Raw genomic sequence first — 144179 nt, forward strand, 5'->3', positions numbered from 1 at the left:
GCACAAATAGGCAAGTTCACCATAACACCCAAGCCCATACGACAGCTGCTGGTGAGATGAAGCATTTTAATGTATTTTTGTTAAATGTCTCCAGTGGTGCCAATTGGTCTTGATGCATAATTCTTAAATTAAATAGTTCTCCCTGAACCATAAATGATCACATCCAGCTTTATACATAGGGGTGTACATCAAGGTTGCATTTTCTCTTTGTCACTTTTTAGAAGCACTCCAATTTTTAAACACAGAGATTCTATTCTGATTAGTAACATTCTATATGACTATAACATGCTTCCTACAAATCTGTCACTTAAAATGCAAGGCAACAACATTTCTTTGTTTTCTGAACTTAACTGGCTTGCTGAAAACAGTGGGCATAAGCTGTTTGTAGGGATGCCACCTTCTGTTGACCTGTTTCCTATGCACTCTTTTGGAGGCAGGAGAGGAGAGAGAGAGAGAGAGAGAGAGAAAGAAAAAAAGAGACAAGTGAGAAACAATAGTTGTAAAAAACAACTAGAAAGAGATGAGAGAAGAGATTTCCCCCTGACTCTCATGGCCACCAGAACACCATTTCCCAGGACATAAACAGGTAAATCCTGGACAGACCTCTTTATTCCTGGACTGGTAGCTGGTGAATCCTGGACAGGTGGCAACCCTAGCAGTTAGTATTGTTCACAATCTCTCTCAATTTTTCCACCAATCTTTTATTCTCAGGGATTATTTGATTTCAATGTTGTACCAGATGCATTTTTAGAAAAAGGAAAACCCATGTGTTGTCATTTAAAAGTGGGTATGCTCTGTCACCGTGTTTATTGAAAGAAAAAACAAAGACCTGAGTAATTAGATATATGTCTGGCTAGCTAGTGTATTTACGTCTGAATAAATTGTGCAAGTGTCATTAGCAAAAGTGATACAGTATTCACAGCTACGCTTAAACTGTATATTCTCCTGCAAAAAACATAATGTGACTGTACTCATCCAGCGAAGGTGGCAGATCTCAGTTCTAGGATTGTCCTGAATAGAGATTTGGTAAATACAAAACTCATACAGCTGGACAATCTTGGCTTTAACATTTTGACTTTAGATATGCTCAAAATAAAAATTATTCTGATATTATAATTTATTATAATTTTCATATTATTTAAAAAAGTGAAATCCTTAAAAAATACTATTCCAAATGCAGGCAAAATGCTTGCTAAGTTTTAACTGGTAGCCGCAGGTACATGTACTTCTGCCTTACTGTGTTAAATCCAGCTTGCCAGATGCTTCAGTAGCCAAATAAGGTATCATTATTGCTGTCTGAAGGAGTCACCTTGCGTGTTCACACTTCCACCCGATGTAGCCTACTCTTATACGTCTAGCCATTGTATTTATTATTTTGCAACATACCAAAAAAGGGTTGTGTTATTAAGATACACAGCTAGAGTGTAAAAAATACCAGAATGAGGAGAAAGAGTTTGCGGTTCTTAGGAAGCATGCCATTATTGCTTGCTGCCCCATGTGAACATGTCACCGAAGGTGAATTGACTTTGTACCAGTACAGCTGGTGAAGAGCCAGAAAGGGGTGTAATGTTTCAGAAGGGCCACATCACAATCACAATACAATGCTAAACATTGTCATCTTTCTTGTTGTGTGAAATTCTATTATCTTTGCAGCTTGAGGGTGCATTGTACAATTACTACACTGTCTACTTGGTATCATTTCATAGTGAGTTCAGTGTTGCCTTTTTAGCAGTCACAATCTAGAACCCTAGATTGCTAATTGAAGTTTACTCACGTAGTTGAATTACAAAGCATGCAGTTTCCACCACCATCAGCACCTATTCAGGTTTTGACAGCTCATTGAATTAAGCCCTTGATATCTGGCGCATGAGGGGCATGAGTTGTTTTACCCAGAGTAGGTAAACATCACTAAGAGGTACTGAGAGGTTGTGTATATGTCATAAAGAGTGGAGTTTAGCAGGAATCTTCCCACCTAGGAATAATACCATTTAGATAAAGGAAGAACCTCTATAGTCCTATGTAGTAAGAAGCTAATTATAAATATATACTGCGTGTATGTATGTGTATATATAATACTCACATATATATCTGTGCCATGATAGTAATTATGGGTAGTTTTTTTAAAATACCACACGGTCTTAAAGGGACTGCTTTTTGGAGATCACTGGCACAATGTATTGAACATCAGAATTTTAAAGGGACAGTACCATTAAAGGGAGATCCAAGTTTCAGATACCCTGACATATATATCCACCTGGCATTTTAATGTTTTAAGCATTTCATAATATTTGAGTTTTTTCCACTTCACAAGTGACATTACTTTTATATTGCCAATTTAACATTGTGTTTACTTTCATGAGCTGGTAAATTTAAACTATTAGGTATCGTGAATTAATATATTTACAATTAACCATTTTTATGACTTGTTTTAAGCTTTGATATTTTCACTGACTTGTCACGTTAAGGAATTGATTTTATTTTGTCTTTTGAATGCTTTTATTTGATCATTACTCCAGTACAGGTATTGAAATCATTTAGTTATTTATATTGGTCATTTTGAGAAGATAGTGGATAAGGTCATCGTTACAACTGAAAAAAAGCTTAAATATGCTTATGGAGACTTCAAGTAACATTGTCATTCCATAGGAAACATACAACCTTTTACACTTGCATCCATTTGACACTCCAGTTGCCTTGTGTAGAAATGTCATAGTACAACAAAGGGATCAAAAATGTTTCTTTAATGTTACAACGCACTGTGCTTCATATGTAAATATTTGGCACATGGCTAAATGTGTCTAATTTCAGCAAACATCCATCTAAAGCCGTAATACTTTTAACAATGGCTCATGCTGCTCAAACCGTCAATTGCAAAGGCTCAATAGTATCAATCTGGTCTATTAACTATATTTTGCTTTTGCTGTGGATATTATATGTAGCTTTTTAAACATTAATGCTATATAGCAATAGATAACCTCTTAGTATGGATGGATTAGTATGGATGCACGATCTTCGCTGAAACTGAGTGATTTAGAAAAGGAGGGCAACATAATTTGTCATTGCTAGGAAACGAAGTTCCTTTTGCCGATGGTCACATGCGCTAATCATGCAGATGCTTTGCTAACTCTTTTTGATAGCAGTTAAGGAAATTCATTAAACTCTGTTCCCTTAACAGTTAGTGCCCATTCTTAGTTGAAATTAACAGGGAGCAGGTGTTCAAACCGTGCAAGAAAATGGTGCATATTCAGGTATGCACTCAATGATAAAAACATATAAATTCATTCACTAAGCCTAGAATCTAACAATAGTTTTATAGGTTGGCAGTGTTATGTTAACCACTATTATAATAAATTAAATTTTCAGGTTCATTCTATGTAGACATTAATTATTTTATCTTCCTGCTTTTGTTGACATAGCCAAACTGTTATTTTATTTTCATTTTGCTACGTATGGAACATTCTTAAAGAGACAGTAAACCGTTCACTGTCCCTGAGAGACCCACTGTGAAGAATGCATACTACTGTGAGTACTTTAAGTGGACATTCTAATGTCCCTGACACCCTTACTATTGACAAATTCATACGAAAGTACTCAGGGTACTTTCAAATGCATTCTTCCAAAACGAAAAGACAAAACACTTACTTGACACAGAATTCGCAGCCATCTGAAATGCCTTGGCACTGATTGGAATCCCTTACCTATGTGCACTGGGGTCTAAACAGACCCCTGAATGCAGCAGAAGTGGTAAAGGCTAATTATGGGAATTAAACATACATAAGAAAGGCATAAAACTAATCCTGAATCTAGGAAAAAGGCAAATGCATTTGGTTTATTCTGCAGAATCCCCCCCTATGCATTTGCAAGGGAGACACAATATTTAAAGGAATCATGGACCCTTTCAATGTGAAGTTCCACCTACTCTACTGAATTTAACACTTTATTTAATGAAAGGCAGTGTTAGAAGCATCCTTCCCAATAGTGTGGAAAGCCTAAACCCTTCCCAGAAATTTCTCTTTAATCATGTTATAGTTTACAGGTAATATCGGTACTTGATTGTTGTGTAGCACAGGTACTAGGTACATTGTCACAGAAACTTCTTTAAAGTATCTGTTTTATGTGATTTAACCAGTCAGAGGAAATAATAAGTACCAGACCTGCTAAGGTTTGTTTGCTTTATATGTCATCCTAATTAAGGTCATGTCTAACTGGGGCTGCTTGTTTTAGACAGGAGCCTTGATGAAAATACAGCAATTATAAGTATGATTGAACTGCATAAGCCAGTTAAGCATAGCTATACTGAATAAGAAAGTGTCTAATGAATACATTGGTTTAGGGCTGTTATGTATTGTCTACTGTTTGTGGCACTATGTAGTGGACATATCAGTTTCATTAATAGGACATTCTAGTGCTCCATACAGGACAAAGATTATTATATAAATAATATGAATTCATTATTATTATCTTTAATTTATATAGCGCCAACAATATCAATCAACATCCATCAATGGACATGTCCGTACGAAGCTGCCTCTTTAAAATGTGATGCGTTCAGTGTGTCATGTCTGTGCATAGACTAACATTCTTTAATAACAGAGCTCATTGTTCCCTAAGGTAACATAAAAGGAAGCCACATAACGTCTAGGCCTCCTAACTCCTTGTTTCTGTAAGTTGAAATGTGTATGTCAAGATGACATGTGATATGCCTTTGAAACTATAATGATATTCTTTTTTGGGAGGATGCTGTACAGCCATATATAGATCATAATATCTAGTACTGATACTGGTATTTAGCAGCATATTGGTTTCTTGAGAGTAAGAAAGGCCCAGATAAATTAGTCAATGGGATCTATTCACTGTAGAGTGCATTTGAATTTTACACTATTAGCAGGGCTGCCATCATGGGGTTATAACCAGTATATCCCAATGTCTCCGTGCCCACCTTTCTTGCTTGTCACTGGACAACAACGTGTAGAGCCATGCCAGCAGCAGAAAGCACAGGGTATATCACTTGCGTAAGAGTGGGGTCATCACCAGCTCTGCCATAATGCACTACCTTGTTCTTTCTGCTGCTGGACACTGCTCCACACCGGATCAGTGGCACAGAGGGTGGCAATGGGGATAGGGTGAGGTATTGACATTATGACTGGAGGGCATGGATATAGGGGAGCAGAGGGAGCAATGCTGGAGACTCCTACCAGCATTGTGAATCCTTAATTTATTGTCAATGAGGACAGAGACCCGAGTCAGTATGGAGATGGGAGGGGAAAGGAAACTGGGGAGAGGGTGGCATAGGTGTATAGATACTAGATAGGAGAGGCAGGAATATCTAGCAAACCTGCAAAACCTGGGGGCAGATCACTCTCTAGGCCGTAGGGCAATCAAGTCCTCCTCTGCTCATTGTGCGATCTTTGATGCCCCCACCTTGCCGCCACAGCCTCCGTACACTGTTTTAAAAGGTGCTTTGCACTTTTTTACCTTTCCTGGTGCTCCAGACGAAGATGATGTCAATGGAGGGGGCGGCTGGCTGTGCTCCCCTGGGTCAGGACTAGGGCAGTGCCCAAAGTGAATACGTCACTGTGCATTATCAAGGACAATCCCCTGTGAGCATATCATGCAAGGACTGAGCTGACTCTATATGATTAGTCATGCAGAAAAGTCTTCTCACTGATTTATACCGTATTGGCTCGAATATAGGCCGCACTTTTTTCCCCCACTTTAAGTTTTTAAAGTGGGGGTGCGGCCTATATTCGGGGTCTAGCGCCCGATGCCCGGGACATGCAGTCCCGGGCGCCGGGCAGGCAGCGGGGTTAGGATACAGATCCCCCGCAGCGGTGCAGGGGACCTGCATCCTTCTCCCCGATACGCTCAGACAGCCTCCCCTGCCAGCACTTCCCACGGGGGGGGTGCCGGCACGGGAGGTTATCTAAGCGTTTTACCTCTGCCCACCCCCGACTTACCGGAGCAGACTCCCGGGTGTCTTGCGGGGCCGGCGGGAGACATCTACGCAATACGCGCATGCAACTTCCGGTACCGGAAGTTGCATACGCGTATTGCGTAGATGTCCCTCGCCGGCCCCGCAAGACACCCGGGAGTCTGCTCCGGTAAGTCGAGGAGGGGGGGCAGAGGAGGACAGCGGCAGCGTATCGCGGGGAGGGAGGACAGCGGCAGCGTATCGCGGGGAGGGAGGACAGCGGCAGCGTATCGCGGGGAGGGAGGACAGCGGCAGCGTATCGCGGGGAGGGAGGACAGCGGCAGCGTATCGCGGGGAGGGAGGACAGCGGCAGCGTATCTCGGGGAGGGAGGACAGCGGCAGCGTATCGCGGGGAGGGAGGACAGTGGCAGCGTATCTCGGGGGGGGGGACAGAGTGGCAGCATGTTTTTTTTGGTGCTTTTTTAAAGAAAAAAAACTTTTTCTTTAAAAAAGCACCAAACTTTTAGGGTGCGGCCTATATACGGGGGCGGCCTATATCCGAGCCAATACGGTATATGCATTGTACAGGGCTATTTAGCCCTTCCTGTAGGTGACAATCACTAGAGTTGGCATTTCATAATGCACAGTGAATTCAGCAAGTTGAAATGTTTAACTCTCGCTCAAACTCCCTCTTTAGTGAATAGACTCCCAGGAAAGTTGTAATGTTGACTAACTCTATTAAGCCTGGCAGATTCTCCTGTGATTAAAAAGAAATTACACTGATTTTACTATCTGTTCTACGCAACCAACTCAGCTCATTTTGCAGAAGAAATTTACTGTATAAACTTGTATTAATGTATTAACTTTCCTGCAAACTCTGGCCAGCTCCTGATGTATTGAATAAACGTTATTATTCGTGGAATATATAGACAAACTTTTAGCCGTTAGGAAACAGACCCTCTGCTCCTGTTGGTTTGTATAGTGTTCCTATCTGATTGAAAAGAAAGCCTATTCCGAGTATAAAATGTATACTTTGTTTTAAAATCAGGTATGGAATAATGCCAGCCCATTGACCCAATGGAAGGCTAACCTGATATATATATACACATCATAATGAAGAAATATTAGTATAAAAATTAACGGGCAAGATTAGAATCCAATTTATCACATCATCAAGGATTGCATATTGTAGCAATATATCAGATTATACCTCAGACTTGTTGGGATAATGGAAGGGAGTGTTATATTGAATAAAATTAGTTTTAATGTAAAAAAATAAATGAGCTTGATGACTCTTTAATAGACATTTATGTGTACTTGAAGGGAATTATATAAATCTCACGGATAACCACCAATTGTGTTTTACCTTTTTTTATACAAGCTTGTTTTGATATATATATATAATGTCATTAAGGATTTATAACGCTCTATTTCAATGTAAGAATTTAATTATCATTAAATGTACCCATAATTGATATGAGCATATTTGAAAGCTGCTTATGTAAACAGCATGGATTGGATTGCTCTGATACTGGAGGTAACTTAATCCGTGTTTTAATGAAAGTGTTTTGCAACCAAAATAAAGTTAATAATGAAACAATAGTTTGTAACATTTTTTTTTGTTTGTTTAAAGTGTTTTATTTGCATTTTAACATAAAGAAAGCAACTGTTGCCAATTCCAAAGTGTTTGCATCAGTACATAGGAGGAGACATGGACGCGAATACACACCACAATCTAAATACTACAAAACCGCAGAGAGTGGCAAGTAAGAGCAACACAGGTGCAGCAGTGAATATAGTCACAGACATCCTAACCCTAATGGGTACTGGGTGTGTTTACAGAGCTAACGCATGGTAAGTAAACAACCGACTGTCAAACACTTCACATGATGAGGGGAAGGAAAAAGGGGTAGGGGGGAAGAAGAGAAAGAAGAAACAAAAAGAAAAGAACAGAGAAAGAAGGAAAGAAGAACCGTCTGAGCTGGTTCACAAATGAAGCAACGCATGAACCGGCCTAGGGCCGGGGAACGTAGAGAGCCAAGGCTCCCATATGGCCTCAAACTTTGGCATGGTATCGTGGAGTTTGGCGGTAATCTTCTCCATACTGATGAGATGCCATATATTAGACTGGATTTCGCTGAGGGCCAGAGGGGCTCCCTTCCACCGCTTAGCAATAGCCTGTTTGATCGCAGCGCATACCCTATGGATAAGTTGTTGGTTCGGCGCGGACAAGGCACCTCCCGGAACGTCCATCATGAGGAGCGCCACTTCTGGGGATAATCGCACGTTGGTGGCTAACGCTCTCGACAACTGGACCGAAAAGGAAGACCATATAAGTTGAACTAAGCCACATGTCCACCACGCGTGAAGGTAGGTGCCCCGTTCCCCGCATCCTCGGAAACAGCAATCACTAGAACCCCTAACCATATGTGACAGTTGCACGGGAGAAGTATACCACCTTGCGACTACCTTATAAGCCCTTTCTTTAACCAGCGTGTTGATCTTGAGTTTGTGTAATGTCGTCGCCACCGAATCCCAGTCGTCATCAGGGTAAGTAGATAGTAGGTCTGCGTGCCATTGGGAACGATATAGAGGAGGATGAGCGGACGTAACAGAGATAAAGCTGGAGTAGTGCGCCAAGATCGATTCCTTAAGCCTTTTCCGAGCCATAAAGCGTCGTTTAAAAATTGTGAGAGTAGACATCTCGCCTCTAGCCAGTAAGGAGCGAATAAAATGACGTACTTGTAGGTAGGAAGGTTGCCAGGCAAATTTAAAATTAGTCGCAATGAGTTGTTGAACATGAGGCTCTAGGTTAATATCCAGCGCCTCACATTTAGAGTCATTTATCTTGTACCCAGAGATCCGGGAAAAGTCTGTCAGGAGGTGAAAAAGGTTAGGAAGTGAAATCAGGGGGTTTGTCAGGGTGAGCAAAATGTCATCGGCAAACAGGCTTAATTTATATTGCACTCTGTGAACCGCTATCCCCTGGATATCCGGACTGGCCCTAATAGCAGCTGCGAGAGGTTCCAAGCATAAGGCGAACAGGAGTGGAGATAGGGGGCAACCCTGACGCGTGCCATTTTTAATATTCAGTGCCGAAGACTCACAGCCCATCAGGGCTACCGTCGCCGTTGGAGAACTGTACAGTGCCCGATTTTGTAATTGTTATATATAAAAAAAATGGTACAAAATACAAGTCTGCCTGCTTTTGAAGCCTACAATTCCTTCAAAGTTATAGCCCTGGGAGTTGTTTGCAAGCGTGATATCAGAAACTCGCCGCATATTAGCAAGGACCATGCTTTTTTCCAGAATACTGGCCAGCTAATGTCACAATAGCTTAGCTGGGAGCATTTTTTTTTTTTCATATGCAGAGATCCCTGTAACAGAGGTACTCAGTTTAAGAATATGCTGTAGCAACTTGAACATTTGTTTGAATTGGATTTCCTGTTTCCCTACTTATGTCATCAAGAGTGTTGGTGTTCATCAGGACCCCACCTTGCAGAGTGGGGTCTGCCAGGCACAACGTATGGCGTTGATGAGGTTACACACACAGGCATATATATATATATATATATATCTATATAAGTGGTGAAGAATTACAATTACACCGGAATATTTGCTGATCCTGACGATTCCATACCGAAACCTTTGGTGCACTCTATTTGTTTAGTAGTGCCACGTTTAACTGTGAGTGCATTCTTTGCCTTACTTAAGAACAATATTGTGGATATATTGCACTATTGCCGGTCCATTTGTTTTTTAGAGATTTTAGAAGATATTAAAGAATTTTCTACCGATACCCGTGATGAGCTTGTTTTGTTCAGCCCGCTCGTGAGTGGATCCGACGCCACATTATAGTACTATTTGTGTTTACATATTACACTATTGTTGTTTTTTTTATCTTTTCCCCTTATGTTTATATATATATATATATATATATATATATATATATATATATATATATATATTACACACACATATACACATATATACCGGTGTATATATGTGTGTGTCAGGAGGTCAGGAGGAGGCCATTTCCCACTGGTCCATATACAGCTGTATATAAACCAAGGATTATGTGCGTGCTCCACGTATTAAAATGTTTATGGTGTATTGTTCATATTTTTGCAGCATAGTGGGGAATTCAATTAATCCGAGTGGAAGAAAATACAGTGAAAGAAAAACAAGCAGCTCTGCCTCAGGAGCCTTTATTTTGTAGTACGGCCATACCTGAAACGAGAGAAATTAGAAAACATATACATATATATATGCTTATTAACACCAAGCATAAGATTGAAGTATCTCTTATAACACCTCAGAAGTATAACGGGGTTTTATCGCGGTAACCCTTTCCATTCCAAGTTCAGAACTGCGATTGCCAGTCTAAGCTTCTATTGGCTCCAAAATCCCAGACGTTCCTCCTCCGTAAGCGTGCTATTGGTGAAGGCGCACTGAGTACGAAGTACGTCCGCTTCTGCCATTGGTTCGGCGGAATCACCCTGCGTCCAGTAATGCCTCCCTGATTGGCGAGCTGGTCGATGCGTCTGTCTGGAGCCGGCAACTGAGTGCAATATGGCGGTGGTTGCCTATCAGTTGTGGGTGTTGTGAGATAAGGCCCGGGTCCTGCCTCCGAGAGGTAAGTGTGGGTCCGTTAAATGGCGTTTATGCGGTTTTCAAAGGTTCTCGAATTAAATAGTGCCTTGGGCAACACCCTATGATGGACGGGGGCGCAGGGGGCATTCTAGGCCTCCATTTGCCTTTTTAGGGGGGTAGTAGTTCGTGCCGGCAGCGAGTCACTTGTACGGAATACGGTATTTCAATTCATAGTTATATTCGCGTCACAAAACCTAATGTTACTTATATGCCCAGCAGTGTAGGGTAAATGAGTCGAGTCGGTGATCTTGTTGATTCAGGCTTTTAGTTACATTGGCTAATTGCAGCTAAAGAAAGTGATTTTATACGTCAGGGGACCCTTTTATTGGATTCTAGCCACGTCTACAGTTTGTTTTGTGTTGGTTTTGTGTCGAAAGTCTACGATGTGCTAGAACAATTGCCCTGTGGTTTAGGGTCCTTTCAGAATAGACCCTCTCTATGCTGGTTGTGTTGTCTCCATAAGGTAGCTTTAGCCCCTTGCCTTGAAATGTAGTATCTCTAAAACAAACTACAGCTTTGGCCATTTGCGTGTTATATTGTGTATCATACAGCTATATATATTAAGTTGAGTTACATCTTGATGCTGACATCCACATTTCCCCTAAAAAGCAACAAGCTGAACATGCCAAAACCCCCTGTGTGTAAAGTATCGGTACACGTTATAGTACGTGGATCCATGCTAGCATAGTATTTATTATCTTAACCTGTCATGATTTTTCCGTAACCTGTTCATCACTTTGCTGCTGAGCCAATGTAGATGATGGGGTCTATTCGCTGGCCTTTCGTAAAGAATAGTGAAGCAAGGGAGCTGTAACTACAACTCTCTTTAGAGAATCAATCTTCTAGCCCCCCCCCTTAAGAGGATAGGTAAGCAGATAAGTGAACGTCAAAGTTCTGACAAACACTGTTTTGTTTTTCCTCTTCTTCACAGATAGAAGACGCCTTGACAAGCGACGATGCCTGATGCCTAGTTCTTGCTCTCCTTAAGCTGAATACATTGTGATTTCCAGTAATAGAGACAGTATTTCTGAAGGCTGTCTACATTAATGAAAAGAGCAATGTAGTCAGCTTAAATGAATCATCCGCATTGCCTATTGACTGAGAAATGGTACATTTGAATTGCTGGACAGTTGCATGTTAGGTCTATATATAATATAAACTTGTTAAGTTATTTTGTTTAAATTAATTGTTATCAATTAGTGATAAGTATGGAGGAGTGTGGCAATGTAGAGCTTCCCCCAGAAGAAAATGGAAACCCAGACATGGAATTGGCGTCTGTTTGTCCCCCACCTCTTCCACCATATGAAGAGCCTCCACCACCTCCCCTGCAAACGTCCAGTGACGCAGAGGTAATGGACGTTGGCTCCGGTGGTGATGGACAGTTAAAAACCCCAGCTGAGGACCTCCAACAGAACCACGATGAACAACTTCTCACTAAAGGGTCTTCTCCATACACAAGTTGTCTTTCAGTTGTAGATCCTGATCTAAGTGACCAAAGTTCCAGAACTGCTCGCAATGCACCAGCAATTAAGAGGTTTACCCCCAGTCTTAAGTTCCTTAAAGATGTTAAGATTAGTGTAAGCTTTACAGAGAGTTGCAAAAGCCAAGACAGACGGGTTCTGTACACAGGAGCAGAGTCAAAAGATGAGGTAGAATTAGATATCAGTAAGACAAATGTCAATGGAGACTTGCATGTTTGTCCTTTTGCTGGTACTAGCAATGGTAAAATAGTGGGTACAATTGAAAATGCAAACAAACAAAACATTGAGGCTGAACCAGAGCTGGAGAAGAAAGTGGAATATGCTGTTCTGGACGAAGTGGAAGATTTCACTGAAAATGTGATGGATGTTGATGAAGAAGGAGTAGATTTTGCATCTGAGGCTATTCTCCAGCGAGATACAGCTGATGAAGATGGCCTGATGTTCAGTTATGAGGTATGTTGGGTTTTTTTCTCATTATGCATTTCCAGAATATGTTCTGCAGGATATTTGATTACCATGCATTAAGAACGTGGTCTGTGCTTATGTTCTTTAACATACCCTGTGATACATGTCACATGTTAAGTGCTTTGCAGTAGCTAATTGTTACTATGTGAAGGTAGCCCACAGCATGCAAATCATTTGTACTTCCATCCATTAGAGACAAATATCTATCTGTGTTTGCTCTGTGTCCAGGGGATTTTCAGCTTTCCCAGGATAGGAAGGGGGGACGCGTATCTGATGGTTTATTTTACAGGATGATTTTGATAACGATGTGGATGCACTTTTGGAAGAGAGTCTACACACTTCCAAGAAAAGAAGGCTGGATGATGAAAAATATGAAGTGGAAAGCGATCACCAATCAGATGGAGAGACAACAGTCCAGCCCATGGTGACCAAAATAAAAACTGTTCTGAAAAGTAAGCAACCTTATTGAGCTGTCTTTAAATGTCATTAACCGGTGCCATCCCTGGATGCTAACAGAGTTTTAATATCTTGGTCGCTTGGCTTAGTTAAAGTCTCACGAAAATATTTTTAACTTGAGCATTGAACAATGTTTTCTACAGTAACAGTTTAGCATTGAAGAATGTTTATTTAATTTTGTTCCATAAACATCTTTTATAGGCAGACCTGTAAGTCACAATTATGTAAGTCATGTGATATTTTTGGGGACTTGAGCTGCTCAAACACCATACTTATCTACTTTAGGGCAATGTTAATGAAATATGTTCCTCTAAAGACTTAAGCGTCAGAGGGCCCCTCTGGGCAATTAAGGTTGAAATATTTTATTGTTTAGGACAAGGCAAGAGTGTGACAAATATGCACCTAACTCATGTTAAACTAGAATTGCTTTAAAACAGAATCGATTATATTTAAATATATTGTGTGTGTGTGTGTGTGTGTGTGTGTGTATGTATGTGTATATATATATATATATATATATATATATATATATATATATATATATATATATATATATATATATATATATATATATATATATATGTGTGTGTGTGTGTGTGTGTGTGAAACTAGAAAGAAAAAGATGGTGAGAATTTTCAACATAAATCTGAAAAATATTTGGTCTAGTGGCAGGAATAGAAATTCACTTGTTTGTATTGCTCAAAGAAAGTTCTCGGCTACATGCACACACACTGAGTAATACGAATGACAAATATGTTTTATTTTTTCTTTTGTAGCACTAGGGATGGTACTCCTAATGCTGTATTTAGTAGTTAGATTTTACCCATTCCCTAAACGAAAGCAATATTTGTAGTTCCAAAGCTAGATAGACATAACTGATACTCAGAAGATGTTTTGGCATCAATAAGGCTAGTAGAAACTTAAGTAATTCTTTTTAAAAGCACTTTTTAGGACAGAGTGATTTGCAGTGATAGCTTGATTTTGTAAAAAAATACACGCCACCTCTTAATGAAATATGCCATTGTACGAATTTTACATTAAGGTCGTGGTCGTCCACCCACTGAGCCGTTACCTGATGGATGGATCATGACGTTCCATAACTCCGGCATACCTGTGTACTTACATCGCGAAACCAGAGTAGTCACCTGGTCCAGGCCTTACTTTTTAGGAACTGGAAGCATAAGGGTAGGTTCATTCTGGAAAATGTTACTTTTTTTCAGCTATTTATAAGTTATTTAAAACTCCATTATTTAATGGTGGAAGCATCAGAGTTTTACATGTTAATTTTCAATTTTAAGCATCAAGGTGCAGGTGTGCCTTGCAATGTTCTCCAGGTTTCATGTATCTCTCTTCTCTGTGGCTTAGTTTAAACAAGGAGCAGGTTGCAGCATCCCTAAAACATTCATGTCACCTGGTTAATAGTCTAGTGTCACTTGGAAACTATGCCCACCCTAAAGGAGAAATGTAACTGTTCCTTTATGTCCTGGTCTTTGCAACTTCTCCCAAGGTGGTAGAGTTGCAGTGAGACAATGAACTACACATAAAGCCTCAGCTCTGGCAAAACTTAAAGATAGTCACATATCTTATATACTTTAGTGTGTTTGTCACCTGTTGTAACAAGGGAGTTGACCACTGCTTATCGCCCTCACATACAGAAACACGATCCTCCGATTAGTGGCATTCCCTGTTTGCATTACAAAAGAATGCAGGAAAATGAAGAAAAAGAGAGGATTAATGACACCCTGGGCCCGTTATTGGAATCTCCTGAAAAGACTTCAGAGTTAGACCGCCAGTCTGAAGACCTAGAGTCTTTTGCAGCTGAATCCACAGGGGAGATAACACAAGGCGCACTGGGACAGGTCAGGGCCAAAGTAGAAGTATGCAAGGATGAATCCATAGGTGAGTACACTCAAGCAATGAATTCTGCTTAGCTCTGTTGTAGTGGTACATTTTTTTTCCTTTTACGAAAATAATGCAAGATGTATGCCAACCAGCCGAACTGGTATTTTCCAGAGTTTAATGCTGTGGTAAAGTAATAAGAAGCTTTGCTCAATCTAGACACGCAGAAGGTTGTGTGCACTTGTTTGTTTATAGCCATGAATGGTAGCTTTGCACAAACGTTTAACAGTTTATTTGCTAGCCGTTTGCCTGGCAAAAGATCTGGATAACCCCCCTTTTTTACCCTCTAATATGCAGCTATACAAATGGCTATACTATCAGTTTTATTTTATTTTTAGTTACATGGCAAACTATTGAATATAAATCTATAAAATAACAATATGTTTGAACTTTGCTGATGATGGCTGTATCATGTGACTTGCAAGGAAAATTTAAGTAAACAGAGTTGGCAGATGAGTTAAGTCTTGCTCTTCACTCCTTGCAGGAGAAACCTATAATAACACACACTAAGGTTCGGAATTTGCATGCAAACTTACGTTTAAAGGAATATACTCCAGTGTGTCTCGTGTATATCTTTATTTAGAAAGTTATGCTTATATTCCTTGTGCGAAAGGTCAAAGGTTAATCAATTTTATGACAATATGAAAAGGTTTATTTTCAATAAATATCGGTCCTTGGTTAATCAATTTTATGACTATGAAAAGGTTTATTTTCAATGTTTAGTGCTATTTTAATTATAATTGATATTGTTTGAAAGGTTAAATCAGGGCTCGACAAATCCCAGGCGCCAGGTCGCCATGGCGACAGAGAATTTTGTCCTGGCGCCTAGGTTTTGTCAGCCTCTTACATCCAGAAAAGATTGTGGATGTAAGAGGCTGAGTCACCACACGGGGGCGCTGATGCTTCTGTCTGCCCAGGAGTCTGGGCAGACAGCACAGCCACTCAGAGCCCGCCCCCGAGCCTGAGATCACTCCCACGGAGTGAGCCTGTAGGCTGAAAACGCGGTTGCTGCAAAACCAGCAATCGTGTTTTCAGCTGCCACAGGCAGCTTCAGGGAAGGGGGTTGTGTGTTGATTGGGTCCCCACACAAGTGTGGGGACCTGACCCAACACCCCCCAGCTGCCTGATCGCTCCATGAGAGCGACAGTGCAGCGTTAACCCCTTCAGTGCCCTTCAGTGATCGCGGCATTTAGGGGTTAATTCCCGTTTTGTACGGGGCTCTGCTGCTGGTGGTCTGCCTGGAAGCCCAGGCATACCAGCAACAGCAAAAACGAGCCCCCACAAGCCCTTTGATGATTCCTGTAGGCATGGAAGCCTACCGCAATCATCAAAGACTCCCCCTGCAGTGGCTGGTCTGTAGACCAGCAATTGAGTCCCAGCTGCCAGAGGCAGCTTCAGGGACAGGGGGAAAGGGTTCTTTGGTCTCCACATGAGTGTGGAGACCAGCCCCAACACCCCCCTGCTGTCTGATCGCTCCATGAGAGCGACAGTGCAGCGTTAACCCCTTCAATGCCACAATTGTGTATGACACATTCGTGGCATTGCAGGGGTTAACATTTGTCCCCACAAGCTTGTAGGGACTAAATATCAATCAATGCTGTGCTCCAATGGAACATCAGCATCGAAAGAGTTTAAAAAAAAAAATTAAAAAATTAATTAAAAAACCTGACCTAAAAGTCCAGGGTGCTTCCAGGTCAAGCGCTGTGAGTTTAGTAAGTGGGCTGATGATGATCAGATCACTCCTGACCAAGTGTTAGTTTAAAAAAAATCCTGGCTCCTAACTTTTTTACCTGGCGCCTAGATTCCCAACAAATTTGTCAAGCCCTGGGTTAAATTATACTCTCCTATTTGGAATTTAGTCTGATGGCTTGACTTAATAGCATTGACCTTTCTGGAATTGAAGTTTGATAGTATGGATATGTATGTACTGAAAAACACTTTTTTTTTTTTTTTTAACTTCTCTAACAGATTTAGAAAACTTCCGACGCTATTTGGAAAAGCGATTTGACTTTGAGCAGGTCACCGTTAAAAAGTTCAGGACCTGGGCAGAAAGAAGGCAGTTTAACCGTGAAGTGAAACGCAAGCAGGCTGAATGCGAAAGGCCAATTTTGCCAGCAAACCAGAAACTTATCACTTTGTCTGTGCAAGATGCCCCTACAAAGAAAGGTTTGTTTTTTAACTTTGGTAGTTTGAGGACAATGACATTTCTTTTTAAATTCTGCTATTAATGGTGCTTTAGCCTTTCAGTGGATTTATAACATTCTAAAAAAATATACATACAGGGAAAACTAGTTGATATGTTCTCTCTGCATTCAGCTAACTCTGAGACAACGTAAGAGGGATTTCAGCTTTTGGCGCGTTTTGTGGAAAAGGTCCTTCTTTATTTACTATCTTCTCATCCGGCGCTTTCTTTCTCATTTGTTTTCTAGAGTTTATTATTAATCCTAATGGGAAATCTGAAGTTTGCATCCTTCATGAATATATGCAACGAATCTTGAAAGTTCGCCCTGTTTACAACTTTTTTGAATGTGGTAAGAATTGAATAACAAGTGTTTAATATGAAATCATGCAGTTTAGCTTGCAGTCGCAAACTATGCCATATGACTTGCGCAGTGTTCTGAATAAGTGGATGATACTACAGTTTCCTTCTGTACTCTATTCTTGACTTGCATATATCAAAAATTTGTATCAGGTATTAAAAAAAAAAAAAAAAGTTTTCAAATTACTTGGACGCACTGACACGTGCTGTTCCTTTGAAGCTTGCTTAATGTTTCCGGTGATCATGTATTCATATACAGTTTGAGATATGGCACCATTTTATTACTGTAGCAGTAAAGTTGTTACTGCGTATAATGCGTCTTGACTTTCTGTAGTCATTGCATTCTTCATGATATGTAAGCTATCATTTGTGTCTCTAGTGTTTGGTCTGATCTTTGTTTGCAGAGAACCCAAGTGAACCTTTTGGAACCTCTGTAATAATTGATGGAGTGGCCTATGGCACAGGGACTGCAAGCAGCAAAAAATTGGCAAAGAATAAAGCTGGTTTGTGGTTCACATCTTATTTTTTATTGTTAGGGCCATGTTTAGATGCACCAAAATCAGACATTATACAAAGGATATTGGAAACACAAGTATAATATAATACAATACAATATAGTTTGCATTAAGTAAAGTACAGGCTATAGAAAGGATAAATTTGCCACACAACGTAGAAAAAAAATTGTATCTCCAACCAATCAGCATGGCACGTGTGAAATATCTGTAGTTATTACTGGGGAAATATCACACAAATTTACAGAATATACTTTTGCAGGATTGTGTGTGTGAAACAGAGAAAGGGGGGGGCACCTGCAATAAAAGAAAATATTGCTGGTGTAACATTGTCAGTGATTAATAATGGAATTATCAGTCTACCTGGTTCAGGAGTTAACTAGTTGTCTGAGCTAAAATGAATTTCTGAAAGTTACATAAAGTATAGTGAGTTAAGACAATCTTGCCTTGCTTCATGGTCCATAAATGTTATCAGAGTGGAATTTGAAACCTTGTGCATCAGCTCCTCTGTTTTGTATCTACATCACTGTACGTGTGATCTCAGCCCCAGTAGGGATTGTGGCCCAATTCCAATGGGGAGCCAGTAGTTACTTTGATGTCCAAAAGAATATAACACCCTAATCTCATTGTCCTCTAGTGGTTTCATCTGGGAATATTTGAAAGAGGCAACACAGTATATGCTGGGAAAATCAATATAATTATTCTAATATAGAAAGGTTCCTTACAAAATGATTGAAATCTGGAAAATAGCTTCCCTGCACCCTCTTCAGCTAACGTTTCCATACCCATACTAAGACCATATACCAATGTAGCAATAACTTCTTAGAGGTTCCTGGACACTTAGTGAGTTAAGAAATATCTGCCTTGTTCACCTGAAATTTATCTCGTGAAAGGAAGCTACTGTCCCTTTCATAAATAGCTCTGACCTGGTTAAACAAGCATCGTTGGCCACTGTCTAGAATGATGTTTCAGTAGTGAATCTGAAATCTTCACTCGCTTTTTTTTTTTATGTTTCCAGAATGCAAATACAAAGTACTTTAATATGGATTTATTTTAAAGGTCTACTTGAGTGCCCATTTAAAGTGTAGTGGAGATAAGGTGTATGTGATGATGCATATATATATTTTTTATTTTACATGGGTGCACCTAAGCGCATCATATAATACTTGCATTTTCAGCCCGTGCTACACTGGAAATCCTCATTCCTGACTTTGTAAAGCAGACTGCAGAAGAGAAGGCCAAAGACAGTGATGAGCTTGAGGTGAGCTATGTTCACATTACGTTCGCACGTTGGCTAAGGTCCATTGCGCTCCTTTCTGTTTCTGTTTCAGTCCTCTTTATGATGTATATATGGAAAAAAAAAAAAAAAATAATAATATATATATACACACACACACACCGTATTTGCAGATGTTGTCTATGCGCATTCCACAGTCGATGAACGTTTGCGGGATGCGTACAGACTACCTCCCCTGCTGACGGCACTTCTGCCAGGGCTTCTATGACAGAGCGTGACATGACCTTCCGGTGCTCATAGAGGCCCCAGCAGAAGTACCGGCCAGCAGCAGCGGACCTCCGCCGCCTGCCCCCACTAGACAACAGGGAGTCTGAAGCACGGGGGACAAGTCTAGGGATGCATCCGTAAGTCGGGGCATGTGGGGATAAGTAAGAGTAGCATGGGGGGTATAGTGGTTTTCTGGAGGCAGAGGTGGTTAAAAGGCATGTCAGAGGGGCATATAGGGGTGTATAAGGCATATCTGGGCTGCAGAGTGGCAAATAGGGGGGTTAAAAGGCATATCAGGTAGGCAGAGTGGCATATAGGGGGTATAAGGCACTTCTGGGGGGCAGATGTGCATAACTGGGGGCAGGTTGGTAAATAAAAGGAAAATTAAATATGAACAAAATGTACATGTGAATTAATATTTACTAGTATAACATTTTTCTTATAGGGTAGTCTTATATTCAGGCTTTTTCTTAATTGAGCAAATACGGTGTGTGTATATATATATATATATATATATATATATATATATATATATATATCTGTGTGTGTGTGTGTAAACATTTGTTAGTTCCTACTATGTGTTGTACAAATACAATATATTGACTGTCTATGTGTTCTACAGTATTTCAACCATGTCAGTATTGAGGACTCTCGAGTTTATGAGCTGACTAATAAAGCTGGACTGTTGTCTCCATATCAAATCCTCCACGAGTGCCTTAAAAGGTAAAAGTTTTTGCCAGGGTAATAAAACAGCCTAAAACAATATTGTATGACAGACTGGAAACTTCTACATTTTTCACGTAATTGATGGCAGTAATTGTGTATCTATTACATTATTTTCTATTACCCTGCTCAACCTTTTCTGTGTATGAGCACAGTGGTTTTCCAAGTAAAACAGATGCTAAAGGTCCTATGTAAACGTGTAATCCATAAATCTGTTTCTGGAATGATAGCAATGTTTAAAGTTTGTATTTTATTTTTTTTTGTAAGAAATCATGGAATGGGGGACACATCAATCAAATTTGAAGTGATCCCTGGCAAGAACCAGAAAAGTGAATATGTAATGACTTGTGGGAAGCACACTGTGCGAGGCTGGTGTGAGTATTTGCGTATTTACATACCCCTTTCCTTTATCGAAATATGACTTTGTTAAATGTGTTTGCTCCACACTGCTTGAAGAAGCCCCATGTTCTAATTACATTCATCAGAATTCATGCAAACTGCTGATAACATCCGTAATCAATGGGGTTACTGTTTCTTGTAGGCAAAAACAAGAGGGTTGGGAAACAGCTGGCATCTCAGAAAATCCTTCAATTACTTCACCCGCATGTGAAAAACTGGGGTTCCCTGCTAAGAATGTATGGAAGGGAGAGCAGCAAGATGGTGAAACAGGTAACTAAAGTCCAATGCCAGTCAACCTTTTTAGGCACATGTTTGATCTTTTAAATAGTTACGAACTTTTGACGTTGTTACAAAATCTGCAAAATATATAGTGTCATGTTTAATTTTACATGCAGAGACTTCCCTCCAGTAAAATGTTGCTTAAATAAAACGTTTATTTATATTTTTTTTCCTTTTGTATGTGTTTGGTGTAAGCATTAGGACATTTGTAGAAATGTTGTCCACAAGAATTTTGCCTGTATTTGAGTGTCATTGGTTAATCCACGTTTGGGGTCTTTACAGGAAACGTCAGATAAAAGTGTGATAGAACTTCAGCAGTATGCCAAAAAGAACAAGCCAAACCTCCATATCTTAAACAAGCTGCAGGAAGAGATGAAGCGGCTGGCTCAGGAGAGGGTAAGCTCTGGAGCTTCATTAATTATATTGAATGTTTTTATAGCATTTTGTGCAAAGTGTTAGCACATTAAATGCAATTGTGTTCATAAAAAAATAGAAACCATTATTCACAAAATTATATACAACCTCAGCCTTGCTGTTCTAGGTGTCCACTATCCAGACCAGGGTTTAAATAACTGACACACACATGCGCGCACACACACTCACCCCCTTGGCATTTTCCAATAATAACGAGGAAAGGAAACTAATTTTTCACTACACCATCCATATAAATCAAGGATTATCCATTTAGCAGGAGAACAAGCCCATAACCTATTACCGTGGCAAACAGCCCTGCAGTGTGTTTGATTTAGAACTGTTCCTTATCACTATTTCTAACCTCAGCTTCAGTCTGACCCTCCAGTTCACTCCCTGTTATCCAGTTGCTTACAATTTTAGCCATTGCTCTGTGTTCTCGGCTTATATAACTTTGTCATCAAACATACAGAATAAATTGTATAATCTAATTGAAGTCATAAAAGAGTTAACAGAAGAGGTGCATGGTGGATAAACAGGAAATATCATAATTCTTTTGTTTGTTTGTTTTAAAGGAGGAAACTCGAAAGAAACCCAAGATGACGATTGTTGAATCTGCCCAGCCTGGAAGCGAACCCTTGTGCACTGTTGATGTGTGACCTTGACATGTACAGGAGCAATAAGGAACCCTGGAGACTACTTAAACTCCACACATGTTTTCTTTTTCTGATGAAGATGATGCATAAGCTGGGATTGTTTTTTTTTTTTTTATTATATTGTATCATCTGGGCAATACTAACTGAATCCAAAAAAAATTACCTCCTTTTTGCAACATGCTGGTCAACGTCTTATTTTACTTGTTATTAAGGGATCCAAAAAGTGATGCTGAGTACCTGGCTTATGCATTGTTTAAATGACATCAAGCACTTTTGTTCTTTGTTAACTAATCCTGTCTTTCAACCATGCATGTTTTTTACATTGTGAACTGGATCTGAGTTTACACGCATAGTATTCTATGAAATCTTGTTAGTGTCTCTTCATGTGCAAGATACGGACCTGATGGCATTCAATAATTGTACTTCTCGTGCACACTCATCTGTTTTCTCTTTTAGCAGGTGATATTACTAGGTCATTGAGCCCACGTTGCCTTTGTGACAGGGGTCCGCGTGACCTTCAGTGCTCCCATACGTGATGTATTTATAAACCCTAGTTAATAGACCCTAAACTCTATTTTGCTTGAGACCGTGACATTGCAAAACCTTTAACCCATCCAGAGCCAGATGTGGGTGAGGTGAGAATTGGCACTACGCTTACACAAAGTGTCGGTTCATGTTTACATTTTGAATTTTCTATATGAAGTAAACACTTTGCCATAGTAAATTGCATCACGTCGGATCATGTGAACACTGCAGTGTTTTGTATTGTGGTCGCTGCCTTGAAAGAATTTCTAGACTTTTTGCGTTGATTATGGGAAGCATTTAAGACCCCTGTGTGGCTCCGTGGCATTGGGACATTAGGGTGGTCAGCGCAGCACATATCCTTTGCCTTGCCTGGAAGTGTTCCTTTTAACTGCAGGGTACGCATTTCAGTGGCTGGGTTTAACTCTGCTGTACTTGTACCGCTCTGTGTACAGGCAATGTATAAATGTTTCTTTTTTGTCGTGCCTCGTTGATCCGGATGGTCAGTGCTGCAGTTATGCCCGTATGGGCTCGTGTTGAGCAGTCCACTGCTGTAGTGTCTTGCTTGAAAGAAGCTTATTCAAGGAGGTACATGCCAATAGGCTGCTTTTAAGCACAACTCAGATGCATATGAAAGGAACGCTTTTGCCTATGCCTTTTTAATGACCGCATCGCTCTCGATTGCAAATATCACACTTGCGGGGTGTCTGCGATTCCTTATACCAGTACGGAAGTGTGTACTGTCACACTGCCTTGTATGTAATGTCACATTAGCAGGAAGTGACCATGATGGCTGCTCTAGCTGTCTGAAAGTTCATTATGAATCAAATCACTTTTCAATTAATTTGGCAGTTTGCCGAGTGCACGTGTTTTCTTATGTCTGTGTTGTGTTTTTTTTTTGTTTTCTTTTTTGTTGTTTTTTTTTTTTTTAATAACCGGATGTGTTCTTTGTTGATATGGTCAATGCTCGTACACAGCGTGTAATTGGAATTCAGCTTATATTCAATAGCTTTTTAACAGCACTTAACAAATAGGGTCTCTGAGCTTTGTGGAGCAACGTGATTGTACTTTCACGTAACGTTTTGGATACGATTTCAAAATAAGACTGCTGCTTAAAAGAGAAACATTCATAACTGAATTCAGTACTTAAAACGTTATCATTTTTCTGTATTCAGATCACTGTTAGAGTCACTCCACCAAAGGCACAGCCAAGGGGATCCATTCAAAATGTCTTCACTTTTACACAATCCATTAGTGGGATCCTTCTGACAGACCAAGCAGGAATTGGTAACATGCTTCTTGTGCTTGGTGTGCATTTAATTCTCAGACTGCACGCAAGTCCAATAACGCTATAGATTGATATATTCTGATGGCTTTTTTTTTGTAGGGTCACTGCCATTATATGTGGGCAGAGCAGCAATACAGAATGTGATATGGCAACACCCACAGCACAACCAAAAATAAGCAACAATTTTATTGAGGCTTAAATGAAAGAGAAAAAGCTTATATGTTGTGTGTATATAGGAGGAAGAATTGGGATCACAGATTATCTGTAATGTGATGTTTCCTCTGCAACTGGAAAGTTGAGCTGTCTGTCACATGAACTTTTTTACAGGGCTCGCTAAAGAATGCAATAGATCCTAAAGCTGCTTTGAACTGAAACTGGGTTTATATGTCAAAATATATATAAAAAATTAAATCATGTTCTTTAATGTTGCTTTGATATTAAGCACAAACAACTCCAATCCGAGGATTGCAAAGCACCAAATTAGATTCCATCGGTCTTATTGTACATAGACAAAGTAATAGCTACATAAGGTATGATCAGAAGTTGGAATTAACTGGAGTTTCTTAGGATTGATGTGCATTCCAATAACTTTTTACTGAAAGCACAGTGAGCTCCCACCATTAGTGTTTACTAGTCTATTACTGCTTGTCCAAGGGATAATGTTCCTCGTAATATGCACTGGACGAATGTATCAGCAGCTGCTGTATATATAACTAAGAATGTGTGTTGACTGGATTCTTTGCCCACAGGATAGATGAATGAGTATTCTTTATGAACCGTATGCTTTGTAATTGTATCACTGTCTGTAAAGATACTTGGGTAGCATACATTGCAGTTTGAAGTAAAATATTTGCTAATGTGTCCTAATTAATAATGGGGACTGCAGGGTCAAGTGGATGATGTAAATATTTTATATTTGAGACAGAATAGTTGATTTGAAATGTATCTTATGAGTTTGCCTGTATTTTCCAAATGGGGGAACATAACCCGATTCTGGGATGCTTTCTCATTAGAGTGTATCCAAGGCTTTCTTTTCAGTATTATATTGCTTATTGTGGCAGTTGCTTAATGTATTTTTATTAATGGCTGCGTTAGTAGTTGTATCCTTTAAAAGAACATGGTTTCTCCATAGGAGATGCTTTTCATGAAGACATTGGTCATCACAAATACATACCATGTCCACTTGTATTTGTTTGATCGGTACAGAGCTTATTGCTCAGGTGTGAAAATTAGCTTCAATCATGGAACGTTTTATTAATATCTCTGAAGTGTTCCTTGTGTGGGACTTAAGTCTATTTGCTTACGCGGCCTCAAATCATTTCTAAATGGTGGCTCATTGGCGGAGTTGGGTGGCATTGTCAGTGAATTTCCAGGGAAGGGCCATTGCCATTTGACAATATAAGAGCAGGGCAAAATATCCTCAAATTAGCGTGGAGGAAACCAGGAAAAATATCTCACAGGAGTAAGTAAACATTTGCATCACCGTGGGATGATCGACCCCAGTATTGTCTTGCCTATACTCTTCCATCTTGTAGTCGATTTAATGTAACCTGTATCTTGAAAACATTTTGGACATGGATTGGTATGAATTCAGCTTGTCAGTTACTCCCCTCCTAAATGCACTGCAATGCTTTTATTTCCCATTTTATCTCTACTGAATTTGAGGCAGGCTGTGTAAAATGGGGTTGTGTTTACAAAAACGACATATTTCTTATTATGGAGGTCCTGAAACTGGGGAAACTTTAAAAACATTATAATTAAGGGTATAAACGTAGGGCTGGGGGACTGGATGTTATTCCTTTTCACAAACTAATACATTGTAAAATACTTCATTATGTTCTTCTTCTTCAAGCGTATGTATACTAATTATACTAATAGTTGCCTGAAACCAAAATGTTGAATTGCTAAGGGTTACCGGCCTGTTGATGAAAGGTACTGTATTGTGAGACCTTCTAGAATTTCTGTTGCATGGCATTTTAGTGTAAAAAGGACTGCCTTTGTTGTGTGTGGTATAGCTCTTATATGCAAAGTTTTACAGTGTGGACTATAATGAATTATAATAGCTGCAGTATTTGGTCCCCCCCCCTCTTTTTTTCACTTTATCATTGTACAATTTTTATATTTTGAAGTTTGCAGTATTGGCACCTTTTTGTGCTAGAGCTGCCTTTTTAAGGTAATGCAAATTTAGGATTACCTTGCTAGTACATAGAGGCAGCGCTTATCTCGTGTTGTGTGCCTTGGTTATAATGGTGCGTTCTAGTGTATGTCCCAGTGCTGCCTTTGATGTTTGTGGTTATGTCTGTAGATTGAAAGGCATATTTTTCTCCCCTGGAGCTCTACTTTTTTAGTACCAGGTGGAGAACCGATCTGCTATGAATTATCTTCTACGCCGTGGCATTTATGTGAAAACTATATATCCGATATCCAGGCAGAAAATTTACAACATAACCTAGCATTGTTTGGGAATATGGATGGTATTAATGTAATTGTTTCCATTGGCAGTGCTGAATACATGTTAAGTACGTGACGGCTCTAAGTATTGTACGTAAGAGAGTGAAGTCCTTTAGTCGTGTCACAGTGAATTAATGGTTGCAGTATGAAATGTGTGACTGGTCGTCTTATAAACGTGAACGAATCGTCAAAGTCTGTAACCTAAAGGCAAAATAGGTTTCCACACTAATGTATACTTTGTGCACATGGTCTTAAAGTATTGTGTGTTAAACTTTTTGGTTTAGATTTTAGCAATAAAGTTTGATATTACAGGAGATCTTCTGTGTCTTTTTATTTTATTATTCGTTATGCTATCAATAGATCACATGGTTTAGCTGTACCTATTTACTGTTTCACCCAGCCACAAAGTATGATGTGCATTACAGCAGTGACCATGGCCTAAATTTAGTGTTGCAATTCCAGGAATCTCACAGTTATGGTTCCAGTCCAGTATTGCATTTAAAAAAAAAAAAACACACACTAAAACCCACCTCCTTTAACCCCTTCAGGACAATTGACATGCTAGGCATGTCACAGAAATGCATCCCCCCCTTAATGGCAATTGACATGCTTGCTTTCTTTGCCTAGTTAATGTTTCTCCGATGCCTCAATATAGTGTTTATTCACTAAAGGAAGAGATGATGGGAGAGTTTGCAGGGCCATTGTGTTTCAGCTTCTTTACTGTATTACGAAGGTCCAACCCGAGGTTCTGCTGGAAGAAGAGTTTTGCTGGTGTTGTATAATGTATAGTTAAGTTGGCAAGATTGCTGTAGGGGCTGATGGAGCTGCAGCTCCAGGCCCCTACCTTAAAATAGGCCCAGTCAGGATCGGACTGACTGGGCCTATGCGGCCTCATTAACGCAGGGCATGAGGGGCACCTGCCCCTTAAGCCCGCCGCAACTGCAACCGGGTCCGCCACCAGGGCCGGCCTTACGCGTGTGCGGCCGCACAGGGTTTAAATTACCATATTGGCTCGGATATAGGCCGCCCCCTAAAAGTTTGGTGCTTTTTTAAAGAGTTTTTTTTTTCTTTAAAAAAGCACCCAAAAAACATGCTGCCACTCTGTCCCCCCCCCGAGATATGCTGCCACTCTGTCCCCCCCCCGAGATATGCTGCCACTCTGTCCCCCCCCCCCGACTTACTAGAGCAGACTCCCGGGTGTCTTGCGGGGCCGGAGGGGGACATCTATGCAAATTGCATATACAACTCCCGGTGCCGGCACTCAGCGGAAGTGCCGGCACCGGAAGTTGTATACGCGTATTGCGTAGATGTCTTCCGCCGGCCCCGCAAGACACTCGGGAGTCTGCTCTGGTAAGTCGGGGGGGAAAGTTCACCGGCGATGCGTTTAGACAACCTCTCGTGCCGGTACTGCACCGCTGCGGGGGATCTGTATCCTAACCCCGCTGCCTGCCCGGCGCCCGGGACTGCATGTCCCGGGCGTCGGGCGCTAGACCCCGAATATAGGCCGCACCCCCACTTTAAAGACTTAAAGTGGGGGGGAAAAAGTGCGGCCTATATTCGGCCCAATACGGTATAACATCGGGAGTTTTTTTTTTGTTTTTTTTTACTTTAACATCCTCCATGTTAAATAAAGTTAAAAAAAAAGAAACCCGATGTTTTAATTTAAGCCCTGTGCGGCCGCAGACCCCTAAGGCCGACCCTGGTGGGGGCTTCCCAGCCCTTTAGAGTGGCGGACCCGGTCGCAGTAGTGGCGGGCTTAAGGGGCCCTGCGTTAATGCGGCCGTTCGCTTTCTGCACCCAAACGGCGTTGCTGCAATGCCTCGACCTCGAGGCATTCAGCAACGCCACGATCGGCACCAGGGGCCATGTCTGGCCCCTCCCCGGGGCGTCAACAACCGCCATACATTGTATGGCGGCGGACGCCCGTTTTAAAAGCGTTTAGGAGGCGATCAACGATCACCTCCTAAACTTAAATGGTGTCGCTGGAATGCCTCGATCAGGAGGCATCCAGCGACACCAAACACTTACCTTTGGGTGGACTGTGACCGCTCCGGAGAGCGGTCACAGCCGCAGCTGCCGGTGATCTTCGCCATCTGCAAGATGGCGGCGGCCCGGGAAAAAAAACAATAAAGTTAAAAAAGTTTGCTAGACGGTCTCAGACCCTCTAGAGAACTCTGGCTCCACTTGCAGGTTGAATACAGGTACTGCATTCAACCATGCAAGTCAATGGAGCCCAGCTTTCTAATCACAGTGTGATTAGTAAAAATAAATTAAAAAATAAAATAAAATTAATAATTAGAAAAAAATAGTAAACAAAACAGTAAAATGTAAAAATAATTTCCCACTGATGTCACTATCAGGGGAACCTTCAAGTTGAAAAAAAAATTTAATTTTTTTTTAAAAAAAGGCAAAAAAAATAAAATATATATATAAAAAATATATTTTTGTGAGCAAGTCCTAAAATTAGCTTAAAACAATTCTCGCATGGAGAGAGTTAAAATACTGGCATATTAAATGCCCATGGGGTGTCTACTTTTAAAAAAGGTATGATTTGATGGGGTAAATTGAATTGGCCGGGTTCAACAAGGTCCCAATTAACACGGGGGGAAGGATGGCCACACATCTAATTTCCAATTAGAAAAATGCACACATACCAAATGTGGCCTTTTAGTTCCCCCCAAAAATGACAAACCCGTGCATATGGGGTATCACTGTACTCAGGAGATGTTGCTGAACACATATTGGGGTGTTGTGTGACAGCGGCATATACCAGGAGCTGTAAATTCATACATAACATAGGTGTGTGGGGGAAAAATACACACAAAAGAATACTACTGCAAACTTTGAAAAAATTCTGGTGGTAAAATGTGTGCATGCAGAGTTAAAATACCAGCATCTAAAATACGCTGGTGTATCTAGTTTTCAAAAATATATGGTTTTGTTGGGCACACTGAAATGGCCCGGCTCAAAGATGTACCAAATAGGGCATGGGCAGTGGATCCCCAAATGCCAAAGTTCAACATTGAAAAATGCGCATGTCCCAAATGCGGCCCTTTTGCCCCCAAACAGCCAGGCAAAATCATTCATGTGAGGCATCGCTGTACTCAGGAGATGTTGCTGAATACATATTGGGGTGTTTTGTGATAGTGACGTATACCAGAACCTTTTAATTCATACCTGAAGTAAAATGTGCGTGACAAAACAAATGCAAAAAAATGACTACCACAAAGTTTGACAAATACTGGTGGTAGATATGGTGCATGGAAAGAGTTAAAATACTAGCATTTGAAATACCCTGGGGTGTCTAGTTTTTAAAAATATATGGCTTTATTGGGCATACTGAAATGGCCCGGCTCAAAGATGTACCAAATAGGGCATGGGCAGTTGATCGCCAAACGCCAAAGTTAAACATTGAAAATGTGCGTGCCCCAAATGTGGCCCTTTTGCCCCCAAACAGCCAGGCAAAATCATTTATGTGAGGTATCTGCTGTACTCAGGAGATGTTGCTGAACACATACTGGGGTGTTTTATGATAGTGACATATACCAGAACCTGTTTATTCATACCTGAATTAAAATGTGTGTGAAAAAACAAATGCAAACAAGTTACTACCATAAAGTTTGACAAAGGCTGATAGTAGAAATAGTGCTTGGAAAGGGTTAAAATACTAGCATTTGGAATACCCTGGGCTGTCTAGTTTTCAAAAAATATATGACTTGATGGGGTAAATTGCATTGGCCGGCTTCAAAGATACCCGAAATGGCACATGGGGGGAAGAATTACCAGATTCGGAAAAAATGGCTTTGAAATAGCAAAACGCTACCTGTACTTATTGCCCCATAATGTGTAGAAAAAAGCAAAAAAAACATAAAAACATTGGGTATTTCTAAACTCAGGACAAATAGTAGAATCTATTTAGCAGTTTTTTTCATTACCTTTTATAGATGAGTAAAAGATTTTTCAACTAAAAGTTAGAAACAGTCATTTTTTTCTAAATGTTTCACCATATTTTATACTTTTTTTAATAGCAAATAATATGATACAATCAAAACAATGTCATCTAAAGAAAGCCCTTCTTGTCCTGAAAAAAAACAATATATAATGTGTGTGGGTTCAGTAAACGGGAAAGAAGAAAATTACAGCTAAACACGAGCAGCGCAGAAATGTTAAAACGGCCATTGTCACGAAGGGTACAAAAAGTAAAATCAACCTTTGTCACGAAGGGGTTAAACACGACAGCCTGAGTATTGTCGATGACCACAGTGTACCCAATCTTCTGATGGCTACTTCCAACAGGATAATGCACCATGTCACAAAGCTCATATCATCTCAAACCGGTGTTTTGAACAGGACAATGAGTTCACTGTACCCCAATGGCCTCCACAGTCACCAGATCTCAGTCCAATAGAGCACCTTTGGGATGTGGTTGGAGATTTACATCATGGATGTGCAGCCGACAAATCTGCAGCTACTGCGTGATGCCACCATGCCCATTTGGACCAAAGTTTCTGAGGAATGTTTCTAGCACCTTGTAGAAAGTATGCCACAAATAATGAAGGCAGTTCTGAAGGCAAAAAGGGAGCCCAACCTGGTACTAGCAAGGTGTACCTAATAAAGTGGCCAGTGAGTGTATTTGCCAACCTCATCAGACATTATAGGTGAAGTTGTTATCTTAGCAAAGGGAGGTATCACAAAGTATTGACTAAAAGTCCTAATAATTGTGACAGACAACAGACAAAATATTTAACAGTTTTTGTCTGTGTACCATTTGGTCAACCACAATCACCAGTTATGAAAATAAGACACTACAAGGCAAAAATGCAACTGTGATTGGTATTTTTATTTCAGAACTTAAATCCCATTTTCTTGGAGCAATGTAAAATAAGCATAATGGGGTAATACCGGTCCCATGTAGCAATTATATTTGTTAATTATAAATTGAAGAATATCTTTAACTGCACTGCCTTTGGGTTGTTTTTTTATTTTATTTTTTTTTTAACCAAGTTCCCCCTTGTGCCTGGCTGAAACTCAAAGGCGTCACTGCTTTGAAATGAGAGGTCCAGGTAAACATGTTTTAAAGTGCAGGGTCTGGGTCACAAGCCTGCTCACTTGTGCTTTGAAGAGCAGGGTCTAGGTCATTAAGCGGCACGCTTACGCTTTGAAATGTGCTATCCGTGTTAGGTGGCTTGCTTGTGTTTTCCACCCTCTCAAACAGAATAAGAAGTTCACAGTGAGGTGTCTGAGGAAAGAGGTCTACAGCCACAGCTCTCACAGGTCTGAAAGGACGTCCTTTGACACGATTTGAGGGAGCACGACAGAGACTAAAAAGAAGAAAAAAAAAACATGTATAAGCAAAATATAAGCAGGTATTGAGATATTACATTTTAACAAACTATTTAGCTGGTATGCCTACTATAAATGTAAACCTGTAGCCTCCAGAACACAACATAAAATAGATTTAAAAGAAACAAGATTTCTCATTTATGAAAGATTGAAGCTCACTTTCAGTGTTTTCAGAATGCCTGTGCTTCAGTGAGCGACTCAAACCGATCAAACGCATTATTGTTTATAGAGGTGCCCAACCAACATTCTAGGCCACCGTTGATTTATTGGCAGCCAGTAACCCTTCTGTATACCATGTATCATCATACATGGTACACAGAAGGGCCTGTTCTCTGTAACATCACTCACTACAGAGTTCAAAACTGCCTCTAGAAGCAACATCAGCACAACCTTCATGGAATGGGTTTCCATGGCTGGGCAGCTGCACGGAAGCCAAAGACCACTATGCACAATACCATCTGTTGGCTGGAGTGGCACAAGCATATACAGTAGATTTAGAATCTGCAAAAAAGAGGGGGGACAATGAAACAAACAAGAAACCTCCAAATATTTGTTATCCATTAGTCAATGCCAGATGCCCTCACTCTACAGAAAAGAGGCACAAGATACTGCTGTTTGAGGTAAGCCTTGCGAGTCTAGAAGATGGCAGGGACCTCTCCATTGAAAATACTGAACTGAGTTTTGTTTTGGAACAAAAAAAACAGAATGCGCCAAAAAGAAAAAAACTGATTTTGCTCACCCCGCAGTCTAATATATAGGCTAGATAGGCTGGATAGCATTTTACATGTGCAGTCTCTGTGAAATGTATGTATGTATGTATGTATGTATGTATGCTGACATGGCAAACCTATTCTCCATGTGAACAGCACTAACCCAGTCTCTTAAAAAGAATGTTGATTTTTAAAATAGACTAATCTTTCTTAGCAAGCTATACAACACTTACTCAACAAAATTGACCATTGCAGCCTTGGGGTTGCATGAGACATAGATCAGCTGCTTCAGATGCTCAGCTCTTCTGATTGCAATAATCACTTTGGAATCTGGAGAGATGATCACAAATAAATATCATGATGAGAATGTCTATTTTTAGTTCATTTATTTGTTTATTAATTACAAAATACTGAACTTACGAAGGCCAGCTCGAGGAGGATCAATAATGGCTACAAGGTTCTGAGATGCAAGGGAGTTTATCAGGCCAGGAAAAATGTCTTCTGCTTTACCACATCGAAATTCCACATTCTTCAGGTCTGCAAATTTGAGGAATTATATCACTATTCTATTTCCAGCTGGTGGTGTTCTTTACAAATAAGGGGTGGCGCTACTTACTGTTAATTTGTGCATTAGCTTTGGCATCTGCAATAGCTTCCTGACACAGCTCAATTCCGACAACTTTCTTCACTTTCTTTAAGAGGGGAGAAAAAAAAAAAGAGGTCAGGGCAACTGGAACAGATTACTATTTGTAAAGCGGAAAAGTAGTCTGCTACTGAAAGATGTGTTCGTTCAAATTGACATGTGATTAAAAAACACTCATTTTATTGAGGCCTGAGAAATTATGGATTACAGTATTTGTTTTTCATGTATGTCAAGCTTTGTAAGTGTTCTGTTATGGGACAAAACATCAACTGAGCTTTCATATTAAGTACATAAATCTTTGCAGATTTGTTAATTCTTCCTCTGATTAAATCACATTAAGACAACACAGAGATTACAAAATCCGACAGACTGTACTCATCCAGCTGTAGTAGGCTGGCACTTTGTTGGGCGAGTGTCATAGGAGTGTCTGCAGCAGCTCCTGGGAGCTTTAAATAGGTTACTTCACTTGTGTCTCCCATAATATGAGGGCAAACTGTAAAACTATCACGGATCCACATTGAGAAGGTGGGCCCAACATAGGAGGGCTTGCCCAGGGTCTCAAACAAAACACGCAAACGGTGACAATCAAATGAATCAGAAACAAGGCAGCTTCAAAAGGTGCTGGACACTATACCTTGCCCAGATAAACACAGATAATGTAAACTGCTCTTCAAAACTCATTAATTTCATTGGTTTATTTGCAGCTTGTGAGCTTAGAATGCACAGCTCTTACATTTGGTTGAGCAAATTATTATTTTGCTAGAGACAAAATAATGCCTGTGTCTATTTAAGGACCTCCATACAACAACAACAACTACTACTAATATATGCTATGTAGCATTAAAATTTAAAGGCATTTCAACTTACCTTGGCCAAGGAGATGCCAATTGTTCCCGTGCCACAGCAGACGTCTAACACAGTGCTGTTCTGGTCCAGCTGAGCCCAGTCTGCTATCGTCGAGTACAGAACCTCTGCTGCCAGGGTGTTTACCTGTAGTTTCATACAGTACAATAAATCAAAAATGTTAAATAACTGGAACTTGCTCCCCCCCCCACCGCTATCTGTTGGTGTTCCTCAGGGTTCTTCCCTCGGACAACTGTGTGTAGGTGAAACTGGAAGCCAAAAGAAGATACCAAATACCACCCTTATCTATATTTCCTCTCCTGACCTTTCACCCTCTCTTCTAACTGGCCTCATCAACTGTCTTTCTGAGATGGCATCCCATTACCTAAAGCTCAACATCTCCAAGACTGAGTTTATGGTAATCCCGCCATCCTCTCTGTCCACAATTCCTGACCTATCTCTTACGGTTGAAACTCTGCTATCCAACCAACACACCAAGTTTGCTGCTTTGGCCACTTCACTCTGCTCTCTCCTTCATGCCTTACATTTAGTTGCTCACCAAATCCTGCCACTTTCAGAAGAAAAACATCTTACGAATTTGCCCATTCACAAAAAACAACAAAAATATTAATCCAATCCCTTGTGATATGCCATCTGGATTATTGCAACACCGTTCCATATCTGCTGCTCCACTATGCCAATCGCTCCATTGGCTCCCCAAACTACTGACCCTGACCTACAGACCATTTAACAACTCTGCAGCCCCCCCCCATATCTCTAACCTCCAATCTTAATACATCCCCTAACCACCCTCTTCATTCCTCTCATGACTTGCATCTTCTCTTGGACTCTCATTACCTCTTCGCACTCCCGTATTCAGGATTTCACCCATGCTGTTCCCCTTCTGTAGAATTCCCTTCCCAGTTCTGTCAGACTTTCTTCCTCATACACAACTTTCCAAAGTTCTCTGAAAAAGCCCTTTTTCAAGAAGCGTACAACCTTTCCTCCTAACTTTTTCGGCCATCACCCTAATAAAGCCATCTGAACCATCAACAACCTCTACAGATCAACCACACCCCATCAACTCATCCCCATCCAAGCAGGCTTCTCCTATTGTCGCCCCCCCCTCAACCTCCGACTAGATTGTACCCTCGCAAGAACAGTGCCCTCTTTTTTTTTTGTACCAGTTTGTTATTGTATGTTAATTTTAAAATTATTCCACTGATTGTAACAGCGCTACAGAATCTGCTGGTGCTATATAAATAAATGTAATGTAACGAAGTTCAATTAGATTTAATCATATAAATGGGTGTTAATATCAAGAGATGTACATCCCCATCCTTACAAATCTTAATTTATATGTACAAAATCACAAGAAGAAGTCTTCAGGGGAGCAGTTTAAAATATTAGGAACTGCTATGTATCAGAATATAAATTATATATACAGTATATGTTCGCTGTGTAACTACTGTGTAACTACACACACACAGAATATTTTAAACAATTACTTGTTTGTGCCACATCGCTCAAAATGAATTGAATATCTAGACAAAATCTTCAAGGTAGGCTGTTATCGAACATTTTTTTTTCTTTCCAAAAAGATCAAACAATGCTCAACATTTTAAAAGAAGTCTGTCTGCGTACAAGGAGAGAATTTGTCCGTACCTGGAAAAAAGCATGTGGTGAAATACGAAAGGTAAGTCCCAGCAGCTCTTCATGTATATAATGGTCTCCAGCTACATGTTCCACAGGTAAATCCTCCATGTTAGGAGACTTCCTAAAAACAAAATTAAAGAAATAAGGCTAAATTACAATTTTTTGGATGCGATTACATGCAGGAGTGTGGGAGGGTGCTACATTTTTTTCTTTGAATTTAACAGAACCATGTAGACTATAAGCAGAAAATACAATGAGGAGGAAATATACCGTATTGGCCCGAATATAGGCTGCACTCCCCCCCCCCTTTAGGTCTTTAAAGTGGAGGTGCAGCATATATTCGGGGGTTAGGCGCAGGGATGCGCAGTTCATGTCACCCGATGCCCGGGACATGCAGTTCCAGGCGCCAGGCGGGTGTCTTTCATTTATCCCTGCTGCAGGTAAGCAGAAGGGTTAGGATCCAGATCCCCGCAGCGCTGCAGGGGACCTGGATCCTCCTCTCCGACAGCCGTGGACGTCTTCGCGATGTGCGTAGTGGGCATTTCTAGGGGGCATAAAGCATATCTGGGGGGGCAGGTGGGCAGAAACCTAGAAAACACCCAAGATAAACCAAACAGAAATTATATCTTCAACGAACCAGAACGCACCATGTTACATCTTCACTACATTAACATTAATGTTACATGCAGTGGAAACAAAAAGAAATTATTTGATTTTAAAATTGAAAACCAGAACAGGCTTAGGCCTTAAAGAGCTGTGCTAAACTGCAATGGATGGGAGCACCTAGACCACCCAGAGACAGTAACAGAAATACTGAGCGGAAAGCTAGACTTAAATTCAAACTATACAACCGCGCATGCGCCCCTGAAAAAACAAACAGCAGCCATCTTCAGCAGCACCCATTTGGGTGCCGCATCCCCGGAGAGCAGCGGGGGAGAACAACGGGTTCCTGCTCAGCCAGACGGCAGCTCTGACAGGCCTCTGAGCTAACCAACCTGGGTAAGTAAAGAAAATGACCACCACCTATCCCTGTTCAGGACAGGAAATACTTGGGAACTTTGGGGGTATAGGCTTTATGGCCTGTAGGAGGGGGAAGAGGAGAAGCAGTTTGTGTTTAACCATTTTATGAAGGTTTTAGGATAAAACCTTATGGTATGCTGTTGCTTGAAGGCACACGTTCTTTCATAGACTACAACTAAAAATCATTCAAACACTTTGATTGAAAGTAAAACCTCTTTGAAGCAGGTATATTCAAGGAATTAAACTCACTGCTATGTTTAAGGGTTAACAAGGCAAATGAATACCAGAAATTGTACCCTTTTTCTTAGGGTAGATCCTGCCATAAATGTTATATGGAAACCTGGGCTGATCTGATCATATGACCGGGGCAGGAAAAAGCACCCATGCAGGGCATCTTCAAAGAGGATGCCAAATGTCCTGTTTTCGGTGCCATAAAATCCTACAGGGGACCAGACATTGTAGTCACACAGGGGACGCAGCACCTAGTATCTTCAGAGTTATGATTTGAGAAATATGATTCTGTTATGAACACGACTATAACATGAACACGTTCTGTGTGCCAACAGTGTGACTTCCAGGATGCTAGGAAACATAGCAGGAGGGAGTTAAAGAGAGCCTGGGAACTAAGAACAGGTCACCTAGCGCCCTGTGTTTGGAACGTGTACACACTACTAATAGGAAAGTTTTACTTTTTTTTTTCTTTTAAATGAAATTGAGTTATTATAGAGTTTGATAAGCTGAAGGGGTTAACCTTAAATAGAACTTGGTGGTGGCAGCCCATGTGGGGTGAAGAGGTTTCGGGTTAAGGTATAGTAGCTCTGGGCCTTCCAATAACTATTTCACATCCACATGCCCCCCTAACGTCACGGTGAGAGCTGGCAGGCAGGTGACGGTTCTTCCTGTTGTTTTTGGGGCTTCCGTGACACTCACCTTTGCCCTTCTTCAACAAAATACAGGGAGGTGACACCACTGTCTTTTCCTGAGCCTTCTATAAAATATGTTGCCAGCGATGACTTAAGCTCCGCGAGAGTTTCCTTACTCAGTTTCTGAAAGTTAGAAAAAGAAAAATGAAATTAAATATACTCAGTGTAATTCAAAACAACAACAACACCAACAAAAAAACATTCATTTCCAAAATCTTCACACCTGGGGATGAAAATATACTATAGCCATGACTTGTCCCTTCCTGCTGCTACGGACAGTGAGCTGCTTCCAGTGGCCTTCATAGGATTCAGGACTGTAACATGCATATGGAGTCGTCCTATGTGCAAAGATCAAACAAGTGTCTTATTAATCCACCTTCCTACCAAACATCATCTCAGTTTCGAACCTGCCGTGTACAGAATAGGATTACTTAAAATTATTTCTATATAGGACCATGCTTTGGTGTGTTGGGAAGACGCTCATGTAATGGGGAACCTGAGAGCAGTATTCATCTAGCTTTAAGTTTTTTGGTGTGTGTTTGCCAAATACCACTACAAACATTACTGTTCTTTGTTTATATTGCCATCCATTTAGTTAGTGTTCCAAATGGGCAGTAGACATCCCTAATGATGGCTGGTTCTGGGCAGCTGGCCCATTTGCCCTATGGAAAAGCAGTCCAGTTTCTAGCCTGTAAAAAAACATTTAATTAGGTCAATGCGTGTTTTTCTTCCACAGGTTTAGACAATCACAGGCACGTCAGCTGTTGGATGGCTCCAATGATTGAAAATCAATCACTGAAAACAATTACCCATTCCTTCTTAGAATACATTGCCATTTTCAAATAAATTTGTGACCAATACATAGAAGCTCCTATCAGTGTAATGCTGGTCAAGTAACAGGTCAACAATGTACCTGATGTATTCCTGGAAAGCCTTCACAACCTTCTTGGTGACCGCAGGAATGTGAATTGTGTCATACGGTTCCACAACTGCACATGTACCCCCTTTATATTTTCCAAGCCGGCAGCCCACGGTCTTGTCTTCTTGGTTGGCACTAATCCCAACCAGGAACTCGCATTTGTTTCGATACTCTGTCTTGTATAAGAAAAAAAAAAAACAATAAGGATCCTTGCACAATTTTACCTAAAACTACACATTTCCTGTGTATAAAATAAAAGCAAAAGGTTAAGAATCAGTATTTATTTAGTTCACCTGTGAAGAAGTTTAACATGTCGCAATTAAGAAGGACTGCATCAGTACTTCAGAGTGAAGTCTCTTATTCACATGTGTACAAAGGTCTTGTATAGCCAAGCCAAACCAAATGCATAATTATTTATCCTATTGCACTTTGGTAAACAGAAATACTGAATCTTAACCCTTCCTGCGTCCTTCCTTCTGCCATAGGAATGCTCAAACTCTAAAGGACGCTTCCGCTGAAAGGACTTGAGATTGGTTGACTAAATCCCTACTTACATCTGGTTATAATAGTTAATAACATGATTTGGGTTGCAACACAAAAAAAAAAATACAACTCTAAAGCCAGTACATAAGTCAATAAACTTCATTGCCACACACAAATTTATATGCCCCATTACAAAAATTAAGCATACACATATGTATATGCGTATTTGTAATTCCGCACATTTTGCATCCATTACCTGTGCGGGGGAGGGTTTCACTCCCTCCAATGGGCAGTATACATTAATCTGCTTTTGATCAAACCAACGTGTTAAATGGGTCTTGTAGCTGTGTCCAATCTCTCTATAAAAAAAGAAAGGGAAGGGAAAACATACTTTCAATATGATGGCTTAAAATACGTACAGTGTTTACGTAGCATTTTTCCTCTATAAGTTAATACAAACAAATGTAAAATTAAAGACCATGCAATAGGCCACATAATTGTTCTAAATAAAGATTGTCTGTAAAATCCTTATGTAGATTTACTGCTAAAGCACAAATATTACGTATTCTTTATAAGTCTTTTATATATTATACACAACATCAGTGTATATATATATATATACAGAATTTCAGATATATAACAATTGCTAGGAAATTGTTGAGTCCATCAAAATGTTGCACACAGAGGAACATTACTTGTAAGTGGTTGTTAAACAGGAGTCTAAGTTATTGTATTACATTCTTAATTGAATTCTAATGTTGATGGTCTAACAATTCAATACTGTGCAAAAAAAACCTGGCAAATATAGTATGAGAAGGATAACAGAGAAGAGGAGCAAGTTACTTGATCAGTTTCTGTAGCACATTTTCACACTCGTCTCCCTTCATACACAGTTGTTCTTCATAAGGAACTTGCCATAGAGGAGTCACGACATCTGCAATTTGCTTACTAAGTGGTTCTTCCACGGTGTCTTCCTGCAAAGTCTGACGCTTTGTCTCTGGCTGATGCTTCTCAACGTCCTCTTGTTTTCTCTTTCTCATGATAGGATCAGCCTTGGGCTTTGCAAGTCGGACACTCAACGCATGGTTTTTCCACATCACTCCATGTATGACTTTCATTGCTTTGTCCCTCTCCTCCTCACTTTTGAAGGTCACAAATGCAAATGTTTGCTTCTGCATTAGTTTGATTTTGTGAGGGTTGAGTCCGTACTTCCCAAGGAATTTCTTTACGTCATTAAATCCTATGTATTTTGGCAAGTTTTGTATCTCCACTTTGAAAATTTCTGAAGTGAAAAGGTCTTCTTTGATGTATCTATAAATTCCTGCACTGGCCGTAGCATCTTCGTCTGCCTGAACAGAGCCTTCTATTCTCTCTTCCTCATGTGAAATTGTTTGGTTCTGTTCTATTCTCTCTTCCTCATGTGAAATTGTTTGGTTCTGTTCTATTCTCTCTTCCTCATGTGAACTTGTTTGGTTCTGTTCTATTCTCTCTTCCTCATGTGAACTTGTTTGGTTCTGTTCTATTCTCTCTTCCTCATGTGAACTTGTTTGGTTCTGATCTATTCTCTCTTCTTCATGTGAACTTGTTTGGTTCTGTTCCTCAGAAGTACTGATGCTTCCACTTACAGGGATATCCATCATCTGCGTTCTCCTGAAACAATTAAATTGGTTATTCTAAGGACAGACAACACAAATATGATATATAATCAACTGTGATGTATATATCATATGAAACATTCTGTGAATGAAAATAAATATGGATCAAGTTGCATTTACTTAACCCCTTCAATCGCAGGAGATTTTGGTACCTCAAGTCCCGGAGCAATTTTGCCATTTTTGCGCTATGTCGGTTAAGCAATTATTCTCTTTTCCTGTGAATAGTGTACCCATGTAAACTATATAGATTTTCTTTTGATACCAAAGTTAGATGATTAGCTGAAAATTTAGAATGATAAATTTAGTAAAAAACTAGCTAAAAATCAGTTTTTTTTTTTTTTTTTTTTTTATAAATTTTCCCTCTGAATCCTCACAAAATTAGGTAAAGTGATGGAAAATCCCCTCCAAGTTTATCGATTCAGGTGTCCTGATTTCAGAAATAACTAATTTATATAGATTTTCCACACTTTCCCAGCACTTATAGGGAACATACTATAAGGTGTACATTTCTTGTAGAATTTTTATGCTTATGGCTTAACGGGTTTGTCCCTGCCGCTGCAAGAAGGGCAGGATGTACCGGTACGTCCATAGGGGACTGAAGGGGTTAATCCACCACAGACGGTTATTTACAAACAAAACAGACTATCCCCTTCGATTCACTACAGCTCCTTAGCGAAATGCGTGTCAGGCAGCATTTTTCAGCAGTGGGTATAAACAGGAGCATCAATTAACTTGTGTGGTCTCCCCCCTGCTCTGTTACCGACTTTTTTATCAGGTCCTTTTCTTATTTATTATTTTAGGTCTCAGTATGTATGATTCTCTGTGACAATCTAGTAGTATGCTTTTTCAACTTAAATTATGATGCACAAAACAAGCTACTGTCTAAAAATTGGTGTTGTATCTTCCCAAAACTCCGGGCATGGAAACAGTTAAAATACCAGCATTTGAAATTCCCTGAGGTCTCTAGTTTTCAAAAATATATGGTTTAATGGGGGTAACTGAATTGGCCGGTTTCAAAGATGTCCCAAATAGGGCATATGAGCAAACTGAACAGATGTCAAAATTCAACTAAATGAGCAACTCCCAAATGTGACCTTTTAGCCACAAAACAACCTGAATAAACTTACGCATTGGTAGTATTACTGTACCCATGAGGTGTCGCTGAACATATATTGGGGTTTTTGGCTGTGACATATTCCAGGCGCCATAAATTCATACCTAACATACAGAGTGGGGGGGGGTAGACAGAAAAAAGAAAACTGCTACCGCAATGAAAAGTATAGTACATAAAAAAAAAGTTAAAAATACCAGCATTTAAAATATCCCAAGGTGTCTAGCTTTCAAAAATATGTAATGATGGTGTAGATTGAAATGGCTGGCTTTGAAGATGTCCCATAGGACATGGGCACAGGCCAACTATATGTCAAAATTCCAAAACAAAAAACTGCACACCTCCCAAATGTGGCCCTTGAGCCCCCAAACAACCTGACAAACCTATGCATGGGTGGTATTGTTGTACTCAGATGTTGCTGAATACAAATTGGGATAATTGACAGTGGCATATACCAGGAGTTGTAAAATCATACCTGAACACCACCAACAAATTTTGGCAAAGGCTGGTAGTAGAATTAGTACATAGAAAGAGTTAAGATACTAACATTTCAAATACCCTGAGGTTTTCAAACATATATGACCGGCTTCAAATATGCCTTAAATAGGACATGCAGGCAGAAGGACCACATGTCAAAATTCCAAGTTGCAAAGCTGAATTGCGTATGTTCCAAATGTGGCCCTTTACCCACCAAACAACTTGACAAAACCTACGCTTGGGGGGTATTACCGTACTCAGGAGATGTTGCTGAACACATAATGGGGTGTTTGACATTGACATACACCAGGAGCTGTAATTTCATACCAGAAGCACAATGTGCATATGGCGGGTGTTTGGTTAAAAACACAAAAACTAATTACTGCCACAAAGTTTGATGAAAGCTGGTAGTATAATTAGAGCTTTGAAATAGTTAGCATTTGAAACACCCTGTGGTGCCTAATTTTCAAACATATATGGTTCTATGAGGCAACTTGTACTGACCAACTTCAACGATCTCCCAAATAGGACATGGGAGCAGAATGACCAGATTTGGAAAATGTTTTGAAATAGCAATATACTACTTGCACTTATTGATCTATAACTCTCAAAAAACATACACTGGGCATTTCTAAATTCAGGGCAAATAGAATCTACTTAGATTTCTTCATTGGCTTTTGTAGATGAAGAAAAGATTTTTCAAATAAAATTCAAAAAAGTTTTTTTTTCGTGTTTTTTTTTACACTTTTTCACCATATTTATTTTATTTTTATAGTAAATAAGATATGATCAAAATAAGCTTTTCTTGTCCTGAAGAAGAAAAACAATACAAACTTGAGAGAGTGGTAGATAAGTGGAACAAACTGCCAACAGAAGTGGTAGCCAACAGTAAGGGAATTTAAAAGTGCATGGAACATGCATAAAACACCAAAGACTAAGGTTTAATTCTATGTATAGATACTACTGCAATCCTGATACAAGACATTCTACGTTAAATATTTTAACTGCAAATATTTGCTACCAGCAACATATCAACCAAATTAAACATGCGAAGACAAAGAACAATACAGCTGTGATAAACAAATTTAAATATATACATATTGGTACCAGCGGATCTTTTACGTTTAAATCTACAACAAATGAAAAAGACGAACGTAAGGTAATAGCCTATGTCTTTTCGCTCTTCTTTGTATTGCTTTTGTGCATCAATATAAATATTAAATAAAATAATAATAAAAAAAAACCAGATTAAACATATACACGCACAAATAAAGCGCTTAAGAATCCCGACAATGCACAAGCTGTACGTCTTTCCACTTACAAGCCTTCACGCATGGAACTCTTAAAAGGAAGCTGCCATGCTTGTGACGACAAAGGAAGTTAGGTTCACATCCGGCGCTCGGTGTCAGAAGGGGGAGTTTTGTTGCCTGGAAACAGGAACATGCTTTTGTTAAAGTCTCCTCTTGTTAATAAAATAATCATAAACTAGGCAAGGGTTGCGACATCTAGTTCATTGAAAGTATATAGCTACAAACATGCATGCAAGTTGGTTAAAAGCTCCGAGCTCTGTAACGGACGTGATGTAGGTTGGGGGGCGGGGACGCTTAACTAGAGGGCGCCATTTTACAGAGGGGGGCCCTGCGTCACGTTAAGCTGCGAGGAAGTGGTGGCGCCACGTACGGCGTTACGCACTTAGAAGGGGAGGGAGGAAAAACAGCGCGAAACCCGCGTACGAAGAGAGCGATAGACAGACAACCAGGGAGCCTAAGATCGTCTGCCCAATCTGTCTTCATCCTCCATCCGATGGCCGACACGAAGGTAGAGCACAGGCCACAGGCTCATGTCGCAATGTTATTATTATAATGCCGGTTCCATTTGCCGGCAGAACTCCGTGTGTGGGAGGGTGGTTGGGGGAGACATGGGGTGGGGGCCCTGAAACAGGGCGCCCGAGGGAGGTCATTTTTTCTGTGGCGAGGTGGGTTGCGGTATGTTTCGGCCTGGCTTCCAGCGCTCTGCTTGTTAGGCGTCACGTGTTCTCCGTCCCTCAACAAATTCCCCATCCGCTAACGTTTCGCGAAATTAACGGGCTAAATCCCTAAGGATTTCCCGGCTGGGGTTGGGCAGCCCGGCTCGTGTGCTAGATTCAACTAGCCGTGCGCTGACATAATCACAGCGGTAAGACCGGGACAAAGTAAAACTTGGCGGCGTGACCATCGGATGCTGTGACGCATTTAGGGAGCAGTGATTATTTCAACGGTTTACGGCCCGGCCGTACCGTGAGCCCCACCGCTACCCCATGTGCAGTTTCACTGTGTCCCGCATGGACGGCGAGCGCGGGATTTTGCTCTCTGGCGGCAGGCCCCTTGAGAATGAAATGGGGCCTGACGTAACTTTTCGCATTCATTAGTATTTTATGCACGTTTGAGCGATGTTCGTGAAGAGGGTATAGCTGAATGGAAAGAAGACATTTGTCTAAAGACATTTTACGATGGATGCACTTTAAGTTATCATAGGGCCATGAGAGATCTTCACAGGGAGTTGAACACATACGCACATGCATCTTTGTGCATGTGATGTCATGCGGTGCATCTTTGTGCATGTGATGTCATGCGGTGCATCATATCATACAGCTTCATGCATGCTCTTTAACCTGCAGCCAGATAGTGTTTAACACAAATGCCCACCAGGAGGGTCATTTAATGTCTGCACCATCCACTGTAGGGCGTCTGTCTAGTCTATTGATCTAGGTGGAAGTGCTTTCCTGCCACTGGCTTTCTCAAGGAGCCACAAGTGAGGTGAACATGGTGCGACAGAGGGGATGAGGAGCTGCGCTGCATCTTCTTATCTGGAGTATATCCTCACAAGTTGACGAATGCATGTTAAATAACCTTAATATGGACTTGAATGGTTGTGTCCCATAAAATCCCACCAAATCCACCTATGTTGCATGAGCAAATCTGTCAAATTGTAACTCTAACATTTTCTGCTGTCCTCTGTCCTGGCATGTGCTGATAGTACTCCCGCCCACAGGCATCATCTCTGAGTGAATACAATGTGGCGCTCTTGCTGCTTTTCCGGGGGCACTACAGAAATGTTAGGCTCTGACCGGTTTGATGACTCATTTGGAGTTGGCCTTTTTTTTTTCCTGTGTAGATTCTAGCTTGTTTATTCATAAAATGAAAACCTTGATGGTACACACACCAACCACGCACATACACACCAACCATACACACATACACCATACTACTGCATGTGGGCCACACCCAGCTGCCAACAGGAAACAAATCTACTTTCTTAATTTAGAAGCATAAAGGCCATCAGTGACACAAGCAAGTCCGTGGTAAGCGTGTACAACCAAAATATGACCTTACTTACGCAAATTGAGGGAAGAAGATAATTCTTTACTTTGGTATGCTATATGAAGAACTCAGAAGTTTATGCGCGTTATTGAGTACACAAGTCCCTGACAAGTTTTTCCTCTTAAGATCTTTGACGGTACTCAATGCATGGTTAATGAAGCCAGGGAAAACCCAACAGAAGCTGACTTAAAAGTGAAAACAATGCTTCATTCCTAGTGCTTAATACATTTTTCTGTGTTCCCTTTTTGGGGAGACTAAAATTACTGGTGCGATGTTTGACAAACATGCAGAGTACCAGCATAAAATGTAATTTTTACTATTGGTATCATTAACTACACACTTTTGAAAAAATGACTTAAGTCAGCAGCATACATGGCCATTGTATGTGTTCTAGATGTGTTCTAGTCCGATCCACAATACAAACATGTATTCCTTATCGCACTGCCAAGTTTTACCTACTCATAGGACCCTCTGTCTTCACGCCTACACATGGAATTATTTCATTGTTGCTTATATTTTTGTCGTGGTGTTCTCAGCAGAGAATGTCATCTCAAATCACATGACTTCCTACAATAATGACCTGAAGGTAAAGGCTTCCTGGCTTTTTCTCCTGCCGTGTGCATAAACAAGACCTTCATAGCCTTTTCAGTGTTATAACTGAGTTTGCGCACTCTGCAGAGTTCAGGGTCCCTGGCACATTGGGGTTAATTAGCTAATGCGACCGTGAATTCCCTCAATAGTACTGGTATTGTCCATACTGATTTCTGTTGACCTAGCACTGGTTCAGCACAATTTGTTTAAATCTAGGCTCGAATGAATAGCATATGCAGACTTACTCTAGTGGTACATAAAGGTTAGCATTTAATAATAAAACACAATTTATTCTTTGTCGCCTTTGTGCTCACGAAGACACTGTACAATCTTCACCCTTCTGATCTGTAGGCTAGTTACACGTGGATACAAACTAGTTGAACTGCTCGTGTGTGGCACGGCTTACATCCAAATTGTCTATTTTAAATTCCTGTGTTCCCAAGCACTGTGAAAAACCCCTTAACATTAAGTAGACAAATTGCATTCAGAATTAATACTTCATGGCACCAGCAGATTCCTACCCTGTTCTGTGTAACTGCATCTATTCTTTTCAAGTTGTACTAACCGTTTTATATCGAAATGCTCTTTTCTTGATGCAGGCGTTAGAACGTTTATGGGTTACATATATGTATAGCATGTAAATTGGGGAGAATAGATGGTGCAGAGATGTTTCTGCTTCAGCAGTTGGCCTCCTCCATGGTCCAACTATTGTTGGCACTGACTGCTTGAACCAGTCCCCCTGGATTCTGAACAGACCCGCACATGCAATGTTCAATGAACCCAGTGCTGGAGCTTACTGGAGGCAAGTATATTACATGCAGGGAGACATCATCTTCAGCACTGCAAATAGCTGAAGAAGGGGGCAAGTGCATATAAGACACTCTCTAAAATCTCCCCGCTTGCATGCAGTTATCATGTTCGTTAAAGTTCACTCTATTGGTAGTGTCCCCTTAACAGACAAATTATTTAATACAGGGGGTTTTGTGTTTGTACCCATCAAGTGTTTAATTGAGGAGCATAGATGTACAGCTTTGCCTGAGTGGACATGTAAAGTGAGCTTTTGTTTTTTCTTCACAGGAAACACAGGAGGAGCATGAGACCTCAGTCGAGAACACAGAAGATGCCAATCATGACCCTCATTTTGAACCCATTGTGTCACTGCCAGAGCAAGAGATAAAGACACTCGAAGAGGATGAGGAAGAAGTGTTTAAGATGTATGTTCCAAGTCAGTCGAGTGTTTTCTCTGAAGCTAGTAGTTCCCAAAATTTCAGCAGCTTTAAAAGGGGAACAGTTTCTTTGTAAAATCACTTAATGTTCTATTTTCTATTTAAATACGATTTTTTTATTTGTATATTTACTGCCTATGCAGATAGATTGCAACAAACACCCACTTGTGTTCAGTGGCTTGTCAGATTATTGCATAATGGCAAGCAGCTTTGTAGCGCTCTCGCATTACAAATGTTTGTGGTTTAAATCGGTAATAACACAAGGCATTTGTCTTCATATTAAAAATTGAAACAGTTTATTAGCCCAGGCGGCACAGTTTTTATAAAATTGTAAACCAACAACATTTTGAAGTGGAAATGGCTATAGAACCCATAAATATAGGCTATTTCAGGCACTGTACTGAAGCATAATACTTTCTTATTTTGTCCTATGTCATGATGTATAATTTTTAAGTTATATTACTGTATATATGGCAAAAACCTATAGTTGCAAAACGGAATTGCATTTTTTTCCTTTTCTGATAGTGGCAGCAATGTTGCATGTATTTCAAGCCAGAAGATAGCATTGTATGTTCTAAGTCAGGGGCGTCCAACCTGCGTCCCTCCAGCGGCTGCAGGACTACATCTCCCATAATGCTCCTTCAGCTAAGGGACTGGCTGAGGAGAATGGGAGATGTAGTCCTGCAGCCGCTGGAGGGCCGCAGGTTGGACGCCCCTGTTCTAAGTGAAAAAATTTGTTAAGCACTACTTTAACATAAGAGTGTTTTCACAGTCACATCATTCAATTCTTTTTCTGGAGAAGTTTAGTGTGACCTGAAATACCCAACTGAAGCGTTGGGTGTAATATTTTCCTAAAGTTACTAGTTTGTGTGATTATTGTAAATGCTCTTAAAGGATTGTTTGGGTAAATAATAGTCCTCTAGGTCTTACCATAAAATGTAACTCATTAATCTTGTCACAGGCGAGCAAAGTTGTTCAGATTTGCATCTGAAAATGACCCACCAGAGTGGAAAGAACGGGGCACTGGGGATGTTAAGCTGCTGAGACATAAGGAGAGAGGAACAATCCGCATCCTGATGAGAAGAGATAAAACTCTAAAAATCTGCGCCAATCACTATGGTAAGCAGTTACGGCAATATTACAGCAATGCTTACACTTTGTTTCTGCTTCCAATTGTCAAAGCATGTGCTATGCTAAAATGATATCCAGCGGGAAATAGTCCCTGGGCATTGGTTTTAAATGAAGATGAAATGTCTGCAGGTCTCTTGGTAGAGGAGACAGTGTAACTCTATGCTGGTGTATTTCCCGCTGAGTCAACATGTTGACATGACATGTTTATTATTGCCTCCTAGTTACACCTTCAATGGAGCTGAAGCCTAATGCAGGTAGTGACAGAGCGTGGGTCTGGAATACATATGCGGATTATGCAGACGAGGCTCCGAAACCAGAACTGTTGGCCATTCGCTTCTTAAATGCTGAAAGTAGGTAGCATCAAATCTGTACTGGCTGTGCCGTTTAAATCACCTAGCTGAAAGTAATGTCGGTCTTTGGTAAATGTCAATACAAAGAACCAGGAAAATGTTCCTAACGTCTTCATTAAGTCAGAGAACACACATCTCTGCTATCGCACATGACTTTTGTCCTGAGTAGTTGCAGAGAACCAACCTGCCCCGTTATGCACATTTGAGCCCAGGCTTGCCATACTGCCCTTCCCACATATGCCTTATACCCCCAGATATGTCACTCTGTCCTCCCCAAGTATGCCGTATACCCCCCTTATATGCCATAGTGCACTCACGGATTTGCAGACTCGTTCACAGACACAATACTTCTATAAATAAATACAGGGTTAATCTTTACTGCCTCCAGGATTTAGATTCCCCTCAGTTTGCCCCCCTTTACCTCTAACTGCACCTTAAGTTAACCTTATTAAATTAACCCTCAGTCCTCAGCATTAAATTAACCCTGAAGACCCCATTAACTATAACTGCCCCTAAATTAACCCCCACCTCCCCTAACTTTCAGCAGTCCAGATATAAATTTTTATACTTGGTCAGATGAGTTCCTGAGCCATGTGGATGCTATAGGAAATGAGAAAACCCTCATTTTATAATCGATAAAAATAGATTCAACTAATCGATAATGAAATTCGTTGGCAACAATAAACCATTATCGATTTTATCGATTAGTTGTTGCAGCCCTACATATTTCAGTAGTCTAAGATACTATGTTATTACTCATTTATCCCCCAGCATCTTTTTTAACAGTCGTGCGATTGTCTGAGCCAAAAGGGAGAATTAACAGACTATTATTTTTTTTTCTTCGCTTTACATTATGCAGGGCTAACGTTGGTGAACTTCTGATACAGGAAGATCTCGCCTAATAATATGTAGTTAAATCCGTGAGATTTAAGTCTTTTCACTCATTTTACGTGGCAAACTTTTGCTGGAGGAACTTGCTAGTGTTGGTCCTTCATAATACATAGTGAAGTAAGGACGTTAAAACTACAACTCTCCTTTAGTGAATAAACCTCAATGTTGTGCTCTCATAACAAATTGGCCACGATATAAACCATTTTAAAATCTTGTGCAAATAATCATTTTTTTTGCCAGCAATGTATGAACGTTTAATAAATAAGATTAATCGACATACTGAGTTGCCTTACTATATACAGTTCTTCTGGGAGCGGTGCAGTTACGAGGACAGTGCAGCGTTTCATGGTGTGAGCTAACGACATAATTCTTCTTTCAGATGCTCAGAAGTTTAAGGCAAAGTTTGAAGAATGTAAAAATGAAATGAAGGGAAATGAAACAAAAGGTAAGGGAGAAGTAGCTTGTCTTCATCTGACATTGTGCAGACTCACTCTGTGCCCAACTGCTCTTTCCAGTTATGGCGCTTTTTCGGTCTGCTAAAGAAAACCCATGATCTTTCTTTTAGAATGCTCCTCGTCTTCATGAGCGAGTTTTATAGAAGATCATAGAACATGGTGATAATGGGTTTCCCCATAACAATGTTGCTTGCTGCTTTTGCTATTCTCCCTTCTTTCCCAGAGTTCATCTGTCATCTTCCTCAACTAAAGTTACAGGGGCCAATTCTCTTCCACTAAATGGAGGAATATATACATGGGGAGTAGCAATGTGGTCCACTGAACATATATATCCCGTACTGTTAGTGCTACAGAGGTAAAGCCTTGAATATATCCTGAGGCAACTTTAAAGGGATGGTATGACAGACTCACTACAGAATAATGCCTATTAAAGTACTGAGTACTTTATTAATGTGCATTGTTAAAAAGTGCACCTGAGGCATAAGCTGCAGCTTCTCTCTGTGGTCCAATGGAGTTAACTGGCAGTAAGTAGCTTTGAGGGTAACAAAGTGGCAATGCATATGGTGGATTCTGCTCAATCCTCCCAAGCATTTACAAAGGGGCTCAACAGAAATATTAAGTGTCTCTCATGGCTGTTGTGTAAATTAAAGTCCATATGATGCCAGTTAAGTATTTAAACTTTTATTTCCTTGTAACTGAAGTGGCTGGTGTAATGTGAGGATATTGAGAAATGAGTTGGTTCAAAATTTATGGGAGATATGCATGTCTTGTAGTAAATGTTCATAATTACTCTTCTTATTGGCCATTTGATCTATTTTATTTATTTTTTACTTTATTCTTTTGCCAGACATGACCAAAAATGATAGTGCTGACAAAGTGGCAGAAAAATTAGAAGAGTTGTCTGTTAAAGAGAAGAAAATTCAAGAGAAGGAAGAAGATACCAAGCAAGAAAAAGCAGAAGACCAGCAATAAGTCATCTATAGCCTTGTACTCTGTTTTTTTTTTACAAGGGACTTTATAACAAAGAAAAAAGAACTGAGTCCAGACATTCAGGTTGTTTTTTCTAAGCTTTTGCCCCTGAGAAGATTGTTCTTCAGAAACAAAAATTCCATTCCCCAGTCATGAAAATGTACTGTGTTCACTTTCTTTTTCCATAGTGGAAACACTTATTTATAGTCATCCAAAATAATGAATAAACCAGTTTGAAAAAGTTCAATGGACACGACTGGAATCCATAATTGTTATGCAGTTTTTGCTGGGGTCTGTTATGGGTGCATTATGTACATGTATGTGGAGATATGATGCGGAGTAAAATTTCCTAGGGATGTGTGCTATTTTGAACGTTTTTTTTTTTTTTTTGCGCTCTGGTAGGTTGACTGTTATTTGAAGAATAAATCTTGCATGTTTTCCAATATGGTTTTTAATCTGTGTGGCATGGTTCATATTGGAGGTAACTGACCCCATTGCAATTTCTGTAGAACACAAATAAGTGGCTGAGCTACTACATGCCAAAATAGCATCTTTATTTGAGTGCATCTTCAACATCTTGACAGGTCTTCTACACATTTCTTTTTATGGAAAAGTGTTATATTGTGAGCAGTTAAGCCTCATTACTGTTCAATTGCTTTGGTGTTATTCATGTGAGTACATCACAGCAAACTATTGTATATTATCCCCTGGTACTAGGAAACCAAAGACAGCTATTTGGTCTTGCGATATCTGTTTAGTTCCATTTTAGTGGAATGTGGCACACATTTATTCCAGACCTACACATTTTTTTCCCGTGACACTGCTATACCTGCTTTGAATGTATGGTTTCAGAATAAAATCACATTTCAGACTGCAGTATGTTTTGGGACTTGCATTGCACATTTTGATGTCCAAGGCCAGTGTTAAGGTTTGTTTTAATTGTGCAATAGTTTTGTTTTTAATGCTGAACAATACTTGGAGCACATGTAATTGTTAAAATAGGCATTGGTTTCAGTGTCTGTCTTCTCAAGTTCTAAGGGTGAAATCCTAATGTATGAACAGTTAAAACATCCAGCTCAGAATGCCTTTGTTATGAGTATTCAGTTTGGAAAGCACAGCTTTATGATCCATGATAGTATGTGTAGGTATTTTAACCAAACCTAACTTTTTTATTGCTCTGAAGCTACAGTATATGCTACAGCTCAATATACTAATTACTTCATTATGTGCCAAATTTGGCACAGTTTTTTTAGCATAACCAGGCAGAACATTCAATCAGCTCTTATGGTTATTGCTTTTATATATATAATATATATAAATGTATTTATGTACACACACAGTGTGTAGATACTGATTTCTTATATTGTCACACACCTGCTTATCTATGCAGTTAGCTGATAAAATCTCTAAGAAAAAATAAATTGTTCTACCATGATTAAAAAGGAGTGTCCTTTTTTAAGTAAAGCAGCAAACAGCCATGTATAAATAAGTCTTAGGGTATCTTCTACCACTTAAGCCTTAGCTCAGGAGGGAAAGCTCAGTCCTTAAGACGATGGGTAGCTGAGCTGATAGTTAGGCTGGCCTTAAGATGGAGAGAAGAATGCTATGGCTCATTGCTTCAACTAGCTCAAGTTAGGCACAGGGCAAAATCAGTGCATGAGTCAGCATTGTACATGATGCCTGCTCAGGAACATCTCTTTTATTACAGAGGTTAAAATGTTTTGAAGACCAAGGTGAATCCGCTCGACACACGAGCAAACTTCAGAGAGATGCAGGTTGCAATTCTTTAAACACAATGAGCAGTTGTTAGTTATTATTTCCTATAGCACCATCAAATTCTGTACAATGGGTAGACAGGACATAACAAGTAGTATATAACATAACAACGTGGCTTACAGAGGCAACAGGTGAGGAGGGACCTGCTCAAACAAGCTCACAATCTGGAGGTTATATTTATAAAGAGCCATTTTAGGACAAATTGCTAAATGTAGCAGAATTATTCCGAAGAACCCCGTGATTTGCGCCTTTCCAATGTTACCCCAGAATGGTTTTACTGACAGCATCTAAGAGCCCGATGTGTCCAATTGGACTGTCACTGCATTATGTGTGCATAACTAAAAAAAATAATTCAGCTTCTAAAATAATATGCCAATATAATATATTTGCAATGGTTCTTAATCTAAAAAAAAAAAGTACATATTTAAGAATTATACATAGATCATGGAATAAACAACTCCATGACACTTTTTTTTTTTTTTTTTTTCTTACATTGCTTTATAGCTCTAGAATTATCCCTTACCCTAAGTAGTGTTCTGATTAGCCTATATAAATATCTTGCAAATGTTGGAACAATATCTAAACAAACTTCCACGTATCTATAAAATATCTTTAGTCTTCAAAAACTCCTGCTCAGGGACTGCAGTGATATACACTAGACTAGGGATGGTTAGTGTCCCCTTAGGAAATCTCTGCCTCCATCTGTTTTAGGGGACAGGTTTCCCTGTGTTACGACCAAACTGCATATCACTTTTCAGTAACTACTTTGTTATATCTGTGGGTATAGATGCTTGGATTTTAGGAGAGGTTCAGTTTAGTTATCCTGACGCAAGCAGATCAGCTAAACAAGATCATTTAACCTCTTTCTTCTGCAGGATGAATACAAGTCAATAATTTCCTCTTTTTTGTTTGTGATTTGTAGAAAGATAATACATTTATAGAGGTGTTTGTAGAAAATAGAATTACATTTATCAATAAAACATCCAAAGCGAAAATAGTATATTGACTGAGGCTGGCTGTGTTGGCGCCTGGATTGTTGTTTTATGTGGTTTGCCCCTTTAATTGACAGACCCTTTAAAGCTGTCTCTACAAGACCATTATTCTCAGGGGGAAGCTTGCAGGGGGCAATTGTCCTTGGTTGATCTGATTTTAAGATTTTGGGCCACTATTTGCAGCATTTTCATGGTTTTAGGTTGCATTTACATGCAAACACAAGAACCATTCTCTTCTAGTCAGCCCATTTTTCCTGCTGATAAATAAGATAAATAGCCACAATGATTGAATAACTTCCAAGAGCATGAGTTATAAGAAGAGGTATTTGAAGCACAGTGGCAGGCTTGGCCTGTTTAACATGACTTTACTGTACACTGAGTTTGCTGACACATTCATGTGAATCACCGTAATTAACCAAGCTAGCACCATAATTCAGTTGTTTGGTGTGCTTTATCTCAGTTGTCACATTCCAAGATTGAATGAGAACGCTATTGTCTGTGATAGCCCTAGAAGCCTGCATCAAGCCAATCGTATGCACATCATTGGGAGACGGGCTGAGCGTCATTAACTAATTATATATTGTGTAAAAAACCTATGGGTTTTTAACACAGACTTGAAGCCAAACACACCATATCTAGCCCAAGGTCATTAAGAAAACTGGACCTATCCATTTGCCAGTTAGACAACCACTGAGGTTATGTACAAAAAAGTCTTGGTTCTTTTCCAGCTTTGCACCATATCTGCTTTTTGTTTTATGCGTAATGCCCAGCTATATTATGATTATTTACTGTTTTATATAGCGCCGTCAAATTCCCTAGCGTTGTACAATGGGTAGACAGGACATAACAAGTAGTATGTAACATAACAATATGACTTACGGAAACAACAGGTGAGGAGGACCCTTACAATCTAGAGGGATTTAGGGTGTATTACGCAATAGGTTCTCAGATAAGACTCGGCCTATCTAGTTGGTCCATTATTCTGCTGTAAAGACTAACCAGTCCTTGTTCTGAAAGTGTAAGTTCTATGGGGCAAGAGGGACAGATACCTCAGGCTTCTCAGGAAAAGTGACACCCTTAGGTTCCCTTCAGTAATGTCCCTACACCACATTCTGCTTCCAGTGATGTCCCAGTTACCAAGAGCCCTAGTTAAAGATCTAGCTTAATATGTTTTCATCCCATCTTTCCTCCAAACTATAAATATGGAGATCCCCTAGTCTACCCTGATATTTCTTAACCAGGGACCATTTTAGTAGCCCTTCTGAGAACTCTCTCCAGAATGTGTGTGTGTGTATGTATATATATATATATATATATATATATATATATATCCTTCTGGGGGTGGGGGTCTTCAGAACTGTACGGAATAATCTATGTGAGGTCTGACCAGAGATCTATAAAGTGGTAGATCCTGCTTCTTCTTTCTTCTACTAATGCCCCTAGCGATACAACCCAGTAACCTCTGCTTTGTTGCCCTGCCTGCCAACTAATCTTTGGTTTGTACGATTGCTCCTTATTCAGCATTTCAGTAGAATTATGTTGTATAAATAGTTTTGTAAAATCCCCCCCCCAGACCTGAACAAAAGCACGTGTTTATTAGATTTCCAAGTACAAGAAATGTATATCTGTCTATACATTGTTTCCAAAGGATTTTTGACGATGAAAGAGTCACAGCTTCTCGTAAGAGGTGGGAAAGCACGTACTGCAGGTGATCACCAGACTTCTGATGTTTCTACATTATTGTCCAGCTTGGTCCTTGTGGACTACTTATGCACCAGAGTGGGAGGATTCCTCAAATTTCCATGAGGCAATTATCTAGCTAAGGATAAAAGTAGTTGTAGTCCCATAAGAAGGTAGGGTGTGTGGAAGAGGAAGTATTTTCCTGCCATGACTCAAGGTTTAGAACAAAAAAAGAGAAAAGCCAGACTTTGCTGAAATGAGGTGTGGCTGAAACTAGTGAGATGTGGAATGAAATCCTACTTGCTGAGTGTCGGTACAATTTAGAGAAGATGTTGATTACTGTTTTCCAGAACTGTTGAATCATTGTAATGATGTAATCATAGCGGCACAATTGGAATGAACACTTATTAGACAATACCCAACCGTGGCCAGGAGTAACAAGTAGTTGAAGGCCTACAAAAGCGGGGCACGTTTAATCCTCTATGAGATTCATTTGCATATATTGAATACTGAGATAAAGATCTGTTACTAAAATGTAATCACACAAAAATCCTGGTTTACTATAACATTTTTAGATGTAAATACAGCATTATATATCAAAAATATATTTTTACTAATATCAGATATTGCACCATTCATACTTCTCGGGAAATTATAGGGACAACTCCCTGCATTTCAAATGGACAAAGAAAGAGACTTTTGTTTTAGTGATTTGGTTAAAGGCACGGCTAGAGGACAGGGCTTTACCAAGACTCTTTATGTGACTTTATAACCTTTTGATAGTAGCTACTGTAATTATGAAGACATTTATAAGGTTTTATTTATAAAGACATTTTCCGCTGTTTATACACATTACTGTGACTGACGAACACAGTCATACGCTCATACCCAGCAAGCGTTCTGAGCTCTTAGAAACATTGTAGTTATTTAACGGCCTGTTATTTGGTGCATGAATCAACATAATCAACATAATGAGTTTGATAAAGTGCCTGTTCCTGCTTGTCTTAGAAGATAACCTGGACATTTTCAGGATTTATAACAGAGAAACCAAATGACACATTAACCTATACACACACACAGAGACACACACACAAAAAGGGATTTATCGACTAAACCTGAGTTGAGTCTATGGAAACTCTTTCAGGATGTTCTAGAAAATTCACAATTGCCAAGTTGGTATTTTGTAAGAACGTTTGCTAAGCAACTTCTGGCCTCTGTTGAGTTTAGTTACCAAGTTGCAGGAAGGTAACGGAAATACTGAATATGTTTCCGTGGAAGTTTCCCTTGCAAGAATGACTGGCGAACAATGTCCCCAGTGACCCCTTCCTCTTACTGGACAGATGTGCCCACAATGCTCATAACCATCTTAATGCTTATATGACAGGGCAAACTTTGGTTGGGTCTTTATACTTGTTAATGAATAGCCAGAAATAATTGTTTAAAGGGTAAGTCTAATGCCACATATATATAGTCCCACCATGAAAGAATACATGCAATGCAAATAGCTGGAGGACAGGGAAAGGGCAAATGCATAAAAGGGGTTCTGGTTAATGTCACTGTGTATTTGCATGCATTACATACATTAATTTAAAGGTGATAATTAGCTATCATATGCATTAAAAGACCCGTAAATGTTTTTACTTTTAGGTTTTACCAATTGCAGCTGATACCTGTGCAAAAAAGGACATGCTATGTCCTGTATGATAAATAATTAAGCCTCTTCTCTCCTATTGTTTCACTTCCCCCTCCACCACCGACTAGATTGTAAGCTCACAAGAACAGGGCCCTCTTCTCCTTTTGTACCATTTTGTTATTGTGTGACTTTAAATGATTCCACTGATTGTAACAGCGCTACGGAATCTGCTGGCGCTATATCAATAAATGTAATGTAAGATAAATGAGCCTTTTTCACCATTCCTATAGCATTGCTTTTTTTCAGATGGTTCCCATATCATCTCTTCCAGACCCAGACTAACTTTCTGTGGTTTCTAGTTTGTAAGGCCCTCCTCACCTGTTGTCTCTGTAAGTCAAATTGTTATGTTATGCACTACTTGTTATGTCCTGTCTACCTATTGTACAGAGCTACAGAATATGATGGCGCTATATAAAACAATAAGTAACAATAATAATATACACATTATTGTGATGGGGCAGTAGCACATTCACTCATACCCATCAAACGTTCTGAGATCTTAGAAGGACTTGAGTAGAGGAAAGGTGGGTGGAGGGATTGCCAGAGAGGGACTGTGCCTCCTCAACAGAGACACTTGGGAGCTATGTGATGTCAATAAATGTCAAAAAAAGGACTGAAAGATATAAACAGAGATAGAGAGATGTTAGACATAAATATATGTATAAATATCCCTGGAACACTATAATAATTACATATATAGTGTGAAAATGGTATGCCACCTGCATATGATGAGTGTGGGTGGATATTCACTCTAAATATGAATGTAATCTCAGTGTTTGTGACTCTAGAGCGCAACATCACATGCAGTGATACATGCAGTTATGATACATGCAGTAAGGATACATACAATAACGATACATGCAGTGATAACACATGCAGTAAATACATGCAGTGATAACACATGCAGTAATAATACATGCAGTGATAATACATGCAGTGATAATACATGCAGTAATAATACATGCAGTGATAATACATGCAGTGATAATACATGCAGTAATGACACATGCAGTGATGATACATGTAGTAATGATCCATGCAGTAGTGATACATTGATACATGCAGTGATGATACATGCAGTAACTATATGCAGTAATGACACATGCAGTGATGATACATGCAGTAACTATATGCAGTGATGATACATGCAGTAATGATACATGCAGTAACTATATGCAGTAATAACACATGCAGTGATGATACATGTAGTGATGATACATGCAGTAATGATACATGCAGTAACTATATGCAGTAATAACACATGCAGTGATGATACATGCAGTAACTATATGCAGTAATGACACATGCAGTGATGATACATGTAGTGATGATACATGCAGTAATGATACATGCAGTAACTATATGCAGTAATAACACATGCAGTGAGTGTGGAATCTGAGCGGATCCACCTTAAGCAGCCAGTGAGCGGCTCGCAGAGGGCTGGGCTCTACGGGGTGGGATTTCCTGTGCTAGCAGGTCAGCTGTTCTCCCTCTCTCTATGTCTGTCTCTTTCTTTCCCCCCTCCCCATTCACTCTCTCTTTCTCTCCCCCTCCTCCGTGGATCGTGCGGTCAGTGCCCCTCTCTCCCCCCTGGTGCCTCTCTCTTGGGATCTGATTAGTGATGTGTAACCTACAGAATGCCCAGCAGCACTGGAAAAAGGTTTAAACCAACAAAATACATCCCCGTGTCCACTGCAGCTGCCTTATTAGTGGGATCGACCACTTTGTTTTTTGTTTTCACGTAAGTAACCCGCTATATACCTTTTATCGGCTGCCTGTCGCCGTGGGTTTAGGTGGCCGGGTGGGTACGGAAGCGGCCGATCGCCGGCTGCTTGTATAGAGCGGCTGTAATGTACATTTCCATAGCATGAAGGACCGCGGGCCTACGTATAGGATCTCTGTGTTCTCCCCGCTGTAGCTGTTGCTGGGACAGTATGCTGAGGTTGCTACAATGTGTCATTAGATACCCAGCCGGGATTCTCTGCATAGAGTTTCTCCATGAAACCATCTCCTACACCATCAGGCCACACTCGGCTAATAATGCAATGGCTACATTTGTTTGTTGTTTGTGCAATAAGCTAACCTTTTGTTCCTTCTGGTAGTGTTGAAGGCCTGGCTTTGGGGGAGGGGAAGGAACCTATATGTATACTATATATAGGGTCCATTTGCATACATTTATATATAAGGATTGTTTAGTGCATTGATTTTCAGCTTGGTGTACATATATAATTAAAGGTCCTATCGTATATAGTGTAATCGCCATAAGGCACGACACATTGTTATTGTTTGCTTTTATTATTTGGAGACGAGGGTCTCATACAGTCTGAATACACACATAGTTTTAGCTTAGCGCCTAAATAGGCCTCAGTGTTACTTTGGCAGTGATATACTGCCCTGTGGCTGAGATGCTTAAACACATGTCATGGAGGATCCTTCCTATTCCAGTTTGCTGGCGTCTACCTAAATCAACTTGTTCGTTCTCATTTACAGGGAGAATTTGTTGGCACGCGCGGTGCCTCAGCTGGCACTCTGTAAATATTTGCTAACCTAGAATCGTGACTGTAAACTGTTGCGGGCAGCACCGTTACCCAGTCTGGCCTACAGGCTTTCCAAGTATTTTTATTTGTGTAGCGCTATGGAATATGTTGCTGCGTGTTTGTTTTGATGGCACAGATTTTATAATAGTGGGTCCTTCTCATCACTCTTAAGGAGCAGCTCCGTCATCTTAAGTGCCAAACAAGGTTGTGGGGGTTGCCGAGTAATGGTGCACCTTGGGGAAAATGTCAATGTGTCAATGTGCCAACTGTCCTGTATGGATGCTTCCCTTTCCTTTGTATTAAAATACAAAGTACTGCTGCTTAGTTGAATAAAATATTCCTGTGCTACGTAAAAGGTACGCTCCATCCATAATACGTGCTCTTAGGTATCCGTCGCTTTACTGAATGCAGATGCATAGATGGATCCATCAGATACGTTTGTTCTGTCCTCCTGCTCCCAAGCTATTCGCCTTGTGCTCCATCAAACAAATCTTCTGCCCAGCAGTATGGGTGCGCGGACATTAACTGCCAATCCAGGGCTGGCTTTTGTGAAATTCCCCTGGGGGGGGGTCTGAGACCACCAGCTCAAAGCTGTTTCCTTATGGTGATTGGCTGCTTCTAGCAGACAAAACTAGCGCAAAACACAGAGTTGCCAATATGCCCCAGCCCTGGCTCTGCAGCGTCTTCAGGTAACTTTTTCCCAGGTAAAAATCTTATCAAATATTAAAGTGCTTTAACATGGTGAGGCTGTTTAGCATGGATTCCCATATACCTTGGTTGTATGTCCCTTTAGCATAATTTCCATGATGGGTTGCGGAGCCTTTATAAATCATCTGCTTTGGGGGAAATAAAAAGTTTATCGTTTGTGTCTATTGTGTTACATTGGCAACAGCCTGGTCACGTCTTGTGTTTTAAGTACTCGACCCCAGGGCGTCTATCTTTTTTTCACAAGACAAGAGGGTCCGCTTTCCTGTGCTTATACCCCCCAAATGCAACTATGTAGTGCAGGGACCTATAGAAAAGGAGCAATGGTGTCTTGAGGCACATCACATTTAATGTTTTAGGGTCAGCCCCCAGTGGCCGTCTCCTGCAAGGGCTGAGCTGACGCTCTAAGACTTTACTAATGCTACCCAAAAACTCTTATTTTGTACTTATAGCCCAAAATTTATAAAAGAAACAAAGTGGCCCACGATTTGCAGGAGGCGGCCCGACTACAGTAGGACCTAGTTGGCATTAAAGAGACCCCTTTCACTCCCCTCCCCCATATAATATCCTCGTGAATAGATGGGCTTGTCTTCGGTCCATGCAGTGGATTATGTCTGGTTAGCAGTTATACCGTATATAAGCACTAATACACTTACTGTATTAGTGCTAAACAGACATGTGCTATTGGGCTAATAAAACGATCTGAAACCATAAGCTGTAAGATAAATTTGTCCCTCCGAGCGTGTTTGTAAGACATATGTGATTTCTTTTGGCTAGATATAGCAATGTTTGCCTGCGTATTTGTATGCGTTATAATGCTTTGCTCTATGGAAGTTGTATTTAGCTGGTATGTTGTTCAACCACTTGGGTTCTGGCAGCATTAGAACGAGGAAGGTTAGTTTAGGACAGGTTTTACTTTGGGTAAAAGTATAATTAACAAAATACAGTGATTTTAAAAAATAAAAAAAAAGCAAAACCGATGATGCATGTAATTAAATGCATAAAGAAGCGATTGCAATATAGATTTCTTAAGTGCTTGTCTTTTTGTTTTTAAAGATATTATTCTTGTTGCCAAGCTTTATAGTTAAATCCTTTTTTTGTATTTGTACTATTGCTATTAGTGTCTGACTTCGTCCAGTTTAGTGGGGCTGGTATGAGTTGAACCACAATAAGAACGAGAGCTTCCTTCCTCTCTGGCGGAGGACCTGTGTAAAGTTACCTTGGCTCGTGCCCAGGCTACGTGCCAAGCTACTGTTGGCTTGCCTACTTCTGTTAGTGAGATAAACTAAATTTAGGAAGAAAAATCTTACCAAATATGTTTGGAGACTTTTACAACATTTGGTTAGAATAGCCAATTTTTTTTAAAAAAAAATAAGCAGTTTGTGTATTTATTGTCTGAAAATCTAACACAGTCCCCTCCAGCTTCCCTATGCAGAACAGTGTTCTTGTGTGAATCACTATGTAGAGCCATTTAATTGGCCTGTTAAGCAGGCGTGTGTGCCATTGGCACAGACAGGTACTGGTAAGGACCAATCAGGGAAGAGCATCGAGAGTGCACAACTGCAGTGATTGATCGTTGAAAAAAAATCTCTAGAAAGTATGGTTTGTCAGTGTATGTGAAAAGTAATGTTAATGTGGAGCAGTCAGGAGCTCGGAGTTGCCAGCTGTTCCAGTTTTGGACTGTCTTATAATTGGCAGGCTGTCTCAATTGTCTGGTCTCTTGCAGGCTGTTCAAGCTTGAATGCCTGTCTGCTGCCAAGACAGTCTTTACGCAAGCTTGGTGTAGATGGGTGATGCAGCCACATCACAACGACATTGGAGGGAATGTGATGTATTGTCATGATGCTGCCCACTGATTACAGGGACAGAATTTTGGCAACTATGCTCCTTGTATTGTGTCTATGCTTCCGTTGGAGAGTTCTGAGGTATGGTCCCAAAGTTCAGTCCTAAACCAACTGCATTGAATGGGTATGGTGAGGATTAAGCAAATGAAGATCTTTAAATTACAGCTGGGTGAAATATTGAAAATCACTTTTGCAGGAGTTACCACAAAAAGCACAAATGAGTGGGTGGAAACGCCACAGACTCTTGCTGAAGCATCTCGTTCCTTGTGATATCAGAAATTGTAAACATCAGCAATTTTTTTCCGTCCAACTGTATTCCCAATGGCTGTGCAAATGAACGTTTACTGGGATACTAATCACTGCTGCCTGAGTAAGTTCAGGAGGGATGGCACTGGTTTAGTAACCAAGCAGAGATCTTAATTGAAGCACTAATCTAACTGTCCCTTTTAAATTTGACACCATACTTTTGAAAATGGCTATTTTTAACATTCAGTTTTTGTTAATGCACACCCAGGTATCGGTAAAGCGACCATTTTAGTGGTATACATATGTTCCACCATGCCAAATGCCCAAAGAGAGATGCTTTTGTTTTAGGGCATGTTGTTAGAGGTGTGATTCAGGGGCAGGGCTCTACAAATCAGTCTCTCGCTCCTTTTTGGAGGAATTTTTTCCTCCTCTTCTTAACAAAGTTGTCTCAGTTCATTGAGGTTTGCAGGCATTTGTTTAAGCACAGCTCTTTTAAGGTCCCGCCACAGCGTTTCAATTAGGTTGGGATCTAGACTCTGACATGGCCATTGCAACACCTTAATTCTTTTCTTTTTCAGCGATTCTGTTGTAGGTTTGCTGGTGTGCTTGGGATCATTGTCCTATTGCATGAACCAATTTCGTCCAAGCTTTAGCTGTCAGACAGATGGCCTCACATTTGACTCTAGAATACTTTTAGTATACAGAAGAGTTCGTGGTCAACTCAATGACTGCAAATGGTCTGCAAATAAAGCCCAAATCATCTCCCCTCCACCACCATGCTTGACAATTGGTATGAGGTGTTTGTGCTGATATGCTGTGTTTTGATTTTTGCCAAAGGTGCATTATGGCCAAACATTTCCACTTTGGTCTTGTCTGCCTAAAGCGCAAACCACAAGACTTCTGGAGAGTGCAAATTTGTTTTATACAGCATTATTTTATACATATTGTGACTTTTTAGGGCTATGACTATGATAAAGTAGATGATATGTCAAAAATTACATATCAGCCATTTATTGTATGTTATATTTGCTTATGTTTCTTCTGGTGACCTGACGAGGTATCCTAGCATGCAGCTGACCGCCTCTTAATGACTGGCAATCATATATATTTTTTTGGAAACTCCTGCTATAAACGATGCATAAAACCAGATGTAGAGACGGCGGCTTAAATTAGTACCCATTCTAATAATGATAATAATACCCAAAGCCCCACAGCAATCTGAATTCCTGTATCTATAGCTTGTTAAAATGCACCTCCAACTCAATCTAGAGGTAATTTCTTTGCTGATTAATATCCCTTTTATTTTTAGTGACAATCATACCTGAGAACATTCTGGCTCCAGCTACCCAGAGCCCCCTTGCGGGATGTGTGTAGGAGGTCCTCCTTTTTTTTTTTTATCCACAAAAATGTTATAATGGGGAATCTCAATCGCAAATCTTCCAGCATCAGAATACACAATATTTGGCTGTACAGATGGGTCACTGTTAACACTGAACAGTAAATGAGTATACACTCTTTAATGTGGTGTCCTACCCATTTCCCCAAAATAGACAGAGATGAGAATAAAGAAATATAATGAATAAGAAGGATCTAGCCACCCAAACAGTTCATCTCATTGCGTTGTGCGTTATGAAGAGCAAAGCCGAGTGGGAAGAACAGAGATGGCCCAGCATAATGCATAGATGCATAGCACTCTTCCCTCATTAACAATGCAGTATATGGGGCCAGCCAGGTGCTTGCTGTGTTTGGCCCTTGGTAATACATGTTTGACATGACATGTTTAACCCCTGCAAAGTTTAATTAAAATCCTCAGTGTGAGGAAGGAGCAAGGGAAGGCACTTTTTGTGTTCCTTTAGACCTCTATGTAAGTATCACTTTATGGCTCCAAAAAAAAGCCTGTTCTCTCTCTGGCATGGAATTTGTGTGTGTGAATAAATGTGTAGACATTTTGGACAATGCTATGCTTTCAACTTTGTGGGAACAGTTTGAGGAAGGCCCTTTTCTATTCCAGCGTGACTGCGCCCCAGTGCACAAAGCAAGTTCCATAAAGACATGGTTGGATGAGTTTGGTGTGGAAGAACTTAAATGGCTCGCACAGAGCCCTGACTTCAACCCCATCAAACATCTTTGGGATGAAGTGGAATAGAGATTGCGAGCCAGGCCTTCTTGTCCAACATCAGTGCCTAACCTCACAAATGCTCTACTGGATGAATGGGCAAACATTCCCACAGAAACACCCCAAAATCTTGTGTAAAGCCTTCCCAGAAGAGTGGAAGCTGTTATAGCTGCAAGGGGGGGTCAACTGTTTTGGCAATGTAGTTAAGATCACCTCAACAATGGGGGAGGAATAATTATGCAGATAAAAGGAAGTTGTGGTTATTATTTATTATTATTATATATTGCTTATTGTAAATAGTCAATGCTATTATAAGAAAAGGCCAGCTGATTTTTTTTTTACTGAATAGTACTCTTCCGATCACATTTGAACCGAGCTTTATTAAGCATATTCAATCTGTGGTTATAGTAGCTGAATATACAACATGTAATTGGGGGAATGCCAAAGAAATACGTACCAACATTTCAGGTGTCCAAATAGCGGCAGTTGTTGTGGGGGTCATTGCAAAGGTTTGGGATGGGCAAGGCTGGTTCCAGCAGTAGGCTTCATCACTGCTGTAAATGAGCAGGCCAGAGGTTTAGCCAACGATTAGTCTTGCCTCTTTGTGATGCTTTTGGTAACGTGAAAGTTGTGCTGGGGTTCTGTTCTGCAGCAGATCCCTGGGCTGACCAGGAGAAAGCAGGGGACCTTCCCAACTGGCTCATGATCTTCGCTGTCCGTCTGTGCTTTTGCATAAATAGGGATCATAAGCCAGTTGGGGAGCCTAAAAAACTGGGTCTCTTGGGAAGCATGCAGAAGGTGCTTGACCTCTCGGGGATTCTAATACAAATAAGGGCTATACTGGATAATATGTACATAGGCTCTATAGTCAGGCACACCAGGCCGGTAGTTTTTTTAAAAATTATTTTTATTTAAATATACTTATTTCCCCCCCCCCCACCATTTATTATTTGTCTTCCGCCTACCATTCGGGCCAATGTAACCCTTTAGTGTGTTGCTGCCTGCCAGATATAGGCAGTTGCATGCTGTGAGTGTGTACTGTGCTACCATGTATCCAGAAGGCAGACATATGCCTTCTATCAGCTGCTCTAATAAAAGTAACAGAGCCACTTTTTTAACCCCAGTCCAGTCCTGTGTATTAGTACAGTCAGTTCATTATAGGCTGTGGTAATGAGTGGGCAGAAAGGCTATTTATACATATGTAGTGGCCAGGACTGGGCAATTCCTGGGAGCTAGATAGCAATGACTTTTAGATTGTTATAATTGGCTCCAACATTTTTGTGCCATTTTATATTGATCTTAGCATGCTGTGTTTATGATGTGTAAGTTCTGTCTTTGAATAAACTAAATCAAGCCCTTTGTTTCTGAGTGGGCTTGTGTGGGGGGATACTGTTGATCCAGATCACATGTGGTGGCAGGGCTTGAGTACATTTGTCTTGATATGAGATGTCTCTCTTACAACATGATATAACCACAAACATCTAATTTTTTTCTCTTGAGTTTGAAACCCCTTCTGCTGTTGGGAGCATATGGGGTTAAAATGTCCATTTCTGACCCTAGCAGCATATGCTGACATGTCTGGCAGGCACTTAAAAAGGCTTCTAGCTGGACATCATAGTGAGCTGTACCATAAATAGGTTTTGTGTACATTTGGTGGCACAACTGCACTATTAAAACACTTAAAATAACCCAACATGTCTGTTCCTACAAAGAAGCTATTTTTTTCAGTGTTTAGCTAAAACAAAACCGATCCAATTTTACATTTTGACTTGTAGAGGAATAAAAGTATAATGGTTACCTATTTCTGTATTGGTGTGTGTAGGGGACCATAACGTTTTGGCTTTACACAAATACATATTACATACATCAAACACAGCCCTCCCCCATTTGTTAAAACGGTTATCGACGTAATGACATTGCCAACTAGTCCACAGATATCTAGGGTTTTTTTTTGGGGGGGGGGGATAAAAATCCATATTTGCTACTTTAAAGTTCAGTTGCATATATGTGGTTGTGCCGTAAAATATGGACCTACCGACAACAGTTATAACATTTTCCAGACTCCCAACTTCTTCTCTGGTATCAAATAAAACACACACGCAATACAGAGCGTTGCCCTCTCACTTTAGGTTAATTGCTCACATGTGTGTCCCAAGGGGGAAACAAACTTTCAAGGACAAAGATCCACATAGAAACACATTATTCTCGATCTGATTTTCAAGTAAAAATTGTGTATTTTGTTAATCACCATTCAGAAGGAACTATTTGCATAGAGTCTGTTTTTGAACCTTACAGAAGTGCTGCAAACATTCTCTACACTCGTCAATACCCAACAAAATCACTGCTTACGCATTATATAGCGGAACCCTTTGTGAAAGTGAAATCTGTTTTGGGTTTTCTTCCGTGTCAAATGCCTCCATCGCAAATAGATAATTCTGTAATATATATATATATATATATATATATATATATATATATAATATATTATGTATGTATGTATAAATTAAGAATGTCCGTTTATTTATGTAACCTTTGGTAATACTCCACAAGAGAGCAGTGATATTATTTTCCTTTAATTGAAGATGTCTACTTGCTTGTTTAATCTGATGTTGAATATATATCAATTATATTCCAAAAACATCTTTTAAAGCTAGTATATTTTTTGTTCCTCCAGCTGTTCAATTGCCCTTACTTACAGGTGCAGAGGCTCTGCAGTTCATGAATCAGATTTACATTTATTTTATTTTTTGAAAACATATTTTCTGATAAATTTTCATGAGACAGTATTTGTCCAGTAATGCAAGTTAATTAAACAGACAGAAACTAGCAGTTTTGTGGGTGGAATATCGGTAAAATATTAGACCAATCCTTTCTGCATGCTTCATGTAGACAAAGGGCTAATGCTATAAATCTTTAAAATTCATTTCCTTAGATACAATCGGGTACTGGCAGGATATGGATGTCTTGCCCAAGGCAATATAATCTGTGAGATTCTTCTTAATCAGATCATGAAAGGTCAAAAGAATATTTGATATGGTTATGCCAGAATGGTGAATTGCAGGAGTTGGTGAGCTGTAGGGTAAAATAATTTGAATATTAAATTTTATTTTCAGTTATAATTCTGCTGACCTTCAAATACCTGCTAAATGGACTGCCTGATTAGTCGGCTAAACAACGTGAACTAATTTAAAGGGAAATGGCTGCCTTATTCCATCCTTCATGTCAGCGCTGCACTAACCCAGTCCACAGGGCTGTAAACACATCAGGAATTCCATGTATTCCTTGCCTGAAAACAAGAAGTTAAATGGATACTTTAATTGAGATACCTGTGCTCAAGCTAGGATGGCCAATAACTGTGGCACTGGAGTTGTGGACTCATGCTTTATGTGCTAGATTACCGAAAGTCCCGTCGAATAGAGTTCAGGTGAGTCTATCTTTAGTGGGAATTCAGAGTTTCTCAAGGTTTGGTAGGAACTCTGCATGGAACTCTAGTAGAAGGTTCTGCCAACTTCTACAGAGTCCAAGGTGCTCAACTGTTTTTTGTTCAAGTAGTTAGTCAAGTAAAGTCTACATATTGTATGACATCTGGCAGTGACCCCTATAAATACAACAGAAAAAAACACCACCAAAAATCTGTTACCTATGCAGTATGAAGGGGTCAGACCTTGCAGGTTTGATAATGCTTGGTGATATCGGGTTAAAATATCCAGCTCTCTACACAGAAAAACGTAAGATCTTTTTAAGAAGCCTTTTCAGTTTCTATATCAGTGCCTGCTTTTGTGTCACGTGGAAATGTAAGTGTTCTTGGCATACATGCAGTAATCTTGATTAAATAATTATTTCTGGGAAACGTTTCGGTATTCAGCAATACTAGAAATTTTGTTACTATTACTGCTCGTATTTCCTAAAGTGTAAAAATCAGCAAATCAGCACGATTTCATATAATTTTATTTTCTTTTTCTGAGAAGAATATCCCACATACCCAGAATATATTGAGACTTGTCTGAGTTGGGTGAAGAGTATCGTAGTCCCTGGTCATTGTAAGGTTGTAATTTTAATACTAAATTTATTAGAAGGGCCAAGACTCTGAGACAAGAACCTGAGCTCTCACATTTTTTTAAAGTAGATGGAATTGGTTTACAGATGGGGCACGTGGGCCTGGGTCTCCAGGTAGGTTCCTTCTTTCCATGGGCATTGGAGTGGAGTGTGACCAGGTCCATTTGCTGCCCATGTTCTCTATACTCTCCTCCTTTTCTGGGACTAGCCTTGCCACTATCTGCAGCCACCCCTCCCCACAAAGCCACTTTCCTTAGGGTGAGGTCTTGGGTATGACTTCCTGTAACAGGTGTGATTTACCACCTGTCTTCAAGGGATAATGGTCTATATAAGCCTAGTTCCACTTGCATGAAGATCACCCCCCTTTTGTGTCTTGATTTTGATCAACTTTGATGTTTAAAGGTCACCAACCAAACTCAAGCAGTATTTTATTAGAACATTGTTCTACTACATAATAAAATGTGATTGGAGTACTGGGAGTAGCTACCATTTTTGTATAGGTTTTGTATGCTACTTAGGAACTGCTGCTTACTTAACCTTTGGCAAACCTGTCGCAACATACCTTTAACCTGGCATCAAATAGATGATTGTGGTTCCCAGAATTCTACACTCTCAACTGGCTCAAGGAAGTATAGGCTTTAGGCCATGTCTGTCACCGAGACTGGAATCTCTGGATACAAATATTAAACTTTTGTTTTTAATTGTTTTTTTTCTTTCTCCAGGGTGTTAGTGAAATGCAAATATTAAAAAATCTGCTGTAGTAATAAAGACTCTCAAAGAATAAATAGTAATAACCTAAAAAAAATCCACTAGCTGTTCTTGTAACCAGATTCTGCCAAATAAAATGGTGTCCTCTTTGGGTGTAGGCTTGAATTTCTCTTAAAATGTTTATTTTCAGATTTTATTTTCCATTTCACAGTGAAACCGTTTAAGTTGTTTTGTTTTTTATGAGTTTCATGAAGATCACGATGAGCCACCACGCTTGGTCCACCTCAATAGGTAGTGGAGCTGAGCTGGCCAAAACACCTGCCCTTCCCAACACCGAGTTGTACTCGCATATTTTTAACATTTCAACTCCCGTACTTTACTGTGTTTTTATGAAGGGAAAGCTCAGTGACGTGTTACAATGTTTCACTAGGGAAATATAATGGTAAACTTTAGGCTCACGCTTACCTGTATGCTACACTAATATAAGATTAAGATGTCCATATTCACTTTGTCAGGGTGTCTGTTAACTAAACTCTGAGTTTTGCCTATGGTGTCCCCTTCTACTAGAGAGCTAAATTCTTTTGAATTTGATACAACCTTTTAGTGAGTTGACCACATCGCGTGCTGTATATAGTAATATTTATTAAAACAATGTATACATTGGAAGTTTTGTGGTTGGTCCAACTCCTAATGGTAATATATAGTACATCCACCTTCTTCTAGACTGTAAACTCATTTGACCCGGACCGTCTTCACCTTTTGTTTCTGTAAGTCCAAATTGTGATGCAATACCTATGTTCTATTTACTTGATGTACACCGCTGCAGAATGTGATGGCGTTATATAAATAGTATGTATAATACTTCCTGATCCAAGCGCAGGGCTATAACCTAGGTCTTTGCAGTAGATTTAATTCAGCGTGGCCTATGCATGCGATGCTTTAGAAGAGATTAAGTTTGTATTAATATAATATGAATGGGAAAGCCAGGTCAGGAAAATGTTTATTCATGATTCCATTTGGCAGTGTTTTTGTCTGGATCGAGATACTTAACTGTTGCAAAATATTTAGCAGCAATGAAATCGGCCAGACTGTTACTAGGAAGTGTGTCCTGCATTTTAAAAACGGTAGAAAATCAATGGTAGAAAATGAAGCACACGCGGTTTATCCTATGCAGGTCCCATATCATCAAACTGATAACAACGAGCTTCATGTCTTCATATGCTAAACTCCTCACTGTTTTGTCACGATGGTTCTTGATGAATGAATGTTTTAATTTATTAGGAGGCATTATTTAAAAATAAATCTTATTAATATTTATAAATAACTTTGCAAATAATTAATATTATGGATTAAACGCCGCACGTATTTTTAAGGGAGAGGTGAACCATCATATGATTGGCCAGAGTGGCCAGAGGGTGGAGATCCATCTGTTGGCTGCAGATCCATCACTGAGTATAGATCCAATCGGGTCCCAATTATCCTCCCGTGCTGAGAAGTTATTTCCAGACACGTGGTGTCAGCGAGGAAGGATGATTGACACATGTCGCAGGACTTGATTGGATCATTGCTTTGTGGGACAGGCAAGCCAGCCAGTCAGAACACTGGGGCCCTGGAGCAATCAGTGCAGGGCCCTCAGAATACCTGGGCCCTGGAGCAATTGCTCAGTGTGTGCTGCCATCAATCTGGCCCTGAAAGAAGAGGAAGTATAGGTGCAATAATCTAAAAATACGGCACACTAACTACATTTTTATCAGACTACAGTAGATACAAATACATTAGCAAATGAGATCCCAGTTCTCTAGTATAAATATATATACACTATATTTTTTTGTGTCCTCCATAGAACAGTAATTGTCCTTGTGAGTGCGTTGGTGATTTTTAATAATCTATCAAAGTTTTACACTGGCAAAGTTTTCTTTTTTTTTTTTTTTTCTTTCCTACTCCTAACAAAATGGTGTCTGGGATTGACGGCCATTTCTAAAAGGCAGCCTTTTCAATTCATGCAAAGCTGGAATTAGTGTGTGTAATTAGCCGCATGCGAATCCAGAGCATCTGCCACTTGGAGGTAAAAACAGAAGCCAGTGCTAGAGCTCAGCCTGTTGCAGGACATCAGAAGGACCTTCTGTTTTGTTGACAGTGGCGGCGACCCCGGTGTTCTCTTAATCTGTTTCTTAACCCTTTCTTAAAATCACTGTGTCAGCATTGCCGCTATTTACGCATTTTTAGCAAACACTAGTGCTATAGACAAGATTGCATATCAATTTGAGGTGCTAATGTCAACAGATTCTTATGTTATGTTGACTTGGTTGTATTCTGTGTCAATATTAAGGATAACTTTTGTTTTCCGCTAGCTTGAATGGCGCAAAATCTAAAAGCCTTTTAGTAATTAATTGAATACAGTCCCTTTAATATTGATTTTATCTAGCTTCATCATGTTCTACAGTCAGGCATATTTACCCCCATGCATGGATGCTATCCTCACTGAAGAGGGCCAGGGTATGATGTCATATCCCAGTGCCCCGTGTCATTTTAATACAGTCTATGAAGCCTGTGCAACTCTTCTATAGTCTAAAGGGCCCAGCTGGGGCACTGGGGAGCAAGATCGCCCAAGATGGAGCCCACAATGCATTGCTGTATGCAGCGTCGTACAGCGAACAAACAGGGCGTAACAAGTAGTACATTGCATAACAATTTTTGTACTTTCAGAATGAAAAGAACCCTGTTGAAGTGAGGATACAATCTACCCAAACTGAGATATATTAGAAAGGCCTTTTTGTCATGATGCAAGGATTAATAACTGCAGAGTACCTTCCATTTCTCTTTAACAAGCTGTGAAATATCCCAGACAGACTGGTATTGGGTTTCAGTGAGATCACACCAGCTGCAGAGGAAATTTAACCTCCATGTTGCTGGCCAGCATAGACACGAAAGAGCGGCGGTGCTTGTGGGCCTAGCATTGGGTTAAATATAGCGATTCCACCCTAAAACCAAAATGTGCTAGTCACAGTGCACTGTTCGCCGGTATTCAGTGGGTTAATATAATGCATATCATACTCTCAGATGTTGGCCTGAGTCACTCGGTATCACAGTAATCATTCCATAGGAAGCGGATATTATAAAAATCCTTTTTTTTTTTCTGCATATTTTCCATTTTATTCACCAGTTTAGTAGACAGAAAAAAAACTTTCCATTACCCATAGAAAGAAAACAAAGCTTCTAGTTTTACAATGAAAAAATCAGATGCGAATCTGCTAATAGCTGTTAACTAAAAAAGTACTGGATGTAACGTGTGTGTAATTGTATAATTGCTTTGCTCATATGTGTATGTATACATCAATGCATCAGGATAACGCTGTTGATAGTACTAGTTCTGATGTCTTTACTACGTTGTATTAAAAATAGTGTATCGGTTTCTCAACTCGTTAAACACACAACGTGGCTGTGCAAGGGGAAATTAAAAGCAGTACGCGCAAAATATATACATTGTACGTATTTATAGATTTGACCGTCTCTCTGGCCTTCTGCATGTGTGATGCTGGAACATGCTTAGGTGAGGTGGCCATCTTATATGCTCTTAAGAGCCAAGAAACTTGCAATGGTGGGTGCAGAGTGACAACAGTTTTGTATCTTGACGGTGGTATGTGTAAATAACGAGGAATGTAGCATGGCTTCATTATTACACAATATTCCTATTAAATTTCTATATGCTATATTACAGTTCTTTATATGCGTATAACTATGTCATGTCTTGCTGTAGCATCAACATGTTTTGCAGCCATTGTGCGTTGGGATGCCCTGGTTATTAAAACTAACTGAAGGATGGGGAAAGAGATTCATAGAAGGGGTAATTCTATAGAATTGGTTTAAATTTTGAAGGTGAGAATGTGATTACATTTAAGTGTGTGTTAACAGAGCAGAAGGAACCATTTTTGAGAGGGTTTAGTAAATTAAGTTTTTTTTTAAATGTGTCATTTGTCTCTCTAACGTAGACGTACCTGGATGTGTATCCCTTGCTCAGAAGCATCCCCTCTGTATGAGTTTATGAATTGATTAATAGAGGAGTGATGACGGGGGGGGGAGTGATGGTGGCTTTTAAGATCCACCTGCATGTGTATTGTCTGCTTCTTGTTCTTGTGTTCTTGGCATGTGGGCTGATGGCCTTTCACAGAAAGGCTTCATTGTATGACCATGCTGGCCTTAACCCAACCAGTTCTAGCGATGAGATACGACATGTTAGACAAATATAAACCAACATCATTATAACAAATATGTCCCCTTTCCTACTAGATTTAACTTCTTAATGTCATGGGGATGTGTATTGAATTTTCCAATGAGATTCACACCCACGTGGCGCTGTAAAGATCAAAACCTCCGGCACCGCGTTCATTTTCCGCTATTCATTCCCTGAACATTCTGAATTGCATTAAAGACGAAATTAAAAATGCATATGCAAATCTTGTTTATCAACACAAGCAGAATGGATTTTAGAATGACAGATGCTTTGATTAAAAATATGGATTTTGCTTTAGGATAAACCATCATTAACTAATTAAATGCCAGGGAGGAAAGCGCAAAATATATATTTTTGCCTTTACTTATGCATTGCCAGAGAAACTATGAAGCTTAAATGTCACTGCACAGCCAAAATCATACATTCTATTGAAAGTGAAAAATAGACTTGTGGAAGAATACAGGATGAACTCTATTCCAAATTTTGTTCTTCTGAATGTTCAGGGTATGTATTTTTAAACAGAAGGCTTTGTGAATGTCCTAGAACAGCAAAGAAGAGTTGTGATATATATTTTATAGTTTTTTTTTTCACATTATACACAGTAAGACCTTGTGAAAGACCCTTTTCACGTGTGGGCGTCTTCCAGCTCTTATCTGAGAAAGAGGCTGTTCATGAAAGAAATGCCATGGATTTGCAGAATGCTGGCTTTTGTTTCTCAATTTAAGAGACTGTAACCCCATCAGTGGCAAGCAGGCCTCTATGTATAATGTGTGTGTGTGTGTGTATATATATAATGTATGTATATGCATTTTTATTTTTTTATATAGCAAGTGACCTGTCCCAAACATTGTAGGGCCCTCTTATGGAAGGGCATGTGTTTTACACGGTTATTCATATGTGAGTTTACATGTTTGTTTGAAACATAGAGCTAGATGGTGGATAAGCATTCTCCCCAACATTTCAGGTGTCCAAATTGGGACATCACTATTCTTGGTGTGCCAAGAAGCGGCATGGCCACCCGAGGAGTGGGTGGGTTAGTGGTGTCACCAGGCCACCTTACCTGAATTGCCACCAAGCAACACTAGCCTCACATGGAGTACATGTGGGAGATGGTCAGGAAAGATCGGAGGACCTCACCAACTGGCCCATGCTCCCCACTGCCTGCAAAATTGGGACATTGCGGCAGCTACAATAGACAGCGTGACAGATCAGGAGGTAGTGATATAAACAATGAGGCTCATTTAGTTTGCCTGTTTTGCCTGCTGTAAAGACTCAATCTGTCATGCTTATCAGTTCAAGATAGCCAAATGGCAATCCAATGCATTTTTAAATTTACCTTATTTACCTTGCTGTATTTACCTTTACTGCTTCTGTTCTGTTTCATTCATCTGCCATCCTCTTGGTAAAGTAAACTTCCTTGCATAACATCTAAGCTTCTGACCCTCTACTTGTAGATTGACTTCTTGTTCTCTCCCCTTTTTTGAATGAATGAATGTATGTATGTATGTATATATCCCCACTCCCTTCTATCCACCAAACTATTCCTACTAAGATTCACTTAATCTTTCACGATTATTTTGATCCTGCAAACCATGCACCATTTTAGTAGCTCTTCTCTAATCTGTCTCCAGAATGTCAATATACTTCTGGAGATGTTCACATTATTCTAAGTGAAGCCTGGCCGGAGACCTGTGAAGTAACATAACAATCTTGCTCTTTCCGCTACTAATGCCTCTAGCTATACACTACCGCACCCTGACTCATTGTATCTGTTTTAGAAAGGTGTTGCAGTGCACAACAGAGATTTAGGAAGTCTAAATACCGTATCACAGAATGTGCAGTACAAGAATAAAATTGTTTTGTTTTGCTTACACCAGCGAACATTTGCAAGCATTATTTACATTTTTCATATTAAGAAATCTACTTGAATTACAAAAGTCAAAATATTATTTAGGTGAAAATAGTGATTCCTTTGAGCCCTCTGGTTGTTTGGGGAAAATTAGATTGCCATGCCTCATGTTCTTTTCCATTGTGTACAATTTATTTGCCACACGTTCTGCTTTGTGTTTGATATACATTGACAAAGAAAAAAATTAAACTGGTTTATTTTGTGACTTTTTTTTTTATGGGCACAGAAATGCTCATAACAAAAAAAAAAAACCCCTTAAAACCCACTTCTTCAGAGAAACATACCACCTTAGTTGGTAGAACGTCATTCTCACGGATACATAAGGAACAGAGAAAGGGTGACAGGTAGTGTGAGGTTCTTTGTCCTCGGCCCATTCCCTCAAGATTGTAAGCTTGCAAGCAGGGCTCTCTGCACCTAATGTATCAGATTGTCTTAGTCTGTCACTTCTAGTCTTGACATACCCCTTGAATATATGTATTGTAAGAAGTACTGCGTAAGTTGTTGGCACTATATAAATGAAAGATAATTAATAATCTGGTAATAAATAACGTTGCTTTTTGGAAGCAGTCGGAACCTGGGAGAAGATGGAGGGAGCACTGTTCCATAACCCTGTTCATTGCTTTACACAATTTTTATTCATTTTTTTTTTTAGCAATTTAGTGCTCACCCCTTCCCAGTCATTTTTGTTCTTCTTCATTAATGTTTTTAATTGTTATACTGAATCATATATATTAATATTCATATTGCACTTGTAGCTTCATTTAAAAACAGACAATAGCAGGATCAGTTTTGGCATATGCCAAATGGATGACGGAGGCAGGAGAGATCAGTGCTTTAAGACAATGAAGAAATTGTGACACGTAAAGGTGTCTTGTCTCATTTTTATGCAGATAGTGTGCTTAGTGTTTGACGTGTAGCTTATTTTATTTTGTACTCTTGAAGTTGGAATTGATATCGTGAAATCTGGGGCTACTCGATATTAGTGATTCTTACCAAGATGTTCTGTGGCTGGCTCACCTTAGCGAACGTCCTCGGGCATTAATATAGTCAGAGCCGGCCTTAGGTGTTCCGGCGCCCTGTGCGAACTACTCCTCTGGCGCCCCCCCTCACTACCCCCCCTCTGCCCCTTCAAACTACCCCCCCTCTGCCCCTTCAAACTACCCCCCCTCTGCCCCTTCAAACTACCCCCCCTCTGCCCCTTCAAACTACCCCCCCCTCTGCCCCTTCAAACTACCCCCCCCTCTGCCCCTTCAAACTACCCCCCCCTCTGCCCCTTCAAACTACCCCCCCCTCTGCCCCTTCAAACTACCTCCCCCTCTGCCCCTTCAAACTACACCCCCCCTCTGCCCCTTCAAACCGCACAGGGCGCCACACTCCAGGGGGCGCCGCCGCCGGGTCCTCCCCCGCCGCCACGGGGTCCTCCGCCGCCGCCGCCGCGGGGTCCTCCTCCGCTGCCGCTGCCGCCGCCGCGGGGTCCTCCTCCTCCGCCGCCCCCTCTGCACCTAAATGAAAACGTTGTTTTTTTTGTTGTTGGTTTTTTTAACTTTATTTAACATCGTCCATGTTAAATAAAGTTTTTTTAACTTTATTTAACATGGAGGATGTTAAATAAAGTTAAAAAAACCAACAACAAAAAAAACAACGTTTTCATTTAGGTGCAGAGGGGGCGGCGGAGGAGGAGGACCCCGCGGCGGCGGCGGCGGAGGACCCTGTGGCGGCGGCGGACCCGGCGGCGGCGCCCCCTGGAGTGTGGCGCCCTGTGCGGTCGCACAGGTCGCACACCCCAAAGGCCGGCCCTGAATATAGTCTAATAACAAACAGGACACCGTGCGGTTATCTTTAGGGATTGTGTACTGCCATGAAAAGGTTAGGCTTGTCACAACAGTTTAATACACCAGCCAGCATCCTTGGTAAGATTATTTGCAGCAGAGGCAGACTGCAGTTTCCCGTCTTCTTGTTCAACACTGGGCACTAGTCATGTCTGACAAATGTATGTGCCATATTCTTTTGAGATTGTTCCATGTAGGGAAAACTACCGTATTTGCTCGATTATAAGACGACCCCGATTATAAGACGACCCCCCAAAATCTGAATATTAATTTAGGAAAAAAAGAAAAAGCCTGATTATAAGACGACCCCATAGGAAAAAAGTTTTACTAGTAAATAAATAATAATTCATGTAAACTATTTGTTTTTAATTTCCTTTTATTTACCAACCTGCCCTCCAGTTATGCACATCTGGCCCCAGGCATGCCTTATACCCTCCTATATTCCACTCTGTCCCATGATATGCCTTTTAACCCCCTATATGCCACTCTGGCATATAGGGGGTTAAAAGGCATATCATGGGACAGAGTGGCATATAGGGGGAGACTTACATACTCAGACACTACCCACCCAGACACTTACCTACCCACCCAGACACTTACACTTACCTACCCACCCAGACACTTAAACTTACACTTACCTACCCACCCAGACACTTACACTTAACTACCCACTCAGGCACTTCACTCACCGTGATGCCTCAGCAGGCGCTTGCTGCAGCTCCCGCGGGATTACAGCATGACGCTGTGTGACCCCGCTAGGCCCCGCCTCCTCCAGAAAATTGAAGAGGTCTGTGCAGGGACAGCGCAGTACCGCCGGGTTCCGGTCTTCTGGAGGAATCTCCCCAACCGGCTCTGCTTCCCCACAGTGGGCGGGCTATCCCGGGAAGGTATGCGCTTATGCAACCTCGGCTGCTGCCGGCACTTTCGCCGGCGCTTGGTGATAGACGCCGGCAGCAGCTGAGGTTACCATACAGGAGGATCCAGGTCCCCTGCAGCGATGCGGGGGATCTGGATCTTAGTCTAATAGTCAGACCTCATTTGAGGTCTGATTAGAAGACGACCCCGATTACAAGACGAGGGTTATTTTTCAGAGCATTTGTTCTGAAAAAAACCTCGTCTTATAATCGAGCAAATACGGTATATATGCCATTGTAAACTCATTAACTTGGCTGTTATTTTTAAAAATACTGTGTAAATATTTTAATAATATCAAATGTCTAATGTGTTACTTTGCAGCAGTGTGTTCTGGCCTTGTCCGTGGGGCCAGTATCCTCTTATAACGGGACAGATTACCTTGTTGGGAGATGCCCGTTGTACAACGCTACGGAATTTTATGGCACTATTTAAAACAATAAATAATGCTCCCTAACGTGTCGCTGCTACATGGGCTGGAGAGATCACAGATGACTAACCTGATGCCACTTCAGATTCTAAGCACTGGGTTAGGGTGGGGATCTTTTATGCTAAATAGTTGTGAAAATATGAATTTACTATGGATTATATGCCTCGATGAGTTGATGCATATTGGTTTTTAGTGTGCCCCCCCCCTTGTTGCTTCTTTTGCAATGTATGCTTATCTCTGGCAGTACCCTGGTTTTCTTTGCTCTGTTTTGGTTCATCCAAAGCTCTCTCTGTCTACAGGTGTCCTTGGCTAACTAGAGAGATATCCCCAGCCATTCCGGTGTACAATGGACTCGTGTTCCTGTTTGTGTTGGCAAACTTCAGTATGGCAACCTTTATGGATCCTGGCATCTTCCCAAGAGGTACCATTTATTTCCTGGACCCTATTATATCCCTTTATATTACGGAGTTCTTAATTTGGATGGACCTTCTGTTAATTGTATGGACCTTCTGTAATAGTTAAATATTTATCCACTGGGACTCCAGCAGCTTCTGTTGCATTTGATTCCCATCTGCCGTAAAGTCAGATCCAGAGCTACAGTAACATCACAGGGAGACCTCAATATGAACTCAGCTTTGGCTCTGTCCAATCAATACTAATAAGACAAAGAGGCTGCGGATATAGAGCGATAGAACTTGTCAGACAGCAAGCTGCTTACAAAGCACAAACATAATTCTCTTATTTTACACTAATTGTAACTTTCATCTTTATTTTAAGCTAATTATCTGGAAGGAAAATATATTTCATTCGATTAACCATTTGGCTGCCAGAATAACAATGCATATGACAAAGATGCTCTCTGGAAAATACATGTATATTCCACAAAAAGGGCATTCGGAACTAATATACCGTATTTGCTTGATTATAAGACGAGTTTTTTTCCAGAGCAAATGCTCTGAAAAATACCCCTTGTCTTATAATCGGGGTCGTCTTATAATCAGACCTCAAATAGACTATGCGACTAAGATCCAGATCCCCCGCAGCGATGCAGGGGACCTGGATCCTCCTGTGTTATGCCACCCCCCCAACTTACTGGTGCATCTGAGTCCCCGGTGCTTAGTCTGGGCAGCGTGTAGAGCTCTACCCGAATCGCGTAGAGCTCTTTATGCTGCCCGGACTAAGCACCGGGGACTCAGATGCAGGGGACCTGGATCCTCCTGTGTTATGCCCCCCCCCCAACTTACCGTTGCATCTGAGTCCCCGGTGCTTAGTCCGGGCAGCGTGTAGAGCTCTACGCGATTCGCATAGAGCTCTACACGCTGCCCAGACTAAGCACCGGGGACTCAGAAGCACTGGTAAGTTTGGGGGAGGGAGTGTTAAACGGGGGGGGCATAAGGCATTTCTGGAGGCAGAGTGTTCTGTGAAATGCCTTTTTTAACCCCCTTAATGCCACTCTGCCTCCAGAAATGCCTTTTAACCCTCTATACGCCACTCTGCCTCCAGAAATGCCTTATACCTCCCTATATGCCACTCTGCCCCATAATATGCCTTTTAACCCCCTAAATGCCAGAGTGGCATATAGGGGTATAAGGCAATTCTGGAGGCAGAGTGGCACATATGGGGTCAAAAGGCATATCATGGGGCACAGTGGCATATAGAGGGTTAAAAGGTGTATCATGGGGCACAGTGGCATATAGAGGGTATAATGCATTTCTGGGGCAGAGTGGCAAGCCTGGGGGCAGATGTGCATAACTGGGGGGGCAGGTTGTAAAAAAGGAAATAAAAACAAAATATTTTTCTCAATCATAGCTTTTATTAACAAACAATTGTTCACATAGTTTAACTGGTAAAACTTTTTTCCTATAGGGTCGTCTTATATTCAGGCTTTTTCTTTTTTTCCTAAATTAATATTCAGATTTTAGGGGTCGTCTTATAATTGAGCAAATACGGTGTGTGTGTATGTATGTATGTATACTCTTATACACTCTCTTCTGGTTGGCATTCCACTGTCTCGACTCTCTCCACTACAGTCTATCCTTAATGCCGCTGCTAGGCTCATCTTCCTTGCACGTCGCTCCTCTTCTGCTTCCCCCCTCTGTGAATCCCTCCACTGGCTCCCAATTACCTTTAGAATTAAATTTAAGATCCTGGTACTGACATATAAGGCCATCCACAATACTGCTCCTCCGTACATTTCTGACCTCATTAGCAAATACTCTCCTACTCGATCCCTACGTTCCTCCCATGGGCTAAGGCTCTCCTCCTCACTCATCACCTCTTCCTTTTCCCGTCTACAAGATTTCACTCGAGCTGCCCCATATCTCTGGAATCTGCTCCCAAGGAACCTTCAGAATTCACCCTCCCTCCCCACATTCAAGAAACATCTAAAAACCCACTTCTTCAGAGAAGCATACCATCTTAGCTGCTAGAACATCCTTGTCATTGATACCCCCACAATACCCCTCACCCTTTCTCTATGCCTTATGTTTATCACCCCATTTTCCCTCTAGATTGTAAGCTTGCGAGCAGGGCTCTCTCCACCAAATGTATCGGTTTGTCTAAGTCTGTCAATTCTTGTCTTGTCATATCCCTTGAATTTATGTATTGTATTAAGCGCTGCGTAAACTGTTGGCGCTATATAAATAAAAGATAATAATAATAATAATAATATATATATATATATATATATATGTATATATATATATATATGTATATAATTTTAATAAATGAATCCTTTACCTACACACAGTGCCAGATTATAGGCCATGATGTGTTAATGGATAATTTGACAGCATGTTTAGGTTACCGTAGCCAGGAGGTGGGCATTTAGCATACTATACTGTTTCTCTGAGGACCTTATGCGCAGAACCTGTGCCAGTGTCCACACTCTAGCTTTATTTTGGCAAGGAACTGAAGCCAATGGAGGAAGAGACCTCCTGCTTCCCATTAGACCTGCAAGGATATCGCCTCTTAGCATTATTCCTATACACAGATATGATGACATAAGGCACTGATAAATGTGATACCTCAACCTCATAGTTAAAAAAAGACAAATCCACTGGAGATTTTTTTTTGACTGAATCAACTCGTGAGTACAAAACATACCAGGTCACCATTGCTGTCCTATAAAGTCCTCAAAAGTGTCTTGCTGTTTAGGGTTTTACAAATACTTAAGGAGGCTTTGTGATTATACTTAAGGAGGTTAGTGATTATACAAAAATTACAGCTAGACAGAAGAAATACAAAACAATATAAAAATCAGATTAAACATGAGAAACTCTATAAGTAAGAGAATCCATGGGAACCTTCAGATGTAAAAATCCCAAGGTGGAATATAGCGAGGAGGACACTGTTCTATCAGTGACAAGGGAAGAGAGGGGCTTAGGAGTAATTATTTACAATGACTTACAGGTAAGCAGACAATGTAATAAAGCAAAGGTAAAATCAAGCAGGGTGCTTGGTTGCGTAGCAAGAGGCATTGGTAGAAGAAAGAGGGATGTGGTTAGGCCTCACATAGAGTATTGCGTACTGAGGCCCCATCGCCAGATGGATATTGACACATTGGAGAGAGTTCAGGTGAGAGCTACAGAAATGGTAAATGGTTTGCAAGATAGAAATCAAGCACAGCTTAACAGAGAGATGGGGGGCAATAGAAACATTCTAAATACTTAAAGGGATTTAACAAAGTACAGGAGGCACGCTTATTTGAAAGGAGGGAGCAATGTTAGAACAATAGTCTAAAAGTAGATGTCAGAGGCTTAGAGGTGATGAAAGGAAGTTCGACTTTATGGAGAGGGTCGTAAATAAATGAAACGGTCTCCCAGCATTTTTTAAACTCCAGAGGGTTGAGGAAATAAACAATTTTTTTCTTATATTAGCCTGTCTTAAAGGGACACTCTAGCCATCATATGCATTTTATAGGCGAGTGTCACCTTGAATTGGTAGGTTCCCCTTTGCGATTGCATGGAGGGGTTCATCAGAATGCCCCTATACATTTGCATGGGCACCCCAGTTGTTTGTTGTGAATATTTGCCACCTAGCGGCTTTGGCTGGCCTTAGATTCATACCGGATATATGCAGAAAGATCTCCCATTTGATTTCCTGACAGCAGTTGGATGCTTTTAGGACCTTCTCCACCTCTAGCTGCAGTTCCTCGCAGTGGTCTTTGGTCACACAGGAATACCTGTGTCTGCAGAGGGAGATCCCCCTCAGCGTGTGTGCAGACTGCGGTAGGGAGAAAGGCTATTCCTCGTATACCTCTGCCTCATGCCTGGACTATTTATGAGGCCAACAGGGCCGCATACCAGTGGCAAATCGGGTCCTGCAGTGAGCAGCTGTAAGCTGGATGTATGAGCATGCACTCTGTGAAATATAAAAAGTTAACACGCGCACACGTAAGTCATTTGGTGTACCTGGCCTACAACCTAAATTAAACTAAAATAAGATGCTATTTATCAGTATTGTGCAATTAATACCGGTATATTGCTCTGCTCTCAGTCATCTGAAATGTAAGCGTTTTATTATTTATTATTCTGTCCCTTCAGCTGATGAAGATGAAGATAAGGATGATGATTTCCGGGCACCGTTATACAAAAATGTGGAGATCAAAAGAATACAAGTACGGATGAAATGGTGTGCCACATGTCACTTCTATCGCCCTCCTCGCTGCTCGCATTGTAGTGTCTGTGACAATTGTGTGGAGGTAAGACCATCACGGATCTTAATTTCTTGCATATTGTTTGACAGTTGGGTACCATTTGCTAATCTAAACTGTTCGCCTACCCTTTAAGACCATTCTGAATTTGACAGATTTTGAGGCCTAGTACAAGCAGGGTTAATGGGCGTTAAACCAAATTAACTGGTCCCAGATTGCTCCTTTAACCACTCATATGGGAATGATGGGTGTTTGTAGACTGAAACACATACCTCATGTTCAGCATTCTCTGTGTATGCCGTTTTATGTACTATAGGCAGGATATCAATGGAATTTTTCATTCACAAATCATATAAAGATTATGATTAAAAGCCATGCATGCTGCTTGTTAACATTGTGTCCTTGTTATAAAGCTGCTAGGAGCAATGGAAAGGCTTTGCAGCACCCCCTAGTGGCTACAGATGTTCATGCCGCAAAGATGCTCAATTTACTATTTGACGTATTGTTTGCTGTTTTCAGATAGTTAACCAGATGGTGCAGACTATTATAATTATAATAAACAGATTATATGGTTTCTTAGGACCTGTACTTGTCTGTATAACCCCATTCTACAGATAGTAAAACAAACCTGCACTGCCTGAGGCATGCAGCCAAATAATCCTCTTTCGTGTGAGCTAGACCCCAAAGTATTTGTATGCAGCGACGCTATAGAATAATCCATGTTCATGTCTCAGATGAAAGCATTAAGTCAAAAAGCATTAGCCTGCATAGGAACCCTTATTGCCTGTATATTTAACATGTATCTTTTTTTTTCTTTTCTTATGCAGGATTTTGATCATCACTGCCCATGGGTGAACAATTGCATTGGACGCAGGAATTACCGTTACTTTTTCCTTTTCCTGCTGTCACTGAGCACACACATGATTGGGGTCTTTACATTTGGCCTTGTTTTTGTCTTGAACCATCTGGAGATGCTTGGGGAAGTCCACACTAGCATCACGTATCCTTGCTGTAGAAAACCCCCCAAAGCATTCATTAATGCTCTCTTGTGTTTCTTTCTTTTCTCTCCTTTCTCTTTTTCTCTTTTCTTTTCCTCTTGTCTTTAGATGTCTTGCTATAAGTATCTGTAGCTCAGTAGAGTTGTTTGGGAGTTCATTAACGGCAGTTCTAAAGCTGTGAAAAGTAACATTTTTAAAAGCCCAGATTTTTCTGCTACTAATTTAAAGGATATTCTTTCATGTAGAATCTACATGATACATAAACAGTAAATACTTTACAGATTGGTTCGTCGCGCGCCCCAAAAAATACATTGTTACAACAAAGTTTATAGATGAAAGGTGAACTGTTACAGCTTTTGGTATGACTGGCAAAAAGGGAAAATTAACTTATGATGAGAACAAGAAGTTTAAATGGCGTACAAGTGTGGCTTTTTAAAATTTAATGTTTTTGAAGGAAAAAAACCTGCTTACAGGTGAAAATTTAGGTGAATATCCTATGGGATGATTATCCTTAACTGTCTTGTTCAGGATATCGGTGATGTGTGTCGCTGGGCTTTTCTTTATCCCTGTGATAGGGCTGACTGGTTTCCATATTGTACTGGTTGTGCGTGGCCGTACAACTAACGAACAGGTAAGCAATTCAAACTCTAGCCTGTATAGTGATCTAGGCTAGTTCCATTCCTCAATAATAATTCTCCTTCAAACTGTAATATGTTTTTGCAACAGGTGCTATGACATCAGGCCTATGTATCTAACAATTAAATAAACACTCGACAATTTACATTACTTGGTCTTTTTATTATGCTTATTCACAGTCTATAAACTATGAACTATAAACTTAGAATCATTTAAATTATGGGGAAATTTATATAGGGATTTTTTCCCCTTGTTTGCTGCAAAATTAGAAAGCACTACAAACTGGATTTTTTTCTTTCTTTTTTTTTTTTTACCTTTTTTTGGATCAACTTGATGGACACGTGTCTTCCCCCCCCCAGCCTATGTAACGATGTAAACAAAAAAACTATATATATAATTATATGAAAAAATGATTTTTTTTTATAACAAGATGTATGTGTTATGCTCGCAGGTGACTGGGAAGTTTAGAGGAGGAGTTAATCCGTTCACGCGTGGATGCTGTGGGAATATACAACATGTACTCTGCAGCCCTCTTTCACCTAGGTGAGTGTAGAGAGACCGTGTTCTTGATTTGTCATGGTGATTCCCCCCCCCTTGATTTTTATTTATTTATATATTTTTACTCAAGTCACTTTCATGAGTCCATTAATTTTAAAGAAAATGTCTCCAAAACAACTAGAATAAACAAAAAAACCAAAGCAGCATATATAGGTAGCTTTTGATTAGTTATGCTAGAGCTAAAGATTCCTCTTTATTATAGTAACGTTTTCTGCAGTGTAAGTAATAAATGTAAATATAAAATAGTAAAGGATGCACAACAAATGCATTCATTCTTGAACCATGGTAAATGCTTTGTTTTGATCCGTTTAGCCACAAAATAAAAATGCAGCTTGTTGAAAGCCTGGAATCAATAACATTGGCAGCAAAGTAAGGTGTGGACTTTCAGTATAAAATATAATAGTCTAAGAGTATTTAAAGTAAATAGGAGGAGTACGTTTTCACTATTATATATTTAATCTTAGACTGCTTAACGGCAGCATAGGAACCTTATCAAGGTTACTGGAAAATGTGTCACCAAAATGTACACATCTGTTCATTTAAATACCGCTCTCTGTTGGCTATTTTGAATGTAAGCACTTTACTCCTTAAATATTGACTGCTTAGGAGCGGAGGTATCATTGGCAATTTAATGCAAGCCTACCAGAGGACCCAACTCCACAAAAGCTGCTCAGTGCCTGTTTTTCTGCACTTGTCTAAACTAAGCAAAATTTCACATAATCACTTATTCTCCTTGCTTAGGTATGTGGTTGAACCAAAGAAAAAAGTGCCAATCACGCTAAAGCCTCCCTTTATTCGGCCGGATGTGTCTGAGCGGCAGATCACTGTGAAGATCAGTGATAATGGGATACAAGCCAACCTCCACCGTGCCAAGGTAATATACTGTCATAATACACATTGCTGGAATTATACTTGTACAGTATGCACTTACGTTTCATTGTAGGGGCAGAAGTGGTTGATCTGCATTAAGTTGTGTGAACAAGCAAATTTTAGTATACAATTTAATGGGGGATAAGAACAATTGCCCCTTTTTAATCTGTTCTTCATTCTTAACCTTCCTAATCAGAAGAACATTAATTGTATCTAAAATGATTTTCCTTTGGTTTACTCAGACAGTAGATAAAGCATTGACGTTTTTTTGTTCCTTACAGTCCAAAGGAAGCCTGGATAACATCAATGACAAGTCCATGGACATTCAGCCACCCTTACCCCCTAAAGGAGATTCCAGCAAATATTCTGACATGAAGGGGTCCCTAGGAGCCAGTGAAGGTAATATGACCGATCTTCGTCAGTCTATTGTAAGAGTTATGACAGAGGGTGGTAAATGCTTTAAGCCAAGCACACTAATGAAATCAGTGGCACAGAATATGATGTCTCTACATAGATCAATAATGTATAGATCAATAATGTATAGATCTGTGTGGCAGAGGCTTATTCACTAAACCACAAGTTTTCTGGTGAGTCTCATACTTCACCATGTATAATAGTTGTTCCCGCAGTGCAGTGAACATAAAATACTCTAATGTAACAAAAAGAACATTTGGTTCTAATGACGTCCTTTTATCTACGGACCTGGAGGCTGCCATAGTTCTCAGGCGTGTGATACTTGGGTGATATTCTCTGCTCAAACACCACACGGGGCCGATTTATTTTTTTTTTTTTTTGGTCAAACTGTGGTCCCCATGATGCTTGACCACCACTACATGATCGGGTACACGATATGGAAACAGACGAAAGTATATATGTTGGTTTACTCGTGGCTTAGACAGCATTTCCAATTCAGAGCATCATGATCCAGAATCTTGTTCGGTATAGTTAATCTGGAAAGGTGTAGAATGTGAAGATAGTTTTAATGGTTACTGAATGTTATACTTATTTTGTATTATTGGTAAATAACTTTTCTTTTGTATGTCAAATTTTAGAATGTGGCTTCTCACCAAAAATCATAAGCCCGCCTACTCCGGCGATGTACAAGTATCGCCCCGCATTTGGAGCTAACCCAAAAGTGCACTATCATCCAGCTACGGAACAGGTAGGCACGACCCCAACAGACATACTCTTTATGCAACTTGTCAAGGCTTTGAGCTTTACTTACATTGTGTAGGATTTCATAGCAGAGAGGTCTTACTTCATGCCTCAAAATCCCCAATTGTGCCATGGAGCCGCGGCGTGCTGGGGGGCTAGATCACCCTCTGGAATTGCAGCTAGAATTTGTCATCAGTGGCATCTTCTAACCTAAGCACGGAGACTTAAGGATTATTTCTGGGAGGGGTTCAAAGCTTCAGGAAATGGTATTTCCAATGGTGCATTTAGTTGTAAAAGTGCTACATTCAACATAAAAGGTAAAATAGGACATCATAAAATAATCTCCCTTACGGCAGCTTTGCAGTGAAGCACCTATATTACTCTAAGTGGACAGTAACCAATATTTCTTGTTTTTCAAATATTCTCCATTTCTCACTATAACCTGTTTAAGTATAACCCAAATTCTGTGTTTAGCTCTATTCAAGAGGCTCCACACATTAAAAGCCCTAATTTTGTTTGGTAAATATTGGCATTTCTCAGTCATTAGAGGAAAATAAATAAATAAATAAATAAAATGTATGTATGTATATATGTATGTGTGTGTGTGTGTATGTTCTATTTCCCATTGTAGCTGTGTCCTTGTGTATTCTGCTTTTCTATTGTATGTGTTCTTTTAATGTACGTATTAATGATTAAATTGTTCATGTTTTGCGGTTATCTTCTTTCACTACCCATGTCTACTTGCAACAATTGTAAAAGCTGGTTGTGTAACTCAGTTCTATTCTAAAGAATACATTTTTAATATCCTTATTTACGGTAGATCCCACCAAGGTACCATATTCCTGAACTCATTTAAATATTTTCTCATAAAACATATAAATGTTACGAATTACAGTAGTGCTTTGGTTTTCTTTTCAGATTGCTATGCAGGAAGGTCTGAAGGATAGTGTATTCCTGGAAGATGACTGTCGGAGCCACGATTATCAGTCAGAGCCCAACCTTGACCTCCGTGAATATAGGAAGAACTCGCTCCACAAATCTTACCAGTCCTCCCCTCTACAGCTTGATACGTTTACTGCCAATTCACGGTCCTTGAGTTTGAAGGGTTCGGGCCACCGTGAGTCTGAGAAGGCACCGCTTCAAATGGTAAAATCAGAAGGTGGCACAACTACGCCATATAAGAGTGTCTTTTCTCCAAATGCCTTGTCCAACCGAAATGGGAGCCTGTCTTATGACAGTTTGCTAAACCCCATGTCTCCAGCAAATACGAAATGCACTGCCCATACTGCAGCTGGTTCCGTGGGTTACCACTCACCTTACATGTCTGCCAAAATGTGCCATCTACGAGGAGGAGAGTGTCAAACGGTGCAGAGTTTCAGCCCTGTGTTGAACAGGGCAGCAGGACATCAGAGGGAACCTTCCCCTGTGCGTTATGACAACCTCTCCAAATCCATTATGGCCTCAATCCAGGAAAGAAAGGAAATGGAGGAGAGAGAAAAGTTGTTGCACTCTCATGCAGATTCTGTGTTTGCAGACTCGGGAGTCTATGATACCCCAAGCACATACAGCCTGCAGCAGGTCAGCTCGCTCTCGGAGAACCCACGTGCTGCCGGAGGCCGTTATGGTTCAAAGGACAATCTGCTAGCTGGGGCTCCAGGCTTCAGCTCCAGAAACCCCATCCTCCAGACCTCAGTGTCCTCTCTCTCCAGTGCGGTCTCTCGAGCACCTAGGACTTCCACCACCTCCTTACAGGCTGACCTGGCCAATAACAATATCCAGACCCACCAGCCTTTACAAGGAAGAGTGAGCAATGGGTCATACAAGTCCCCTGGCCATCAGACCCCATCATCCCCTTCCGGATTACCTAGATCTCCTTCTTATGGTGGCGCGAAGGCTGTTACATTTCTTAATACCATGGAATTTGTTGAAGGGCCTTCCATGCCAGTCCAGAGGTAAGATCAGCTGTTTCCAGATATGTCGTCTTAAGGTTTACTCTTTGTTACAAGTGGAGAAGGGGACAGTTGTTAAATGTTGTATAGTATAAAACTATGGAAATCTCACTGTATATAAGTAAACCAAATGTGAATCAGGATGTCTGTTTAGCACTGAAGTTGTTTTGTATGCTGCTTAAGCATGTGTGGTCTGATAATCTTTTAAACCTCATGCCTTGATACTTAACAGAAGTCTGGTAATATTCTCTCTTCAAACAAGACTTTTACTGTAATTACCTTTTTAAAACTGTAGTTTATACATTACATTTTCAGATTTAAAATGGCCACAGGATTCCTTTACAAGTGGAAACTCTATTTTTTTTTTTGTATAATTGATAGCATACTGTTGCATTTCAATCTCTATTTTACCTTGCTAATTACATCAACACCAGAATTCCTGCATTTAACAACTGGAATGGACACAGCTTCACGTAATTGTTACGTGAAGCATCTATGTTGAGCTGTACGTGGTTTCAAGCTATGTATGATAAACCTGACCCCAACTGGTTGTCCTTGGGAGAACCAATTACCACCATCAAATGCCCTTCGTGTGATTTTAGTGGTTATGGTTCTCATGGCAGAAGTTCCTTGTGGTGTTACTGTTTAGCAACTTCAGACTTAATGCTAAACCCTCTCCTAGTAAAGACGTGTAAAATGCCAATTTTCAGGATGGTCGGTATGATTACAGTGTTTTGAATTGGAATATACATTCAGGTATTGTCTTACTCCGTTATGTGGGAATAAAATTTTCACTTTTCGAAATTTGTAGCAGAGCCTTCTAAGCTCTTTTGCTTACACGGTCTGGGTGTGGGAAAATGTAGGCATACATTCTGACCAAATACAGATATGGAGATACATTTCAAAAGCTCCGCTCTGTGTTACAAGAAACTGCCCCTGTTTCAGAGGCTATTGCAGGGCTGGCTTCCTACGTTCCCAGACAGCATAATTCTGGCCTCCATTTGGGACAAGTAGGTAAAATTAATTCTGTGTTCAGTAGATCACATTATTCTGTTGGTGTTAACTGCATCTACGTAGAGTAGACCACTGTTCTCCTTCTAAATGTTTCAATTCAGCTTTCTTCCATTACATCGCTTACCTTTTGGTATAATTGCTTAAGATAATATGTAATACTGCTTTTTTTTAATCTTTCTCAGGGAGGAGCTGCAGTTGAAGGCACCTCATGTTAAAATAAATGGACAGCCAAAGGGTTTATCGAGGGGTGAGTGTCGGCTGGGATCCACCTCAAGCTCTCAGGGCACCACAGTAAGCCCTTCCAGGCACTCTAGTGTTAAGAAGGTATCTGGAGTGGGTGGCACGACGTATGAGATATCGGTTTAGTTTGAGACACTCACAGCAATGTTCGAACTGCAGACTTTGAACCAATAAAGAACTGCATTCAAATTTTGTGACTTCTTTTGCCAATCAGCTGGAGTGTTTATACCTTGGACAGAATGACAGGACATGCTGTCAGCAGAGGTCACAATATTGCTGACTAAAGGACAATACTCGGTATTGCTAACAAAAGAAGAAAATAAATCAGAAGCCATTGTACGTGTGTCTGTCCAAACAAACTACAACAAAAGGAGAAGGAAACATTGTTTTAAAATATTGTGATGTGAGAGGAGTGGCACCAGAATTTTATTATTTTTTTTTAATTTTTATTTTTTGGGAAGTCCGAAATTATGTCAGGAGTGGGCCCGGTTGGGAACCTCTACTTCTGCAATGAAGAATCCTAAGAGCTACAGATCAGGACAGAAAAATAAACCCCCCAAAACTGCCCCTCTTCCACCAGTTGTGCGGTGCTAGCTTTGCCTCCCCATGCTGAAGTATCCCCTATGTTCCTGACATTGTAACACTGTTTGTTTAGAGATGCTCTGTGTATTTTGTGTGTGTGTGTTGCCATGAGCCTGAAGGATGGGAAGATGCTTCCCTAAATCTTGCCACAAAGCATTTCACATGGTTTCATTTTTCAAGAGAATAAAACATAGTAGCCACCTTCACAACGCAAAACTAGAATTAACCACAGTGTATGCTAAAGGTTTGTTACAGGGTAAACTCTTCCAACAGTGGATACAGAACATCCATGGGAAAAGAAAAACTAGAGGCTTAAAGTCGAGTGGAGAATTTCAAGTTTGCCTATCTGGGCTAACAAGTGATAGAGTGTATTATGTGAAGATGATGTGTTGTCCATGGTTTTTAGATCACGTGTTCTTGAGAATTTTTATTTAGCCCTCTGTTAGGATGGAAGAGAGCTTGCAACCCAAAGGGCATGCCTCTGATTCCATTTGTGGTTTTGCAGAAAACCTTCAACGATACAGCAGAATGTTGCATTATCAGCCCTATTTGAAAATTTGACTACTTTCCCGGTGGGCTGTTCCTCCAAGGTCTAGCAGTCATTTTCAAGCATGCACAACGTGTCTTGCCTTAAATAACACAAGTGAGACTAGGTATCCACAGCAATATGAACTGGAACAAAGATTTCTTTTGCAATCAAAAAGATGATGGGGCAGGAATAATTCCACTGTGCTGCTTGCTAATTCTTTAGCGGGTTTAGGTAGTTTAAAAAAAATAAAATATTATTATTTTTAATATTAATGGAAATTGTTTTGTTATACAAGGAAATTAACGATGAGAACTCTATTTTCCTTCCAAAAAATGCTTTACTGTAAGGACTACTAGAAACACATAAGGCCAGGCTGTAGCATGTCAATATGTTTCTGACCCCACCAACTGAATTGATTTACTTCTGATCAGAGATTCTACCTCATCGCAAACTTGTATCGCGTTTGGAGATCAGTTAAGAGCGCACCGGATATAAGGGTCCCATACCTAAGAGAAATGAGAGAGGGTGTGTTAATGGGGAATCTGCATAAAAAGGCAATGCTGTTAACATTTTTAGATATTTTAGTATTTATCCTCCCGGTCATTGTGTACCTTGTATGTTGGGATTATGTCTTACAGTATACAACAGAAAACGCTACAAATGGTGCAGACAGCCGTCTTCTTATGTAACAGCCATAGTGACCATTAAAAATGTATTCTTGTCTCATCACTTTAAAGTTATTAGCAAACAAAACCATAAAGCACCCAATCCGTCTTTTAATTTAAAATAATTTCCCTTTTCATACATTCAATACACTGCAGACATATCCTTCCAGGGTTAAACTACTCTGTATGACTATACATTGCAACGTTCTTATGTGTGTTATGTGATACCTTGGTATTAAACCGTAAAAGTTGTGTTAATACGAAAACCTGTATGAAATGCTGCTATGTCTCTTGACGTGAAAGTGTCACCATTATTCTGTACGGATATAGGATCAGCCCTGCTCCTCTGTAAAATTTGGCTTTTTAATATTTTTATCCAGTGTCTAAATATGTGCCTCCATTAAACGAGGGGAGGATAATCATTGATGATGGAAGCACTGTGTCATAAGGGGTGGTTTAAATTTTGAAATAAAGTTCCTCTGGGTTTTAATTAACCCTTAAATGCAAGTGCAGTGTCTGTGTTACTAGCCATAGTATATTTAATTGAAATTTAATTAGAAACCACCGATTTTGGACTATTGACCGCATTCGTTTTCCTTTGTTTAACCATATGTGAAATCTCTTTCCCATTGTGATGCATATTTCACCATCTCAGGCATTATATGGAGTGCCTGGCCGTTTCAGGTATAGTGTAAAATGAAGGATTGCTTTGTATATGCATAAATGCTGTCTTAACTGTACATGTAAAAGATAAAACATAAAATGAAGATATTTATAGCAGGGTTGAGTATTCTTTAAGCGTAAAACGCTGCAAGTTAATTTGTTTTCTGGTCCCTAAACAAACCGTGCGTATGAAAGTCCCTACAAAGCTTAAAAAAAAAAAAAAATACCTTTTAGTGAGACTCTAGAGCTGCATCTTCCCACTCCTTTGTTGGTCCGAGTATTATCTCCATTGAAATGGTGAGACATCAATGGGATCCCTGTCCAGTGTTCACCAAGGCTGCGCTGGAGCTGACTGGGTAGTAAGTATAAAATGTTCAATATGAGACATATATTCAACCAAAAAATTCTCCCAAGCAGAAAATAGCTGGGGGGGGTGCACATGGAGGGGGGGTCACCATGGGAATTTTTAAGGGACCTCTCACCATATGCATTGACGTGCATAATGCATACGATAGCTTGAGTGTCCCGTTATCAACAGGATGATATTGGGCACTAGGGGTATTCATTATCCTTGGGTTTGCAGTTACTATTTTCAACTTCTTGTCTTGGCCGTTCACCTTCAGTGAGCTTCTCCTGCAAGAAAGGCTGTGGTTTTAATGTGTAGTGCATTTGTAATACTGAGTCCCCTTACTGATTTAACTATGCATGATACAGGGCTAGCTCATGCTAGCCATTTGTAATTTATACAGAGTTGGTCTCACTCTTCACATGCATTTAAGTATTTGTTACTTAATTAACTCTATATCCTGTAATTGTGTAAATCAACTAAAAGTATAAAAAAAAAATTCCCTATATGAACAGCTACTTTACTGTTTTAGCAGGTTTTTCATGGGCTTGCAGTTATTGGTGGAAATTGCTAGGATGCGTCATTTCAATTTTCTTTTTTTAACAAAGGGTTTAGAAATTTGGCCACCAAACACTAATTTAGGTGTAATAAATACATTTTATAATAAAATAAACCCCTTATTGGTTCTCTATTTCAGGAAATCATGAAATATTTAATTTAGACCGTGCTTGTTCCGTTTCTTGACTGCTGCCTCCTGACATCAGGCAGCACTGCTAGGCATAGACTGTGATGTATGTTCATGTATTCCCAATGTAATCTCTGCTAATTGCTGTGTGCAAGATTCATACCAATGTTGTGTAGAGTGCATTCTGGATATTAGTGACCAACACATGGAATATTTCAGCCCTGTAGCCCTGCTTCAGGAAAGAATAGGATTTTAATAAAAAAAAAAAAAGTATTTTAATTAAAAAATCTTTAAATCCATCTTAGTGTATGGGTATATATAATTCATCTTCAACACTATAGAATGATTGTATATAATTTTTTTGTAGTGCTGTTCATTCATTCATCATTCCACCCTGTACTTTGTAAAGCCTATTAATGTATTCTAGATGCTTATATATCAGAAACACAAGTCTTTCTCTGAATCTCTATATGATGCATACATGTGTATGCATGCGTAACTGCATACCCCGATACTCTCAGTGCCGCCGCAAACCGTGGTGGTGATGAGAGTGGTAGCAGAATGTTAGAGAAGCGATTCACCAAAAGCATAGGGATATATCTACTATCTGAAATGTGTATTGTCTTTCAGGGGAGCTCCTGTCTGTGATGTGTAACATGTCAATACTACCTCTCTTTTTCTGCTGCTATACCACCTCCTCTTTGGCCTATCATTTCTATTATATGTGTGTAATAAATTGTATAATATATTTTCCCATTATGGGGAACAATACATTACTCTATGTAATCAATCTTTGCAATCCAATGGCATTTTTCTTTGGTTATTTGTAAGCCTCGGTCTCATAAAAAAAGAAAAAATATATTTGCATCAACCATTGTGGTACCCGACGTGAAGGAGGTGTCTATGCATGTATATTGACTACATTTCCTGCGTGTTAAACTTTAATTTCCTTTTTTTATGTTTTTTTTTTTTTGTAGTTTATATTCACTTTTTTAAATTTGTCCATTTTTCTTTTTTTTCGGTGGGCAATTATAATTTGTTAGGATGTTTAGCATATTTGTGTTGCTTAGAAACCATACCAAACAATCATTTGTTTTTTTTAAGAAGTATGCGTTTGCAAATGGACAATGGTCAGTGTTTTAGTAATGTGCAATGTACCCTATATCCTTAGGGATTAGTACTCTTCTTGTTAATGATTAAAAAGCAGTATTTTAAACAATGCCAAATCTCCTACAACAATGGAAAAAAACTTATTGTAACTTGATGTGGCTCTTGGAACTGTTTGATGGTAAATGGTCCATGGAAGGTGTCCTTTTTTATAGTGCATGTTACAATAACTGCTAATAAGTTCATCTGCTATTAAGTTGGATGTGTTTGCCAGACAGCCCACATTGTGCTAGATAGGAGGCCGCTGATATGCCAATACTATCACATTTATACATGCCAATCAGAAAGGGCAGATTCGTTTCTTTTATGTGAACACTCCAGCCAGCAGTTTTAAGTGGCAATTCTGACTTGTTTGTATGTGTAAATATGAATTTGCATGAGCTTATTTAACTGTTAAAGCAAAATATTTATTTTTTTTCTTCCTTGTATTAAAAAAAAAAACGTTTTCATTTCGGTATCTGTAACCAACTCAACAATGTTTTTTATTTTTGGCTTATATAATTTTTTTATTTTTTTTCCTGTACTATTTAATATATATTTTGAATTTACTCCCAAACAATAAATATTTTGGGTTTGTTTTTTCCTTGATTGAAAAAGCCTTGGATATTTTTTAAACCTATTAAATTCATACAATGAAAAAGCAACACAATTTAACACACTGTTTTTTTTTCTAAACAGAGCATGTATTTAAAATATCATGATGTATGGCGGTGGTTCCCAACAACTGTATTATCAGTCATGAAAATTATGAACAGCAACGTACATTTGGGTTGCATAAAGAATAGGCTCCTACAGAATAGATACTGGTTTCTCTATACTGGGACAATTTGGCTTATGTGCTGTCCTTCTTTATTTGGTATACTCAGAGAGGCTGTACTGGAGGTATTGGGTATGTTTTTTTTCCTCTGTATAGGTTAATAGTAATAGTAAATACTAAATTATCCATAATGCAGAAAATACATTCCTATAGTGCCTATTTCTGTAGGGGACTCTGTGGGTAGCAATAGAGCCCTCTTCTGCTCTGAATGGATATTGCCTAGTGCCGGTATAAGTTAAATACTGGCAATACAAACACAGTATTTTGGTTGCGGGGTGAGGCAGGCAAAATATGCGAATGCATATGCGGAGCAGAGCAGAACATCTTCAACAGCAATGACCTGAAAGTCAAAGATGCTTCCAGGTCGGTTGCTATCAGTTAGGCGCCGCAGCTATTTAACTGCTGCAGAGCCAATCAGAAGTGATCTGATAATGAAGCCAGCCACTGAATGACACAGTTTTTTGTGTGTGTTTTGAGACACACAAAAATAGCCCCAGATGATACGGAAAAGAGCTTTACAAAAAAAAAAAAATCCCCAAACCCAGGGAAAGAAGTTTGTCAAAAACCATGCGTGTGCAAGAAAAAAATAAATTGTGTAGCAGTCCTGATACATGCAAAAAAGGTAGAAGAAAAAACTAATATCCTGTGTTCTCGTTAGCGTTGTGGCAGCTCACTTAGCAAAGCAAGTGGGTTATACTTGAGGTCCTTGGGCCATACGCTTTCAGGGAATATATAGTTTATAGGGTTATTGTAACCCTGCATGATTTGCAGATCTTATTTGAATGTAATGCTGACTTAACACACACATATAGGGTATCTATGTGCTTAAGAATCTTTGTGTTTTCTTTCTTGTTCCAGCTAGCCCAGGGTGTAGCATCCATCCCAAAATGTCTTATATGTAAAAAAGGTAGTACCTCGCCTCCAGAAATTCTGTGTACCTGTTAGACTTGTGTTTGCAGTGGGCTGCATAGAAAGGTAAAGTATAGGATGTCTTTGAAATCCCCAGGTGATGTGTTTTTAGACAAGGTATAGTTAGTGGGGGTTAGTTTTGTGCTTAGAGGTAGTCTCAAACTCCCCTGCAGCATGTTTTTTTGTTGAAAACTTTAAACCACTTTGCACTCGTGATTTCAGAGTCGCTTGTGGCTGTGTAACGCTGATATGTTACAAGCATGCTGTATCTAGGTGCTCAGTACTAGTGGAATGTTATGTTTTCTTTCTAGTTCCAGGTTGCCCAGAGTGCGGCATTCATCCCAAAATCTACCTGAAAGGGTACAGGAAAAAGCCCTCAAAATTCTGTGTTTGAAACTACATTCATGGTTTAGAGGTCTCTCATGAACACAAAATGCTAACTTGTGGTATATATGTGTTCAGGAGACATGGGCAGTTTCTTTCCTATGTTTTCCTTCTTTATTCCAGGTAGGCCAGGGTACAACATCCATCCTGAAATATGTCTGAAACAGATGACCTAGAAAGGTAAGTGGGTGTCATGATGTGTGTGCAATCAAGCAATATATTTATTGTGATGCTTAGGGGTAGTTATTTCCTCCAAATCACAAGGCGCGCTTTGTGGTTCAACCTTGTGATTATGTAATATAACATGTAATATAACAAACATATGGTATGTTTACCTTGTGATCCTGGCAGCCTTAATATACAGTAGTGTGAAAAAGAAAGTACATCCTCTTTGAATTCTATGGTTTTTTGTATCAGGACATAACAATCATCTGTTCCTTAGTAGGTCTAAAAATTACTGCTTTCATAGGAATTAAGATGCTAAGTAGCAGACAGGTGCTTCTAATCAAAAGATCTTGATGAAATGATCATCAGCAAGTGTGACCACCTCTATAAAAGCTGAAGTTTTAGCAATAGGCTGGTCTGAAGCATTCAGGTGTGTGGCAATGCCAAGGAGGAAAGACATCAGCAATTATCTTAGAGAAGCATTTGCTGCCCATCGATGTGGTTTATAAGGCCATTTCCAAACAAGTTCAGGTCACTCTACAGGGAGACAGGTTATTCAAAAGTATAAAACATTCAAGACAGTTGCCAATCTTCCTAGGAGTGGACTTCCCAGCAAATTCACCGCAAGGTCAGACCACACAATGCTCAGATATTGCAAATAAAAAATAATAATTACATCTCAGACTCTACATGCCTCAGCATGTTTAATGTTAAAGTTCATTACAATTCGAAAAAGTAGGGTTTGTTTTTTTTTTTTTTTTGGAAGGGTTACCAGGAGAAAGCTTCTTCTCTCTAAAAAGAACATGGCAGCACGGCTTAGGTTTGCAAAGTTACATCTGAACAAACTGCAAGACTTCTGCAACAATGTTCTTTGGATAAATGAGACCAAAGTGGAGATGTCTGGCCGTGATACAGCAACAGGACCTGCAGCTGTTAAGGTGACCATAAATTCCTCTGTATACCAAAGTATTCTAGAGTCAAAGGTGAGGCCATCTGTTTGACAGCAAAAGCTTGGCTGTAATTGGGTCATGCAATGAACAATGATCCCAAGCACACCAGCAAAGCTACAACACAATGGCTGAAAAAGAAAAGAATCAAGGTGTTGCAATGGCCATGTCAACACGATTAAAATGCTGTGGCTGCAGGGCCGGTTTAAGAGCATCATGAGCCTGGTGATGTGGATTTTGGTGGCCTTTTTATGAAACTAAAATAAAAGACAGAATCGGCATCCATGTGTACTGGATAAAGGGAACATTAGTGCTAGGCGGATAGCATAGTATAGAATCTTACGGGATAGGGAGTACATCGGTACACTAACAAAGTCATCAAACACGGGATGTCTGAAGCCCTCATTTACTGCCACTAATTCTTTTTAATAAGATATGCCGATTGAAATAGAGTAAATAACACTACTGTTTACTTTTCCTCACTGATTTGTGGGCCTAGAAAGTTTTGTCCCCTGAAGTGACTACAAAATTCAGGAGTGTGTTTTATCTCTGGATAAGTAAAAATTAAATAGTTCAACCAAACACACAAACCAGGACAGGCTCTGCTACACTGACACCGGCATCCGGACAGGCTAAGCTAGCAATTTCCCCCCCACCACATCGCTTGTGGTTTTTGTCCCCATCTGTATTGCCTCCAGCCAGCCCTATCTGTATTTATTGCACCAGCCTGCCCCTTAATGTGATGGCTCCAGATGCTCCCCTTGTGTATTGATGCCGCCAGCCCCAACGTGTGTTTGTGCACTCCAGCGAGGCCCTCCCTTTTTTATGCCCCTAGCCAGTCCCACATTGTATATTTATATCACCTGACTACAATTATCCCTGGACACCTGATGGGTCCTAAATATAACAGAATGTGGCTCCTGCGTAGAATTCCAGGCACAACCCCCTCCCTGTCAACGGTGTCATCCATTCCAGTCTCCACAGTCAGACAGGGACTTTTTCTCGTGATCTGGGAATTTGCCAACAATGAAGTGCTTCTTCCAGTACCACGAAAAGTAAAGGCATGACAATTATTTGTGATCCTAAAAGACTACATTGCTGATTGCAATACATGCAATCAGCCAGCAATGGGAGCACTGGGAGAGCCCAGCAGGGTTCTGCTGTCCTCAAGTAAACCTCCGGTGTATTTATCACAATGCTGGCCTCTGATCTCCCATGAATGGAGTTGTCTTTGTATATCCTAATGGGCGGTACAGGTACATCTTAAGGGGACTGCAAGGAAGCAGACAATGTTGAAAATGTCATGGCCTCCCTGGGCATTTAGTAAACTACTTTACTATGCATTCTTTACCTGCCAAAACTCACTTTACTTGCAGTGGTTATAGCCCATCATGTTAATCCCAGAGGGTGACCTCTGTCAACAAAATCCCACCACTTCTTACTCCAGGGCCCCACAAGTTATAGCGCAGCTCTCCTGAGGACCCATGTCATGAAATACCTGACAGAAAGTGTGCATATGCTGTCTGAAACATATAAATAAGGAATAAGGGTGTCCATTGTAGAGTACTTACAGGCTTTGAGTAGGACAGGGTAGATGGGCTACATGAGCTTTTCACCGGATTCACCTGACCACCTGTTCAAGGGCAAAGTACACAGTTGGGCTGGGTGATGCTCCGTTATAAGACTGTAAGCTTGCAAGCAGGGACCTCTTTACCTAATGTATCGGTCTGTCAGTTCCAGTTTTCTTATAACCTTTGGTTGTACGCATTGTAAGGAGTGCTGTATAAGGTAAGATATATAAGATAACTTAAACCCGTTTTTTGCGTTTTTGTTTTTCCCAACGTGCCCAAAAGTAATGTTTTTTTCTTCAAGGCACGAGTTTCCTGCTGATGTCTGGCTCTGGATGACAAATTACCCACAGCAGGTGAATTTGTGACCCATTAAATGGCAATGTGCCCCAAATAGGCTTCGTGACGCTGTTTTATGCCCTCACGAAAACCATACATGGTTAACTTAAACATGCATTATAAAAATATGTATGCCCAAGGATACTGGAAGGTGTATAAAAACCAGGTGGCACTGCTGTACAACCAGTTTTATATATTTGTATTTAAGTGTGGAAAATAGCTGCCAAAGAATATTTTATAAGGTAGGGAAAACATTGGGATTTCTGAAAAATATGTTGTATTTTCTTTCCTGTTATTAATTTGTACAGTTAGATAAAATGTATTTGATAATTCTATTTTGATTTGGACCTAGGTTCTAATAAGGTAACTGGCTTGAAATATAATATATTGCTTTTGAAGCAGATATGGAAGGCACTCCATTTCTTTTTTTCTTTCTCATTCAGAGCCTCAGTGTTTGTTGTCTAACGTATCGCATCTAATTATAGCATGTTTTCTGTGGCTGCTGATTGGTCAGCGGTCGGCCTCTGCACAAGAACTACACCTCCCTGCATGCACTGGGGCAGATTGTTCCATTCGAGGCTCCGTAGCCCGGCTTGTGAACGTGTTTCGTTCCGTTGTAATACTGTCCATGTTCAATAACATGTTTCTTCGACGAGCTCTGATAGCGGGGGGATCTGCCGCAGCGGCGGTCCTTGTGGCTGCTACGGCTGTTGCGAAAGGTAGGGAAGATCCCCCTAACACCGATCCTCCTTCGTGCTTGCCCCCGGCCGCTACCGTGCAGTGGAATCGCAACTGGGACCGGTGAGTGCATCTACACAATGGCGACAGAGATAACGCGGTTGGTTTAAGCATTGTCAACGCATTAGCAATCAGTGCAAAGGGTACAAAGGATCAAAATCCATCGCCTTTCACTTGGGTGCTTGGCATAATTAAATCATCCTCTATTATAATCATATCATATATATAATAATCACATAGGCAGCAGAGACTGGGAAATTCGGTTTTAAGAGCAGTTTGGTTGTGGAGTTGTACAATATTGGTATTTCTTACAATTTATATAGTAAACTGGGTATCTGCTGAATGCCAGTTAATTAGGTAACATTTAAACAATATCTGTCCTTTTATCCTTTATTGACATTTTGCAAATCTGTATAAACAGAGATCTACTAAAACACCATTGAAAGGAGAAAGGGTATTGATTTCTGCGTGGATTTTTATTCCAAACGTATAGAAAGTAGCAGTAAACTTTAGGCCTGAAGCACCCTATTCAAACCGTATAGCAGGTAGTGATTAATAAGGAGCGCAGGTGAGTATTTTGGTGTCCTATATGTATATATAATCATACACTTCATTTTATTTTTTTTAGCCGGGAGCCACTATCTCTAATTAATTTAAAGAAAGTCAATGGAGAGACTGGGGAGGAGGAAATCCAGCTGAACAAGCACAAGGCTAAGGCCACTCGTCACATCTTCCTTATCCGACACTCGCAATACAACCTTAACGGCCGGACGGATTCTGAAAGAGTTCTGACTCCTCTAGGTATGTGATGTTACCTGTACAACCTATAATTTCCCGCGTTACATTATGATTTCATCATGGCTTGCTAACTACAAGGCCTGTCGCCAACAAACTAATGTAAGCTGTGATTGGTGCATTGAACAAGAACAGCTTAGTTACTACTTTCTGTCAAAACTGTAAAAAAAACAAAAAACCAAAACCAAAAAAAAAACCAGTGCATACTGGAAACTGATTTCTAATTCGATCAGCTTGTCAGCAAGCAGGGGAATTTGTCCAATCATTGTTTACATGCTGCCTCCCCAAAAAAAGGATAGAAATGTATTTTTCTAAATATATTTATTATTAGTAGTAGTATTTTATAACGGCGGCAGTCTCCCTCTTGCACAATGAGAGTTACAGAGATCTCCCCAAGCAACCTACTTATGTTTTGCCGTCTCAGTACAGTACCCATAGCATTGTGATAAAAGGTGCTGCATGGGTTGAAGACGTCACATGGGACATGATGTCATATTCCAGTGTGCTCTATCTTAAAGGTACACCGTGCCTTTTAATGCATTTAGGATGCAGCCTGTGGAGGGGTCAGTCGGGGGGGGCGTGGACCTAGGGCAGCGTCCAAGGTGTAAATACCTCTAGGTACGAAGGGGTCATATTTGTGGAAATGTGTTACGTCTAGGATGTTTCTTAAGTATAATTGTAGCATTCAATCACAATTGTATTTTTTGCTGCCATGTAATATATTGTGTACTGTCGCCTACAGGGGCTATGTATATCCCTGCTTATTTGGCTTGGTATATAAAGGGGAAAAGTTTTTGTTTTTAATTTATTTATTTGCATTTGTACCATTATATCATAGACATTTTGAACCGCAATGTATAAATAAATGACCGTGTACGTTTCCAAAGTTAAACTAATAACCTTATAAACAGTTTATGCTTTAACTAAGTATAACCGAAGTATAACTGTAAAATGACCTAGCCTCCAAATGGGGGGAAAAAGTGCCAAGACTGTTGGCACGTAAAGGGTTAAGTAAAGGAAGGGTCACGGAAGGAAAGGGTTCATTTTCGTAACACACGCAACCTATTTTGGATGGGGCATTTGACTTGCAGCCAGTCCAATGTTTGTTTATTCCATAAACGGCACTGAATTCCCAAACATGGGTCGGCGTTGCGTGGCATTTCTGGTTCTTAGTGCTATTTAATGATTATGATGCACTTCTTAACTCTGCAACGTTAGGATTTAACCTTAAAATACCTGAACTATATCCATAGCATTATGGAATCGTGGTTGTGTTGGGACGTCTTTGACCCTACTTGGCTGCATTGAGTCTGTCGCCTACATCGATGCTCTGTTTGTATATTATGTGTTATTGCCTCGGCTATAAACCAGATCCAATTTTGCTGTTCTGTAGGATGTGAGCAAGCTGAGCTGACAGGACAACGCCTGGCCTGTTTAGGACTGAAATACAGCAAGATCATTTATTCTTCAATGACCAGGGCTAAAGAGACAACGGAGATCGTTAGCAAGCACCTGCCAGGTGAGTCCTACGAGCAGGAAAACTACAGGAGCATGTCTTCTTAACAATTTGTCATGTCCTATCTTTCTGTAACAAGTTCTCTAAGCTATTTATCTTAAGCACTCGTTTTACCTAATCAGGTGTGAGTAAGCAGAGCTCCGACTTGCTTCGAGAAGGAGCCCCTATCCGACCCGAGCCCCCAGTCTGTCATTGGAAACCAGATGTTGCGGTAAGCTAGGTGGTTTTCATCGCTGATCAGTCATGAGATGGAGTTTGTGTGTCAAATGGTATTGATTTTCTTTTTGGTAATACGATTATCTCCAGCAGTATTATGAGGATGGCCCTCGTATTGAAGCAGCATTTAGGCAATTCATTCATCGTGCAGATCCCAAACAGGAAGAGGACAGCTATGAGATAATAATCTGCCATGCCAACGTCATACGATATATTGTATGCAGGTAAAAATCTTGCCATTTATTTATTTTGTGGCTATCTTTTAGTTCTTTGACTTGTGCTCAAGCAGTGAAATATCCATGTATGTAAAGAGTGGGCAATATGGTGAGACAAGGACATTGAATACTGTTTAGTTGGTTTTCCATTTCTAAAGTTAATTTAAGAGTATGAGTTATTTCATATACTCTTACTACAGCAGAGATCTATTCTGGCCTAGGCCAACTATGGCTAGGGTGGCAGGTTAGTGGGGGATACTCCACGTGCCATTATGGTAGATAAATCTATTACCATTGGTGTTCCAGACAGCCTTTACCAGAAGAATACATATTATTACGTACTTTAATATGCATTCTTTAAAAAGGCTTAATGCTAAATGAAGAGGCTGCAGCAGAAATAGCAAGAAAAGGAGCAAATGCATTTACAAGGGGGGACAACGCATACATTTAAAGAGGCCACTCAGCATATGCATTAAGGTGCATATGTTGGCTGAAAAGTCCCTGTAAATTGACCACTGGATCCACCAAGGCCAGGGTACCAGTTGCTGCCATGTGAATTCTGCGTTCTAACTAATAATATTTGTTATACCTTGAACAGGGCACTGCAGTTACCTCCTGAAGCCTGGCTACGTATGTCCCTTAATAACGGCAGTATCACCTACCTAGTTATCCGCCCCAATGGGAACGTAGCTTTGAGAATGCTTGGTGACACTGGATTTATGCCTCCTGAAAAAATCACCAGAACTTGAGTGTTGGTTCTGCTTATTCTCCTGAAGCTTCCTCACTGCCAGCCCTGAAGATATCGGCGTGGGATCTGATGCTGCGCCAAGTGTTAACCAGCACCTCACCTTCTCTGTGCCTTACAGGGATACACAAATGATTCTTGCCAGGGCTTGAACACTCCCTTTTTTTTACCGTGATTTGTAGATCATATCCAGCATTAAAGTGTCAAAATAATTTTATACTGATCTATTTTACTTTGTACAGTGTTGCAGTTACTGGGTTTGTACATCTGGAAGAAGAGATCCGTAGTCTTGTTAATAGCCTAGTAAATATTTGTGGTGTGTCATCTGCTACACTATACTGTATAAGATGCTGCTAAAGTATAGTGAATATTGAATTAACTGCATCTCGCCTGTTTATATTTTTACATGTTTACTGTTATGGCATCATTAATAAAATAACATTTATTAACTTCCCTGTCCCATTGGTTATTCTTTAGTGTGTGTGTGGGGGGGGGTTCACATATATTGGAATAGTCACAGTTGCTAGACTTACTATATGCTAAAACATACATTTTTTTTTAGGCCAGAATGGTATATAATCTAATATGGTGTACTAATGAACTGCCAATCGATTCTCCAGTCTCAGCTTTGACTTTATTATTCATTATGAAGAGGCAAGCCCATTGACCTTGGTTGCTCCTGTATAATACATTGTCAAACCAATGACATTTCATCCCTGTCTCTATCAGCTGAATCATGCAGGACCCTTCTTGCTGGAAAAATAGTTTTGACCTTCATAATGAATGGTAAAGGGAGGGTCCTGGTTAGAGAACACTGTCTCAGTGATAAAGTAAATCTCTCTTTTTTAAGAGGAGCATTTAAGTTTTGTTAAGTTTTTGTCAACATTCATGTGGACTGAACCAGACAGCCAACTGTCCTTGCTGTGAACAGTTGGTATTTAAATGGCTAAGGTGGATTGATTCCTATCGGTTTTAAAGAACACCACCTTCACCACAAAGAAACCCAGCTGTATCTGGACTCTGAGCTCTTGCCTGTACTGGAGTCCACTACTGTAATGCATCTGCTCTAATTACAGGGGTTAGCTGTTGAAGAAAAATAATTACAGATGTTTCTGAAGTGGAAGTGCAGTCTCACAATCAAGTAGCAGAGCAGATGTTCAATGCCAAGCATGCTTAAGCTAAGTATGAAGAATAAACCAGCCTCTTGTGAAAAAAAAAATGTGGCACTTAACTGCAGAATAAAGAAATGTCAAGGGGGCACTACTGCCTGGGTCCCTATGACCCCAACCCAAAGGACCAGCTGATGGTATCAGAAAGACATAGTATTGCCATATTATAGAACAGTGGTGAAACCTAATTTAGAATAGTAGACTACTGCTTCAGAAGGAAATACACTGACCAAACTTATGTGCACACCGGACCATCACACCTATATGAGCGTGTTGGACATTTCATTCCAAAGCCAGGGCCATATAGTTCTTAAACCCCCTTCTTTGCAGCTATAAGAGCCTCGACTTTTGTGGGAAGATTTTCCACAAGATTTTGGATTGCGTCTGAGAATTTGTGCCTGTTCGGCCAAAAAAGCATTTGTGAGGTTAGGCACTGATGAAGGCCTGGCAATCTGCATTCTAATTCATGCCAAAGGTGTCCAATGGTGTTAAGGATATGTTCCTTCACAATTCAAACTCATCCAACCATGTCCTTATGGACCTGCATTTTGCACAGGGGGACAGTCCTATGTGAACAGTAAAGGGCCTTCCCCAAACCAGTGTCACAAAGTTAAACGCATATAATTGTCTTTGTATGGTGTATATCATTAACATTATGCTTTATTGCAAGTAAAGGGCCCACTCCAAACCCTGAAAAGCAACCCTGGACAATTATCACTCCTCCAGGAAATGTACAGTAGGCACCAGGCCCGGACTGGGACAAAAAATAGGCCTGGGCATTTAAGACTGAGCAGCCCATTTTTATTTATTGTTAAAGCCCACCCTTCATGTACCATCTTTGCATTTCCCCAAATCACTTAAACATTCATGATAGACACTAACACTTACTCACTCATTCACACAAATCATTAACGCATATTCATTAATGCAGTCTCACAAATCATTCAAGCAATTCATCCACACATGAATTCATTAATTCTCATACGCATTCACACACTTCATCCACACATTTACTCATTCATTCTTTTACGCATTCACACTACCCCCTCTCCCCATCCCCTTCTTATCTGCCCCTTCTATGTTCCCCCTTATCACTATGTACCCCCCTTCCCCATTTCTCAATATGTACCCGCTCTCACTATCTATCCCCTCTCACTGCACCCCCCCTCCCTCACCCTACTTACCTTGTTGCCGGAGTAAGCAGCAACTGCGACCTTAAGCCTATTTTAAGGTAGGGGCCTGGAGCTGCAGCTCCATCAGCCCCTACGTCAATCCGGCCCTGGGGCGCCCGGCCCACCGGGAAAATGCCCGGTGTGCCCGATGGCCAGTCCGGGCCTGGTAGGCACTATGCATTCTGATAAGTAGTATTCTCCTGGCACCTGCCAAAGCAAGATTTGTCCAGACTTCCAGATAGTGAAGCATGATCCATCCATAGAATACAGTTCAACTGCTCCAGAGTTCAGTGGTGGTGTGCTTAACCTCACTCCAGACATCTGCAGCTTGTGTGAAGCTGCTCGGCCAAGGAAGCCCATTTCACGAAGCTTGTGCTGATGTTGCTTCCAGAGGCAGTTTGGAACGCTGTAGAGAGTGATGCTACAGCGGACAGGCAGTTTTAACATTCCGCAATGCACAGCAGACACTGAGTGAGTGTGGTCTACCACTTCATATGTGAGCGGCTACTCAGACACTTCTTCACAAAAAAAAAGCACTTACATTGGACCAGGGCAGAAATTTCACAAACTGACTTGTGGTAAAGACGGCATCCATGTACCGTGTTTAAAGTCACCGAGCTCTTCAGTACAACCCATTCCACAGCCACAGTCTGTCCATGAAGATGGCATCTCATGTGCCTGATTTTATCCACCTGTTAGCAATGGTAGGCTAACACCTGGGTGGGGGGGTTATGTAGAGACTTTTCTTGCTCACACCAGGAAAGAATTATACATTATGTACGTATCTAAAGGAAGAGGCGAGATCAAAACCATTAAATATATCAAGAGATTAACAAGTCCAAGAGGGCAGCATTTAATAATAATAAAGTAATCCAATATTAGATGTTAGGATTGTCTTACCCTAGACCCCAGCTTTTCCATAACCTGTTTTACAGAAAGGGCTGTGAAGATTCTAATTGGACCAAGGCCATTCATCAATGCTGGTTTTATAAGAGATGAAAGGGGGAGGGAGTTGAGGAAGGACAAAAGTAGCTTTTTGACCCCCTAACAAAGATACTATGTTTCAGAAAAAAAAATGTAGACCTTTATGAAAATTCTTTGAAACGTCATGGAAACCTGTTAAATGTTGGAAGAAGGCAAGATTGTACTTTCATAGACCTATTAATTAGTAAACCAGTAAATTATAGTGCTATAATTTTTGATGGTCTGCGTATAATGGATTTAGCAAGTTAGTGTGTTCCTTGTTCGTCAAACAAGTGTCCGTGGAGCAAATGAGAATAGTTTAGGAAACGTGAGCTACAAGAGTTGAGGAAAATGAGAAAAGCTTCCCAAGATTCAGTACCCAGGTTCATCTACACCAAATTGTTCTCTTTGCTGAAGGAGATGAAATGAGATCACCCAAGCATAGTGCCTGAAGGCACAGCAAAAACCTAAACAATTCTCGATCAGAAAGTCATGCAGGAAATAAACGGTATTTAAAATCGGAGACTTGTGCACATTTGTTTTATTAGCCAGCACAGGACATTTTAATTCCAAAATAGCCATAAATAATTTTTTAAAACATCGACAGTACAGCTTAAAACAAACATAAAAACAATTCTGTTGGCACTTAGATTTTAACAAAAAGATATTTACAAGTATAACAAATGTATTAAGGAATTGTCTAGGTTTCCTGGGGCAACACTGCAATTCTAAATGCCTTTTCCTATAAGGAAGAGCAGCGCTCTAAATTTGCATCCGGAAACGCTTGTCGTGATTTTTTTTTTCTACTGGAATTATTCATTACGGCAGGCTAAGGTAAGGCTACACTGGTAAAAAAGACAGTTATACGAGAACGCAATCCCTTTTAAACGAAAAACATTTATACCTGTATAAACACGTGTACTTCCAGATGGCATCTGTAAAAATTATCTTTGGTGCACTTGTGCTAATATGCATCAGTGTGCCTTTACTTGGAATAAATATTTAAGCAAAAACTAACATCTGACCATGTTTATGAAACAAAAATTCAACCAATAGGGAAAGATCAGTTTGATTTTTGAGATTTTATATTGTTCAGGCGGTGCTTACATTTTTAGGTCTATTTTTTGTTATTTGCACTTTAAGGTTAAATGTACAGATGGCCTAGAAGCACACAGTATTTAAAACAAACTTTTCAGCAATACTGTTCTTCCAAGTACTCTAAATGTAATACGTACAAAATCTTCACGGGATATTGTGCAGCATTTAAGGGTTCAATATGATCAAATACAATTGAAACAAGGTTAGTGCAAAAACATACAATTTGTCTCCAATCTGTAGTATAAAAAAAGTCTTCAGAGCCGCAATTATTCAGGGCACTAGAATATTGCTATATGAAGAATTTGTTAAATAAGCCTCCGGTGCCATTAATTTTAGCTGCACGAGTATGAAATTGGTAACAAAATGTGTTGATTTTTCCCATTTTAATTGGGGCTGCTACAGTTGGCCCTGATAGAAAGAAATCAGGATTTGATGTATTGCACTATAATAAAAAAGTAAAATTAAGCTACAAAACATAATTGCAACCAAAGTAGTATATATTTTTAGTTTGAACTGATTTTACTATTATTAATACAGTCCTTAATATTTGTCCCATATGGTTTTATAAAACGGTCCTATATTTAAAACACTAAAAAGGCCACAGATTTCTGATGTCTGTGCTGAACGGAGAATGGATCATTTTTTGGGCAAGGTTCAAAACACCGCCTCAGATTCATTATGAAAATAAGCTTGGGAATGCCTTGTAATATAGAACAGCCCTATACACAAACCGGAAATTATTGCTCTGTGCTACTGATTGACTTACTAGGCATATACTCCATATAGTCCGATAAGTGCCAAGTGCATTTACTTGGGTTTAACAGACGGACAATGTTTTTTTGAAGCGTTCACTGATCCATAATGAAGAATTGAGCCTTGAACTCAAGCCTGTAACAGTCTGAGACAACTAAATATTAATCCATCTTTTGTGATTCTTAACATCTAATTAACTAGTGTTAAGAGTGCCATCTTAACCCTCACACAATGACAATTAGCAAGAACTGGGTGTAGCTCAAGCCATGAATCCTAGATGGAAATCCCAAAAGGAATAAGGAATGGTGAAACAGCTAAACTGCAGAGTGGTCTGAGAAGTGTCGCAGTCGCAGTATCTGGATGTGGCTTGCATAAGCTGGACTGTACCTTCCAGGGCTGCTGTGGTCAACCAAGTTCATGTACTTTCCAGGGCTTCCTGGAACAGGACTGTGCCGTCCTGGAGTAGAAAAGCCATGGCTTCCAGGAGAGCTGGAGCTAAACATCTGGGACCTGCTTCTTCCAGAAAGGACAGCTGGACTTGGCCAACTATGAGAAAAAGCCATCTGTTACACACTTACATCTACCCATCTAATAAGAACACACCATACAGGATTCTTGGACCAACAAGAATGTTGTAACTGTGTAATTAAAAAAAAGCTATGAAATATTCCATGTTATTAATAAACTTTATGTCACCAGGTAATTGTTTTACATTAGGAAGCCAATATAGAAGCCATTCTCTTACCTATGTCGATCTGAAGGGGTATAAGACTGTACCGCATTCAACCACTTTGAGATGCAGGGGTATTTTTGTTTATCAATTTCTACTTTTTCAATAGCCAACAGAACATCTCCGTCCAGTTTGGAAGGCTCTTTCCTGAAGTAAAATGAAGCGATAATTAATAAGTTTTCTTCAGGTAATCACATTTTATATAAGCTTGTACAACAACTGGTTAACACAACAAAAATTAAAGTTAACTATTCCAAGACAGCTCCCCCAACCAGTAATGGCTTATTTATTTTTATTTCACATGCTACACGTACCCGAGCAAAAACGTTCCTCTGCTGCTTTGGTTCTTGGGTGGTGTTTTCATGATAAATTGCCGAGTAGCAGTCTCTGATGAGCTACACGAACGCAAGATATCATTGTTGCTTCCTGGTGGTAAATTTCTGTCTTGAAGACTGAGATCTGGCAAAAGTTTCTCAACCTGTGATAAATGAGAACACTCTGTCCTTGGTGACAATCGACTAGGTAATAAATTCCACTGATCATCAACTGCCCTCTCACTTGTCAAAGGAGAGTCTTCTTTCTGGTGTCTATCGCTGTAATTTTGTATCTCCTCTGCTAATGAGAGTTTTTCAAACTCAGCCATGAGGTTGGAGACAGGGGACAACATTCCTTCTGTTAAAGCCTGCTGTCTCCTATCACCAGGAAGAATTCGCTCAGTACACAATGGACTAAAGAAACCAAGGTTGGCTTCATTAGGTTGGGTGCTGCTGGAAAGGTCAGGTGCATCCATAATGCATTCTGGTATAGCGATAGCCTCTGCAGAAGCTGGGGAGTGGCCATGCTTTAGAGCAGCGTTCTGACGGTTCTTGATCTCTTCTAGACTCAAATCTTCTTCTTCGTCTAAATATGCGCCAACGGAAACAGAGTTGCAAAACTTTTTGCTTTTTCCTGTTGGGATAGGAGAAGAATTGAGACGTACAGAGCAGGTAAATTGGTGCATAATATTGATTACAAACCGATAATATGGATGTTAAAAGAATCACAGTGCATGGCTACATTTGCTTACACACCTTGATTCCACTGAAAGAACACTAGGCAAAAAAGAAAAGTGCCATTGTTCTTTTGAATGTTATACTAGCTAATGCCACTTCACACTCAATGCCCAATAGAAGGAGGGCCTGATGAATTTTGTGTACACTGTTTTGTACACTTACCGGCAGGGGATGGAGTTTTATATTTGTTGCAGATCTCATGATCAGGTTCCAGCAGCATTCTCTCACCAGAACTGTGCCTCTTGCTCAGATATTCTTCAAGCTTCCCCAGACCATCCTGGGAAGACAGGTCTGTAAAGCAACCCAGGAACTCCCAGTATTCCACCCATGGGACATCCAGCTCATTAGCCAGCTCCCTACAATCCAGATTGCAGATTAGAGCCATTGAAGGCACATTAACATAAGGTCGCCTTGTATGACCTTCTAACATAAAAAAAACACAGAAACAAAACAATTTGCATGTTCAGCTCCTAGGAAAGCAGAAAGGACAGAAGATGAACACTTACCTTCCTACTCTCTCTGCACCTCTTTCAGGATCTGTTTTTCTGACATTGTGAAAGAGGCCAGCCTTGTCCCTCGGGGGAGTTTTCCATGCTCTTCGGAAATCCTCAGCCTAAAATAGACATTAAAAAGGTTTCAGAGTTTTAAAGCATTTCCATGTTTTTTGTCCCCCCCCACTGTGTGGCCACTGTATATTTCGCTTGAAGCAAGCGAAATAACCATTAACTGAACCATTAAGCATAATGGGTCACAATTTTAAAATAAAAACATTGTTTTCTAGGCTTTCAATTTTAGGTTCCCTGCAGCTCACCTTAGATGGGCTCATCGGTCCAGCAAACGCTCTTACTGCTAGCAGTGGATCTTTAGGGCTACCGGAATATTTTGTCTGGGAGAGAACGTCAGGCTGTTCTGGTGACCATGGAGTTCCGAGGACAGTAGGAGACGAGTTATCCTCGGCACGCAAGAGCGGTACATAAAAAATACCTGGGTGAAATTTATTCAAAATGAATACATGTACTGCTGTTTGCCAATATTTTGTTCCATAGGTCAATGCTTGTTTATTAATTTGATGTGGAAGTTAAAATAAGTTGTCAAACAAAACCGAATACCAAAATCAGAAGAAGAATCCATATTTTAGCTAGATGAGTAAGAATTAACTGGGGTAGCAGTAGCAGTTACTTACATGGCCCATTCAGCCATCACTAAGAGCATAGACAAAAAACAAAAAACAAACACAAACCTTTCAAGCATTCTTTAATCTTTGCCTTCAGTTCTGCAGGTTTATTTTTACTTCGTTCACATACAACCTGTGTGTAAATGTTTGAACATATTAAAAAGGAATTGGAGTATTCAAATGCCAAAAATATATTTTGTCAAGGAAACAAGGTAAAAAAATGTGGCCACAATGAACACTAGGACACAAGTATGGTGCAAGGTTTACAAGCGGTTTAATTTGGTTATGTATTTGATTTACTAATTGGTCTCCCAATTTACCTCCTCTGGTGTTTGATCATACTTGTTCCTAGGTTTCTTTAGTATGTCAGGATGGGAACATAACACATTTACCACATCTGGATTGCCAAACTTGCATGCAAAATGTAGGGGTGTGTCAAAAGCCTAAGAAAAAAAACAAAAAAAAAACACAATAAATTAAATCGTTTCAAAATGCAGTCAGTTGTCTTTTTTGCATGAACCAAATTAAAAATGCATGCGTACCATTTTATCTGGCGTGTTCAGATAGAGATCGACAATGTACCGGATGCGTTTCTGCAACATAATGTCATCATCATCCGGGTACATGAGACGCATGAATTCTGGATTTTCCAAAGTATCAAGCAGTAGTTGACAGATTGCGGCCTGGTTCTCGCGAGCAGCCACATGCATCACATTATATCTACATCCTTCCTGCATTGACAAAAAAAATTACGGAAAGAGAACTTTAGGAACAATTTGCAAAGAAAAGTAGGGCAGTACCTATTCAGGAACATCAGCCACATTTCTTAAAGTGAAATTAAACTTTGTATTTAATCCTAAAGAAAGTGGTTAAGCAAACCTTATGAATATGAAAAGCATCAAAGAAAAAAACCATGCTGCTGGGCAATCGCTGCTCCCTCTGACAGTATGGACACTGTCAAATCCTTGCTTCTAACAGTAAGGATGCAATAGTATAGGCCTGATAGTGACCACTTTCTGCTGTCATAGGGGGCAAAAAGTGTTCTGCATTTAACAAATAGGATTTTTGTTTTACACAAAACATGCAACACTTGTGCAAATCTTAAGGCAAAGACCAACAGTTAGAGACAAACGTTCCACATAACTGGCCAAAGATTCTAACAAGCTGGTTTACCCCAACTAGAAATTCTACTCCTGTGAACCAGGAAATCAAGATGGCTTATGTGTTGCTTTGTATGACAGCTTATATATTACACATACCTTTTTAGAGGGGCAGTAGTAGTTTCGGTCTACAAACTTCAGATACGAATAAAAACAAACAAAAAACACTTATGTTGGAGACAAGTCCTACCTGCACCACAGTTGGGTTGTCACCAGAGCCTATAAGATAGCGTGGGTTGCTCCATATAAGTTCAGAAAACGTCACCAAATCTCCTTTCTCGACAGCTTTTCTCAGTTTTGCGGTCAAGTCTTGTGTCCTAGGGCTCTTAAAGCTGTTTGCTTTCTCCTTGTTGATACTTTCTACTTCTGGAGAGGAGACACCATCTATAAGACAACATCCAAATGGTAGCCCTTGGTTATAAGATGAAAATTTTGCCCAACTGAGTAAGCACATTATGAGTAACTATTTCAAAGTTATCAGAATCTTGACGTGTTCAGCCTTATACACATCATCTAACCAGAGACCTTGGCGCTCACCAATTCAATCTACATTTCACTCTAAACATTCTACTAAGACCTTTACTAAAGTTACTAATGACCTACTCACTGCTAAATCCAAGGGCCACCACTCCATGCTAATCCTACTGGACCTTTCTGCTGCTTCTCACATTGTAGACCACCCTCTCTTCTGCTTCAAATCCTTCTTGATCTTGGTCACTTGGTTCTCATCCTACCTTTTTGATCACTCCAATGTTACCCTCTCCAGAGGTTTCACCCTTATCATGCAATGATCTCCATCTGCCCTGTGATTAGATTTCTAGTTCTCATGAATGCTTGCAAGATTTCTCTAGGGGTGCCCCTATCCTCTGGAATGCCCTCTCTGGCATACCCACCTTTCTTTCGGCCTTAGGTCTTGAGGGATTTAAAAAACGATTGTTACATACTACTTGTTATGCTGTGTTTAACCATTGTACAGTGCGGCAGAATACGATGGTGCTATATAAAAACAAAACTCCAAAACTAGGATACAGCACCTTATTCCCAAGAGAGCTTACAAGCATTACATGAACAGAGTTGTGCCAAAACCAACTCACTCAACTAAAGGGTTTGTATTATAAGTAGAAAGTGTACCAGCGGAGGAAGAAAATACCTCACCTCTTAAAACATTTGATACAAGTTTTACAGGTGACAGCGGTGATGAATTCTTGCTGGGAGAGGGGCAATAGTCACACATTCCTCTGGCAAACTTCTCTGCATCCTCTCTAGAGGAAAATGCCTTGAACCGAGAGCCCTTCAACATTTTCACAACATGCAGGGCCTCTTTCTTGTCCGTGTAAATGTGAACTTTCTCTGGAAGAAGTAAAAAATAAAAAAAAATATTGCAGAAAGAATGTTTTGTGCCTAGAATGCTCCTTTAACACACAACTTACTTACAGAACTTTAAAAATGACACATCATTGCTGCCTAGTTAATTTAAATGGTTAAGTGACAACACAAGCCGGACTTCAGACTTACCAGATGTATAAATTAGTGAAAGCGTTTATCAGACAGGTATTGCCAAAGTCTGCATTTGATTAATTTTTTCTGTTACATTTGCATTTTGAAAATGGTCAAAAAGAATAATGAAATCAGATGTCTAAATGTCTCCAAAACTCAAGACCAAAGATAAAAGCTCCAAGCGATCAGACTTTGTAGAACTGCCTTGCAAAGACAATGGCTGCAGCTCAAAATATAGACCGTTTCTGTGAATAAGAATAATCCATACATTTCTTATTTTAGGAGAAATCAAGATTTTGATCAAAACACCCTGCAGGCAGAGAAATTATTTCTGCAATTCTGCATTTTAATTAGGCATGTGCATTATGCATACAGGTCTAGTACATTTGACACTACACCTGTTTTTCAGAAACCAAAATAACTTACCATTTCTAGCCAGGGCATCTTCGTACACAGGACAGACGGCATAGTACACAGGAGGATTCTTAGATAGAGGCTGGCTGCAGGTTTGAGAGTCACCGACAGTCTTTCCAGGGGGCAAACAACTTTTGTCTAGAAACGCAGACTCTTCTGCAGGTGGGTTAACACCAACACTGTAGCCAAAATCTTGATCATCAGAGCCTTGCCGAAAATGAACTGGGTGTTGGCCATTAAGCTCTGCTGCATTCCCATCTAATGGCTTAGAAGAGTGACACACGTCTGTACCTTGCTGCTCCAGTAAAGCACGAGCCAATTTCTTTTCAAAAATAAACCTGGTTGTGGAGGTGATCGGCCCACAAGTTAATCCTGCCGTTAGTATTTGTTCCCGAAGTTCATCCGGGCTCAGGAGTTTCAAGCGGCTAAGCAGCTTATCCATTGTTGGTTGCTCTAAAAAGACAATTGATATACAGTTTAACATCTTGTACAAAAGCATCTTGTGTCACTTACGGAGTCTCATACATGCCGGTATATCATATTTATTCAGTGCTTCACAAGAATCTATAGCTGAAAAATATGCTATATGGGGCAGGACCATAAATACATTTGGTTGTATTGTGAAAACCACAAAAATTACTGAATGCAAATGCAAAGCTGGAAGTAAACAAATGCAGTACTTTAAGTAGCAGGTGCATAATACAAAGTTTTTAATCACACATGGAGGCCACATTGAAGACGACTGATTTTGTAAAAACAATGGTGCAATGTAAAAATAATTTGAGTTTATGCATTTATTCAACAGAACGTGAAGATATGCATTATAAGGAACAATGAGCCAAACATGGAAACAATCTGAAAAGATAGTATCTTGTATGTAGACTTAATCAATTTTAGGGGAACCCTTTAAGCCCACAGTCTGTGGCTATAAGAATAAACACATTAACAGGAGGAACCTGGTTCTAGCGCAGGTGGGCACTACACTAGCAAAGGCCAGGAATTCTCTCTATCATGTTTCATGGCTTAAACTTAGCTATATCTATTCAAGCATATCCACAAATTGTGGCCTGTTTGTTTTCTATCTTTAAGTGTACCCGACATGGGAAAACATACCCTCTACAATGCAACACCTTGTTATTTTTCACATATACGAGATGCTGGCCAATTGACTAACAACTGCGTAGCTGAAATTTAATCTAACCAAGTGCCGGAGGTCAGGCCGGTCACATAGTTAGATTTAGATAACGTTATAAACAGCTCACCCTTGACTTAGGGAAAATTATAACAACCCAGACAAATTTAGCTGTTCATAGATACAGAGTTTAAGGTGTTTGTCTTAACCTTTGTGTCTATGAACAGCTACATTTGTGTGCATCCCATCATATGACATAATAGTAAAAAAAGGGAATTCCCTATTTCTCCATATATTCCAAACATCCTTAATAGATGTATATATGTAGTTGCACATACATGCAGCTTGCACCTCCAGCCAATATATGTTACCACATGCACACATAACAGGAGATTAACAACTACTTAGTAGCCACGTCTCCTGCTCTGCAAACCTAGGTGGCCCATGCCAATGCACTACTGGTGGTTGTTACCACTAAATAACCGGCGTTGAAGATTCAGCCAATAAAAGGCAACACTTCTGCACTTATTCAGATAACTATGAATTATAGCTAGCAACAGGCACTTCATTCTTGAGCAATAGAAAAGTTGGCAATCTTATCCATCCTGCTCAGGAACACATGGAGAACATTTTTAATTTAGGTTAGGAGAAAAAGTCAACTGCTGCAAAGCTGCCTCCATAGAGCCTGCCAAGGGTGGATGACATGCTTTACATTTAGACAGAAAAAGGAGAAGTCGAGTTATAAATTGTATCATCGCAGGGGATGTCACTAAGATTTAAATTATACAGGAATTTTAGACAAAGGACTTTTTTTATTTTCTGCACATTGTGTAATGCAAAGTTTATGAGGAAGCTTCACATACTGGAAAATTAAAAATAGAGATCTCTTTCTATGAGTCATTCTTTGGAAGCGTGCAGCATTCCTTCTTTGGAAGGATATCATGCATAAAGTATGCACGCCATATAACCGAGCAGACTTCAACACGAGTATTTATAAATAAAGAACAGAGTTTGTCGACAGATTAGCAACATTTGGCTCATCTAATCATTTTTTTTTTTTTTATATCAATCGGACCTGGAATCTTACTTTTTGCATCCTCTTGCATTCAGAACATAATACCTATTGTATTGTGGTTAACAACAAAAATGGAATACAGTCAATTGCATGCAAGTTGAAAACCCAAGTACAAGTAGCTGAGATTTTATTACAGAAAATAAAGTTAAAAAGAAAGGGTGCCCTAATATACGGATAATCATGATTATATCCACAATATGAGAGAAAAAAAACCCGGTTACTTGAGAATAACTAAAGCTGTAATGTGAAACCTTCACGTTTCTACAACCCAATATATAATTTTTTTATTGCATGAAAACAAACCAAAAAAAAAATTGCAAAAAAAATAAAATCCCCCAATACAGAGATTGCAAAATCAATCACTTAGATGGCAGCATTAGCTTTAGAACATTAAACTAAAAGGATCAGCAGAAATAACACACACTTTCACATGGTAAAAGAGGCTTTTTTACCAACCGATACAAATGGCATCAAGTTGCTTTCTCCTCACCTAGCAACTCCTCCCTGTCAGGCTGCGGGGTGGAGGAAGGTGTCACAGAGCGAGACTGCTTCCAGTGCCTCCTTTCTGCCAGGTGGACAAACCAACCTACCAGCGCAACCAGCACGCAGGCCAGGAGAGCAGGCCACCCCCCTGAGGAGTCCAACGTGGCCAGGATCCCAGAAAGAGGCATCTTTAAAACGCAGACCGCAGGTATCGCCACGCACACAGCTAGCTGCTGCTACTCCACTGCCTGACTGGGTAATCCACACACTATCTGGTGTGCTCAGACACCGAGTAACCAAACTCTCCCGCGGCACCTTTCCCGGCACAACGTATCAGCTTCAGATGGAAAAGCAGACCAAGCCTCTTGAATCATAAGAACGCTGTATGCTAATTGTAACAAAATACCCGCTGTTACCCTCCCTGCTAATCATCCATATGTTCTTGTAGTCTCGTGTCCTCTTCCCCTGTTTAGTTTTCCTCTATGTCAGTCTCGTTGCCAAGATCTTAAGTCTGTAACCAAAGGGATTTTGTTTCACTTGTTAAACCACAGCCAACCTCACTCGTACGGTACCGGTTATAAACTGAAACCCGCCCTACCTCCTCCGCTTTAAGAGATCCACTCGAGGCCAAAGCACAACACGCCTGCGACACTTCCGGTTCGGATTGACAGGACCCCATGGTCTCCAGGTAACAGGGCTGCCCCTGGCGTGCCTGACAGAACACCCGATTAGCCGTGCATTCTGAGACACATGCGCGGTTTATTGAAATTAAGCCCATATGCTACTACAAATTTCCTGATTTTGGATATTTAGAACCAAGATAAAAGAGTCGTCTCTAATATGAAATAACAAACAAACAAATAAATAAAATAAAAGCAACATAACCCGAAGCTTAATATTTCTAATACTGAACTCAATATCTTTCCTCATTCCATCTCCACTAGTACCTCAATTCTCTATCACCATTAGCAACATGAATATCTCTCCTGCTAACCAGGCCCGATGCCTCTCATGCCTCGCATTCAGTCCCTTGCCAGATCCTACTTCTTCGACCTGAAAAAACAAACACGGAGAGTTCCGAGGTATGCTCATCACCCAAGAAGCCACAAAAACCCTGGTTTATTCCCTTATTTCCCATTTTGACTATTACAATGCTAGTTGATCCTTAGTACCTCAAGTATTACATTTAAAATCCTTGTACTAATATATAAGGCCCTTCATAATAGTTCTCCTCCATACATTTCTGCCCTCATAACAAAATACTCCCCTACTCGATCTTTACATTCTTCTCATGAGCTAAGACCATACTCGAGAACCCTCCCTGTTGACCCAGAGATCTCCAGGTGAAGCAACGCTTCTCCAGTCTCTCTGGGTCAACACTCAAATCCTCCGGCTCGCGGCAGCAGGGTCTTGACACGCCCGCTCCCCACCCATTTTCCCTTTAAGTGGGGGTGTTTCCTGTGATGTCAGCAGGAATGCCCCCAACGTAAGCAGGGATGGCCTCAACATCACAGGAACGCCCACCAACGTCAGTGGAAGCTTTTACCCCCTCCCAATATTCAAGAAAAATCGCAAAACCCACTTAACAGAAGCATACCATCTCTGTAGCTACTGTAACACTTACCCCAAACTACCTCTCCTCTTCCTCCATATTCCATACATGTTTCTCATTCCTCTAGATTGTGAGCAGGGCCCTGTAAATCTCCAGAAATGGAGATTCACACTCACAGGTCACTTTCATAAATAATGCTTTATTGGACTCCCTTTTGCGTTCAAAGGCATTTTTCGTGGCATACTTTCTACAAGGTGCTGGAAACATTCCGCAGAGATTTTGGTCCATATGGGCCCAAAGTGTGCCAGCCTGAAGCGTTGATACAAGGTCGTAGGGATCCATGCTTTCATGTTGCTTATGCCAAAGTCTGACCCTGTCATTTGAATGTTTCAGCTGGAATCAAGACTCATCGGACCAGGCAAAGTTCTTCCAGTCTTCAATTGTCCAATTTTGGTGAGCCTGTGCAAATTGTAGCCTCCGTTTCCTGTTCTTAACTGACAGGTCCACACAACTGCTGCTCACTGGATATTTTCTCTTTTTCGGACCATTCTCTGTAAACCCTAGAGATGGTTGTGCGTGAAAATCCCAGTAGATCAGCAGTTTCTGAAATACTCAGACCAGCCCGTCTAGCACCAACAACCATGTCACGTTCAAAGTCACAGAGTAGGAGAGAGTGAGAGTGAGTGAGAGAAAGAGCGCACATTAGGGAAAACAGCTCCACCTTTTTGCACTTTTACATAGAATTTCATTTACAGGTTCAGCAGGGTCACCTTGTGTTGTGGTAGTAGTAGTGCAGCAGCTTGCATTAGACTGCATGTAAGTTGCATTGTAGATGGGCTGAGGCTTCACATAGGGTAATGTGTGTATTTTCACTCTTCTCAATTTTCACTATTCTTTGTCCTGTTTTACTCCTCTTATTTTCTCATATGCTGCTGATCCCTTCTCTCCCCTTTTTTGTTCTAAATTGCAAACCATGCTGCTGACCGCACTCCAGGAAATGGCTCAGTAAAAGCTGGCAACTCTAGGCCCGCTTGGTCCATTATCTGGGAATGTCTCTGTGTCGACACATATGGTTGCATATCTCTGCATGTGTCTATGAGGATATGTAGATTTTGTCACCATAACTTCACCTGCGGTCCACAGCCTCATTCCAGGAGATGCACTGGACTGGGGCTTTTCAATCCCAGGCTGAATTGTGCAACTCTCACTTGATCAAATCAAAAAGTTTCAGAATTGATGAAAGGAAATTTACTTATCTTACTGGCACAACCATGGGTTAAAAAGTGCCGTTTAATAATCAGGGGTTGTGATTGTTAGATATATATCTATCTGTGTGAATGCCTTATGTGCCTTTGTTCTGCTTCGTGTGCCGCCCCTGTCCATGTCCAACATGCCCTGCCCACATACTTTAACCCTTCGTATCCTGGACGCCATCAGCCCCTCTACCACACAATTTCCCTGCTATTAACCCACAGGGGTTGCGGTACAGAGTAGGAACGATTCGGGGAAGAAGCCTGCCATGGATGCCTGGTTGCTGGGACTTCCGGAGAAGTGGAAAACGACTGGCGCGGCTGCCGAACGCGCGCTGGCTAACTCGCGGTTCGTCTCGGGGAAACTTTTAACTGTTGCCGCTCGAGGCCCCTTTCGACCGATCATGTCGTTTTTTGGACCAGATTTTCCTGGACCCCAAGCGCCCCCTCAGCACCCCCGAGATCACCGCCACTCCTTTGGGATCACCCAGAGAAGACGACCAAAGTATACGGACATTGCGGGGCTCGGTGGTCTATGACCTTTTTATCACCTAACTTGTATATAAGCCTGTGTGTTTCCCAATAAAGTGTGTTACTAGCACTGGAAGCGGTTAACCCTTGTGGTTCTGGGAAGAAGCAACAAAGAATCGATGGGTGTACTCAGCCGGGGTACCCAAGCCCCGTCACACTTACCCATCCAGCAAGCTTTTGTTAATGCATCATCCCTGTGGGGTGTGTGTAAATATATACAAAATTATATTTGAGGGGACTCCTGAGTCTTGCCCCAGGCCCCATCTGATCATTATTCGCTCCTAAAACTTATTTTCTTGGAATTTATTTTACGTTGGAGATAGCTGGAGTTAATTTTGTTTCTGTTTCCACAAAGGACAACCATACAGTCTTGTGAGGACAAGAGCTCTGCTTTGCAGTGAAATGTGTTCATTGCTTGAACTGCTGGACCAAAGAAGGGAGTGCCCAGCTGTATTTTGAGGGCATAGAAATAAAATCAACAAAGAGAAAGGGAGAAGTTGCCACTGGGTGTACGTGAACACATATATTTATAAGCGGACATACTAAAGGATCAATTACCAGATTAGAGGTGGCTCCCTGATTAACCATGTTTTTTAACCAGTTATGTGCACTGCTGGGAAATGTACATTCTCTACTTAAAGCTGTATTTGAAGACCAGAACCAAAGATTATACAGAATGTATAACAATTAAATGTGTATATTTAATAACAATTATTAACATGAACATATGTAGTAGAAGCAATAAGATTATTTAATGCTTTATATTTTTGGATGGCTTATGAGTGGATGTTATTTACGTATGGTATTTTATCTTCCTTGGTTGATATTTGGTATCTGTTTAAAAGTGAAAATTTTAATAATAAAAAAAAAAAAGTATAATCTGGTTTTCCAATGGCACGATTTATTTACTTAGAGTTCTAATTAAGTCTATACGTTTTCCCATGATATAGGGCCTTTTTTATATAGTCTATAAATGTTTTAACTCGGTGTTAAAGGGGAACTGTCACAACGTTTATCATCTAGATTGTATTCTTGTTTGAGGAGGGCCTCCCTTACCTTTTGTTTCTATAAACCAAACTCGTTATGTGATGCACTACTCGTTATGTCCTGTTTACTTATTGTTCAGTGCTGATGAATATAATGGCTCTATATCAAATTAATAAATAAATCTATTTTATTTACCTACAGCATTTGCTGTCAATTCACAATCCGCATGTTAATGAGAGTAAACTTAATGGGAGGAATAATCATACATATGCTGAGAAAAGGAAGTTAAGATTACCTTTTTTCCCCCATGGTATGCATAGCTTACATATATATCTGCATTACAACAGTTAGTGTATAGAACTGCAAAATATAAGATCTGGGGAAAATGACAGATTTATTTTGTTTTCCTATCAACCCATGGTTCTTGAAACTAGGTTTGCCCCCAACACACATGTATCCCCAGTACGCCCCGTGTGCAAAAAAAAAAAAGTATACTCGTGGTACATGAAGAAAACAATAGAATGTGATTTAAAAGTAGCGAAATTTATATATTTTTTTTTACAAAAATAGTTTATTGCACAAAAAAAAAACAGAATCCTTATGCACATCAGTTTATCCACATGCTTTACATGGCAGCATCATATATACAGTTTAAAAGATTTAACTTTATATTATATATATACGAATATTTCGAATTTAATAATAATAATAATAATAAACTTGCTTTAATCTGTTCCTTCCATAAATAAAACCACATTTAAACAGTGTTATTGGAAATTTCCAAAAACAATACAATACACATTCAATTAAACCATCAAGACATTGTCAGTAAATTCCACAGACTTTCAAGAACGGCACAAGCCAACTACCCATTCATTTTTAACAACGGTTGTCATCAGAAGGGGAAGCTGCAATAAAAACCTCTGGTTACAAGAATTGTTGAAGAACCACAATTGAGTGTCAAGCTATAGATTAACTGTAGCTCCCATAAATCCTTTATCAGTTGTAGAGCATGGATCAACTACATAATGAACTGAACTCTCTTAATCAGCTGCCATTTTATTTAGAGAGCTCATTCAATCCATTAACACACAGGGAACTGTGTGCTGTCTGCTCACACTCTAAATAGAACTGGCTAAAAGATTGATTAACACAGTGTGTTAGCAGTGATAATTTCTAAAGAGAAAGGTGAAATAACGATTGCTATACACCATGCAGCTTTAAACAAAACGTACCATAAAGACAGCATGGAACCTTGCAGTGTTCAAACAAATTTGTATTCAGCCAAGCATTACGAAATCATGTTTTCTGTCCCAAAGAGTCTATTAACTATGTGGCTTAGGGTTTGCACTTGGAACTTGCACAGCTGTTTGTACATCCAACATATCCATGAAAGCATTTTAACATGTTAGGTAAAAAATACTTAATTTTTTTTCTACTGTGTCAGAGCTACGGCAGCTGTAGTTGTATCCACCATGATACACTAATATTGCAAAAAAAATAAAAATAATAATAATTTCAAGAATTCAAAAAAACAACAACAAACAGTAACAACGACTCTTGTAAACTACAAACATCCAATGTACAATATGTAACTAGTTAGCTTGAAAAAAAATTCATGGCTGGGAAAACTCGATGTATGATCTTAGAAGTGGAGCTTCATGCATCAGGCTGGAGCCAAATTGCAAAGTGGCTTGTGAAGACTTGATAATTTAGGATTATTCATTTTTGCAATGATTGAGCCTCTCTGAGTGTGTATAAAAAATGTGTACTCGTATCTACATCATTAACAACTAAAAGAAATAACCAAAGGTGGCATAAAAATTACAACCTCCATTATACTGACTGAAACTAGAGCTTTTTAAGGGAAGTATAGCATTTCAGTTCACTTCACTAAAGTGTCCATGATAGAAGACCAGTCCTGGTGAGCTGCCGAACGGATCAAGTTGTCCCTGCATAATTATCTCACTTTTTAATTATGCATTACGTAAGGCCCTGTGTTCTTTTGTGAAACAAAAGGTTATGTCTGCACAAGCCATCAAGGCAACACCATAGTCAATCTAAAAAACAATGCAGGGTCAATTGAGGGGTTTTCCTGCATAAAGGGTATAAACACTTTAATCATTGCTGAACCATATTTATTCTTCATACCAGGACAGACCAGTAAGATATGACTAGGTTTGCCATTTGAAATTGTGAACTATGAAATCTTTCATAAAGGAGAGTGCACTGACAGTAGTGGGGCATTGAGTCAGGCCCCAGTTTGGCTACCTGCTCCACACCTAGCTAGCCCACCTCCGTAGACACAGGTACTCATGCACCTCAGACAGCAAACAAGGACCCAATGCCAGAAGGGGATAAAGTGTTGTATACACTTTCATCTTGAGCTGGGCTGAGCTTTTGAGGCCTCACCAGCTCGCCCAGCGCTGTCTTAATGATACGTTTGTTTATTTCATCTGGGGTGATGATCCATAGAAGGTGAAGGTGTTGGCACAAGGCATGTTTTTTATAGTAACACTAAGTCTTACTATAGAGAAAAGAAAGATGATCTGATATTTCATTTTAAGGGGAAAATAAAGAATCAAAGTTCATCAGATACATATTATGTTCCGTCTGTAACTACACTCACACCATATTCACTTGAGGCCCAGGATCTCAGCCTTTTTTACCGGAGCAAACTGTCGAATTTGAATCCAGGATTTTATTTTGGAAGCATGCTTTTCTTCAACCATAAAACCGTATAAGCATTAATTAGGCATAGCAGTGTCCTTTTGTGCTGTGCATCTACTTTAAAAGACCTTAAAAAAGGAAACGCACGGAAATACTAGCAGAGAGAGAGGGATTACTGCTGTGCTCTCCTGGGGTCAGGCTCATCAGAGTTCTCGTCATTCAGGGGGAAGCTTGGATCGGTCAATATTTGGGCACCGGGCACTGTGAAATCCTGTAGCCCCCCTTCAATTTGATTCCAGGATTCCATAGATTCATGTACCGTAATTGTGTGCTGTTCCATCTGTCGCTGAAGGCTGTCCATTTCCTCTCTATGAAAAAAAACAAAAGAAACAGAATAGAAATTTTAAAGATTTTGGATACACTGATAGTAAGGAATACTCTGAAGAATTCCCTCATACTTCCAACCCCTACCACCCCACTACTTTAGGATTGTAACGTTAATGATAGATATATATATAGATATATATATATATCTTACACACACATATATATACACATATATACATACACACACACGTATATATACACAAATACACACACACACACTCTACCATTCAAATTTTGGGGTCACTTAGAAATTTCCTTGTCTTTGAAAGAAAATCAAAATTTGTCCATTTAAATATAGTAAAAATGCAGTGTTGACATTAAAATATCACAAACACATCAAAAATACAGTGTAGATGTTAATGTTGTAAATGACTATTGCAGCTGGAAACGTCTGTTTCTAAATGGAATATCTTCATAGGCGAACAGAGGCCCCTTATCAGCAACCATCACGCCCCCGTGTTCCAATGGCACGTTGTGTTCTCTAATCCAAGTTTAAAAGGCTAATTGATCATTACAAAACGCTTCTGCAATTATGTTAGCACAGCTAACAGTCCCTTGTTTTCCGTGAAAACAGCTAGTTGACCTCAAACATTTGAATGGTTGTGTGTACAGAGACACACACGCACACACACTTCATTTAGTTCTATTCAGCACCCATAAGGCAGTTTTTTATTTGCTTTTTTGTATTGATATATTCCAGCACAAAATGAAAAGAAAAGCTGGAGGCAAAGCATTGTCTGATCACCCAGTTCTCTTGGTGCCCTAAGCATTTGCACGTTTTCCCAGTCCTCCAGTCATAAAGAATGCAAATAATGGAAAAGTTATTACTTGAGTTGGCGTAGACAGCTGTTGAGGTTTTTTAGAGGCTCTTTGCTGGTTGCGGATGAAGGTTTCAGCAGCTCCTCTAACAGTGATGCCGGTACAGGGCAGTCTGGAACCTTCACTGGAGTCACAGGGTTGGAAGATGTGACATTTCCTTTCAGATCCTTCCTCTGCAGAAACAACACGTACAGTCTTACAAAATCTCAGAAGGGTAATTGATGATTTGACACCAAATTGTGAGTCTAAAGAGAATTATAGGCAACATAGCTAACCTATTTTCTCTGTAATCCCAGATCTCCACACATGACTATACAAAAATGGGCACCCAACAACAGTTCTTATTCTCTATTGAAAGGTAAATAACCGTGTTACAACTAAACTAAAATTCCAAAAGTGGGGAAAGATGGAAAAAGTATTGAAACATAGAATTTTACGGAAGATAAGGACCGTTCTGCCCAACTAATCTGCCTACATCTATCTACTTTAAGCGGTACTAGGGGAAGAGGAAATTAAGGACAAGATCAATGGTGGTTAGTTGGCTGAACAGGATGATTTCAACTGATTAGCGTGCCATCATGTAAGGTGAAAAAAAAAGAAACCTCTGCCATTTTATTTCCGTTACTTAAAAAATGCTTTAAAAAGGTTTTTTGAGATACTACAACCAGTCCTTTTTAAACCAGAGGACCTTTAAGCAAATGCCCCTTATGCGATGTGAGAAATTGGCAGGCACAGCAATGCGGAGGGAACTAATTAAGAGGCCCTGCTGAAACTACAGAAAAAACAGTACATTCGTTTAATACATGAATATTTAACGTGTATACAGAAGAGTAGTACATTATAATTTAAGTATTTAGAAAAATTGGAGAAAAAAAAGTGGAATAGCACACTTAGGCACAATAGCACTTTTTCTATGAGGTGACACAAAGAAGCCTTTCTTGTAAAAACTATAACAGAAACACATTTGAGAAACAGTCCAGCACGCTGAGAGATTTTGGGGCTAGCCAAAATTCTTGACCTAATTTCCTATTCGAGATAGCATCATTTTGGTCACCCATGTTAATATTAAATTTTATATACATAATCCCTGCAGAATTTGTTCCACCATTATAGTGGAATTACACATGTGCACACACTTTCTGTAAACATTGCTTACATCTTATACCATCCCGTTCCATTTATTTTCATATATTTGAGTTACGCAATATTGAGCAATGGTGTAATCTCATCACACAAACATGTAGGTCAATAACAAACAAGGGGGTGGACGGGTATATTCAGGATGGGAATGTTTACCTACCTTTTTAACGCGGCTTTGTCTGAGGTCCAGTTTTAATTGTTGGTTTTGCTGAAGCAGAGTCTTCATGCTGTTCTTCAGTTCTGTTAGTTTTGCCTGAAGGACAAACTTGTCCTTCTGGGTCATTGTAAGATCATCTTTCACAACCTCTAGTTCGGATTTCAAGTTCTAAATGAATAGAGTAAAAACACAGACGGGTTATAGGAAGCATGACAATTTTTTTCACTGCTGGCCAAACAGCAGTCCAATGCATAAAAAGGTTGCTTCATAGGTAACCACAGAATAATTAGAATTTATACATAATGCATCATGCAGTCGATATTTAGAAACCAGGCTTAATACATTTTTTATACAGATGAGCCATATAGTATTATAATAATATAGTATATATAGTTAAAAACTAAAACTACAATGTGTCTGTAAAGTTTCTATAGTCATTTAGAAACTATTTTTTTTAATGAAGAAACAGGTGTTAATCACAAGGATGATAACCCATAAGCAGTCATTAAGTCTTCAAGTTCTCCTACCTGTAATAATGTCTGGACATTCTCCAGTTCTCTGTTGCTGCGCTGCTCATTCAAATCTAATTGCTGCTTCAAAGACTGAATCTCACGATCCTTCTGCTCCACCTCCCACTTAAGGTCTTCCACCTAGAGAGGAAAAAGAAAAAATAATAATACAAGATAGGTACCTCAAACTCATCCCATAAACTCATTCAATGACATTCTGGGATCTACAAAAAGAACATACTTTTTTTCTTGCAGAAATAAATACATTTTTTTTTAATGTCAGGGGAAAGTCCATCAAAGCTTGTATGTGTGTGGCTGTAAACTGAACCAAGAGAAGCCCAAGAGAATTTTTAAAGAGTTTATATTTTTTTTGTAGACAACACTAATGTTACAGAAAGCAGCAGCCAGCTTGGCTTAGTGACTAACAGATGTATGTGATATTACTGGCCAGATAAAAGTTAAAGGTGTATGGACTTGAGATAAAAAAACATACCATAACCTTTCACCTACACATTTCCTAGCCAACTGTACAATGTGATTCCTTGTCATTTTCAATTGACAAAATAAATCAAGTAAACCTCCCACCAATAATGAATAGAGCAAAACCAAACAAACTTACTAATTTTGTCCTGGGCTTAAAAAAGCAGAGATTCATTTGCAACAATTCCATATAATCTTTTCTGATCTGTATAAATTATTTATTTAAACAGAACTAATGACGCCATTACCTCCTGGCTGAATTCTGGTTTCTTATTCAACTGTTCATCCAGTTCCTTCTGCATGAGCACAAGCTGTGAGCGAGCTTCAGCCAACTCTTGCTGGAACTGTGCCAGCTCCTCAGACTGTTTCTCATCCTGTGACCTGCAAGATCAAAGCTGAATGTCAAGATCAATAAGCCAAGCTCAAGGCACTGCCAAGTCCATGTGTCCTCGTAACAAAGGAGAGGGCATTTCTATGCAGAGACACAAAGAAACAGAGGCATTCATTTAATATGTCAGAGTATTGCTCTCCTTAGACAGAAACATAACATGCAAAGGATCATGATATCTTTCAATTATTAGTTTTTCTTTAAGTAGTAGGAAGTAGGAAGTTATAAATATAAAATATAAACTGCATGGTCCTTTAATGAACTATGAAGCTAAAAGTGAAAAAGGCAATCACTCTGAATACTTGCCAGCTCACACTAACTGTAATTTGGAGGTTGCTTTCACAATAGATTGTGTTTGGACTCTCCGGGATGATATTTCCAAGCTCAGTTGCATTTTGTGGAGTGACTAAACAAATCTCAATTGATAGATTGACTATACGTTTTGTGGCGCAATGTGTTGGATGGACCGTTAGTCTATGTGATAACAAAGGGATCTGTGTAACACTGTATTAATGGCACACAGATCTGTAAAGCGGCACTTACTGCAGTTTTTCAGCTTCAGCTTGCAGAGCTAGAACCAGCTGCTCCTTGGCCTGTAGCTCCTTCTTCACTTCACTCAGCTCCATAGCGGCTGCCCTGTAGCGCCGCCGATTGTGACCTGCTTCGGCCTTGGCTGCTGCTACCTGCAGAGAGAACAGATTTAAGTCTTACTTGGCTACCCCAACTTTACATTCATGCAGCTCACACAGATGTAGGGCATATTTGGCAAATACAAATTCTGATTTTCAGTACTACTGAACAGCTGATAAAAAGACTCATTGGATGGAGGGCTTTAAATACCTTGGATAAACTTTTTATAGCCACTGATACTAAGTAGTACTTTACAATACGACACGGAGAAAACCCCATTCACCCAAAAGCTTGAGGTCACATGTTACCTGCTCCACTAAACTGCTAACTTTCAATCTTTCTCTCTCCAAAGCATCCTGCAATGTCTGTACCAAGTCTTTCATTTGGCGGTCTTCTTCTTCTTTGCGTTTAAGAACAGCTTGTACCTGTACAACAGAAACAAGAGACAGATAAGTTAACCAGGGAGAATGGGTTACAGACAGGTATTCTACAATATTTCTATCCCTCTCTCCCTGAACATCCTTGCCATGCATCTCAACCGCTCATAGATGGAAGCATTGATGGTGAACTTGTGGTGTAATTTAACACATGCCCAGAAACAGACATTAGCAAAAGGTTGTTTGTTTAAATTAGGTGGCTATTTACAAATAATCAGTAACATTATGTCACTACCTGTAGGTTCAATTGCACCAGATCTGCCTCTCGCTTTGCCAGAGCAGCCTCTAGGATGTTATTGTGCTCACGCAAGGCGGCATTAGACTGGCCAAGGCCAGTCAGCTTCCCACGTTCATGTTCGAGTTCCAACGTCACTTTCTTATTTAGCTCTTCCAGGCGTTTAATCTTCCGCTTATAGCCACGTGATTCCTGGAGCTGTTGAGGGGAAAAAGCGGTCTAGGTTTAAGAATTCTAAATTTATTTTAAAGCAAGATGTTTGATCAGACACTGCTAGAGATCATAGGCAAAACAATCTGCTGTAAAGTAGCTATTTAGGCTTTTGTAACATACTCATATGGTGCAATGCATTTTTAAACCTCATTATGGCTGCATAATGTGCACATGTATTGAGCACTCCCTCTTTCCATGTACAGACAAGGTAGCCAATGTAGCAGATTAGAGTGCCAAAGAGCTAAACATTCTGAATAGGATGACATACAGCCATGATTGAAGCAAAGAGGGTTCAAGTTCACTAAAAGACTTTCATCAGAAATGATGTGCAATGTATCTTAATTTAGTAAATAAATAATAATAAAAGAAACCCCATTCCTTTGTATCATTTTCCAGTATATATAACCTAATATGTCATGAAGGGTTTTGCCATTAGGAACACAATTGTAGAATAGATGAGCCCACTAGATGGGCAGAATGGTTCTTATCTGCGATCAATGTCTATTGCATTACTCTCACCTCATCCTCCAGCTCTAAGACCTTCTCCCTGTACTCCTCCAGCTCCTGACTGGTTAAAGATATGACCTCCTGGAGCTCCCGTTCCAGCAAGGCCTTACTGTTGCTAATGGCCTCTAGCTCAGTCTGTAGGCTGTTGATCTTTTCCTGCATAAGAGAAAGGTGTCCTTGATTACAGAGGGGAAAAAAACCCATAAAAAACAAAACCGTGGCATATTTTAATACAGAATTGACAAGTACTGTTCAAAGCACATCTTGATCCGAGCCATTTAGGGTGGGCTATTCAATCTCACCGACTTTCCTCTCATACCTGAAAGGCTTGCGTATCTCCTCCCTCTGTGACCTGAGCTTTAAGTTTGTTTAGCTCGGCCTCTGCAGTTTCTTTTGCAGTCAGTGCTTCCTGTAGTCGGCGGCTCAGGATCCCCACAGCATTCTCGTACGCCTTGTGTTTAACCTTCATCTCCTTTTGCGCACTGGTCAGATCGGAGCCCAGCCTCTTCATCCGCTGTTTCTGCTCTGTAATCGCCCTAGGAGAAACAAACATACGTCCAGTGATTCTAAAACCATCCTTGTATAACTTGCGTAGACAAGCGGTCCATTACTTTCTATTCAATGAAAAGCAAAAATCATTTTGAGCAAACTTACTTTTTAGCCTCATTTTGCATCTGCTCCACTTGCTCTCGCAATGTAGCATTTTCTTTTGTTAGAGCCGTTAACTGTTCTCTGTCAAAGTGCAGGGACTGCAGAACAAGAAAAGGCAGACATTAAATAAAAATCATATATCAGGATGTGCAAGTAATTTATAGAACTAGAACTATGTAAATTAGCATCGTCGCCACATGTTCAGTGTCATTGAGAGAGAGAGACATTATTATTACATTAATTACCATCACTTTTAATAGTAATTGTTCAAAACAATTTAACCTTTTATCCACATAGGAAAGCAAATCTGTTTAGATTTAGGGCTTAGGGCTAGTTCATATAGTTGTCTTTTTTAGCCTTCAATTATTTTAGTTGTCTACCTCTAAACTGTATCAATTGTCACAGGCATAGCAATGAATGCCCAGAGCTGAAAGAAGGTGCCAAAAACTTAGAAACGTGAATCTCAAAGCTTCAATGAGTTTGAGTTGAGTCACTGATATCACCGACTACAAACCTGTAAACGGTGTTCCATTTCATCCCTGTCATTCTGTGCAGCTTGGAGATGGGATTCAAGCTCTTCTATCTGTTGTTGGATTTGAATCATCTCTTTCTTTATCCGCGCCTGTTCTACCTCCCCTGCTGACTTTTCACCTTGTATCTTCAGAAGCTCCTTTCTCAGTTCTTTCACCTCGGAATCCAACTTCTTTTTGGTATTCTTCAGTTCGCTAATTAGTTGGTCCTTGGAGCTGGCATCTCTACGATATGCTTCAACCATTACCTGCACAGCAGAAATACCATACAGAATAAGAATGTTTATCTAGCCACACGTGGACACTTATTTTAGCTTTTCAATATCATACACAAATTTTCTTGAAATTGTTAACTGATGCACTATAAACAATTACAAAGTGCTCACTTTCTGCTGCAGAAATTGCTCCTTCACTTTTTGGGTTTGTTTCTTCATACTGGCATTTTCCTGTTGCAGACTTTCCACCTGTGGAAGTGAGAATAACAGTTTTGCATAATTACTTGTTGGACAAAAGCTTGTTCTTTTGCACTTTTTTACCTTTTTCTAAAGGTTGCTTCTTCTTTTATACCTGATCAGTTTCCTCAAATATTCTGGCAAATCAGAACTATTTTCTTTTATAGAAAAATTGCATATTTTACACAATATAACAAAACCCAGTTCAGAATTAATGGCGGTCACCTCAATAATGTTGAAATTGTATACATGCACATACCTGGCCTGACCTGACGGCAAGCTCCTGTCGCAGTTTGTCCAAGAGTTGTGCTGCAGCTTCTGTTCCTTCTTCCAAGTTTTTAGCTCCTTGATCTATTTCTTCCTGCTCCATCTTCGCTGCCTGCAAGGCCACTTCTAGGACAATCTTTTGGTTCTGGAGGTACTGGATGGTGTCATCTTTTGCCAAACTATCATTCCGAAGCTCCTCCAATCTGCCCTCCAGCTCATCATATCGCATTTGCAGGTCACTCAATGACTGGTCTTTGGTGTTAAGAGTCTCTTGGGCGAGTGTAAGCTGCTTTAGTATATCCAGGTGTTCATGCTGAAGAGCTTCAAGCTGCAGGTCCTTTTGATGCAAATTTAGCTGTGCCTAATGGTAAGATATTATACCAGTTACAATTTCCAACCATCATAAGAGACTAGCAGTAAGGTAAGTGTCAATATTAACAAACAAAAACACAAAAAATCATATGAACGGCTAAAATGGCCAGAGCTAGAGTAAACATCACTAAACTGCACCTAAAATCTTTATTTCTACTTCATTTTCAATAATACAATTGCATCTATTGGTTTATTTTTTTTTTAACATCCATTATTTTTTTTATAATTCAGTTTTTATTAAGATTTTCAATATTTCATAACAGAAAACAAAATCTTGTCCAAAAAAGTATGACATTCCAATAACATATCGACATAAATTACAGAAAAACTATTTTAAGAGCTGTGAAAACAACATTACCTGCTCAAGATCACGTTCTAAAGCACTAGCTGAATCTGCTAGCTTCTGCAATTGCTCTTTCTCCTCCTCAAACTCCTCTAGTTTCCTCTGGAGATCCTCCTCCACCATGCTTTTTGCTTCTTGTATCTGATGAAATGCAGCTTCCTGGTCCAACATGTCAGCCTTGTGGAAAAACAATAAAGCTGAGAGCAGATCTTATTGTACAATCCCCCAGCGTCTCCTACATAATTCTAGTAAGAGCCTTTGTAAAATGTATGTGCTCTGCAAACCTCAACGAGAATAGAATCCTGACAAAATGTTCATCCGGCCACTGTTTAGACAAAATTATTATTAGAGACCAAGCAACAGACTTTCCATAAGGTATCTGTATTTTAAAAGTAGGTATCTGAGCACTCCTACACTCATTGTACTTGATAGAAGGAAGCAGAGAATAAACATGAATAGGAATATAAAATATTCTTACTTCAATGTTCTGGAGTTGTGCAGCTATGCGCTCTTTTTCCTTTATGGACCTGTGCTGAGTCTCTGTCAGCTGGTGCGAGAGGGTCACATTCTCTATTTTAAGGTGCTCCAAAAATCCAGTCTGGGTCATTTGTCCAGCCTAAAACAAAAATACAAATCCATGTCATAGCTGTTTTATAGATAAACAGAAAGCAATATAATACACACAAATACTATTTTTTTTGCTAGAAAAACATTTGAGTCAAAAAATATGCATTTCCAGCAACAACAAAAAAAGAACCTCTACCTGTGCAACCAATAGACAGCATGGAGAAGTATTACCTGTATGTTCGCCATTTCACTTTGAAGTCGCACTCTGGCTTCTTGGGCCAGGCTAAGTTGCTGTTGATACCAATCCCGAGTCTGCTGCAGAGCGGAGATTTCTGTCCTCGATGCCTTGAGTTTGTTGGTCAGTGCGGAGCGGTCCAGTTGCACCTGCTGCAGTTGATACTGCAGTGACGCAGTCTGCTGGCGCAAATCATGGACTAATGGGAACAGAACAAATAAGTAAATAATTACAGCAATGTTGCAGGATTGAGGACAATTGAAAACATGAGCATATAACTTTAAAGTTGTCTTTTTTATTGTTGTGGTTTTTATGTCAGTTGTATGTGATATTTGCATTTTTATCTGTTTTACTTTCCTAGAAGAATCAAAACAGATTTACATACTACAGAAATAAATTGTTAGTGTTGATGTTGAAAAAAAATTAAAGATAAGAAAAAAAATATATATTTTTGACAAGTACAATATCTTGATCCTACAGGCAATTATGTTTAAATAACGTATTGGCAAGCATCATAATGTACTATTCCGGATTGCTGTGCTGTATACAGTACCATACATAATTCATAAATTTACTCTGGTCCACAGGTAGGATTTAGTAGGTTGGCATGACATTACCAAGGATGAGGTGCAATTATATATGCAATCATCAGAAATGTGTTGACAGTTAAATCTGACAGCTCACCAGTGTTATCTTTCTGGATGATTGTCCTCTGCAATTCTTCCACTTTCCCCATTAGCCGCTGATACTGCTCCTCTGCCACTTGCAAGTCATTGCCCAAAGAAGTCAAGCTGCCATTCTTTGCCTCCAAGCTACTCTGTAGATCTGCCATGGCCCTTTCTAGGTCTAGACAGGATTTCTTTAGTCTGATCACTTCGGAGTTCAAAGAGTCTTGCTTCTGCTGACTGGCCTGGCTGACCTCCACTTCAGCTTGGAGTTTAATGTTTACTGCTGCCAACTGGGCCTGCAGCTCAGCCCTTTCTTTCAGAGCCTGGAAGAGGAAACAAATGTGATTAGGTCCTACACTAACTGGTTATAGAGAAATGTATATTAATTGACTTTATTTTCCCAAAAAACAAAATTCAATACATGTGATCAGGAGTAAAAGCACATTCACTGTAGAAATAAGGGACTCTACACCTATAGCAAGTTAAGCTAAATATCACCATTTGCATAGCGTATATCACTCTTACACTTACATCACAAGTCAAACCAGAAGCCAAGTCACATTTGCACTCTACACAAATATAGTGCTTGACGCATCTGTATGAAAGAGTTTGAGCTGTCTCCAGACTTCGTAATAAAGGTCAAACCAATATTGGGCTCAAGCCCACAATGGTTAACAAAGCTATCGTGGGTTTCTAACCAGATTATAGGGTACCCCCTCTAAAGTATGGATATTTGTTTAGATGTTTATAGAAGTTTATGTTCCCTTTTTATGTAACATTCATGTTGATATTTTGCTACCAATATAGTCACGTTAATGCTTCAGAATACCTCTGGTGAATATAAAACAGCAAGCTTACTTGACTAGCTTCTGCAGTCAAACTCTCCAGCTGCCCCTCAAGTCTCATCTTCTCCTTGAGAACTTGCAGAAGTTCATCATGAGTCCCAGCAATGGAGCTTTCCATAGAGATACTGTTTTTTTTTTTTTAGATGAAAAGGGAGGATTGTCATTGGAGATAACATTCATTATGAACTTTGTATTATTTAGCAATAGTTAAACAGGAGTAGTGATAATGAGAGAATAAAGCTAAATAAAGACGCAGTCTGCAAAGAAATATTGAATGGATGGTGGGCAACGACACTATTAGTGTCTAAGATGTATACAGCGGTTCTGGTGCAAGTGGACCAATCAACAGGAACATTCTGCTCTGCTGCTACAGAGCCTGTACCACAACTACTATATATATCTCCCCTAATCTGTTTACTTTATATAACCTCATTGTACACAGAGAAAAGGTGCAATTTTGTTTCTCAAACCTGCTTGAAATGCTGTCTCTTCGGCTCCTGGGCTCCCCATTGACCTCTGGCTCCTGAGCGTGATGTTCAGCACTAGCAGCTTTTAATACTTCACTGAGGGATGGATACTGTCCTACATCTTCTGCTGCAATAGTCTGGCCATTTACAGTGTAGTCCTCTTCTTTCTTGAAAGCTCTCTCAGATACAGCTCCTGTACTGGCAGACACACTACTATAGGTGGAGCTGTCACTCTCATTCCCATCATGCTTTGTCCCCACATCACTTCCATCCAATTCTAAGCTGTTGTCATAGCTCAAGTTCTCCCAACGCTCTCCCTTATCAACAGTAATTTCAGACACCACTGATGTTAGGCTTCCCCTGTTTTCTTTCAAGGACCCTGGGGATGAATCGGAATATCCCACACTATTACCACTAGGTTCAGACACATCTTTCCTGTAGTCTGCCAGTGAACGTATTTTACTGGAAGACTTTGAGGACCTGGAGGACTTCTTTTCTTTGGAAGATGAAGGGAGGCCAAGACTGCCCAACTTTGGACCACGTGGGACACTGGTGCGCAAAAATGAATATTCTTTAGTCATTGCAACTGTACTGGCCCTGGGAAGATTATCTGGGTTGAACATCAGTTCAGGATCCAAAGTGCTGAAAGGACGGCTTTTAGGACTGGGTTGACTGGACTGCAAAACAAAAATAGGGATTTTAGTTAACCCATCTTTAATGTTATGCACCAACTTGTTTTTAATGCATGATTTACATTGGGTTCCCAAGCATGGGACTCAACCTTAAGTTTACTTATACTAACTCTTTCCTGATGGTGCTTCACTCGGTATTGCTTTAATTGCTCCTCAAGCCGGCGCCTTGCTTGGAGGCGGATCTGCTCCTCTCTCTCTAACGGGAGGGAAGTTTCTCTGGTGCCTGGTAGAGACATAAAAAAAATAAAATAAAAGACCAATGAGACATGTACAAGTCATCTGACTGCTCCCATTCTTCTGGCTGTCTAATACTAATAACGACAATAATTTACTGTGCAAAACAAGCGGCATGCGTACACAAAGATTTGCAAAGTACAGATAAAAAGAAGAGCTGCCCAACCAAAGAACCACATGCAGGCAACAAAGACTCGCAGCTGTCCATGTGTTTTAATAAAATTACAATATACTACACTAAATCTTATTAGTCTTTGCGAAGTATAAAACGGTTAGTATAAGCATTAATTACCTTATATTTTGACACAACAGATGCTAACAATATTATATCTGGATGTAAAACGTCTTATTTAACAGGGTGAGTGAGTTGGTCAGTAGAACAATACCAGAACATCAAGTGATGTTTCAATTCAAAAATAGTGGTAATCCCTTATAAATAAGTTGTTTTGATTTCCATCTTGTACTAAGCAGTTGGCCAGGGACCCAGAGGGCACAATACGTAGAACATTACATCCTGAAATGTCACATGCACAAGGAAGGTTAATTAAGCCAAGAAAGAGATGGAATTGTCCTTCATGAAAAATGTGCTTACACAGGTCAGTTTCCTGCATGTGAAGGCTTAGCTTCAGCGACTGCAAAGCTTCTTTTCTAAGAACTAGGCCCTCAGTGCTAGACTCCAAAAGCTTGTCATGGAAACCAGCCACACCTGGAGGGACTGCAGAGACACAGGGGCCGCTGAGGAAATCCAGTGATGTCTCTTCGGGGTAACAAGCCTCCGGCCCATTCTGGCGTTCAGCTCCCAAGCTGCTACTCTTCATATTGCCATCTTCCTTCGCTGGTTTATGTGAATTAATACTTGTTTCTTTTGGAAAAGGAAACATACTTTATCAGGAAGAACAAAGTTTGAAACTAGATCTTATCACCATAGCAACCAAACAAAATGGATCATAATATTGGCTGCTATGGTGAAAAATACCATGATACAAAACCGTTCTACCAGATTAATTTTAATATATAAGCCCTTCTAGTTGTATTTTTCAACTAAACAATGTTTATACAGAGATCCATTTGTGTGGCTTGTCCTCAACATTTGCACTTTCAGTTCTTGTGTCATATACTCTCACCTCCTTCTAGATCACATGATCATTTCAACAGGACCCTCCACAACTTTTGTTTGTTTAAATCCAACTGATTTAATCCACAAACCCTTGTACCTCACTGTAGAACGAGTGCTACGTAAATCAATACACCAGAATAACCATGTAGGGTACCAGGAATAGGTAGCTATTATGGACCACCATATTCTACAGAATAACAATTCTCCCACAATAACTATACTAATATGTTAATACGTTAGGAGAACACATACATAATCCATGTCTACTGAGGCCCTATTTATTTGTACAGAAAGTAGATTTCTTTAAAAAAAAAGTGAAAAAAAATAAAATAAAAGGTTTTATATTTGGTGCAGGAAATTAGACAAGGATTGGGATCAGTGTCCAAAATGATCATAGAATAAGGACTTACAACAGTAGGGATTATTAAAGATATTAATAATTAACCAGTTAAATAATTCACTTAAACATGAAACAGTGTTCTTAGGGTACACAATATGTAAGGTAAACCATAAGGGTCTCACACTGCATTTAAGTACTTTCCAGGGGTAGAAATTGGTTAAAGGAACTGGAATGTTTCCTTTGTTTGAATAACATGAATTGTCTGTTGGTGAAATGTCTGACAAGAAACAAATCCTGTCTGCCAAGAAGCAGTCGCAGGTTGACAGCCTCTGTATCGATCAGGCACCACTAGAAAATATCCATGGCTGCTCTCAACATGTAAAACCGTCAACTGACATATTTCCATACATTTGTCGAGAGTAAGAATAGGATATATTTTGATAATAAACTTGGGATTTTTTTTTTTCTAAATAGGCGACTTACTTTTGCATATTTATATCTTCCCAAGTAATTTTAGAATTAAAATGTTTTATTTTCTGCCCTCCCCAAGACAGAGGGTCATTCTCTGACTCCTGTAGCACACACCATGACATTTACTTATTTTTTTACTTCCTCGTAAAATTAAACGCGGAGCAATAAAATATCTAGAAGAATGCATAAAGGATTGAAAAGTCAAGGCCAAACAGTTACACACAGCTCAGCCGCTAAAACTGATAGAGGAATGCAAATGAATCCATGTACACTCCCATTTATTACACTTACACACAGCGCCTAGATCAACAGCGATTATTTAAGTTTTAACATAAGCGTCTTGCAGCTTTGTATTGTGCTATTTGTCATTTGTATTTCACTATTAAAATTAGAATTATTTTATCCACATTAAAGCAAGAAGAAATAGCGAAAGCAGAAAAAAAACTACGGTATATTTACTTTTGTGAAAAAAATTGGAAAAACTATTATCATCCAAATTCATATTTGTATATAGGTTACTATAGAGCTAAAAATGCACATACATTTTTATAAATCTGCAGGGGAGGCTTTTTTTTGCTTCGCACTCCTAACTTCCTGGGCTGAATGCGATAATCTCTCTTGGAAAATCTAAGCAAGATGTAAGGGGTCCAACATGAAATTGTTTCCCCTAATCAGATTTTAAGAAAATCAAACAAACAACAAAAACCTCTAAGGTTGTAGAGTGTTACAAATATCTAAAACACAAGTACAAAATGCTGGTATCAAAAAAAAAACATATTGTTTGTTGTCCAGCCAAGCATGACCTTTAACTGCATGTAAGCGGAAAAGAAAGAAGCCAACTCATCATATGCCATCACTTTCACTTTGTCAAATGTGTAATATATTTCTTATATACACACACACACATTAAGCCTTAAAAGGACAAAAAAAATCTATTCAAAAAGGTGCCATTTCAACAAGACTTTGTTTTACCGTTTTTGCAATACTTTGGCAGGTTCATACTAAGCCTCCTTTCATATCCATATAACAGCCTGCTGTTAGAACAATTCACTTGTTCTGAGATTCCACATTAATGAAGTTAGCGATTTAAGAGCTTAATCTTACGAGCAGGGTCCTCTTCACCTAATGTATTGGTTTGTCATACTGAATGTACTGTAAGAAGCACTGAGTAAACTGGGTGCTATACATATAAAAGATAAAAGATAATAAATAAGAGCAACATGACATTACCTAAAGAGTAGTAACAATTAGCAAAATATAACTCAGTGTTGGATTTCGATGTATTTGAACAAAAAACATATAGGGGTAAAGTGCTTTAACAGTAGTAAAGAATGTAAAGTTGAGGGTTATTACTTACCATTAATTTTACCCTCTGCCAGGGGTGTGTTTGATTCAGATTTGCTATCAGCAATATCCGCTTGAGAGTTATAAATTCCAGGCACAGAATCTAAACACGCCTGGAACGTGGCTGGGGGGTCCATGGCTACGGATCACCACTAGCTTCTCAGATGTGATACTATCAGTGTTACAGTCCTGCAATGTTTATAATGTTCTGTTCCTCTCCATTTGAGATAAGCTGAATGTATTAGTGCTGGTAAGGCTTCCACCAGTCAATTCGCAGACCATAACACTGCACTTTGATTACGCCTGTCACTGAAAGACAAAAACAATGCACTTCAAAACAATAGCCATACCTAAGCTAATAACAGCCTTTCTGGCTGCCCCGTTGGTAACACGGTTGCTGCATGGATCGGATTCTCAAAGCCTTAGATACATGGGGTCTATATACCTAAATATCCAAATGTTTGGTACAAGCATACTAAAAATATAGCAAATGTAAAAACCACAAGAAAATCTATAGTTGTTGATAGGGTGTAAGTTGACTTATAATAGATTGTGTATTTTGGACAACCAGGCCAGAAGGACATCAGATAGACAGACAGCAAACGGACAAAGATACTCAGGACAGAGCAATACGATTACACCGGATTGCCAGAGTGGCGATTTAAAATAAGACACTTAAACCTTGCATATAATACTGATCAACCATTCTGTTTATTAACATGAGAAGGTTCTAAGTTTAAATGGCCGATCGGGTGACACTAGGAATAAACCCAGGTATGATTACTATGTGCAGCGACATGTATTGTTTCTCGTCAACATCTATGTCAGTCTACAATCATTTATTGATTGGGAGATAATATATTAAAGGGAAACGAAAGAACTACCAGCAGCAGTCAAATGGTGACAGCTGGGGTGGGACAGGAGACAGCAGACAGAGGCTATGTTGTGTTAAGGGGACAGAAGCCAGCAGCACTAGATGAGAGGGGGCTGTCTGGGTCTGACGAGGGGGACATGTAGCTCCATGCGCCACGTTGGCAGTAAATGGTGACAGCTGAGTTCTCTCACCCGGGGACACCGGCTGCTCTTCTCCCTCGGCTCTCGGTCCCCTCTATCTCCTTTCCAGGACCCCGGCTTTGATTTGCCTCCCCTCCGGCCTCTCCCACTAGACGTGGCTCTTGGCGACCGGTCTGGTGTCTCTCAATTTTTCTTCCCCGAACAAACAAACGTTCTCCGGAACTAAGAATGCGTTCCCTCTGGTCTCCTTTGCGTCCTGCGACGGCCCTCAGCATATTCCAGTCTGCTTCCGTAGCGCTCCGATGCCTGCCAGCTTTGAGCTCAGATCGCTTAAGTCACCAATTCTATCGGTAACATGAAAGGCTTTCAATGAACACCCGAAAACTGCAACTTTCCATGTCGGAAGACAAAAAGTGGAACTCCATGTACTTCCTGTGACACCTGGAGGAGAGGGCGGGGCGTTGAGATTAACCATTTACTTACATGTTTTCGAAAAAACGATCTGTAGTATGTGTTTCAAGCGCCTATTTATATACAGTTAGACTGTAGCTTCCCAAATTCTCATTGCCATTGTGCAGAGATATAAGACCATAATTAGTATAATCTAGTATATTGTGAGGCTCTAGATACACCTGTACATTCCAATTCTTTAATAGACACAGAGGCATGTTTCAGGGGCTTTGACCAGTTAGTTTGGGGGTGACTGTATGACTATATGTCTCACCTGAAGAAGAAAAAATAGCAAAAGTTTAAGGGGTTAATTTGCTTTATTTGGAAAAGTAGCTAAGAATTTTGGAATGTTATTCTTTAAAAAGTAAAATAATAAACAGTTATAATATTTTTACCAAGTTGCATTAGGCTGTCAGGTATAGGTTCACCAAAACCCTGGCGATACTAATTAAGTGAGCTCAATTGAACACGACTGTCCTTTATTTAAGTCCAGTTGTTATATTATGCACTACTTGTTATGAGGTGTTCACCCATTGTACAGAGCTGCGATATATAAATCATAATAAAAGGTTTTGGCAGTTTTGTCTGGTTCCTACATCATCTCTTCTGCTTCTGGTACTACTATGACTCCATTCCGCCATCTCAATTTCATTTGTTCCTTTACTTTGCTTCCTATAAAGAAATTACCATTTTACAAACTCTACTGTAGAATTACTTTTTTTTAGAAATGCATTTGGACTGATTTTTTTTTTATTGGCAATAAAAGTGTGCTGTAGACATCAACTCTGGTGATAGTTACCTGATAGTTTTGATGTCACTTAGTGCATCTGAGATGGGTGCACATCCCTGGGAACTTTTCTCCATGTTTGGTGGGACTGCCCCTAATGATCTCACCCCGGACTAAGGTATTTCATCTCATTTCCAGGTCCTGCAACATCAGGTTTGCAGGGATCCCTGGGTAGGTCTTCTTAATAAGATGGTGCGGGCAATATGTCTGTCTACTAAATATGTGTAGCTAAGGGGTGGAAGTCTACCAGATATGTCTACTGTTCACAGATAGACACAGTCTGATATTAATCAGATGAGGGAATCCGTGGCCCATGGAAGCTTTCCATAAAGCGTGGACACTATGGTGTTTATGGGGCAGTGATTTCAGAGACTACATCTGAAGTCCTTAAAAGCTCATGTGAAGGCTTGTATGTTTGCCCAAGAAAACATATCGACATTCATTAAAGAGCCAATGTTTATACAGCTGTACAAATACAAATTCTGGAAAAATTTCACACATCTCCAGCATTGTTATATTGTTTATTGTCTTTTTTCGTTTAGAAATATTATACTTGCCAACTTTTTATTTTCTTATGCTGGACACCTTAAAAAAATGCCTTGGCTTCACAAGTTACCGTATTTGCTCGATTATAAGATGAGGTTTTTTCAGAGCAAATGCTCTGAAAAATATCCCTCGTCTTTTATTCGAGGTCGTCTTCTAATAAGACCTCAAATAGAGGTCTGACTAAAAGACTAAGATCTAGATTCCCCGCAGCGCTGCAGGGGACCTGGATCTTCCTGTCGGGCAGCCTCTGCTGCTGCCGGCACTTCTTCTGGGGGCTTCTATGACGGCATCACATGATCTTCCAGTGAAGGTTTGCGGGATGCGCACAGACAACCTCCGCTTCTGCCAGCATTTCCTCCGGGGCTTCTATGGTGGATCACTGGAAGGTCA

The 144179-nt window shown here is 40.0% G+C and overlaps 7 protein-coding genes and 1 non-coding gene across 10 annotated transcripts; 5 read left to right on the top strand and 3 right to left on the bottom strand.

Annotated features, from left to right (window-relative positions):
• Positions 1-10462: 10462 nt before the first annotated feature.
• Positions 10463-21939, top strand: DGCR8 (DGCR8 microprocessor complex subunit). The gene is made up of 14 exons (XM_053471322.1): positions 10463-10547; positions 11496-12498; positions 12800-12962; positions 14009-14151; positions 14622-14865; positions 16834-17031; positions 17295-17396; positions 17809-17907; positions 19095-19177; positions 20043-20143; positions 20411-20517; positions 20685-20812; positions 21104-21217; positions 21808-21939. Exons 2-14 carry the CDS (start codon positions 11773-11775, stop codon positions 21889-21891), a joined length of 2292 nt encoding a protein of 763 aa, XP_053327297.1. The 5' UTR covers positions 10463-10547; positions 11496-11772; the 3' UTR covers positions 21892-21939.
• A 9029-nt stretch (positions 21940-30968) lies between these two features.
• Positions 30969-43423, bottom strand: TRMT2A (tRNA methyltransferase 2 homolog A). The gene is made up of 12 exons (XM_053471330.1): positions 43254-43423; positions 39533-40339; positions 38946-39048; positions 38201-38382; positions 37511-37625; positions 37295-37410; positions 35354-35465; positions 33713-33835; positions 32819-32894; positions 32623-32739; positions 32436-32532; positions 30969-31470 (listed from the first exon to the last, which is right to left on the bottom strand). Exons 1-12 carry the CDS (start codon positions 43265-43267, stop codon positions 31224-31226), a joined length of 2109 nt encoding a protein of 702 aa, XP_053327305.1. The 5' UTR covers positions 43268-43423; the 3' UTR covers positions 30969-31223.
• Positions 43424-43606: 183 nt separating this feature from the next.
• On the top strand, positions 43607-51269 carry RANBP1 (RAN binding protein 1). The gene is made up of 6 exons (XM_053471342.1): positions 43607-43750; positions 46960-47096; positions 48070-48227; positions 48461-48589; positions 49860-49925; positions 50783-51269. Exons 1-6 carry the CDS (start codon positions 43736-43738, stop codon positions 50905-50907), a joined length of 630 nt encoding a protein of 209 aa, XP_053327317.1. The 5' UTR covers positions 43607-43735; the 3' UTR covers positions 50908-51269.
• On the top strand, positions 49962-50097 carry LOC128468576 (small nucleolar RNA SNORA77). Its single transcript, XR_008345871.1, has one exon. It is a non-coding gene; the product is annotated as a small nucleolar RNA SNORA77 (small nucleolar RNA).
• A 7290-nt stretch (positions 51270-58559) lies between the features above and the next one.
• ZDHHC8 (zinc finger DHHC-type palmitoyltransferase 8) lies at positions 58560-91194 on the top strand. The gene is made up of 11 exons (XM_053471460.1): positions 58560-58786; positions 78868-78989; positions 83113-83270; positions 84050-84222; positions 84749-84851; positions 85308-85399; positions 86156-86288; positions 86566-86683; positions 87337-87446; positions 88358-89391; positions 90585-91194. The coding sequence occupies exons 1-11, from the start codon at positions 58683-58685 to the stop codon at positions 90766-90768; spliced, it is 2331 nt and encodes a 776-aa protein (XP_053327435.1). The 5' UTR covers positions 58560-58682; the 3' UTR covers positions 90769-91194.
• A 9797-nt stretch (positions 91195-100991) lies between these two features.
• Positions 100992-105082, top strand: PGAM5 (PGAM family member 5, mitochondrial serine/threonine protein phosphatase). 2 transcript variants are annotated; one of them, XM_053471472.1, is made up of 6 exons: positions 100992-101209; positions 101775-101947; positions 103335-103460; positions 103580-103668; positions 103764-103897; positions 104487-105082. In XM_053471472.1, the coding sequence occupies exons 1-6, from the start codon at positions 101037-101039 to the stop codon at positions 104635-104637; spliced, it is 846 nt and encodes a 281-aa protein (XP_053327447.1). In that variant the 5' UTR covers positions 100992-101036; the 3' UTR covers positions 104638-105082. The 2 variants fall into 2 exon arrangements, with proteins under 2 accessions (XP_053327447.1, XP_053327455.1); XM_053471480.1 differs by having other exon boundaries at positions 103767-103897.
• A 4771-nt stretch (positions 105083-109853) lies between these two features.
• ANKLE2 (ankyrin repeat and LEM domain containing 2) lies at positions 109854-118717 on the bottom strand. Its single transcript, XM_053471450.1, has 13 exons — positions 118513-118717; positions 115828-116268; positions 115060-115254; positions 114095-114288; positions 113287-113475; positions 113065-113187; positions 112811-112877; positions 112382-112554; positions 112077-112183; positions 111733-111926; positions 110833-111466; positions 110534-110665; positions 109854-110334 (listed from the first exon to the last, which is right to left on the bottom strand). Exons 1-13 carry the CDS (start codon positions 118691-118693, stop codon positions 110103-110105), a joined length of 2862 nt encoding a protein of 953 aa, XP_053327425.1. The 5' UTR covers positions 118694-118717; the 3' UTR covers positions 109854-110102.
• Positions 118718-124584: 5867 nt separating this feature from the next.
• GOLGA3 (golgin A3) lies at positions 124585-142181 on the bottom strand. Of its 2 annotated transcripts, none has more exons than XM_053471362.1 (24): positions 142058-142181; positions 141006-141301; positions 138427-138582; positions 137597-137709; positions 136798-137471; positions 136341-136452; positions 135499-135805; positions 134811-135013; positions 134491-134628; positions 134028-134189; positions 133290-133658; positions 132965-133042; positions 132563-132826; positions 132052-132146; positions 131717-131933; positions 131410-131553; positions 130678-130875; positions 130314-130430; positions 129919-130058; positions 129236-129368; positions 128526-128648; positions 128002-128166; positions 126711-126874; positions 124585-125863 (listed from the first exon to the last, which is right to left on the bottom strand). In XM_053471362.1, exons 2-24 carry the CDS (start codon positions 141127-141129, stop codon positions 125668-125670), a joined length of 4392 nt encoding a protein of 1463 aa, XP_053327337.1. In that variant the 5' UTR covers positions 141130-141301; positions 142058-142181; the 3' UTR covers positions 124585-125667. The 2 variants fall into 2 exon arrangements, with proteins under 2 accessions (XP_053327337.1, XP_053327329.1); XM_053471354.1 differs by having other exon boundaries at positions 138313-138582.
• Between the last annotated feature and the right edge of the window lie 1998 nt (positions 142182-144179).

This window comes from Spea bombifrons, chromosome 1 (genome assembly GCF_027358695.1).
Source record: "Spea bombifrons isolate aSpeBom1 chromosome 1, aSpeBom1.2.pri, whole genome shotgun sequence".
NCBI lineage: Eukaryota > Metazoa > Chordata > Amphibia > Anura > Pelobatidae > Spea > Spea bombifrons.

Coding starts and splice junctions, on each gene's coding strand:
- DGCR8 (XM_053471322.1), top strand. CDS start 11,773: ATGGAGGAGTGTGGCAATGTAGAGCTTCCCCCAGAAGAAAATGGAAAC. Junction 19,178..20,042: donor AAGACAGTGATGAGCTTGAG/GTGAGCTATGTT, acceptor TGTGTTCTACAG/TATTTCAACCATGTCAGTAT. Junction 20,518..20,684: donor GCACACTGTGCGAGGCTGGT/GTGAGTATTTGC, acceptor TGTTTCTTGTAG/GCAAAAACAAGAGGGTTGGG.
- TRMT2A (XM_053471330.1), bottom strand. Junction 39,049..39,532: donor GTGCTACAGAAACTGATCAA/GTAACTTGCTCC, acceptor CTTTTTTTATAG/AGAGATTGGACACAGCTACA. Junction 37,626..38,200: donor GCTTTCCAGGAATACATCAG/GTACATTGTTGA, acceptor CTTTGCACATAG/GACGACTCCATATGCATGTT.
- RANBP1 (XM_053471342.1), top strand. Junction 48,228..48,460: donor AATCTGCGCCAATCACTATG/GTAAGCAGTTAC, acceptor ATTGCCTCCTAG/TTACACCTTCAATGGAGCTG. Junction 48,590..49,859: donor TCGCTTCTTAAATGCTGAAA/GTAGGTAGCATC, acceptor TTCTTCTTTCAG/ATGCTCAGAAGTTTAAGGCA.
- ZDHHC8 (XM_053471460.1), top strand. CDS start 58,683: ATGCCCAGCAGCACTGGAAAAAGGTTTAAACCAACAAAATACATCCCC. Junction 58,787..78,867: donor ACTTTGTTTTTTGTTTTCAC/GTAAGTAACCCG, acceptor CTCTGTCTACAG/GTGTCCTTGGCTAACTAGAG. Junction 78,990..83,112: donor TCCTGGCATCTTCCCAAGAG/GTACCATTTATT, acceptor CTGTCCCTTCAG/CTGATGAAGATGAAGATAAG.
- PGAM5 (XM_053471472.1), top strand. CDS start 101,037: ATGTTCAATAACATGTTTCTTCGACGAGCTCTGATAGCGGGGGGATCT. Junction 103,669..103,763: donor ATTGGAAACCAGATGTTGCG/GTAAGCTAGGTG, acceptor GATTATCTCCAG/CAGTATTATGAGGATGGCCC. Junction 103,898..104,486: donor ATACGATATATTGTATGCAG/GTAAAAATCTTG, acceptor TACCTTGAACAG/GGCACTGCAGTTACCTCCTG.
- ANKLE2 (XM_053471450.1), bottom strand. CDS start 118,693: ATGCCTCTTTCTGGGATCCTGGCCACGTTGGACTCCTCAGGGGGGTGG. Junction 113,476..114,094: donor ACAACCCAACTGTGGTGCAG/GTAGGACTTGTC, acceptor TTGTCAATGCAG/GAAGGATGTAGATATAATGT. Junction 112,878..113,064: donor ATGATCAAACACCAGAGGAG/GTAAATTGGGAG, acceptor ATTTACACACAG/GTTGTATGTGAACGAAGTAA.
- GOLGA3 (XM_053471354.1), bottom strand. CDS start 141,129: ATGGACCCCCCAGCCACGTTCCAGGCGTGTTTAGATTCTGTGCCTGGA. Junction 136,453..136,797: donor AGAGACAGCATTTCAAGCAG/GTTTGAGAAACA, acceptor AAAAAAAAACAG/TATCTCTATGGAAAGCTCCA. Junction 131,554..131,716: donor GAGATACGCAAGCCTTTCAG/GTATGAGAGGAA, acceptor TCTCTTATGCAG/GAAAAGATCAACAGCCTACA.